This window comes from Cuculus canorus, chromosome 1 (genome assembly GCF_017976375.1).
Source record: "Cuculus canorus isolate bCucCan1 chromosome 1, bCucCan1.pri, whole genome shotgun sequence".
NCBI lineage: Eukaryota > Metazoa > Chordata > Aves > Cuculiformes > Cuculidae > Cuculus > Cuculus canorus.
In genome coordinates, this window is record NC_071401.1 from 21,648,802 (window position 1) to 21,792,980 (window position 144,179).

The following is a 144,179-nucleotide window of genomic DNA, read 5'->3' on the forward strand; positions in this document are numbered from 1 at the left end:
GTCTTTGCTTCTTTGAGCCAACAGAGGTATCAAAAGTAGAGGGTTTAGAGGCTTTCTAGACTATGGTCCACAGCGCCCAGCAGCTTTGCAAAATATTTCTGCCTAATTTAGTTCTCAGGAGCAGCTGAAACACCACAATCCTGTTGCTAATGACAGCTTCGTGGCAGATCACCAGCACAGGAGAACTCAGTTCAAACGGTGCCTACTCGGCACAGTTGTAAAGCCACCAAAATCACAAGGATGGTTAAAGGAAAGCCTAAGCTACAGCTGCCACCATATGGAGCATGCTTTGAAGTGACAACTACAAGTCTGCTACATAAGCTACTGCCATCGTACTACCATTTCATCCTTGACATCCACTAGCAATGAGTCAGTCATGGCAATTAGTTAAATAAAAAAAACAACTAAACAGCCTTTATTAAGTCATCAAGAAAGCACATTTTCCCAAGCTGATTCACGCCAGCATGACTGTCCTTATGACTAACGAAGTTCTCATGCCGCAGTCCCTGCTGCAGCATCCCTGCTCTGCTGATCTTTTTGCTGCCTTGCTCATTGTTGTTTTACCCCTTGCCAGCTTTCACTTGTAATAATAACTGAAGTGAGGCCGAGAGGATGATGCGACTGCATTTAGCACCACACATGATGGGATTTGTGGCACTTCTTATCAGTTGGGTGAGGTGCATTTTCTGAACAGGACTGAGAAGGAAACGATAGAAAGAAAACAAATCTAGTGCAAGCCTATGTCTGTATACTTCCCCAAGATGAAATGCAGCGTATCAAGTAACTTCCCTGAGAAGACAGGGCAAACTGGCATTACTTGATCTGATTAGTGCAGTTCACTTTGTCCTCCTCCGGCTCATTTGAAGAGAGATGCTCTGCAGTTCAGGACTGTCCTTTTAGGTGTGGCTATTGTAGACATACTTCCAGCAATGAAGGTTTTATTTATGTCTAAATTTATGAAATTTAACTCTGTGATGGCTTTTTACAGGTAGGTATTAAATGCAGATGGACTTGAATCAGATGGAGCCAAAGTTGCTCCACTCTATTTTCAAGCATGAAATGAGAAGAATTACCATGATTTTCAGCATTAGTGGCTTCAGAGGAACTGATTTTGGAGAAATCTTTAGAAACCCTGAGGCTGCTGACTGAAGTGACTGGCTCATGCTGCTTTTGACCCCCATGGTGTGTTCAGACCCCTCCTCTGCACATCTTCACTCCCTACATCCGCTCACAGGTCCAGTCTCCATCTCACACGTCTGGGCTTGAGCTCTGAGCCAGCATCTTCTCCCTGGTCACCCATGACCCTCCCAGCTGCTCCTGCACAGGAGTGAATTGTCGCAGCACTAAGTAGGATTTCAAGCAGAGATCAGAGGACCCTGGGGACTGAGCAGGAGGATGGGTGGCACAGCTGTGAGAAGCAGCTAGTGCTGGAGAGGTGAAAGAAGTAGGTCCAATGGGGTGAAATGCACAGAGATTTTAGGTATGGAGGCACATGATAGTTGTGGAACGCAGAGAAGGAATGGGGAGCACTGAAGTGAATGGGGGCTACCAGGACCTGTAGGCATAGACAGCCCTCAGGGTGACGTCTGCTGGCTTCTCAGGAACCCAAATGTCCTTTTACGTAAGTGGTTTTGGTACATGTTGTTTTTGCATAACAAATTTTCCCAACTGATCTCTTAGGGTATTTCCTGTAAGGCCAGAGTGTGGTGAGCTGAGTGCCCCTTAATGGAACTGGCTTTTGAAGAGATAAAATGCACTTTCAACTAATTGCCTGTGTGCTCAGTTTTGTTCCTCGTTTCTCAGCTCCTGGAGCAGCGGCTTATCAGAAGGGCAGAAGTACTTGTTAGAGCGTTCAAGGAAATGGTACAGAGAACAAACTGATATGGTTAACATCCATTGAGAACAATCTATTGAAAATAACATCATTATTGGTAATAATATCACCCTTTATAAGTTGGTGGATATGAGTTTTCTGAAGAAGCTTTGCATGTAGAGCTGTTACTTATACAAAACATACAACATGAAGCGTTACTATGAATATTACATTAGCACATGGAATGTGTGACTGACTGAAGGTTGTTGGCAGCTAGTGAAAATGTGGCCTTATTTTGAAGACTGACAAATCCTTTTGTCCTTTTGCTCCATCATTTCCCCCATGAATACCAGTAGCAATGAAGGATAAAGGCACTGGGGGCTGCCTGAAATAGTGGTAAATCTTGACTGCTGCAGAAGGAATGGCTGGCTACTGACTGTGCTGAGTAAGCCCAACATCTCATAAATAAATCTCTGTCCTTGTCTGAACTTACGGTAATTCCTGTACAACTGAGAAGTGTATGTCTTCCATTAGCCAGCTGTGCCATCCCAGGTACTTCCGCTCGTTTGCTTAGCGTCATAGAGCAACTGGAAGGCCACAACTTGCACCCTTTGCAGGAGCTCTGTCGGTTTGCCCTTGAGAAGGCTCCTGCGTAGCTTGGGGAGGCTGCATTCTCCAACTGCTTGTGCATCCCTTACCTTATGTCTGAGGGCTGACTTGGCAGGGTGACAGAAGGGTGGTTCTGGCTCCTGAGACCTGGGAGAGGCTCATATGGGGTCCCTTCCTCAAGGGAATGAGGGAAGAGGTGATGTGGGGCAAACAGAGATGTGTCCTATCAACAGCCCCAGGAGAGCCCAGCCTCTGGCCACTGAAGGACAATCCTGGCCCTCAAACCCCTCAAATATGTGCCCCACCATCTCCCCCAACACTCCTTCTTCCCTACTGCCTGCCTGCTGCCTGCAACAGAAGTGAACTCGCACAGCTTTGATCCAGCTCTGGCATTTCCAAAACTGCTGAGAAACCATTTCTTACCGAATAGATGTGCTTATGAAAGTAAAATTATTACCTGGATCCCAGAGGCCCAGGAGACACAGATGCAGTTTAAAGTCCACTGGCTTGTGAGTGATGTTCTTCGCCCCTCCAAAGAATTGTGACTCTGGGCTTATTTCTGAACCCAGAAAGCTCAAAGAAATATTTTCTACAGCATCATATTCTTGAAATAGTCACACTACCTCCTGGCCTGGTCTTTGCTAATTCTTTTTCATTCTGCTGGTGAAAATCATTACTTAAAATACAGTTTTAAAAAATTCTAAACAGACCAGTGGGAGAAAAAAACCTACCCCTGACATTAGTGAAATAGATACAAATAGATGGATATCCAAGTGTTGCTGCTTTCAGCTACACACTTGAAATACTGCTGACGTCAATCTGGGGTACATTTTAGCCTATACTTTGCATTTAGGAAGCTGAAGTACATTACACATAATTGGTTCCACCTACATGCAATTTGCTTAGGAGAAAAGCAAGAAGATGCAGGTTCTCACCATTACTGTAGGCACAAGGCATATTCCTGACACCGTAGCAGCTTTCCTGCAGACTGGCCTTGGGTGATGGACCACAGGGGAGCACGGGTAGGAGATGCACAATTCCCAGCCACCACCTAAAGGGAAGCTGGGCTATGTCTGAAGGCAGTAGGCAGAAGAGGGAGGAATGAAGTTGCATTTGTGCTCAACCTGACTTACTAAATCAAACAGCCCAATGGGGGTGTTGCAGTGTAGTACCCTCAACTCTTACAGACTTCAATTTCAAAAACAGTTTTGAAAACCTTCCTGTAAGTCTTGCTGAATCTTTTACTTGTCTGTGCCTTAAAATAAATGTGCTGCTTTAACTAAACCTAGAGCATGGGTCTGGCTGTTACTTTGGCGAGATTCTAGCCGACCCTCTGGAAAGGAACATTATCTCTAACCTGTCTGACAAGGCACATGAACGCCTTTGTCCAGATGAGAGCTTGGTGACCAAGCTGTGGGCCCACGGTGGCAGCTGGGGCTCCGTAGAGCCATAGGGAGATGCCTAATAGATGCCTGCCCATAGCTGGCTCTGGCTGCATGGCATTGAGCTCCTCAGGGTTCCTGCGGCTACAGGCAGCACCTTCTGCTCTCCCCTGCAGGCACTGCACCACCACATCTGTATGCCTCTCATTCTTTAATTACATCTCTCACACAATATACTTGAAATAAGGACATTTCATAGGAATAATTCACAGAAAGGTCTGTTAGACAGAGGCACTTCCAATGCACACTCAGCACCTGCCCCCTCTTATCTCTCTTCCCCAAGTGGAATAAAATACACTCCATAAGGACATAGAGCAGGGAGGAGACGCTCAAACCTAGAGTCCTGCTCTCTGAGCAAGGAGCTGCATCAAGCAAGACAGCAGAAAACATGGCAGAGAGCAAGTGACCTAAACCTGCTACCTCTTTTCAAGGCTCCTGTCTCTAACCTTCAAGGTGATGCCTGAGTCCACGTGTAGCTCGGTGCTTGCACCGAGGCACCGGCCGGGGGAGGTCAGCTGAGCGTATGGCTTGAGCACTCCTGCTGCGCTGGGGCAATGCAGCACACAGGGGGAAAACAAGAAAGGGGAAATCTTCTCATCCCTAGCCGGTGGTGTCCTCTCAGACAGAGGGATGGGGATGCTGTTCCTGGTCTCTTCATACAGTTTACACGTAATAGGCCTGGGTAGAAACATATCTGTGAGGGAGGCAACAGTTGACTTTAACACTGCTCCCGGCAAAAATACTCTGGCAAGGCTCTGAGGATAGGAGGGAGCACTTTGAAGTGAAGGTCCTCTTCACCCCCACCCCCCAGGACTTTTTGTTTCATTCCAGATTTAGTGCATCACCTTTAAAACAGTTTTTAGCATTTTTAGTACAAACCGTTTCTCACAGAGGCTCTAACTACTATGGGAAAACACATCTGGCAGCTGCTCTGTGTACAGTATCACCCATGCTGCCCGTATACACACTGCTTCTGACAGCTATTCACTGCCCATTGCAGCCCAGAGGCATTTTCTTGCTTTCTTTCCTATTTTTCTGCCTTGAATGGTAGAAAGACCATTCTACCAGAATTATCCATCTTGATAGTATGGTAATCTGTAAAATGTCAATTGATAAATAAGAGATGGGTTAACCACATGGACCTGACCCATCGTGATGCTAAATATTGTTGCCTGGAGAATAACTCCTCTCCCTGGTACTTCCCTGCAGTCCTTGACTTTCTAGAAGTATTTGCCAGAAGAATAGATTATATTTTCTAGTGTTAAAGAAGAAGGGGACAGTCCATTTTACTAAGAGCAGCATGCAATCCTCAGCTGTTTGGACAATGATGAAGAGCCTCAGACCTCAGTCTCTGATACACCGGATCTCCCTTCCTCCCTACCGATGGCAGTGAGCTGTCAGACCACTTGTCTTTCCCTTGCCTTAACCAGACATACTTGAGGGGCTGATGCAAGCCCCTCACCAAGCTGGCTGGTGTAAGGCACGCAAAGATGGATTCTCAGACATGGTGAGCAAGGGTTTATGACTGCAAATCCAAGTCACTGCCTCCTCCAGACAAGCAAACTGTGGCAAGTGGGTGAATAATTCATATTAAGTAGAAAGAAATCCAAGGATGCAGTTGCAAAATCCTTTCTATGAGTCTACCATCAGCTCTAAAAATAAATGACTGCCTACTCAGGTCTTTCTGCCTTTGATGACAGCTGTAATATTTGTGGGACTTTAATACATCCATCTAGCCTCAAAGCTGGAACTGCAATTTAAGGAGCTAGAAGAGCACCTTAAAAAAATGCAAATGCTACCTGGACTCCACTGCTTCAGATCACTGCTTAGGTGGGAAGTAGAGCTGTCTCCCCACTTTGTGCAAATCTGCAGCACGGTAGCACAGCCTTGGGGATGCTCTGAAGTAGGAGGGCTGGTCTCAGCCAAGGCAGCGCACTTGGATGCTGACCTTAATTTTAACAACGTTGTCCACAGTGGAGGGCTTGGAAGCCGAGCCAGAAAACTCCTGGGATATTGGAGTTTCTATGCCCTAGTTTATGATGTTTCTAGAGAGCTAAACACCAGCAGGGCAGATTGACCAGAACTAAGGCCCTAGCACTGGTACTAGGGTTAATATTTTCATACCATACCTGGAATCAAAACATCCCGGCATTATTTAACCCTACCTGCCTCTGACCAGTCTCCCTGTACTGAGGTTTACGGGCCCCTAATGGAAGCTTCTCAGAAAGGACCTAGTGTAAACCTAACAAAGGACTATAAACAATCAGTAAAAATGAATGCTGAAGTGTGTTTTGATAGAGCTATTGGAGGAAAAAAAGAATTTTTCATGGAAAATACAAACTAGGATGGAAGTAAATTATATTCAGCCTGGAAAAAAAAGCATAGTCTTTCTGTACAGAGGAATTGCTGTAATAAAAATCTGAACTATTTGAAGAGCTTGGGAGGGCAGTGATGTCAAGGAGAGATCCCTGGGATTTGAGGCTGTCAGTGACATTTGGCAGTGAGTTTATTTTTTTCTATCTTCAGCTCTCAGATACGGTTTTCACTCCGCAATGCCTCATAATAATGAAAATTATGAAAAATTTAAAATAAACAACTTCTAGAAATATTTGTTTGGGTGTCCTCTGTTACCCGTCTGCCAGTGTGGGGAAACTTGATGACCCTTAAGACTCCTGCAGGTTTTGGTTCAAAAGCTGCTGCAGAAACAGCACAGAGGGAAGGCTGCACATGAGGCATAAAATTCAGGGAGACCTTTTCCATGGTTCAGATTCTCAGGTGAGGGAAGCTGCCTGGCAGCAAGAAGACGCTGGGTGCAGAGGGTGAGGAGAGGATTCTGTGGATCCCACTGGTGTGGCAGCCAGCACCCCAGCACGTCACCAGCATCCGAGAGCACATACTCTGCTCCATGCCAAAGCAAAAGCAACCCTTCCACTCAGCCCATCAAACTCCTGAGTTCAGCACTCCCTGCCAATCTATCTGCCATCATTGATCCGGATTTTGTTCTTGTTTCTCCAGTGAGTGTTAGAGGGAGAGGTAGACACCTTCATCTCTAGTTTCTCCAATTTCACAGCTCTGGGAAATGTACTTCTCGCCCAGGACATGGCTAGCAGCAGCAGCAGTGAGGAAAGGGGTTCTTGAGCTCCCAGCAGCACACTGCGGAGCCACAGGCAGGGATGCTGAACAGCCACTGCCCCCTTAGACCTCCCAGTTAGTTCAATCTGTTACCAAGAACAGTAATGCCAACCATCACGGTTTCCACAATTTAGGCATTTTCGGTCCATTGGGGATGAAAATTTTCCCTGTTGTTCATGGTTAGGTCTCCCCCGGCTGGAAGACTCAAATAGCTGGGGCAGGCTGTCACCCCAGGGCTTTGGGGGAGCTGCTGGCTGGTGGGGAGGGTCCAGCACAGCAGCAGCCAAGGACTAGAAGCCTCCCAAACATCCCCAGCATCTCACAGAAAGACCTCATGTGCCAGATGGCTTCAGTGCCACCCAGCATCTCCACACAGCCCAACATCCAGTGGGTGTGCTTTCCCTTTGCAAACACAAAACAGAAGAGTGTGATCTAGAAAAGAGAGGGTTTTCTAAAGAGAAGCAGACGCTTTCCCTTCCTCCAAGATCTCAGCAATAAATACGGACTATCTGCATGTTTTGCATCATGGCTTGCAAAACCACAGGTTTCAGGGTTCGCCCTGATCTGGAAAACAGGGACAGGGAGCAGAATGAAGCCTCCATAATTCAAGGAGGCTTAGGCACACGGAAGTCTGTGGGGCCAGATGGGATCCACCCAAAGGTACTGAGGGATCTGGTGGAAGTGCTCACCCAGCCGCTCTCAGTACTTATCGGCAGTCCTGGCTAACTGGAGAGGTCCCAGTACTAGGTTGAGGGTTAAACTTGATGAACTGAAAGGTCTTTTTCCAACCTAACTGATTCAGTAAAGTATAAACATGAATCCCCAAGTAACATCCATTTCACAGGAAATTTTAAAATCTAAAAATTTGCATGTTGAAGCTTTCTGACTTAGACGACGTTTCCAACATTTTGTGTATTTGTTCTCAGCTGGGATAGAGAGGAAACAAAACTCAAATATGAAAATCTCCAGCAAGGTGGTTACATACATTTTGCCTAGTGCAAGAACCAGGAAAGCAACCAGAAGGCTGTTAAACGTAGGACTAACGTCCATCACCTTCATCCTACCTAGAAATTAGAAAGTGGTGTGCTTGTATTTGCTTGAATTATTACCAGGTAATTAGCGCATCCCTACAGTAATGCTGCACAGGCACCAGCTGGAGGGAGAAATTACAGCTGGGGAGGTGATTTCCCCAACAAGCCATGTCAGGCACAGAGCACAGACTGGGCTGGAACCTGGCCAAGCGAGGAAGCGGTGCTACTGCCATCGGCTGTGGGGAAATAACAAGAGCAATTTTCAGTAACTGTTTATAAAAAAATATAGCAATACTTTTTCATGTTTCAGCGTAATTGGAATGAGTCCTCTTGACTTTTCCAGAAACAGTTCTTAGATATGTAACAGTTTACAGTGAACGAGCTCTGCCATAACTTTAGGTGATTATAACCGAATGTCACTTTATTTATTCATCAAGGAGGATTTGTCAGGGGAGGAATACCACATTTTGAATTATCACTGGAGAGAGAGGTGCTGACAACCATGCTCAGGTTTTTAGTACTTAATTAGCGGCATGCTGGAACCACACATCCTCTCATTACTCCTGATTACAGCCTCGTGCCATTTTGTAAAGAATTAGTGCAATGTTTATAAAATCCTTCCTAGATAGTTTGTTCTTGAGTTTTTTTGCCTTGCTGCCAAGCTGTTCACATCTCCTGGGGAGGGACAAGAGCTGATATTTTGACAAGGAAAAGGGAGGTGGGGGTGCTGGGAAGATGTGCCCCCTGAGGCAGTGGTTAGCTGTCCTGGGGGAGCTGCCGCAGGCTGGGGAGGCAGCTGCCGCATAAGGCAGGAGCACCAAGCAACTGGGAAAACTCCATCTCTGTTCATTGAAAAACAGTGTGTCACACTGGAGCATCGTTTGGATGGATGGTAACAACTGACTGCCCACCACAAGCACAAAGGCACAATTTCCAGGGGGTCATCGTGCATCCGCTCATTACTTGCCAACAGAAAACCAGAAATTCTCAATGCTGGTTACACGCTCTTCATTAAGCAGAAAGAGGTCCTCTAGCAAGCTTGGTTTGTTTTTGCAGGGGAGGTGAGACAGGCCTGCTGTTGAGCCCAGCAGCAGAACAACAGCTGCACACAGAAAAGATGCAACATTTTGTTTCAGCATGGCAAGGTTTCACAGGTGATGCTGAAGCCAGGGATCGCCGCAGGGCAGCCGAAGCCCTGCACCCTGCAGATGCCTCCCTGAGACACCCTCCCTCCAAAGCCCCCAGCTTCCATTGCCACGGATTAATCACAGCACCAGGAAATCTGGATGTGTCTGCTATGCAGGACAAAACATGAAAATGGAAATCACCCCCACCACCAAAGTTTCCATCACCGTGACAGGGAACGCATGTATAAATCTGAGCTTAACAGTAGTGCTCTGCTATTTGAGTGCCTAATATCCTCCACAGATAATGATTGTTATGAATGACCTTCCATAGCATACAGGGCCCCAGACCCACTGGACTTATCCTGTATAAACAGATGGTAATCACCTGGTCCCCTCTACAAATTAAGGATAACACAGTAACTCACTGGAAGATATAAGTGGGTGTGAGCGGGACAGATTTAAAATTAGACAAGGAGAGAATTATATTATTAGCAGCAGACACAGTACATCAGATAATTTTCCAGGTGAGTTTCAAGGATAATTTTGCTTAGGAAGAAGATAATGAAGTCATCCTGCCAGTGCTTTTAGTTTACAGATGACTAGATTTTAAGTAGAGCATTCCTGCTAGGGATAAATGGAGATGAAAGAAAAGGTAATGTGACTTTGTCAGGAAAATTAAGCTGACAGTCCAAGCCACAGCGCAGGTAGAGAAGAGGAGCAGGTCACTGACAGGTAGGAAGTCTTGGAACTAAAGCAAGTAGCTTTTGTATAGTACAACAAAAACACTGCACAGGAGAGGGAGTTTCAGGCTGAAAACAGAGTAAGTGGTGGTGTCCCGTCTGGCAGGCAGCTTTGCTCGGGCTCTGATGAAGGGTAACACCATGTGACACAGACTGCCTTGAGTCTGTGAATCTGCATTTCTCAAAGGTGGGACTCAAAAGTCACCGGTCAAACGCTGGGGTTGAGGCTGGGGGTTAGACTTGAATCTGCAGCAGAAGAATCCTGCTGCCGAGCCCAGACTAGGAGATGCCAAGTACTTCTAGTCTGAATGCAGAGGGAACACGTCTGAGACTGACACCAAAGGAGGAGGGCGGGAGAGCAGGATGGGAGCTGGTGGGATCAGTCAGGACTGGGAATCAAGGCTGAGGAAGGCAGAGAAAGGAACAGAGAGCAGAACTGTGTGGGTGCAGATATCTGCCCTGAGACTCAGGTAGAGTTCGGAGGTGGGGAGAAGGTTGTACAGAAACTGAGACTCACACACACAGATTAAACAGGACCAGAGTCAGGGAGAGTGAGGGGAAAGCAAACATTGGGAAGGAGCAATTAGACTGGAGAGGAGGAAATTGCTGTTTCAGACTGACCATACATGAGGTAATATGAGAAGTGTGAAGGCAGCAATGGAGAAGGGTACAGAGTTCAAATAAGTAACCTGGTTAGAAACACCAGCAAGAGGCACCTTAAATGAAGAGCCATGTACCACTTAGAGGTGTCCCACAGGAGCAGCTGGATACGTAAGAGGTCACATTAAGTAATAATAGTTCTTTGGTTTTAAGACATGGAAAATAGAAGCCAGGCTATTCTCTGTGATACGTGGGCTGAGAGTGAAAGATAATCATTAGAAATTGAAGAGAGAGAAGTTCAGGTTTACAGGGAGAAACTGCCAGAGCAAAGACAGCCAAGCACAGGTTGCCCAAAGAGCCTGCAGCGCCTGTGCCTTGGGCTTTTTCAAGATCCAAATGGAGAAAGCCCTAAGCAACCTGATCTGACCACGGATGCTGTCTGAACACAGGTGTGGGAAGGGAACAGATCCTGATTTTTCACTAACCAATAGTTCAGTTCCTCAGTGTTAAAAGCAAACAAGGCGATGGCATGAGAAAGCAATTAAAAAAACTTGCCATGGGTGGGCATGAGACAATGAAGGGCTAAGCAAGAAACAGTCTTCTCCAGCCTGGGGAGTCAGAAGCTTTCTTCAAGGTCAGTTATTTTCTTCAAACAGTCTCTGTGAAGCCCACTTGCAATCTCATACGATTCATTTCTGTTCATATCAAACAGTTCAGAAGACAGCAATGCCAGGAGTTTTAGACAGATCTGAAACTTCCATTCCTTATCTAAGGACTGATAAATTATCAGCAAAAGAAAACACTTCTGCTTCGCCCTGCTGCCTTTCATTAAAATCCAGAAAGTTACAAACACCAGTGAATATTATCAAGTTTGTGAAGTCACGCATGCAAAAGGTAGGAATGGGAGGAAGGCAATCTTAATCCAGGCTCTTGGTGCACACACAGTAACACCCGAGTGCTTAGACTGCAGCTACTGTAGCATGTGAAGACCTTAAACAATCACAGCAGCCTCTGGTATTTATGTTGTCTTAAACCCTCATGACTACTCAGTAGCCTGGCAGGCTAAGGGTTCCTCTGGTGGGATCTCCTACTGCTGAAGAGTTCACCTACCAAAATTATGCACGAGTCCTAAAATCTAGGTTCCCAATAAGCCTGTCCAATGAGCAGGCAGGCAAGCAAACCCCTTGGTCTCTTTGCTCTGCATCTGTTTCACCACAAATTGGTGAATGACATTCTCACAAAACATTTCACTTTTCACAGCTCATTGATTTCTCACAAAATTATCTTTGCTGGAAAATTCCTACCCAGCTGTATCTCTGAAGACACAACTGCACAAACACAATAGGAGCTGAACCCTCTTCAGAAAGTCCTGTACCACACTAGGGGATTTTACACTGGCCTTTGACAGTTTGGTGGTTTCCATTCTGTTGACTCTAATCAAAGAGAGAAGGATGGCATTTGGGACTGTAGAAGCACATTCCATTGGCACTCTGAAGGCCAGGAGCAACACAATGGATCTGAGCCAGTATCTTTTGGAAGCTAGCACAGGACTGAAGGTGGCCCACTGCATGCTCAACAAGCTGGAACTTCTCCAAAGCTCCCCCTCCCCCCAACATAATTTCATTGTTTGCCCAAGTTGATTGCTGGATTTGGGGTTTGACACCAAAAGAGATACATGTTTCAACAGAAATAGATTACCTTTTCTCACAAAGCTGCTCATGTAGTCCTGCATTTAAAAGCATGCGCCACTGACAGGAATGCAACTACTTTTCCTTACAACAGCACTCTAACAACTGGTCTAACAAGAGTGTTTGAACTCTGCAGCAATGTTCTTTCTCCTACAAGACAGCCAGAGCCATACCCAGAGCCCAGGAAAAAGGGCATCCCAACAGAAATGCTTGCTCTCTCCAATCAGCATTGCTTGGGAGTCACTGAACGTTAGTCCCATAGTGAAACTTCAATTGCCTTTCATGAAACCATGAATTTGGATAAATCTGTTCCATAGAACTCTATGAATTCTATAACTGTGGTGTTTCAGTTTGCTATGTTACGGAGTAATGTAGGGCAACACTTATCGCAGTTGGTATGAAATTGAGTACATTGCGTCACGCACAGTGGCCACCATTCCTCTTGGCTTACCAGTCCTAATATAGCAACAGGAACACCAAATCTAGTTTTTATTCTCAGGGCTCTGCGAGCACAAGACAAGCATTAGAGAAAGGCCAGTATCCAGCAATCAAAGCATGATTTACAAAACAAAACTCCTAAGTTTAACCAGCCATTCTGTGGCTCAGAATTGCTCTTTATTAAACCACGATCATCATAAATGCTTCTTTCAGTATTTTATGTAAGACCTACACACTTTCACAGAATTACAAATATATATTTATATAAATCGGTGGTTTAGTTTGTCACATTTCATAGAAGGAGGCTTTTCTTCTCAAATAGAAAGCATGCTTACCAAAACAAAGAAAAAAACAACCGAAGGTCAACAGTACAAGAAAACAGAATAGGCACAGTTCTTCACGTATTATTAATTCAGTCCTGAAGATTCAAAATCATATAGGTAAAAAGAGAGCTATTAGTGAAATGTGAATGAATTAATCATAATTATGTTTGGCTGGATCCATCAACTCGGCTTCAGTTTGAAACTCATTTGAGTTTATAGAGGAATCCAAATTTATTGTGAATGTTTTCTGCAAGCCCCAAATGGTATCTGAAGGAGTAGACCTAATTCTGTGAAAGATTTGTGCAATTAACTAAGCACAGCAAAGTTATGAGCAAAGACTGTTTTTGAAAGACTATTTAAAGAAAATAGAGATTCTCTCTCACACTTAAAATGTGAAAGTTCTGCTGTTTATACTAGCATTTTTGTATGAGTAGCATTAATCACCCATAAACACAAATCCGTGATCACACAGGCTTAGTTATGCTGTTATGCCATACTTGCAACAGTCTAAAGCCTTGACCACTGCTGTTGCTAGCTCCAGTGATTTTAAGAAAACCAGGATTTAATAATGCAAAAAATTTTTTTCAGTTATATAGAACTGTAGATTTTCACCACCATTCACGAGATAGATTCTTTACCTTATGTGAAGCTACCAAAAACTTCTCTTAATGAATCAGTCCAAAATTGTCAATTTAACTCAAGAAGTTAGGCTTCCAGCTCCGTATTAGGCATCTACATTAGAACAACCTTTCCAAAGACATTGAGATTATGTAGCTTCTTCTTATTTGAGGAGACTTTTATTGGTAAAACTGAAAAAATATCCAAAAGACAAGTAGAACTTTAAATCACATTGAGATTATTAGCTTCAGGCACTCGCATTTCAGAAGTTGGGGTTTTTTTTTTAAATACATACCCTGTTTTGCCAGCATAAAAGTAGCTGTTTGAAAACACCCATATTTAGCTATTGCAGAGTTTAAGCATTTGCATGCCTGTATTCAGCTCACATTTGCATGAGTATGTCAAAACATTTTTCAATCCCTCCTTACACTTTAGGAGAAACACTCAAGAACTGACAGATTGTGGAAAAAAAAAACCCCAAGTTGGCCATTAGCAAGTGTCAGTGTTTTACAAGCAATAATCCAGACATCCACAACAGACCAAGCTGCCAAACAACGGAGTGCCAATGTGACAGCTGACCTCACACCTTCCTTATTATAACTAAAAAAGTAACAGCAGCAATGGGAAACCAGCATTGATATAAGGAGATTTAGAACTTTAATTCACCTAACTTAATCATCTATGAGAAGTATTTCAGTAAATTCTTAATCACAAAACATCAAAATAATTTTCAATTAAAAACACCTCCAGCCTCAAAATTCATGTAGACCTTGCTTACAGAATGGAAAAATCATTCCGTTGCTTTTAATTTGACCAGAAAAAGTAAGCAATTTGCATTGAATCAGCATCTCCATGATGATGCTCAGCGAGAGCTGTTGCTTCTTGAGTGTCCACAGGCTCTTAGGGAGCACCTGGAAGGTTTGTTGTCTCAGATATTCAAGATCACAAAATCTCAGCACTCCTCGCTTTCACAGAAATTACTATGGATTTTGCAGTATACTACCTTCAGTCCTTAATGACAAAGATATTTAAAATACATAACTGCTACTAAATCTAATTATTAGTTGGATTTTTATAATCTCTCTGGATGCTGACCCCTACAATCTTATCCAGCCCGTGAGGGAACTAAACAGAAAACCAGTGTTGTTCTTACTACTTACGTAAACAGCCATGAAACATCAGGAGTGCCTTCTAACAATGCCGTGGCAGCAATGGAAACTGAAGTCAGATCATGGTTTAATGAGATAATCTTCATGAGCAGATGCTAAATGCCCCTCAGTTATAAACCATCAAGCAAAGCAAGTTAGAACTTCAAGGATGACTTCAATAGAAATCCACATCAAGGATACTCGTAAGTCCTAGAAGCTGCTGTACCTGTTGTACACAGCAGGAAGAGCAGGCAACCAGCTAATGTAGCCCTCTACCCAAATTTATATTCAATTTTGCAAGGAATCCTTTATAAGATGGAATTTTTAGAAGCACTTTGTGTAGGGGGCACAGTGCAAAATTCAACAGTGGCTGCAATGCTAGACCATAGCAGAGCAAGTGGCAGGCAGGCAGGGATCCTCTGGGGAAGATTTGTGACAGCTATCTGAGATACACATTTCTTTGAAGGGAAACACCAAAGCAGGATTGGATTATCCAGGACTCTGGAAAATGACTCAGCATCCCCATAAATCCAAGTTTCTTTTTTGGGGACATGACAGCTGTGTTTTCACATTATTTTTGCAATTTCCAAAATTGAAGTTGATATTTGTGCAGTTAAAGACAAATATTCATGTGCTGTAACTATTATCATAGATATGTTCTTTATGCAAGTCTCCTGTTGAATGAACAGCTGTGTCTTCTGATGTATGTAGAAGTATCTGATACACAGCATAAACAGCAGGAGATGCCATTTTTTGGACCTGGAAGCTCATAGTGCAGGTTGACAATCTGTATTGTACACACTGCCCTTATCAGCCTATACAAACAGCTTCTCCCCACTCCAGTTTGGTAGAATGGTCATTGCTTTTAGAGTTCAGCGCTCTGGGGCTTTTTTCATCTCAGTCGAATCCTTATTAATAAGCTGTCTGTATGCTAGTTAATTTTATTTTTAGAAGTTACCAGATTTTGCCAAAAGCAGTGTTCCACTGCTTTATACTCTTTAACAATTACTATTACTCACTGAAGCACAAAACTATCATCCATTGCGTTTGTTTTAAAATGCCCAAGTTAATTTTTAATACAAATTTTGCGGGGAAAGGTTATCTTGCACACAATGCAATAATGAAGACAAAAAACAGTTTAGGAACTATAGTCATAGAATCATAGAATAGTTTGGGTTGGAAGGGACCTTAAAGACCATCCAGTTCCACGCCCCCCTGCCATGGGCAGGGACAACCCACTAGATCCGGCTGCCCAAGGCCCCATCCAACTTGGCCTTGAACACCTCCAGGGATGGGGAAGCCACAGCTTCCCTGGGCAACTTCACCACCCTCATGGAGAAGAAATTCCTCCTTATGTCTAGCCACCTTTTTCTTGTTTCACCTCTGCTGAATTATGATTTTTTTCTGTATGCAATATATAGAAAATAAAGAGGCTTACTGGTGTGGCAGTACATGTATGGAACATCCTTCTTGAAATCAACCTGTAGTCCCTCCCCCCAACACTCTGTAATTCAAAAAAACCTAAAAAAATTGCAAATAAAGTGAGTGAATACCTAACCTATGCCTATCAGGATTGTGTCTTCAACATGGTCTCCCTTTTATCCAAAAAAAGGGAACAAAATGGAGCAGTGACCTGTCTCAGAGCCTTGCATACGCTTAGCAAGTACAGTCCTGCTGAATGCATTTTTCCCTAGAAAAGGTTCTTGGTGGCTGCTTTGCAAAATTCGGGTTCTGCTAATATACGTTTGGCTTAGCAAACAGCAACAGCTCCGTGGTTTCTAGCTCCTAGCAGGTCTTAACATAACCAATCACTCATTCTGATAGATCTGTGTAACTTTGCCAAGCCTCCACACTGAACTCTGCTAAGCAAACTCAAAAATTATCTATAGGATATCTTCCATAAAACACATCTTTCATTTTTCAAATATGTCTCTGGTTTTGTAACAATCTTTTTATGTTGAATGCCTTTCAGTCTCCTTAGAAAGAAGAAGAAATGGATACATCAAGGCTGTATTTGTTCAATCCCATGACTCCAAACTGGTTTTGATATTGAAGAGTATTGTCACCAGAGAGGCATGAAGATTGGAAGACAAAAAGCTACAGATATTTTCAGTAGTACAAAAATCTTAAACATTGATCTCAACTCTGAAATACAGCTCAGTAATTTTGCAAACACTGCCTATAGCTGTGCACCAGCAGTCGTCTTTGACTGGAAAGATGTAGATAGAAGACTGATGTAACATAACATTAGGATAATGAGCTTCCAGAACCACAAATAACTATGCACACATGAAAGTATGTAACTCGAGCTGAATGTTGTTAGCATATCTCTTGAGGCATGATTAAAGCAGCCATTACAATGAAGCGACACTTAGTGAAACAGAGTGGAAATAACTATCACAGCTCAAAGTAGTTGATATATATCAACTTGTGTTATGATGTGATGACATTCAAATTCTGAACAGTCAATACACGGCAGCAGTGAGACTTTCAGGCACCCAGGGATATTGAATCACTTAATATAGCATGCTAATATTTGGACATCCTCCATTTTTTCTAACTTGAAATCAAATCTGAAAATACAGAAATGAATCTTAGTGAATAGCTGAAAAGGCTTTGTAGATCACACCACTAAAGGATTACGTTCCATGTGACTGACATATATACATAAATTGTATTTGGAGGAGCACTCATTAATACAGTCATATCAACCTAACAAATTTGTGTACAGATGGAAATTTCAAATACAGGCTTAAATAGCAAACTAAACACACATACAAAAGCATGACTCCTTATTAAACAACAAAAATCTAGCATGGCAGGATGTTTTGAGCACCCTCTAAATTCCCCAAACACCAGAAATCCACATTAAATGTATTTTGTCTTTTGGGGAAATGCTGCTTTCACTTTTAGCGTGTTCGTAAATAATTGTAAAGCTATTTCCCCATATTCTCTGACAGATCCTACTGTTCGGTTTCTCTCCTGGATTACATAACTTGCAGAATGCAGATCAAGGACACGACTGATGATCCTTCTGTAATTACAAGCTCCCTAATGCTGCCAACACAAGCTTTATACAAAGAGCTACGTAGAAAGCACCTTGCCCTTTTCTGAGCCCTTACAATCTCTTGTGCAGGCAGCTTTCACAAGCCTTTAGGGAAAGAAAGAATGTAATTTATTCATACTTTAGGGAAGAAACTAGAAGATATTAAGTCATTTCAAAACCAGTGATGCCTGTAAACAACACTCCTTATATATCCAACACATTCTTACACAAGTCCCCTCCAAGGGAACAGCAGATTCTTAGGTTTAGCCTAGAAATTAACTCACTTAAAAAAAAATGGTAAGAGGCAAACAATTTTGCAGAAATTTTTGAATACACACCAAAGAAAGTTTATTTCTGCCTCACTACAACTTCATTTCAGTACGTTAATCACCTGTGAGTTGCAGCATTACATTGCAGATAACCTTGTGACTCTTTTTCTAGAAGTTTAAATAATCCAGATACAGGTTGCTTGCTTTCGGAGAGTGGCTTTACAGTGTAAGCTGTCCACTCTTCCCCCTGCATTTGTCTGTGTTGATCTTAAGTTAGTATGTCTAAGAAATTCAGTCTTTGCTTTCCTTCTTGCAATGGTAATGCAAAATGCACATTTATGGTTTCTGTCGTGTAAGGCTTCAACATCCTCTAACCTCTCCCAGCATAATGTAAGATACATTATTCTCTTCATATGCAAGCCTCCAAGTACCCAATTATCATTGAAATTAATATTCTACATAATCTGTATTCAAGGGTTGTTCATTTTGCAGCAGCTCTGCTACTGACTGATTGTTACAAATTAACTATGCAAGTCAGCTACCCAGCAAACAAACACTAAATTCATCTTTTACATACAGAGATCTCTGGAATCTGTTGTTTCCAGTCTTAATGGTAAGTTTTCTTCCTCTTACAGATAAAGGTAACTGAAGAGATAAATGTACTTCTGGTTTAATCTATGAATACATTTAAAGGGATGACATGCTAGTTTCAAATAACTGCTGTCAGGCAACCTAAAAAACCCCTAATAATAATAATCATCATCATCACCACAACAAAAGAAACCCAAACAAACTAATCACCATCCAACCCTTTCTGGCATCCTCAGTTGTTGATGCATTTTCAACACTTCCTAAAAGTTCCCACCCTCAATCTTCCAGCCCAATCTGAATTCTGTCAATGAACAAAGTCAGCAGTTAAACAGAAACAAAGATGTCACCTCTTCATGTGTATAAGTAGACAAAGCTTTGTGTACAAGAGAATTCATCCCTGTTCTTCTACAATCCATGTTGTGGAGGTATACTATACTAAGGGACAACTACTAATTTTTACTAAAGAGTTAAGAGGATCTGTCTAAGACTTTAACTCTACACAGTTAAAATTTTATCTGCTAAGAGCAATTAGAAATTTCTGTAGACAAATATAAGAAACAAAGATAAGTTCTAGTAAGTGAAGACTGAAGATTCCACATAAAATTCCTTTTAGTTACATGGATGAGCTTAGCAGTAAGTCTATACGTGATCATCTTAAACCTTCAGCTGAGAGACTGGACCAAATAGCACATGATAAAGTTCCTTTAATTTTAATAAGGGAATAATGAAAGTAACTAAAGGCATGAGATACTTCAATTTTTAAACTTTACAAATATCACCACAGAAAAAGTAACTAAGCAATACCATTTGTATGTGATCCTAATAGTGCGTATGCAATAGTGCTTTTGGAAACACCGAGATGGACACAGGGAACAAGCCAGTGTGTAGTGTCTGTCTTCAAGCTGCTGCTCCAAAAGGATGCAGATCTTCTGTGTATCTTGTGTCATACCTGCCAGTCCTACACAGATGGCAAAAGGTTATGGCAGAGCAGAAGATCCAAACTGGCATCAAATCCCCCAATGCTAACATCTGAACGTCACCTAAAGATTGCAATCCGATTTATGACAGAATTCTGAAAATTCAATTCCAAGTCACTATTTTCATGCAGTTAAAGGCTATGGATGTGGGCACGTCAACTACAAAAATGGTAGGGAATTAACTGTTCGTAAAATCGTTAAGTACAGATATTCATTACAAACATTAGTATATACTTCAAGTGAAGAAGGACTTGATATCTAATCATACATGGATATTTGTAACCAGCTGCATCTTTTTCTTCTGATGCTGGACTCTCGTCTTTTTGTCAGCCTCTCTTTTCTGTTAGTGCTGTAAACAATCTTATTTTTCTTTCCTTCTGTTTTCCCTCCCATAAGGCAGTGGTCCAAAAAATCCGTTCAGTAACTCAGCTGCATATTTTACAGCAAGGTACAGATTTATTTTTTAGGAAATGGAAGTCAAGAAAGAACAGTATTTCAAAACACTCCCTTCTCCTCAACCTCAGAAACAAACAATTTACTTTAAAACTACTTCTGGAGAAGTATACCACCAGAAAAATGACTGTATTTAAAAAAATGTCATATTTCAACACCCTACTCCCTCTATGGCTCAGGACAGTTAGCTTAATATAGGAAATTCCAGGTACTTTTTAGATTTGAAAACACTGAAAAGCACAAGAGGCAGCTGACTGACCGTTCGGGCTCCACAAAGGATACAGTTCTTACCTTTAGAGAACATACTTTATTTAATAGATGTTTTTTGTTCCATATACAAAATAGGGGACTGCAGTCCCAATTAACATTTAAATAGTTACACAGCAATTAATTTTCACCATTTACAACAACTGATGACTTTTCCATACTCCCCACTGTATTACAGCCAAGAAAAAATCCTGTAACATTTTACATACCAACCAGTTACATTTTCTGATAACTTGCCTCTTTTTTTATTTAACTCGCAGTTTCTGATATCAGTTTAATCAAGAGCTTACAATTATTGCAGTTGCACTAAAAGAAAAATGAAATATATAATTTGGAATACTATCTCAGAAACCCTATACAAAATAAAAGTCAGTATCTTATAAAAATTCATTGCAGGAGTAAAACCAGTGATACAACAAAATGTTTTCAAATTTGTTAGGGTATAAAATATTTAGCAACTAACCTCAGTTTTTAACTACAAACCACTTTCAGACCAAACACTTTCAATTAGCAAAAAGTAATGTGACAGTTCTTTTACAATATTCTACCTTTAGAATGCAAAGAGCTTCATCATTCTAATGTGCACCATTATCCAATTGATTCATCCCCTAACCCTTTTTCCACAGAAGGCTGAAAATGATCTCAAAACTACTTGAATCCTTTAAGACAAATCCAATTATATTTTCTGTATCTCCCACAATAGTTAAGCTTTACTTTACAGTGCTGGCGGTTCAACCATTACACATAATTTTCTATAAAATAATTCTAGCCAAACCAAGGCTCTAGAAACCTTGCATCTTACAAAAGCAATTTGTTACAGCATGACAGTTGCTAAATAGCCCGATTTATTTAGTGACCCTGTTAAAGATTTGTTCAACTGAGTGAATAGGTGAAGTCATTTCCTGAGTGAAAAGATACAGGTAAGTAAATAGTTGTAGCAGCAGACAGGAGACATTCTTTTTAACAGTTGTAACAGTATCAATAAAATAACCTAATACAATTACAAGGATGTAAAAACCTACTAGTTGAAGAGGGAGAAACAAGGCCATCAAAGACCTCATTGCCATAATCTGGCATGCACATCCCATGACTTCCCACAAATTACATTCAGCTATTGTCAAACAATGTACTCATAAGCAGAAGAATGTCAAAACACAATAGTTCACATTTCTGACCAGGTATTTTGTCAAGATTTAATTCTTAATGCTGTTTCATGAACCTAATGTAAGGTAAACTGCTTAGTTTCAGAAATTTTCACCATATAGGACTGAAGAACTACTACTTTTAAAGGACTATGGTTATCTTCATTCTCATGACATTCCAGCCCTATTTCTCTTTATTACTCAGACACAATTTATACTTCAGACCTTGCATGGTATTTAAGGTAGTCACCCATGCCATTCGGAACAGAAGTGAATCAATTTTTAGAAGAGGGAATAATATTCTGTAAATGGTTTACATTGATCCAAGTCATTCTAACTGGTTTAGAGTATGAAACATTAATAAATTATTAAAGAACTATAAAGACCATTTTATCACCATTGCACTTATGATACATGTTCTTAAATTTTTCTAATGTAATAGTTTGATCAGTTTTTTTTCTCTCATTAACAGAAGGATATTATAATTTAATTAAAGTACCCCACTTAGATACCAGTTCCTCCAGAAGGAGATCACTCTTCTGCATTATTCATTTTTTACAGACATTGTAGGCATTGTTTTTAGAGTTTATATTGACTCATCTTTAACATTTAAACATACATTATTTTAATCCAAATGAATATATAAAATTTCCAGTACTTGTTGGAATTAAAGACAACACACAAACCCCTAAGTTACAATAATTTATAAATAAAAATAAACTATTTCAAACCAAATCTTTCCCCATACGGAGATTAAAAGCCATAATCTTGACTGACTGCTCCCGGTCATACATTATAAATAACGTAAGCTCCTTCAGAGAAGCAAAACATACTTGCCCCCCTGACACCAGTCTATTTCTTCAGTTAAACTACTATCATCAAGAAGGCAATTGTATTGGGCCCAGATATATCTTCTTGCTTGCATGTTAACCCTCCCCATTTTATTCTTTTAAACTTAAGCACAGGAAACTAACTTCAGAGTCTTTTACCTTTCAAACACAAAGTCTGTATAAAATACAGATTCCTAATGCTCCTATTGCACCAATCTGGCAGTGCAGTTTGAATCTGCAAATTCCACAGAAGTCCATGAAAGTTTCTCCTTAAGGGGCTTTGAATTAGGACTATCGAGATAGTATCACCTAACAGAAAGCTCCTTCCTATAAGAGTAGCTGGTATCTCTCTTTGCTTATGGGACACAGCGGAGATAGGTGTGTAGTCAGCACGATACCTGAGCAAATAAAATTAAAACGATACAAAAGTTCTAAGAATCTCAAACTCTTTGCTTATTTGTGTGCAAATTGTGCTACTGCCCCCAGAGCTCCCTGCTTTCCTTTTTTTCAGTGCTTGCTCCGTTCCAAGATACAGAAGATCCGAAGCATAAAAATCTTTCTTCACTACAGTTCCCCCTCAATCCCGAGACTGATAGAAGAGGATGTAACCAGACTCAGAGTTCTTTGAGATGTCTGATGTCAGACCATAGAATTCTTCAATAGCTTGTGCATCAATTTTCTGTATGTAAAAACCCGAAAATTCAAAGTAAGAATATCTTGTGCGAAATATAAATGGCATTAAGTTCCACTCTAAACAGTATTGTCAAACAAAATAGCTTTCACATAATTACATAAAGTAATAACTAGTTATGTTTTGATTTCCCCTCCACCATCAACTGTACAGAGGGTAGCATACAGATACATTTTATATAAAAATTTCTGAGTGAACCTACTATGAGTGCAACCTTACATGCAATGCTTGCACAAATTCACACAGAAAAGTTTTAAAGACAACTATATACTATTGAGACTTTGTATTTAGCACAAAGAATATAAATACAGAGTATAAAGCCTAAATCTAAGCAGTGTAAGCCAATCAAGCACAATGGAGAATAAGGAAAAGTCAGAGAATAAAGGGTAACTTTTTCTGGGTTTCACGCAGAAATCTTGCCTATGATCCTGTGAGCTTGGAAAGCCTCCTATAACCAAGTTTTGTGGAAAGATGCAAAATTTCTGCTAAGGTGATGAAAAGCGTATCGTCTGGGTTTCATTGTCATGACTTTCAGCTAAAAAATAAACTGAAAGTACAATTCTCTTGGCACATTTAAAATCAGAGGTAATTAGGATACAACAACAAAAAAAAAAGTGAAAAGACACATTTTCATTCACTATGGCAGATTTTATTTAATCTCATTCCCATTATTTGGAATAAAACCTCTCAGGAAGGTGGGAGCAACTCCAATTTGATGAACCATGGGCCTAAATGTCAATGAGACGTTTTAGATCTAAGAACAAAAAAGTTCTTTCCTTCCCCTTTATATGGGCTAAGTGAAAAAGAATACATTACTGCGAGGTGTTACTGCCTTGGGTCTGGAGAGATTGTCCCTGATGTCTGTGAAACTATATGGCATATACTACAGTGCTTTCTGTTTTCCCTGGAGGAAAGTGAACTTTTGACCCTATTGTGACATTTCTATTTACTGTGTATCTTGATAAGACAGAGGCAATCCTTTTACTTTTCCAATAGCTCTGCCTGTCATTTCCTGTGTGAAAAACCATCCATAATGTGGCTTGGAGAGAAGAACTCTTCAATACCCTTGATGTCCTGCCAATTAACAACTTAAGTCCAATACCAGTCTTGCTCATTTTTCTTCTCAGTTATGCAGTTCTTCTGTATTGTCAGGAAAATGTAAACTATTCATTTGATAGGTTTAATTAATTCAAATAAAATCAGGAAAAGGACTTGGACAGTACAATCATACTCCTATTCATGCATAAGCATAGATAAAGGGGAAAAAAGGAAGATAACAGGACAAGTAAAAAAACCTGAGATTCCATAAAGACATCAGCAGTTTCTGCTTTTTCTCTCAATAAAGAATAAAAGAGAACTGATGAATCAGGAAGAGGATAAAGTCAAAACTGATGAAGGGAATTCTACTGTTTAAAGAAATTAGTTAGAAACTGTTATTTTAATAATAAGAATTGCTGGAAGCATGGCTAATATTGGGTAGAGTACCACCAGAAACGTGTATGTGGTAGTGTGATTCCTTGCGCCCTGCTAGGTCACACAGGCAATTTTAGTCTGCTTAGCACAACTTCTGACTCACTTGGAACACCTTCCCTCCTCAGTCTGGGTTACTTGCTGACCCAGTTGAAACCAGCTGAAACTGTGTTAACACAGGCTTGTTGGGGAGAATTCCTATCACATAGAGGCAGTCACTTAGGACAACGGGGTATCCTCTTGGCATACGTGAAACTGCTATGCTTGGGAAAAAAGATTCCCTCATCACCTGAAGAAGCCTTCGATGAAGCAGACAATTATTAAATTATCAATAAATTCTAAATTGCTGCTAAATCTGAACTGTGTAAAATATTTCCATCCACAACAAGGTAAAAGGCTGCTGCTTCATGGATTAACTTTTAAATTTTAGAGTGAAATCTCAAAAATCTGAAGTTTCTTCCTATTTTAATATTTGTTACACCTTTGTCTGAAACAAATCGGGATACTTGACAGAAGTATCAGACTACAGACTGATTCCATTAAAATATAAGCTCCTAGAAAATATGAACAAACATCTTACTCCAAAAAATTGCCCTTAGAAAAGAACTGCAGTAAAACCAATCTGTATATATCTCCATTTGCCATGACTTCTGGCCACAGAAATAGCTTATTAAACAAAGGTGGTCATAAAGAAAAAAGCTTAATTTCTGAAGTATAAAAACCAAAATGCAATTCAAAGTATTGTACAGTCAAATTGTAAGGTGTAGCTTCGTACTCACAGTTATTGCTCTTTTAGACAGGAGTTGAAGCCTCTTTTTATTAGCATACCAGTCCTTTTACTTTAAGTAATCATATACACAAGGGGAGTGCATGCGCTCTGGTTGGTATGAGAGAAAAGCCCAGGGTTCCACAATGCTCACCTCAACAATATCATCATCAAAAAGCAACCAAAAATCATGACTCTTCACTATTGCAATATAATGTCCTCTGTTAGGGCCACTGTAAAATAAAATTAGAAAAGAACGCAGACAATAACACACATGTACGTACAAACGTATTTCATTAGTTTTTTTTCTTGTAGAAAAGTAATACCTAACAGTAACTAAAATAGCTACCAGTACAATTTCTGTTTGGATGTTTCTTCTCTATTTTCTCATCTGCTTAAATCATCTTCATAATGAAGTCTTACTTATCTCTACATTTATATTGTGCTAAAAAAAGGATTACAATTTTAAATGAGGAATAAGCAGCACAGACATTGAAAATGCAGCTGAAATCTTTTAGTAAGAGAGACAGAGAAGTGAAAATCAAGAAAACATTCTGATGCTTCATAGAGACAGAACAGATCATAAATTATTTTGGATCTTCAGAAAGAAAAAGCTGCAGAGCTGCTATTTATTTACAGTCTCAATCAGGAATCTCTTTATATGGTTCTCTGTAAACAAAAACTTAATGAAATTGACAGTTTACAGGTCTCAAGATTCCTCATAGCAATGAGAAGGGCTTCCAAATAAACTAAAACTGTTATAATGCACAGTCTTCAGTCTACGGCAGATGAGTCATAGAATCATTTAGGTTGGAAAAGACCTTTGATATCGAGTGCAATGTAAACCTAACACTGCCAGCGCCAGGATTAAACCATGTCCCTAGGCACCACATCCACTTGAAGTGTCTTTTAAATGTCTGTAGGGATAATGAATCAACCACTTCCCTGGGTAGCCCGTTCAAATGATTGACAACTCTTTCAATGAAGAAAGCTTTCTTTATATGCAGTCTAAATCTCCCCTGGTACAACTTTAAATTGCTTCACAACTACAACAGAAAAAAGACCCAAATCTTCTAAGCAGATTTCAAGTAAAGAAAAAATACACTTTCTGAAATAGCTGAAGTTTACAATTGAAAGTAGACAACTAGTTAAAGCAGTTCTGGAACTGTCTTAACTGCTAAAAGTACTCATGCAGTTTTTATGTCTAGATCAGAGAAGGAAAGTTGCTACCCGTGAGGAACATGCTTGTGTACCAAATCACATAACCCAGTGAAAAGAGTGTTCATCTCTTTCCATGGCTCTGAGAACACGTAGGTTTCCAAGACTGCAGCTTGAATGAAGGAGAACGAAACGGTCAGAATTTAACAGAATGGTCAGAAATGGGCAGGTTCTGTTTTTCCTAAAATTCAGAACAAGAGTGCCCAAGAAGGCTTATTTTCTAGAATTGTCCTGGTCAACTTGAGGAACAGGAGTGGGAGTGGAAGAAAGGGCAGTAACTGGCAACTAGGTGGCAGGTCTGCCATTTTCAGGGACTTCAAAAAGATGGAAGAATAGGCTGATAAGAACCTCATGAGGTTTAACAAGTATGAATCATAGAATGGTTCGGGTTGGAAAGGACCTTAAAGATATCTAGTTCAAACCCTTTTGCTATGGACAGGGACATCTCCCACTAGACCAGGCTGCTCAAGGCCCCATCCAACCTGGCCTTGAACATCTCCAGGGATGGGGCATCCACAATTTTCCTGGGCGACCTGTGCCAGTGTCTCACCACCCTCATCGTAGGTCTTGTGTCAGACTAACTCCATCCAACAGCACCAGCTGCAAACCAGCTGGCTACGTGGGCCCAGGAGGCCAACAAGCTGAGCTGTTAGCCAGTAGTGCAACATTTTGGTGACAGGGCTAAGCGTATTGTGGAGCTGTACTGTAAAAGCAGAGTCAGCACTGAAGTGATAATCCCTCCCACTCTGCATTCTGGGACCCAGAACTGGACATGGGATTCCAGATGTGACATTATCAGTTTAAGGGACAGACTGATCCAGTGGCAGGCCACTACATGTGTCAGAGGGCTGAAGCACTACATGGATGAAGAGAAGATGAGGGAGCTGACTTTATTCAGCGTGAGGAAGATTAAATAAGGATTCTAACTGCTGTCTTCCACTACTCAAAAAGGAAGAGTTATAAAGAAATCAGAGCCAGGCTCTACTCAAAAAAGTACGTTGAAAGGTCAAGAGGCAGTGGTCGCAAACTGCAGCAAGGGAAATTCTGACCAGATACAGGACAAAAAAAAAAAAAAAGAGAGAAAAATCTCTGTGAGAATATTGGTGGACTGCAACAAATCATGCAAAGCAGTAATGAAATCAGCATTCCTGGTTGTGAAACTGAGCTCAGTGCAATCTAATCTAATGTCAAAGTTAGCTTTACTTTGAACTTCAAGTAGTTGACCTCACAATGTAAATTATACTGTGATTCTAGGTGTCAAATGACCATTTTCCACTTTGGGGCTTTTATCTAGTCAGTCAGCAGTTTGTAGAGCAGCCCAGATTTTAAGACATAAAACCATAAGAGCATCTGTTGAAGACAGCAAAATCAAATAAAAATCTAACAGTCATATTTTGAAAGCAAGGAAACAAAGTAATCAACAAAACTCATGATTTATGGATATAGTTCAGAAAATGTCACTCAAGCCTTAAAAATCCCTACCCCGAAGGAAATGCTTTATAAAGGAACCTGTCCTATACTGCTTTCTTTCCAACTAAACGTTTTTTTTTAAACTATCTTTAAATCCCATCCAGTTACATGACACTGATTGTTTCCTGGTGTTTTAGTTAAGTTCATACAAAGATCCGTCATGTGAAATAACACTGTTATCACTTTCCACCAAGAATTATCATAGCAAGAAAACCATACGTTGTATCACGATTGGTAGCATCTCCCCCTAGTGCATTCTTTCCTAAGAAACTTTTCTTTTAAGAGGTCTTTAAATGCTATTAGAGTTACATGATACTGGCTGTTCTGCTTTTTAAATATAGTTAAACTTACACAAACATTTTTTGCATAAAATAGTTATTACCTTCCACAATGAACTACCACAGCAACAAGGTCATACATTCTGTCAGGATTGGTGGCATCTCCTGAGGTGTTAAATAAACGAAGCTCTAAAGGGAAAACTACTCTATAAGAGAGTTTTGTGTACCGATGCAGCTGATCCATGTATTTAAATCTCTTCAAATAGAGAGCTAGAATCATAGGCAGCTTTTTTATTTTCATCCTGAAAAACAAACAAACCAACGACCTCTATTTCCAACATCCAACCAAAACGTTCAGTTGATATCAATAAACAGGAAGACTTCTTACTGAAGTCCTTAAAAATTTTTGCAAGCGTTAAAAGAAGCACAAATATCAGCCGTTTAACAAATACTGAACATGTCCCATGTTGCTAAACTAAAAGTAGATTTTAACAATTGCAAAATGTATTTAAAATAATAAGGTAAAATATATAATAATAATTACAGCCATGATGAACCCACATAATTTAGACATAATGACGGCATAGCACAGAATTCAATTTTTAAACATACCTTCCCACAGTTTTTTGTGTTCCCTAAAGCAAAACCTAGATCTCACTCCATATACAGTGGAGGTATTGTAACAGAGTTGTTCCAGAGATCCTGTTCCAGTTGGATTTCTCAGTAAACCAGTCAAGTTAAACAAGCTTAAGCTTTGCTACACCACTTTGTTACATACATATTAGTCCAAGTTCTCCTATCAAGCTTCTCACTTGACACTGCCAAGGGATATAACAGTCCACTGTTATTCACCTTACCTCACCCTACCCAAACAAGGTAATGCTGTGCTCTAGCACAATTATTCTGTACAAATATTGCAGCATTATTTTATGGCAGACAAAGCCAGAAAGTGATAACCTAGTTTTACTGAGGGCTCACTGGCCTCTTTCCCTAGTTTGAGGTATTGAGATCTCACATCACTGCCTACAAATCCTCATCAGCCAATTACAGGTGGCCTGGCAGCAAACACAGACTTCCACTCCTGGGCAATAAATTTGCCCATACTAACAGACCAACCAAGCGAGAGTGTTTTGCTTCTTGGCACAGCTAATTGCCTTAGATCAGCACTGTGCCAAATTTTTCAAACTGCCCTCAGGTCCAAAAAGCAGGTCAAAAGCCTGAACAATATAGCCTAGGTTTCAGACACATCTACTAAGACTGTATTTTCAGAATGTCAGGAAATATGTTTGCACAAGGCAACAGTTTTTCAAAAGACAGGAAGCTGGGGACAAAATCCTTTGAATACTCGCCTTTTTTCCCTTTTTCTCACTAAACTTAGACTGAAAGAAAATTGTAGGAGACACTGCTAGACTCAGATTTTCTCCATTGTCAGCAAAGGAGATAGGAAATGAAAAAAGCAGGAGGGGCAGAAAGATGACAGAAGTTACTATTTTTAGTGAGTTACATTTTTATTATATTACTGAGATATAAATATATTTTCTGTTCTATTTCTTTTTTCAAAATGAAGTCCTCTTCTTACAATGCAACTGTATTTTATAACAGGAGCTCCTTCACTGGTGAAGAAATTCAATACACCACCTTGGCTATATGAGTAGCCAGTATCACAGATAAGCTCCGTGTTATAGAGACATAATAAAATTATGACTGTAGTGAAACTGAACTTAAGCCTCACATGAAAAACAAAACAAACAATAAAAACTGTGTTTTGCCAATATGGCAATGCCAGGAATCATATTACCTCCCACACAAAAAAAGAGCTAAGGCAACAGAAAACAACAGGATAGACCTGGCTTCAAAACCCTTTAATACACACCAATTAGTACGCTTAGGCAACACGTGAAGGCAGACTTTGCAGATGAGATATAACCTAAGCCATGTGCTGAATCTATGGTAAACCAAATAACCAGAATGAGTGGTATAACCAGTAGAGTATGTCCCCACGCCTTCAGTCAAATACTTTCTCAGATAATAAATACCACACAGTACACAAATCAGAGGTTTTAAAAAGCACTAAATAAGACTAGAAGAATTACTAGCCAGACCAGCTGTTTTTAAACTTAATTAATTTCAGGCTTCCATGGAGCCTTTGACGCTTTTTCAGGAGTGCTGTCAAGCAGAGGTTCAGCACAACTCACTACATACTTTTAAGAAATGAAAAAATCAGTTTACAAAAAAAAGTTACAAGCTCCATCCTGACTGAGTCAGATAAAAAGTGCTAACAAATTGTGTCTTACAGTAATGGGAAAAATTATTTATTACCAAGACGAAACCAAGCTTAAAAAGGTCACATGAAATCAGTGACTTCATCATTACCCATAATCTTTGATTAGTCACTGGCAGTTCAACTTGAATCTTTAACTCATTTTGGTCTTAAGGCCACTCTTTTTCTCGTTCATAAAATAAATAACGATCAAAGGGTTCCTAGAATACTTTACATGGAGTCTCAATACTCATGGAAGTAGGCTCACTGAATTCAAGCAACAGGAATGCAACCAAGTTAACTGGAAAAAGAGTGAGAAAAATCAAGGGAAAAGGAACATTCTCCTCCTGCCACATACACAAGCAAACACAAGAGTATTTTCATGAAATGCACAGGATATGTTTCCCCTCCCCAAGTCTCATGTACCTTTTATGTGCTTCTTGCTTACTGCGACATTCTTCACAGTAATATTTGTACTCACTGCACAGAGTTTCTGTATTGCTGAAACCCCTGAATAAAAAAAAAAAAGAAATGCTATAGATACTGTTTTATTATATGAAATATACATATAAGCATGTACAGTATAAACATAATTTTATAATCTTAAGCTAAAATTTGCTAAGCTTGTGAGCTTTTAGTTTTACTTCCTGCTTTCTAGGTAACAGATAAAAGAGAATTATGGTAATTATGATAATTTTTCTGTCTACCTTAAACAATGAGTGATTGAAGTATTCTGCTCCACATCAACTGAAAGGTCTAAGAAGTCTTCATCTTTGCTGGTTATCTGCATGAAAAAGAACCAATAAATTGTAGTTAAAACAAGTTATACTAATTTACCTGCTTTTCAGTACCATTTTCTATTGACAGAAGACATCTTTTCCCTTAGAGCAGCCTTTTAAAAATGTTACAAGTGGCCTTGCTATTTCAGAGGCTTGCTAGATCACCATTCTTGTTTTGTTCAGTAAGGGGAAGCATACATGTGGCTGTGGGGGTAGGTAACACCAGTTGTCATTAAGCTGAGATTTCAGCTCAACAATATTAATGCCAATTTCCTGCTACACCTAACTCTTTTCAAAACAGATGCCTGAGACCCTTCTATTTAGTCCTTCCCCCTCTGTTCTATAGTTCCCTCCAGTTGAAAGATATGTATTTGCATATCATACTGTTCCTAATAAAGAGCATAAATATTTTGAAGCCTCTTCCTGACTAGATTCATACTCTTAAATGAGCAGCAGATAGCAAATTTGTTGGTAAATGAGAGCTTGGGAATTGGTCTAATAGAGGCAGAATATTGCATAGACATTTCTTACAGAACTGCAAGAATAACAATTAAAGAAGAAATTCCTAGAAGCAGAGAATAATTTCCACCACAGATCCTGAAAAATGGCGATGACATCCACAACTACCCTGAAAATCAGCAATGTTATTAAAAGGTCTAGGAAATAGCAATCTGCAAGTGCAGACTTTTGTCTGCTAGTGTTTCCTCTCTGTGTCTAGAGATACTTAATGCCACTGACAACGTAATTTGCCTTTTATGATTATCAGGCACAAAAGCAAATGCTTTTAGATAAGATGCTTGGCTGTAGCTTCTTAATTGAAAACAGGGAAAGTTAAATAGCTGCAGTAAAACTAATCAAAGTTCATCTTTAAAACAGTTAAGATTTATGTTCCCTTTTCAACTCAGAATTAAAAAAAATAAATGGAAAGTTGTTCTCTGATTTTAAAGACTTGAAAATCACACAATTCCTAAGGGCAGCACACATGGAAAATTAGAAGAAAAACATTAGTGGTCAAGACAACTATTTTTGATAATTAGTACCATAGGGCAAATTCAAAAGCTTACAAAATTAAGTTAAAAGCTTTTGTTAATATCTGCAAGAGGACTGGGCAAGGATTCCTCCCACTCTTCTCTAACTGATCTTCCCAAGAACAGGTGTACTTGTACAAAAGATGTCACTATGCCAGTATACATCGCATTATCTAGATGCTCAAGTGTAATGTTTATACTTTTTATTAAAGAAATCACAGAACACATATGGAAAACTTCCAATATGCTTTTATGGTGGAAAAAAAAAAAGCCACCTGCATCTTCAGTGTGCTGCACATTTCCTGCCTTCAAGGATGTACTACAGTTTAGTTGTGTGGACAATTCTTCAAAACATCCCATTGCAAACCACTTTTGGAATCACCAAACTTGAGTTTATAATACTAAACTCTTGTGGAAATAATCTTAGCCCACGGATTAAGAATGGCTCAGAAAAAAACCTCAGTTTTAGAAAATACTGTGCTGCAGTCTTCAACTAGGACAGCTGGAATTAAGGAGCCATGTGGTCAGTCTTATTCAAATGTGCAATTAGGTAATTCTTCCTCTCTCGCTCTAATCAAGGAAAGTTCCAAGAAACAATAAATATTTCACAGGCAGTTTTATCCCACACAAAGGCTCCAAAAGCGGGGAGGAGATGAAGAAGCGGAAAAGGGAAGTTTTGTACTTGGTTGAAAAGAGATTGGTACCGAAAGCAGAAGTTCACAAAATGAATTCTTCCTTTCTTAGTGATAATGAGTGTTATTGATAATAAATACCGATAATATTGCCTTAAAGAACCTCTCTCAGGTTAGCCAGTCCATCGTGCACTTAGAATCATGAGGAATTTATTCAAAGAAGAGCCAAGTGGATTTCCTTCCAACTGAGTTGATAATTTAGAAACTGCTATTCTTTATTTTTAAGGGTTTTTTTTAACATTAGTATTTGAACAGTACTTCTCCCCTCAACCCTGCCCCCATCATTAACTCATATAGTTTTAATTAAGGACAAGAAAAATGATAAAAAAAACCCCTTCACTCTAACCAGTCTCCTCCTCTCCCCTTCTGTAGGGGTTCTGTTTCAAATAAACTTCACTAAGTTCCTTCATCTAAAGTCACCAGTGCTATATTTTTCAATCATCTCCAGAATGAAGAAAGATGGACATGGTCAGAAAATCTCACCACTTGCAGAATCAAAGTCTTGATATGCTCAAAAAACATACCTGAGTGCTCCTAACAGGGAGTATCTGAATAACAGTGAAGAATGTGGGTGTTACACCATTCCGGCTAAAGGGGATGGTATTTTTTCGAGGTCATAATCTGCATTCAAAGAGCTCAGTTGTACTATGATGACCAGTGCCACAAAGAACAGAAAACCCAGAAGCCGAACACTCACAGAAACCATATTTTTTCAGTTTGGCTTTTGCAACTGTAGGTTCCCTTGTGCGCTAAGACAGAAACTATTTTTAAATGAAGCTGAGACAAAGAGCATGATTTATCTTGTTTAAATTTTTTTTTTTTTAAAAAAAGAGATAAATAAAGTAGGGCACAGTTAGGGCTTCTAAAAGCCTCCTGTAAGAGAGACGACTAAGATTTTCTTCACTGCTTTCTCTTGGTCCAAAGTAGAATTGAGTTAAACATTTGCCTGCATTGCAGAGTCATTTGAACACTAGAGCAAGAGCATCAGGTGGAGAAAAAACATTATCAGTATGTCTGGTGCTTTTGACCCAAGACAGCTTCCTATTTTACTCTGTAGAAGTACTGACCATATTTGGCAGTTTCAAATTTAATCTTAATTAAGTCAATCACATTATTTTCCGGTTTACTGTTATTCTTTCCTTAAATAGTGAGAGAAATCAGTAAAACCACATGAACTTCTAGATCATTTTTATCAACACAAAACTTTCTAACATTCACTTCATCATACTGTCTCTATCAAGGAAGGAGGAACTATCATAACAAAAAAATCACATTAAAAGCATATAAAGACAACTTACAATTTATTTTGTAGCTTCTTCATTTTATAGGGTGGCTTGACTCACAACATATGTCTTTGTTAAAGTATCATATCAATGTTCCTTATATACCATTGTCCATAGTTAGACTGAGGATAAATCTTCATTGAGTTAATTTTTTAACTTATACATGGGATAATGCACCTGTGTGTCCTGAAAAGAAGTTTTTTTTCTATAATCAGGACAACAGAAATCAGAGTAAAACCCTGCCATGCTGATTTTAGGAACACTGAGTAGGTCTGGCCAGTTAGAAGACAATTGTTCGCACTTAAAGCGAAGTTATATTATGTTTTATATTTAACATTTTATATTAAATATAATTAAATTTAAATATTTTATATTTATGCATTAAATTTTTAACTGAAATTAAAAAAATATACTAAGATTATTGTCTTATGATTTAGAAGCACTAATTCATCCACTATTGCTATGTAATCTTCTATATTAGCTATATCCAAGTACTCCTGACATTTTAAGTTACATTTCTAAACACAGAAAGACTCTAAATGCCAACAGCTTCCAATAAACATTAAAACAACCATATATTTTCACTATATCTGAAAGTAAGACACTAGTCACAGTAATATTACTTATCTAATGTCTAAATGTGTTTCTAATTGTCCATTTTCAGATTACTGTGTTTTAATTAGACACAAGCTGATGAACTGAGTAGAGAGAAGTTCATAAGTTTCCAGATTATTAGGGCTTTGAAAACAACAGCCCTAATATACTGAAAAGCAACGTATATTAGAATATCGAATTTAAAACCCAGCTGTCCAAGGAGTCACAGTACAAACAGACATGGCGTACCCTCTTCTGCAACAGCTATCAGGAAAACAGAACTGAGTAACATGAGGAAAACACTCAAAATTGTGGTAGGCCTGATAACTGATAAAATGTGCTGACAAAGATTGTATCAGCACTTTGAAATGGTTTTAGGGACTGTATCTAGATCCAAATCCTGACAGCAGTAAGTTACTATGCTATAGTGACGAAAGGTAGTGATGCCAGTCATGTTAAGAGACTAAGCTAAACTCATGCTTACAGAAGGAAAAAAAAAACAGTTCAAGAACTGAAGGAGAAGCAATTGACAATTGCCCGAAATAGTTATTAGGGAAGGGAAATCTACCAGGAAAGAAAACACAGTAGCTAGAAATGAGCATCTAAATCACTCAAAATAGCATGATCTACTGAACTCTGCAGTTATATTACATATGACATTAAGAAGCTATTTTCTTCCAAATAAGAGAGAGGTGGGTATTTCTAGATGGAGAAAACGACATGTGAAATACATAGATTTAATCACAGAATCACAGAATCACAGAATCACAAGGTTGGAAAGGACCCATTGGATCATCGAGTCCAACCGTTCCTAACACTCCCTAAACCATGTCCCTAAGTACTTCATCCACCCGTTCCTTAAACACCTCCAGGGAAGGCGACTCGACCACCTCCCTGGGCAGCCTGTTCCAGTAGCCAATGACTCTTACTGTGAAGAATTTTTTTCTGATATCCAACCTGAACCTCCCCTGATGGAGCTTCAGGCCATTCCCTCTAGTCCTGTCCCCTGTCACTTGGGAGAAGAGGCCAGCTCCCTCCTCTCCACAACCTCCTTTCAGGTAGTTGTAGAGAGTAATAAGGTCTCCCCTCAGCCTCCTCTTCTCAAGGCTAAACAACCCCAGCTCTCTCAGCCGCTCCTCATAAGACTTGTTCTCCAGCCCCCTCACCAGCTTTGTTGCTCTTCTCTGGACACGCTCCAGAGCCTCAACATCCTTCTTGTGGTGAGGGGCCCAGAACTGAACACAGTATTCGAGGTGCGGTCTCACCAGTGCCGAGTACAGAGGGAGAATAACCTCCCTGGACCTGCTGGTGACCCCATTTCTGATACAAGCCAAGATGCCGTTGGCCTTCTTGGCCACCTGGGCACACTGCTGGCTCATGTTCAGTCGGCTGTCAACCAGCACCCCCAGGTCCTTCTCTTCCGTGCAGCTCTCCAGCCATTCTTCCCCCAGTCTGTAGCGCTGCATAGGGTTGTTGTGCCCCAAGTGCAGGACCCGGCATTTGGTCTTGTTAAACCTCATCCCATTGGTCTCGGCCCAGCGGTCCAGCCTGTTCAGATCCCTTTGCAGAGCCTCCCTACCCTCCAGCAGGTCGACACTTCCTCCCAGCTTAGTGTCATCTGCAAACTTGCTGAGGGTGCACTCAATGCCTTCATCCAGGTCATTGATAAAGACATTGAACAGAGCTGGACCCAGTACTGAGCCCTGAGGAACTCCACTTGTGACTGGCCTCCAGCTGGAGTTAACTCCATTGACCACCACTCTCTGGGCCCGGCCATCCAACCAGTTTTCAACCCAGGAGAGTGTGCTATTATTAATGCTATTATTTTTTCCTTTCCAATGTCACACTGAAATACGTGCAGTACCTGATTAAGTTAAGGAAAATAGGTATGAAGAGTCATACAAAAAACCAGTCATTTACCTTCCTACAATACCTAATGCATAGAGCATGACAGAACTACTGTAATTTTCAAATTGTGCTGCTTTTTCTCTTTCTCAAGCAGGTAAAATTCAATTACAAGTTTTCCTGAAATACATGCTCTCTCCTATTGTACAACTATTCTCAAAGAAATTTTTAGTATAGCTTACTCAAAGGAGGAGTTAAATAAACTGAGGGTCTTGTATTAGAATTCCTACAGACAGACATTTAGGAAAGTATTACTTTTCTTGCATATTAAGTGGTGTTCTTTGAAAGTCCCAGACTACTATTTCACTGCCAAAAGCCAACCACAGCATCTTGATTTAAATTACTTTAAATTTAAAAACTAGAAATTGGTGGAAACTGATTCAGAATACTTATTTATTGAATATGTCACTAGGTTATTAAGACATGAATTTTGAGAGGAATTCCACATCCCCAAGTAGTAGGCTTCATTGCTCTTAGGAATAAATCAATTTAGAACTTTCTAATCTAAGTTTTGCAGTTGATTATGATCACATTGACAAAAATTCAATGGAGTGATTTCCTAATATTGACCAAAATATTTTTCCTACAATTCATGCATCAGCTGCTGAAATTTTCTCACTAACAAAGAAAAATGCAAATGTTCATACAAATGTACTATTTCTAAAGAAACAAACTAATCTAGTACATTAGACTTAAATAAATTAATCATGAAACATTTAAGTTGGAAACATGAAATTATACAGACTTACAGTTTCACATGTAAGACATCTGGTTTCATTAGTTAACGTTCCCTGAAAGATTTCATGAACCCAGGTCGGGTCTGGCGGGCTGCTATTTTCATTGCCAATGTTGCCATTAGGTAGGCAACCATTTTGTTTCTCTTGTTTTCCTTCCTCTTGCAGGATATCCACAACTGTATTTAATAAATAGTTTAAGAACTCGTGTGCATCCTGCTGCATGTAGTTATCAAAAAGCTCTACAAGACAAAACAATAGAAATTTTCTTTAATTAATCAGTTAGTGCTATATTACAAAAATTTCTCTGAATAAGCTGAATTTCAAAACCAGTCTTTATTTCACATCTTGAATAATTCATGACATTATAACACCAACCTCAAATGCGTACTTCATAAACTAAGCAGAAAATATAAGGGGTGGGAAGAAGGGAGAGCAAATCAGCTTACATTCACAGAAATCTTTTAGCTGATCAGAATTATCAGAAGAGCAAACCATTCTGCAAGAAAACCAGGAGATAATTCAGCTCATAAACATCGGTCTACACATAGTGCTAACTGTGATATTTTAGCTTATCCTGTCTAGTCTCCAGATGCCAGTCCATGGCCATCTGGATCCTCCTATAGTGGCTATGCTATCTCTGTCATCATTGGTCAAGCATCTCAAATGGCACTAGATGGTGATATTTTCCAGAAATTAACCACGAACTTATGACAGAAAATATTGTAACACAAGAAGAACATGAAAAATAAATGCTAAAAAAAATGCTTTATTTAATTCCACTTTTACAGTTTGAAGTCCACTGCTGCTCTGTCATAAGCACAGTGTCATCAATACAAGCAATAAAAATAAGTTTAAGACCAGAAACTTAAAGATACTGATGTTTTTAAACAACTTTCTTCTTTTAAACAACAACCTTTTTTTCTCAAAGCTCTTTAAGGTAGTATTTGTAGAAGCCATGTCAAATTAGCCTAAAGTAATAGCAATAGTAAACATGTTTCAAATTAGGAATTCAAGTAATAAATAGATCTGTCTTTCAAGGTCTGAAACATTACTTCTGGAGATTTGTATATGAGGCACAATATCTTGTTGTATAGATAATAATGGATTCACTACACTTTCTGTTTCACAACCTCATTTTGGCACATCTCTAGGCATCATAGATTTAGGATTCATTCAGTGGAAGGGAAAATGTTTCAATGTACAAGCAATGATACAGATTAAAGCTGCAATCTCTTTCTCTCTTGTTTGTGTTCAAATTGGCACTGCCCTGAAAACATTCTTAAGCGTAGTCCCCTGAGATATCAACCTGAGAAATGCTCCACTGCTACAAATCCTCATATTAAGAATGGGGCTATGAAAACAATGCAGGCATTGAACCACATTTAGTAATAGTTACTTCCTTCTCTGACCAGGAATTGTTACAAGGAAATTTACCTGCCAATTTAAAATGCATTCTATATCACTGGCTAATATCATACAAGTTTTTTAATGTGCAATTACTTCAATTAATTATAAATTGCAATTTGCATTGTAGTACAAGAATATACTAAGAGACTGGCCTTCAGCAAAGGGATAATTCCCAGCACTGGAACGATTAATTAAAAAGATACTCAGTGAAGCTTACACTTTGAAGTGCATAAAGGGACTACACGGAAGCTTTACTATCATTCACGTGATGGCATCCAGGAGTAAATAATTCAATATTCAAATTGAATTTAAAAAAAAAAATCCTGAGTTATTAGCAAAGTAGGGAGAATTTGATGCTAATCTAGATCACTTGCAGAGTTCAAGTATTGCAACAGGTCAGCCAAGAATTCATTTAATGAACAACTACACTATATATAAGAAATAAGTTCAGCTGTTCAGCTCTGAATCCAGCCAACTGTCAGGTCTTGACTTAATCAAGTAAGTCAACGTAGAACAAGAACTACAAGAATCTTGAGGTAAAACACTTCAGAGATTCCTCAGTGTAACATCATGGACCTCTCAGGGTTACGTGCCCAGGCAGTAAATCAGCATTAAGTACAGAAGAATGAAAGTACAACAAAACAAAGGTAAAGAGAATGAAAGCTACACATTGTTCATTTTATAATTAGAGGAAATCTAAGTAAATGTATTGGTACACCTACAGCTGACTTCAATCCAGCAGATGCTTCCCAGCCAGTTATGCTTTAAGGTCATTAATATATGTATGCTGTATTCAAACTTGGAAAATAAAGGTGGAATAGCATCATTGTGGTCTGGAATACATTAAGATCATGTTCCCAGTCATCACCCGGGTATAGTTGGATACTGACTGAATAGAATCTAGATTGGTATTGCATACCTACCTGATTCTTCAACTAACTTTTCTTTAAAGCTCAAAATTATACACCTTTACAATAAGCACTTCATAGTATATATGATATCCACGTAATCACTGCCTGACAATTTAGTCATTTATTTGTAGAAAAGGTGAGACCACCATCACTTAGAAATACCAGAAGCTAGCAAAAGCTGAACTTCCACATCTAATTTCTCTAACCAGGACTTTCCAATTGCCTTCTCCTGCTCAGAATTTTAGTGACATGACATAATCAAGCATTAAAAAAAATTCTAAATAGAACTTAGTGGCTCCCGTAGTCTATTTTCTGCTTTCGATTTGAAACATTCTCCACATTTATCATAGTTAGTCAACATTAATTGACATAATGAACTATTCTGTAAATGCATCAGCATACAGCATAGTTATTCAATACACTTACTGAAAAACTGAATTACAGTTTTCCATTCCGCATAGGTAAGAAATTTTGTATTACTTAAGAGTTTTTTTTTTTAAACAATACTATTACAATTCAAGGTGTGCATTTGCTGGAGGGGTCACTTCAAATTAGGAATGTCATTGTAATATTTTATTTCTTGTTTTTACTACAGAGATGGTCAATCATAACATTTAAACACTTTTTTAGTCTGCATATACAGTCTTCAAGAGATTAAACAGTATGAACATTTTTAATACGGCAGTATTAAATATGGTATCTCATACAGTTTATTTAATAGTAGTAGTTATATTTTTAGGAAAAAAAATGCTGTATATACTGTATTTTAATAGAATTTTATCCAAATTGAGTAGTAGATTACAAGGTTTCAATTACATTTTATTGTCAAATCATTTTCTAAAACATGTTGACCAATTAGCCCTGCAGATAAGAAACAAGAAATATTAAAAATTTGTAAATATCTTGAAATTTAGTATATCAATTAAAACAAACAAGCCAGAACTACTTAATGATTTCAAAATTAATTAATCCTTTACAAAATAGGTTAAGCTAAGAACTGCATAAATTCTAAATTAGTTTTAAAAATTTGTGGGTTTTTAAGCTAGATTCTTGCAGGGAAGTCTTAATGTCCTTTCCACGCTCTTTGGGAGACTGGTTCCTGCATTCAGAAAGCAATATATTTTTAAAGACAGAACAAAAGCTTTACAGCATATTTTCATTATAAAAGTACAATTCATAAAGGCAAAATTAGCAAGGAATTTGCTAAGCAGCCACTGACAATACAGTCAGTTCTACAGGAAGAGAGAAACAATGATTCTCTCCCAAAACATCTCCAGGGTTACACCCTTATTCTAGGGTCACCTCTTATTTTTACTGTAGGACCAAGAACACTTTTCATGCGTAACAAATATGTATGTATTCCACTATGTCAACTTCAGAATCAAGCCATAATTACTATGATTATGACATAATGAAAAAAGTTACCATTTTCTTTCCGTAACCTTGTTATGAATTTCTTGGGAGGTATTACTCCAACTTTTTTCTTCTGTGTGGCAATACTGTGGAAGAGATCAGCTAAGCACGTAAGGAGATTCTCTTTTTTTCTTGGTTGACTCCTGTATGCTAGGACTTTGTCTCGAAATGGTCGACAAAAATAAAGTGCCTGAAGAACTGAATTGCAGTAGCATGTATTCCCAAACTATAAAATAGGAGAGAGAGATATATTAGCTTGCTTTGTATTACCATAGGGAGGTAAAATTAAATCCAAAGTATAGGACAATGCATAACAAGGGGCAACTTTTCTGCAAATTATTTCTTCTTGACTTTAAATAGTAAAGCATATTTCTGTTTCGCAAAGGAGTATCAAGTATACTGTATGTAAATGCAAGAAAAAACTAGGTAAATTTGAACAATACTATATCAATTTTTTCTCACTTGAATACTTAATTTATTAGTAACATTTTGCAATTACTTGGGTCAAAATGTTCAACAAATACCATCAATTTCATAGCTCCCAAATAAGCCCAGGTAAAAATATCTATCTACCACAAGTCCGCCACAATAGTAGAGAACCGGCACAGCATGACCTTATACTGTGAAGAAATTCAGCTGCAAATTGAGAGCTTCTCAGACACTTCAGGAATTGGATTCTCCAGATGTTATTAGTTGTGATCAAAGTCAGAAATAACCACTTTAACCTGTTCCTACGTTTTCAGTTCTCATTTTAGAGCTACAGGATCGGCATTCAGTTTTCTTAAAACACTGCAACATGGCTTGTTTAGCTGCGAAACACACCTTGTGTCAAAGGTATGGTACAGGTGGTAGTTTCAAATGGAGACTGAAAGGAAAAGAATGCACAACTTGGACATGAGTGTTTTGAAGAAGGCAAGCCACTGAATTGAAGGGGGCAAGCAGAGTCAGCTAGAAAAGCATTCATAATCCCCTTCGTACCAAGACACTCTAGATCTTCCTCTTTCTCATACTCCTTCCAGCTCTTAGGCACTCGAGTGTTGTGATTACAGACTGTCTCCAGCTCACTCCAACACTGCAAGCCTCCCCATCACCTCTGTGAAGGCATCATGAGCAGTCGTTGGATAGAGCCGCTCTCATTTTACACAGCGCTCCTACAGTGAAACCTACTACCTAACATTGAAAGCATGAGAAAAACCTTTAAGGCACGCAGCAAGCAATCCAACCTTTCAGCTGCAGTCACTCAAACTGCAAATTGAAGCCTATACCTGTTACACACATGCTGTAAAAGACGAGAATAAAGTTCATATGTATGTTTTATAGAAAGGTAGTAGCATATATGGGTAGAAAATTCTAAGACTATGTAGTCATAGCAAGACATATAGCAAACGGAGCATTTAGACATATTTTAAGTGCAGGTTCTTTCAACAGAGAAAAAGAACTAAAAGCCTTTACATCTTAGGAACAACAGAGAAACAACTGTTTTTTCCTGTCTCCCAACTGAGTCAATGACAAATAAGAGCACCATGCAATTTAATCAGACAACTGGAAAGTAAATTGTTTTCCTTTACTCCAAATTAATGAAATACAGATATCTACTTTCTAAATACCCAAGAAAAGTAAAAACCCAAATTTTCTCTTCTTTTCACTCCATATTTCTAAATTGTGAGAAATCAGATTATTTCCTTTCACAAAAATACTACACTCTGTATGTTTCACATAAAGCTGGGTTCCTCCCAGCTTTGATGCACTGGCAGCTCTGACAATTGGCCACTCCAGTACCTATCTCCAAACTTATCAAATCCATTGCAAGAGCCTGAATAACCAGACTTCCTGCTCTAGAAGTCTGGTAAACTGCTGATGAGTTACCAGAGTAGCTCTTACGATATTTTAAATGTCTATTATTTCATACTCATTGGATAAAATCATTGATAGAGTTTGTGAAGTGCATAGATTTGAAGTTTGCATTACAGCACTGTAGAGGTAAAGAGAATGATAGGCAGACTGGATGTTCTTGGCAGTCCATATGCATGGGACATCATTCTAATAGCATTTTCATCTCATTACACATCTTAAGTATTTCCCACTGATTTAGTGAATGGTATTGTCCTTTCAGACGTAAGCTGAATTTTCCATTTAGAGCTTTCATTGACAGAATCAAACATCCCATCAACCATCTGGTCTTCCATCTGCTTCCCATAATTGACCTTTCTTAATTCTTTTACCTTTCAGATTGTTCTTCCAGCACATCCTCTGAATAACCCCTAGATTCCACCACAAAGCTGGAGAGGAGATCAGATAGCCCTTCTGCTTTCTTTTCTTTTACACTAGCTCTCTACATTTACAATTTGCAGATCTCTTCTCCAGAATTTTCACCTTTATCTAAAATTCTCTCCTGAATTCCAGACTTCTCTAATGGCAAGCTACTACACAGCTAGAATACAGCTATTCATTTCCATCTTATCTCTATTTTTTCCATTACTCCAGACAAAGTCAGGACAAACAAAATGAATAAAGAAATTTGAAAAATTTATTAGTTAATGAACCTCTCAGAGCTTCACTTGTAATTGCTACAAAACAATTACAGACATCAATGATGGCAAAAATTGTGATTTCTATCACTTCTCAATCTAATAGCACTCTTAATTTATTATCTAATTATCTAGTGTTTATTTTAATTACCATTAGCTCTGTCATTCTTTCTGAATGTTCACTGGCCATGATTTGCTAAAGAAGAGGTCACTACCTTTCCTTTTCCCAGCAGATTTAAATTCTGCAAGCTTATTACATATTTATGGCATATACATAGCGTGTCAGTAAACGCAATCTGTGTAACAGATCTGAAAACCATCCAAGCAATAAAATGACTGAAATTCCTTAGCCAGCCACTGTATCTGAAAACCACACCACTAGTGTGCTATATATGTTATGGAATCCCATTTTACTATTTGTTACAATTCAAACAATTTTGCTCCATAAAAATTTATCGTTTAAACTTAATATAAGTAATGTTCCTGTACTATACAGCAAGTTAAGAGCACTCTGATATTTGAGCTGCCTGCCTCTTATGCCTATAGTTTAGGGCAATGAATTAAAGACAGATCTCTCCTCAAATTTCCTACTCTTTCTGGACTACAGAAAGTCAGAATTTGTTGATATTCATTATATATTAGGAATATGGTCCTCTACTGAAACTTTTCTTAAGGATAGAAAATACGTAAAATTTCAAGATGAGGCATTCAATACGATTTTACTGTTAAGTCTTAAATCCTTTCTGGACTTGGACAATTAGAAGACAGGTCATCTGTCAACAGAATAACAAATTTGAGGAAAAAAAAAAGGAACAGCTCTGATGGAAAGCCTACACTTTGCTGCAGAACTAACAAGTATTAACATGTTATTTTGAAGGTATTTCAAATTTTATGAGCAAGGAAAAAATTACTAATTTAAGTCACAGCATTTGAGATGCATGTAAGTCAGTTTAGCAGCAGACGTGTTTTACTGACTGCACAGTGTATACTCGGATTGCAGACTCTTGGACAACGTCACTGCTGAGAATCTAGATGTAGAGATATATGTTATAGCAGCAGGACAGCATTAAAAGTAATTAGCTTCATTAAGATAAGTAAGACGATAGCTTTTGTTGTATCAGCTTGGTTTAAATATGTACTTTCTGAAACCCCAATAAAGAAAATAACTTAATATTTCATTTCAGAATACAATTTCTAACAAGATATACCTTTCATGGATAATACCAGAAATTTTTCCACTATTGTCTTCCCCTTCAAGCTTCGTGGTTTTTTAAAATCTTAATACAAATAGCAAATGTGAACACTTTATATCATCAAGAGCCTTTCAAAGATTTTTTCTTTTCCTGTATTTATTCACTGAAATTGGCATATTATGAACTAGAAGCTACATATTTTAAACAGCTTTTTTATTAAGACTTATACATTTTAATAGCAAGAAAGTGATTCTAAAAATACCCTACTATTAGTAAAAGGAAATAAAATATTAAATACGTAGTGTAATTACACCAATTAGTTCAGTAGTGTATTCCAACAAATACACTGAATATTGAAACACATTTCAATAAGTACATATACTGAATGACTATATCTTTCAGTGTTTTAATTATTCACTCAATTGCAGCCTTGTATTTAACAAATCCATTGGTGGCATTTCAAAGCAATGAAGTAACGGACTTAAACTTACATTAACCAAACCAAAATAGTGCTCATCCACTGGGAATTGTTCAGGACCAATCTCTTTCTCCAAAGCTGAGGCATTGGCGCCCTAGAAAAATCAAAACAAATAAAACATTAGTGTTGCAACTACATACATAGTGAATTTATCTGGCTGAGAAAAAAAAGGTCAATTTTTTTGGCAAGGACAAAAGACCAAAACCAGCCAACTGAAAAAAAAAAAGAAAAAATATAACCAAAATCCAACAAAACAAAAAACCTCTGATCACAACTATAGACCTTGCTAACACCAAAACATCAACTTCAGATCTCAGACATTAAGACTTCAGGTTTACTAAACTCATTTACACTGAAGCTCTCTCTAGTCTGGAGGGAGGAAAACAAAAATAAATCAGAAACTAAATATTGCAAACAGATGAAACACCTTTCTGCCTTTACTCTGGAGATGGCGGGGGAAGCTGAAGAATCATACATGGCAAATTAACCAAACTTGTTTAGTTAGTCTGTTGCTTAATGAAAAGACAAGCTCATAGGTAGCTACTCACATTTGTCACAAATGCAGAAAAATCAGTCCTTTGATTTCTCTATTGCTTTGCGCTCTCAGGTCATTTAGATGGTCTACAAAATCATATATAGATCAGATATAGATATATTTATGTCTCTTACACCAAACTAATATATGAGCATGACTATTCCAGTCCAAAGTCAGGCCTAAGTGAACCTAAAATAGCACACAGTATAAAGCAAAGAATCTTAAAACAGATCTGACTCCTTCCCACCAAGTTCTTTCTTTACACCAAAGAAGCAGCAAATAGCCCTGGGTATTACAACAATAAAATTAAATCAAAATCACAAACGGCATTAAAAGCAGCACATAGACCTTCACAGATAAATTACAGATAGGGGGATAGGGGACAGAAATAAAATTATGACCGTGTCAAAATGCAGAAAATGAAAATTAAATTATATTATTTGGTATCTGCCATGACACGACTGTGGTACTGCAGAACTTAAGAGTGGTTATACAATCTAGCTCAGTAGTTCTGAACCTGGAAATACATGGTCAAAGGCCCATTAGGAGGTAACAACTAACTTGAATTGAGCAAAAAGCATAACTCCACACTTGAGACAGTACAGCTCTGCTTCATTCACACCATGGCCCAAGCTGCTTTTTCAACAGTCATATCCCCTGCAATTAATTAGATGATAAAGCCCCTCCTTTACAAGGGGGATTTGGCTGCAGGACTTACTACTTTAGAAGCTGTTCTCAAATGGTGCTGTTGGTGATAAGGAAAATGGGTATAAACCCTCATTTAAGATTAAAGCATTTCACAACTTCTGAATATCTAGTTTTGCAGCCTTACACACCCACGAGCTCTAGCAAGGTGGATATTATTTAAAAATAAACTAGGGGGGAAAAAAAGGACCTGTGGAGGCCTTTTTATCCTATTATTAAATTTTCTACTTCTTTAAAAATAAATAAATTCAAGGGAAGGCTTTTAGGAAATTCTCTTTTCAAAGCTAGGGTGGAGCAGCTGCTTTACTCCATCATTGGAAGGAAGAATATTATGGTATAAACTTTGATGTTTCTGTTTTGTATAGAACTAAACACTGTACTTAGTTTTCTAGCACAATAAAGATCTCAACTTGGCAATAAGAAGGACATGTAAAGATACTCCAGTATTGTTATGGTTTCCCTGTTCCATTCAAGGCTTAGACTTCCACACATTTCAAAGCCTGGTATTACTTATGTTTGAATGCAACTGTTTATGAATGTTTTCTTACTACAAACCAGCATGGATGTTTTACAGCAATATAAAAACCCTCAAGCTACTTAAGACTTCCCTCTACAGCTCTCTTTTTATCTGTCATAAAGGATGTTATTCCTCCCTGCAAAGTAATCATTTATACTGTGCACAGTGTGTTGGTTGCAGAGAGCAAAAAAACAGTATGCAGCAGGGGCTTGAAAGAGTATGCTAAATCGCATGTTCACATCTGACCCATAAAAGCTATTTTAAAACCTAACTATCCCTCAAGACAAAATGTTTCCCATTCAGCACTACAATAAATATTACTAGTCCCAGCTGACTCTTCCATTATGCAAATACAGATGCATTAGGACACCACCAACTATGATCAGACTTTGGTCTCTTTCAGACAAGAGGTCAGCAGAGCTTTAAGATAGCAGTAGAGCCTACTACTAGGAATTTCATCAGCCAAGATGGACCTAGTGGGCTTGTGATCTAGACGTAGGAGATTTCAGTCTGTGATGTATGCTGCAGAGTACAGAAGTATATATTTAATATATATATAATAATTAATAATTTTTTACTAAATAATTTTATTTCCAGTTTTATTATTGCCTCTTCTCACTGTCTCAAAGGTCACACTTTTGTGGTGCTACATGTCAAAGTAGTACTCCTAAGACACACAAACAGCTAACATATGGGTAAGTTAATTAGAGCCAATTCATAAAGCAAACCCATTGGTCCTCATGATCTGACATAAGAGACTTTGGGTTTCAGAGGGTTTTGCCAAATTAGTTCTAGGGCTGCCTCTGTGACTGAATACCCAGCAGCTACTGAACTATGTTACTTGATTTTGTTTCCTCTAAAAGGAAACTAATTTGTGCACTCTAAGACTACCCCAAGGTGCAAACCAAAATACCCTATATTGTAATGCTTGAAAGGATTTCTTCAGAATTGCACATGCCTTACCTGAACCAAAGCACTAACAAAAATGCACCCAGTGCTTGTCTAGAGAGAGGAAAAAAAAAACAAGGTAAACAATTGCAGTTTTAAAGCACCCCTACATCATCCAACCGAGTAGGCAGCATTTCTCTTAGAAAGACTTAATTCATAACCAGTGTAATGTGCTTTGAAGATTATACTGGTGTTAGTTTTACTGGGGTGGGATAAGGCACTTTTAATCTACCCCTTTATAGAATAAATATCAGTTGACAATTTGGTGGGTCACCTTTTCAGTAGTCTGCTGTTACAGCCTACTACTGAGTGTAAATCTCCTGACTAAAACTAAAAATTTCACCTTTAAAAGAAATTTCTTACCTCAAAACTTGTATGTGTTGTCAAAATTCTTAAGATCCATTTCACCCTTCACACACGCACTATGCTAGACCCCCCCTAAATGCTCTTCACCTCTCTCAAGAAGCAAGGAATAATAAAGATAAAAGGTGACTCACATAGCTAAATCATGTTGCATATGTATGTGTAAGCCAAGTATTTCAAATGTGACCCTAGCTATAAGTAAATGAACATCAACAACAAACAGGAAACACTTCTATTCCTCCTAGTGACAAAAAGGCATTATGAGTAAAAGGGAGACTCAGAAACCAGGCATAGCAGTGTTTTCCTGAACAGGAATAATATATTACAAGTGTAAAATCAAGTTATTCATTTATAATTCACAAAAATAAATCACAGTATTTAAGCTCTCACTGACTAGTGCTTTCCCTTTTTTTTGGCCATGTATTCAAAGACTCTTCGTTGCCTGTGCCGCTAGTGAAGGTATACAGAATTTTGTAGCCTACACTGATTACTGCACTGTGACTGATGGAATCTTTTGTTAAAGAAGAAATTACCTAAAAAACACTTCTTCAAAATTTAATGTGCTTGCAGCAGAATCACAACAGAACACGTGCCTGAACACTCCAGTCCACCGATAAGGCAGATTCAGGTCATGATGCCAGAGTGAAATGCAGTGGCTGAGACACAGCACATGTTCCTTCTTGCCAACTCTGCTACATTAGCAAGTCAGACAATTGGATAAAGGAATACCAGAACACTGCTGTTTTCTATGTGTTATTTTAGTCCACTCCTCCTCTGCCTTTTCTACCACCTACTCACTTTGAAGCTATGTTTTTCCACAACTTTTCTTGCCATGCTGTAATTCTCAGTTCTCACTTTTTCCAGCACCAGTCTTCTGTACACTTTCCTGTGGAATCTGTTAACCTGATCATCAATTAACATTTAATAATTTGTGCTTTAGAGGAGACAGTGCAACTAGAAGGAGCTGAAGTGAGTACATCATGGCCATTCCTGGCTGACTGCAAACTGGAAAACATCAGTTTATGTTAAGTGAAAATTTCACAATCGGCTTTGAAAGCCCTATTGCAAACAAGTAGTTCCTTAAGCAGTAATAAAGTCCATACATGTTTACCTATCCCACAGTTAGTTACAAAATCTTACTGTCGTTAAGTGTTTTTAAGCCTTTCTGATAACAACATCTGAAGCAGATGCACTGCAACCTTCCCTTAGCAGGGCACTTAGAGGATCCGTTTCTTGTAAGTCACTTTTTCTTCCCCCTCACATGCATGTTTGAACTTAAGTACCTCTAAGACCCTTTCAGCCTTCTCAAATGTGACCGAAATGTGCAAGAGAGCACTGGTGACAGTATCCTTGGACAGGAAATGGGCAGGAAAAGGACAATAGCCAGCCACTCAGCACAATTCCACAAGTCTTACTCCTTCCCAAAACAAAACAAAAATTTGTGTAGTAAGATACATGCAGACTCCTCATGCAGAACACGCTGTTACCTCATACAACCCACATCTAGGTACAAACTACAGATTTGATGTCAGTGTCGAGGGGCTGCATTTATCACTGAAAACATTCAGTGACACTGAGTCTGTATACAGGATATTAAACTGGTAGATAGAGAAGGGAACATGTAGACAAATATCTGAAACATGAAGAATAGATTTTCATGTCTAATGCTATAGCTTCTATATTAGCATTGTGTTTAACTTTTTCAGGTTGTACTAACTTAATCAACCAGTTTCTAGAAGAAACGCTGAAAAACAAGTACTACTACCATTACAAATTCCTTCTGTATGTCTGAGACTGGTGTCTGTATCGTTTTGCAGCTTTTAAGCTACAAAGACAATATCTATCTTCTCTTTTCTTCAGCTACTATGAGACTTGATACCTTTCAACTGCTGGCAAGCAGTTGCTGAATTCTAGACAACAGAAGCAGAAGTAGTAGATTCAATTTCTATCTTATGGTGAACAGCTCAGGGCACATCTTTGTTGAAGTTGGCATGGGCTACCTTACTAGTTCCCAGTCATGCATAAAACCCCCATATAACCCAGCAAGGTAAGGCTGACTGCAGTTTAATGCATGGATGAGGGTAAAAAAACGAGTTCTACTTTTACTGCAAAGACACTAAAAAACCCACAAAAAACCAACAAAACTTACACACTTAAACTCACTTATTTTGTAACAATCTCCTGCCACATAATTAAGACACTGCAGAACAAGGAACCGCAAGAGCAGTGCTGTAGAACAAAGAAGTCCAGGGAAGCTGAAAAGGGATAGAACACTAGGAGATACTGCTGTAAGAAGAGCTCTGCCATCACAGGTACGAACACTAGATCAATGAACTGATGAAGCATACAAAAGAACTAACCCTTTGTAGAGAGAATGTGCTCTTGAAAGATCATCTCAGAAGGCACTGTGGCTAACCAATCACTCTTCACTGTACCCACACAACCTGCCACTACTGTACAATGTAGTATATAGCTTTCTAATAATCAGTCTGAACAACAAGGATAAAATGCATAATATATAAGCAAATAAGCTGATGTAAAAGTTTGATAGAAAAAAAGGAAGTCATGAAACACAGCACTGTGGTGAAAGAGTATCTTCAACATAGTTCCAGACTGCTCTATAGCAGATTATAAGTGTACATGCAATTTAGGTTTGTGAAGGATAAAAATATCTCTTGACAAAAATTACCTGTTATTTGTTTTGTAGTAATCAAATAGAAGAAGAGAAGCAACAGCCTTAGAGTTCTTCTAAGAGGCATGGGGAAACGCAAGAAAAACTTGTAAGGAAGGAAGTTGTCATTTATCAGACAAAGAGTTGACACAAAGAAGAATTGCCAGAAAAAAATAGTATTACTCAGCAATCATATTCCTTTTTGGTTTTTCAAAACATATGTTTAAATGTGGCTATATGACTCTTGTTAGAATTAAAAAGATCTGTCTGACCACGACCACATTGTTCTAAACAACTCCACAGTAAATGCCAAGTTTGTCCTCACACAATCTTCACCAAAATATTTTTTAAGGACAATGTTATATTAAGTGTTGAAAAAAACTTTTACAGCAGGTATCCTGTCCTGTGCTAGCTGTCCCATCTCACTAAAGCTTATGCATCCGAAAGGCACAGGAAAAATCTTATACCTGGAGTTTATCCACCTCGGTGCACATGATTATGGTTGGATAGATTATACCTAACTACCAAGAGAATTTCAGACGCATGCATAAAGACACTTCAGTTAATCATAATAAGAACTTTAGTTGAAAAAAATTGTTTCAGGATTGACTTAAATGTCAATGACATGATGTCATTTCTAATAACTGTAAATAAAGAAAAATCTTAAAACTAGCTGCTTGGCCAGTTCCGACGACAGTCCATTTCTCCCCTTAACCATCTCTTCCCTTCCCCTGTGGAGACAGATTTTGGAACAAAGTTCCATTTGACCATGGAATAGGTAGTAAAAAAAGCACAACCTTTTCAGTGAGACTTTCAGCTATGAGCCATCAACGCATCTCTCCCACAAGAAGCAGTGACTTCTACTGACAAAGGGATAGTTCTTCCCTTAAATTCAGCATTCCTCTACCTGCGAACCCACTGAGCTCCCCATTCCTCTGTTGGTGGATCTACTGAGCTCCTGTTCCTCTGTTGGTGGATCTACCGAGCTCCCCGCTCCTGTCAGTGGATCTACTGAGCTCCCTGTTTCTCTGTCGGTGGATCTACTGAGCTCCTCATTCCTCTACCTGTGAGCCTACTGAGCTCTCCTTTTCTCTGTCAGTGGACCTACTCAGCTTCCCATTCCTCTACCTTAGAGCCTACTGAGCTCCCCGTTCCTCTGTCAGTGGACCTACTCAACTCCCCACTCCTCTACCTGAGAACCTACTGAGCTCCTCTTTTCTCTGTCGGTGGACCTACTCAGCTCCCCATTCTTCTACCTGAGAACCTACTGAGCTCCCTGTTCCTCTGTCGGCAGATCTACTGAGCTCCCATTCCTCTTTTAAAAAAAAAACAACCAAAACAACCTTTTTCAGATCTATGTATCTGCTCATAGCTGTAATTTATCAAGAGAGAGAGTAATGAGAAAGCGATCACTGGAAGAAGCCTTCCGGGCCCCGGATCGATGCGAACAAGCTGAATTACACGCCAACACGTGGAGCGTGCCTGGCTGAACAGATCCCGTGGGATGCCAATGCTTGGAGCAACCGGAGGCGCTGCAGCCCGCCAGCAGGCAGTGTAGCCACAGCCCCTGAGCTGGCGACAAGCGTCAAGTGGATCAGGGCGCTCCTGGAAGCCCTGCCCCAAGCCATGCCCGCAGCCAGACAGGTCTTGAAGATTCTCTCTCCCAGCTTTCGGCGCGCTTCGGGGAAAAGCTGTGCTGGGTGACCGCGTTCGCAGGCGGGATTCCCTCCGAGCCCCTGGCCCAGACTGGTGCTCACGGCCAGATTGAGGCTCCCAAAGCCGATTAACCCCGCTCCGCTTCCGATCTCCACCCACGACAGCGCTCATGCTTACTCCCCGCCCCCCCCTCACACGGGTGTGTGAGCCCCCCCCACCCCGCCTCCATCCCCGGGCGGGAGCGGGAGCTCCTTTCGCACTCCCCTCGCCGCGTGGGTGCGCGAGCCCGGCCCCGCCGCGAGCCCCCCGCAGCCCCCGCCACCGCCCCGCGTCCCGGCCCGCCCCCAGGGGAACCGGCAACGCAGGAGGGTCCGCCCCGGCCCCTCACTCACCATGGTACAGATGGAAGCGATTTTGGAGACCGTCATTAGGATTTCCATCCGCCCAGCGCCATCTTCCGCCCAATCACAAGCACCGGGGAAGAGAAGGGCGGCCGACAGGGGCCGCCCCCACCGCCCAGCTCCCACCCGGCGCCTCAGACCCCGCGCCCCGCGCGCGCCCGCCACGCCCCGCCGCGCTCGGTCACGCCCACTCGTGCTCAGCCACGCCCACTCGCTGAGCGGAGCCGGGGGCGGGGCCTCGCGGGCCTCGCGGTCCAACATGGCGGGCGAGGTGGGGGGTGGGATATTTAGAATCATAGAGTCAATAGGTTGGAAAAGACCTCTTGGATCATCGAGTCCAACCATTCCTGTCTGCCACCAAACCATGTCCCTGAGCACCTCGTCTACTCGTCTTTTAAATACCTCCATGGATGGTGACTCAACGCCCTCCCTGGGCAGCCTCTGCCAGTGCCTGATCACCCTTTCTGTGAAAAATTATTCTGTGCTATCCAGTCTGAACCTCCCCTGGTGCAGCTTGAGGCCATTCCCCCTTGTCCTGTCCCCTGTCACTTGGGAGAAGAGGCCAGCACCCTCCTCTCTGCAACCTCCTTTCAGGTAGTTGTAGAGAGCAGTGAGGTCTCCCTTCAGCCTCCTCTTCTCCAGGCTAAACAACCCCAGCTCTCCCAGATACTCCTTATAAGATTTGTTCTTCAGCCCCTTCACCAGCTTCGTTGCTCTTCTCTGGACACACTCCAGAGTCTCAACATCCTTCTTGTAGCGAGGGGCCCAGAACTGAACACAGCATTTGAGGTGTGGCCTCACCAGTGCCAAGTACAGGGGCAGAATAACCTCCCTGGACCTGCTGATCACACCTTTCTGATACAAGCCAAGATGCCATTGGCCTCCATGGCCACCTGGGCACATTGCTGGCTCATGTTCAGTTGGCTGTCAGTCAACGCCCCCAGGTCTTTCTCCTCCGTGCAGCTCTCCAGCCACTCTTCCCCCAGTCTGTAGCACTGCACAGGGATGTTGTGCTCCAAGTGCCGGACCCAGCATTTGACCTTGTTAAACCTCATACCATTTGTCTCAGCCCATCAGTCCAGCCTGTTCAGATCCCTGTGGAGAGCCTCCCTACCCTCCAGCAGATCCACACTTCCTCCCAGCTTAGTGTTGTCTGCAAACTTTCCAAGGTACATTCAATGTCTTCATCCAGATCACTGATAAAGATATTGATTCAGCTTCTGGCTGTACTCAGGCTTTGCTCTTGTTTTTCTTCCTCATGTGGCCCTGGAGTTGAAATATAAGCAGCAGTCACTAGGCGAGCGCTGGCGGTGGAAGGTTGGGGCAGGTGGTGAGCTGGTCAATGTTTCCGTAACACAAGTGTGGAGCTTCTGGCTGTGGAAGGTTGGGGCATATGGGGAGCTGGTGGATGTTTCCACAACACTAGTGCTGAGCTTCCAAGGAAAGAGTTCCTTTGTGGTCTGTAGAGGTGAGGAGAGTGAATAGGCATAACTCATAGGCTCACAGAACTCAAAAATAGAACTATGACTTCAAGCTGTGCCACGGGAGGCTCAGATTAGACATTAGGGAAAATTTATTCACTGGAAAGGGTTCTCAGGCACTGGACCAGGCTGCCCAGGCAGGTGGTTGGGTCACCATCCCTGGAGGTGTTTAACAGACAGGTAGATGAAGTGCTTAGGGATATGATTAGTGGACAGGTACGATTGGGCCTGATGATCTCAAAGGTCTTTTCCAATTTATGATTCTGTCAACTTGATTACTCTTAATGCCAGACTAACTTAAGAGTGACTCCTGACATCTAAGCAGCAGTTGTCTTGTCCAAGCTGTTCCTCTAGAGTGCCTCCCTGAAAGGGGGGAATATGGAGAGGCAGGCACCTATGAATTTCTCCTTTCTGACCTTATTTTTCGTTTCTCTGAGTGAGATTTCCGTGCTCCAGCCTCAGACATCTTAGAGAAAAAAAAAAGCTGGCCTATACAGTAGTCATTTATATCAACAACTTGAAGTGTCTACCTAGGAATAAAACAAATCATCTAGATGTCCCTGTTCATCTGCAGACTATAGGGAAAATATGGATTACTTGTTCGTGATGTTGATGTCTGTGTTAAAGAAGCTTAAAGATAGCTAAGCTATAGAATCACAGAATCATTTAGGTTGGGAAAGACCTGGGAGTCCTGGTGGACAAGTAGTGAACCATGAGCAGCAATGTGCCTTTGAGGCCAAGAAGGCCGATGGTATCCTGGGGTGCATGGAGAAGACTGTGGCCAGCAGCTCAAAGGAGGTTATCCTCCCTGTCTATCTACTCTGCTGGGTATCAAAAGGATGGGGACAGACTCTTTTCAGTGTTGCCCAGCAACATGACAAGAAGCAATGGGCACAAACTGGAGCACAAGAAATTCCACCTGAACAGGAGGAAAAACTTCTTTACCATGAGAATGATGGAACACTGGAACCAGGTGCCCACCTGGACATGTTACTGTGCAAGCTGATCTAAGTGATCCTGCTTTAGCAGTGGGTTGGACTACATGATCTCCAGTGGTCTCTTCCAACCCCAACCATTTTGTGATTCTTTAGCTTTTTTATATCTGTGATCTAGAAGTGTAAATTTCAAAAGTATAGAATTTGAGAAAATTAATGCCTCTTGGATGACTCCATTAAAATACTGTTGCCACAGAAACCATGAGGGAAAGACAGCATAGAAATGAGAAAGAATAGAAACAATAGCAGTGGATTGGCCGTTTATATGCAAAAAAGCAAGAACAAGTATCTGGCCAGATAGAAGTGTCAAACCTTTAGATGTCCAGCAGTTCATCTACTGAAATACAATGCTGCAAGATACATCTGTAATATGATTACTTATAGTATTAATCAGACATTCCACTAGAGATGCTCCTGTGTAATCCAGAGTGGACAAAGTCTTCAAACAATGACATGAAGAAAATATGACAGCATGCTGTCTCTCCAAAGCAAAAATACAAGAAGAAATTGCACTATTGCAGAAGCTTGTACAATTATCTGTGAGATAATTCAGTTTGGAACCAGTATGGCGCCAAATGGATCTGTACAGGTCATGGGAACTGTAGGAATCTTGAAAGACACTCAAATGGAGAGTGCTCTGAAGTTCCTTCCTACCCATAAATTAGAGAAAGAAGGCAAAATATACTTAGTGAAGTGCTCTTTCTGTGTAGTTCCCAGGGAAAATATAGATATTCTCGAGTATTCGACCACATTTCAGAAAGAGTCAGGGATGTATGGTTGTGCTGGCCTGCATCTGACAGGTGTGGGCTAATCGTGGCTGGAGGCTAATGTCCTGATTTCTGCTGGTAACATTTTTTTTTTCCCAGTAGTTGCTATGTTTAATATTTAGTATGAGAATGATGTTGATAATACATACTGGTTTAGTTGTTACCAGGCAATGTTTATGCTTAGATGGGACAGAGTGAATTTTCTTCCCAGCAGCTGCTCTTTTTTAGATTAAGTATGGGAAAACTGTTGATAGCGCACTGATGGTTTTAGTTGTTGCTAAGAAATCAAGTACTTCTTTCATTTTCCCATGTTTTGCAAGTGTACAGGTGCACAAGAAGCTGGGAGGAGCATAGCCAGGCAGCTGACCCAAGCTGGCCAAAAAAGATATTCTATACCATATCACATCATGTTCAGTATATAAACAGGAAGTTGGCTGGAAGCCAAATCTCACCAATCCATAGTCACTGCTTGGGACAGGCTGCACAAATAAGCAGCGGAGCTGGGAAAATGATGAATTAGTAACATACAGAGAGACTTTTTTTTTTTTTTTTAAATGCTGTGTAAACTGAGGTAATTTTTTTATGCGCAAACCGAACTCATGATGCATAGAATGAGGGGAAATACATAAACACTTTATATACCATCTTCCATTAAAATGAGGTAAAATGTGAGGAAACAACTTAGAGAATTGGAAATTATCACTTACTGGTCATCATTAAGCCCCTTGGAGTGACTGGAATTGTTTGTAAATTAAGTATTCCAGGTATTTGACCAGCTAAGGAAAAACAGGGTGGGTAGACCAGGATTGTGCATGTGCTTGTGTGTGCTTGAGGGGACAGAGCTTTGAAAACAGTTACAGAGTTATAGAATGATAGAATTATTTGGGTTGGAAGGGACCTTAAAGATAATCTAGTTCCAACCCTACTGCCATGGGCAGGGACTTATTTCATTAGACCAGGTTACCAAAGCTCCATCCAGCCTGGCCTTGAACAGTTCCAGGGATGGGGTATCCACAACTTCCGTGGGCAACCTGTTCCAATGCCTCATCACCCTCTTAGTGAAGAATTTCTAATCTCAATCTACCACAGTGAGTGATTGTAATGCAGTAACTTACCCTGTTTGAGAAAAGACACCAATCATATGTTGTATCACTGGGGAGAGACAAGATCCACTTGACAATATGTGACAAGAGTATCTCTGCCAACTGGGCAGCCAACCCGCTGAGAAGAACTTTAACTAGGAACAAGGAAGTCTCTTGATCACAGACCCTGGATTTTGGGAGAATTTCAGTCTGCCTGGCATCTGCTACAAGCACTGCACATCAGAATGCAAGCAGTCAAAGAGATTTCTGAAATGAGCATCAAGGATAACTTCTTGATACTGGCTGCACCAACCAAGGATTATTCACAACTGGATCTGCTATTAATTTATAAGAAAGAACTTCTTCTGGAATCCTCAACATAAGAAGGATATGGAGCTGCTGGAATGGGTCCAGAGGAGGGCTACAAGGATGATCAGAGGGCTGGAGCACCTCCCACACAAGGACAGGCTGAGAGAGTTGGGATCGTTCAGCCTGGAGAAGAGAAGGCTCCGAGGAGAACTTATAGTGACCTTCCAGTACCTGAAAGGGCTACAGGAAAGCTGGGGAGGGACTCTTTATCAGGGAGTGCAGGGATAGGACAAGGGGTAATGAGTATAAACTGGAGAGGGACAGATTTCGACTAGACATAAGGAAGAATTTCTTCACTAGGAGGGTGGTGAGGCACTGGCACAGGTTGCCCAGGGAAGCTGTGGCTGCCCCATCCCTGGAGGTCTTCAGGGCTGGATTGGATGGGGCCTTGGGCAGCCTGATCTAGTGGGAGGTGTCCCTGCCCATGGCAGGGGGATTGGAACTGGGTGATCTTTAAGGTCCCTTCCAACCCAAACTGTTCTATGATTCTATGAATCTAACTGGGGGATGTGGTAATCAATGGCTTAGTTATCAATGCCTGAGCTGTTGTGACTGAGAAGTGGAGTTCATGATCTTGTGGGGCTAAGGAAGCAGAGCAGTAGACTACAGACCCTGGCTTAGTGGAACTGATGAGTTTATTCAGGAAACTGGTAGGTGGGATCCACTGAACAGCAGCTCTGAACAGTAAAGTTGCTCAGGACACGTGGCAGGAGAGCGCGAGGATCCTAATACTGAGAAAAAAACCCAAATAAATGTATTAGTATTTTCAGCAATGAGGAAGTAAAACCAATATGCTGTGAAGAGAAAACAAGTGGCTAAATAGGAAATTAAGTTAGGTCTGGGGTATATTATCTCTCTTGTTTGGTAAATTCATCCCATCCATATAGTGTTTTAATATAGGCACAAGCAGAATTCCTTAAAAATACAGTGAGTAGGCCATGTCTGCAGAGTTGTGGAAAGCAGTGACGGAAAAGAAATTGAGAGTTGATGGTGGCCAAGCCAGCTAAAATTAGCTGCCAGTCTAATGCTATGGTATAAGCAAATAATGGAATCCTTGTCTATGTAACCAGAGATCTGGCAGGTAGGAAGAGATGTTATTTGCCTTCTACATATGGCATTGGGGGGATATTTGTAGTGATACTGCACTAGCCTCTGGTGTCCTTGTTGTCAATGCTGAGAAATTGTTAGAGGCTGGAGAATTTTTTTTGCATAAAGTGACTTAAAAAGGACAATCTGTTTCGCTTATCAAAATGAGGACTGGAAGGTGGCTACAGTGAGAAGTGTAGCAAGAAATAATACCTATCAACTGAAATTAAACAAAATTTAATTAGAATTATGCACATTTTTTAACAGCAGAAGACATTAGTGGTTGGAATATGCTGCCAAGAGAAATGGCACATCCAGTATCTCCTAAGGGCTTCAGTCAAAAGAACAGATGCTTTTCTCACAGAACTACATTAGTTAAACAGATAGAATTAATTCACTACCATGACAGTCTCTCAGAACATGTAGTTATTGCTCTCAAGTGACAGCTGAATTATCAGTACCTAGAAACATAGGTCAGAGGCCAAAGCCCTTCACTTCCTTAATCACTATGTGAGACATTAAGAGAAAACCCCATTCTGTCTTCTGAAGAACTTAAACTCCAAATGTGCAGAGGCACTGTTAGGCACAGGGGAGCAAAGACAAAATGTAACACGAGTAAACTGCTCCTGCTTGTCCTGTGCTTCTCCTTGTTTCATAATCTTGTGGTTTGGCAGGAGATCAGCTTACTCTAGGGTGTGTGTAGGTTGGCTTTAGAAACTGAAGAGTAGGCATGGGGCAGGTATGTTTGTACCTGTATCATCTCTCAGTGACTACAGATGGTTTTGCTGACACTAGGGCATGTCAGGCTTTTATTAGTCTTGCTTGACAAAGGAATAGTTCCCATGAATCTATTTACCCTTTCTGCTAACCAGTCAAACCACCAACTGGTCAGACTGTGGCTGCAGTATCTGAATGCAGTCATATGGCGTCTATTGTTGGACTAGTATACAGTAGGATTGCAAGATCATAGCATATAGGGCAATAGGATAACAGATTGCACAGGACCTCTGGAGATCTCTAGTCCAACCTTCTGCTCATAGATCTGAGGTCAGAACAGGTTGCTTTGTGTGTTTATACCTCTTACTTGTTCTTGAAACTGTTAAATTTGGATCCAGACGTAAGAGCACGAGGGTTGGTCCTTGGAAGAAAACCATTTCAATTCACCATCTGTATTTTTATTGACACATAGTGCAATGAAGGTCATCCACCATTCTCACAATGGGTTAATCATTATGTGAGTGAATTTGGATCCTTCTGGGGAACAGAAGAGACAAACTGGAGATACATTTGGCAAATCATGGTATATCAAACCATCTTGTACTGACTGAAAGCTAGTTAAACATCTATGTTAGCAGATTAATCTTTATAAATTATGTTGATGGTACATTTTCTGAAACTATTTTCAAAGCAGTTGTACATGTTCTCTGGGAGCGTGACAGGGGGTGATGGTACAGTAACTAGATAGCAGAGGATCTAAGCAAGTAATGTATTTTATTCGTAGTTTCAGAATGATAAATTCAGTCCTGGTTATTATCATAAACGACATTAACAAATAATGATCACAGAAAATTATAAAAACTATAAAAATTATGATACTATACCGTGTACAACAGAAAAGTATTCTTTTATTTCTTAGCACTTTTCATCAGTAGATCTCAGAACATTTTATGAAGAGGTATGAGAAACAATCATTATTAGACCAAATCTGTAAACAGAATAAATTAGGTGAGATTTCTTTGACAGAGTAAAATTTGCTCCTGATGATTTTTCCCTTACACTCATTTTGGAAGACCAAAGCTCTCCTCAGTAAGGGTGTTGGGTTTGGTTGTTAGCTTTGGGTTTTTTTTAAGTAGAGGGTAATATTTATTTCTTGCAGAGTTCACATATGGGGATATTTTGATACTTTCACGTTCACAGTTCAGCTGATACTGAGTGTCTTGCCGTATGTATGTAGCTGGCAAACAATTAACCTGTTATTACACAAAGGACTACCCTGAAAATTTAAAAGAGAAAATAAAAAAAAAAAAAGTGACACTACCCAACACTACAAATTTCCACCAACAGCACCTAAAATATCTATCAGTTAAGAGAGATGTCCACTAAGACATAAAATGTAAAAATTTAATTATGTTTAAAGTATCAGTAGATTTCTGAACAGTTATCACTGTCTGAATCTTTAGACTCCTAAAAGCAGGTGGAATTCTAACTGAAAATAGAATTATAATTCTTAGAAAAAGTCCATTTATAAAATGGTAACTATTTTGAAAGACAACATTTTATTCTGCAAGATGAATATGTATAGTTTGGGTCTCAGTGATCTAGATATGAAAGGACATCGGTTAGGCATAAAAACAATAACTGTGTGCTTTCTGACATTGTTCTGAACAGAATCTTTTTGAGAAATAGGACCATAGTTATATTTAGAAATAAGGTTGTTTAATATTGAAATGAAATACTTTCAATAACAGTATTTTTAAAAGAATAATAATGGATTTGATCCTTGACATGGGCACTACAGAATACATTGCCTCAGTAACTGCAGTTTCTCCTTAGTATCAAAGCCTTAGAAGTTGGTGACAGTGCTCTAACACTAACTTGGACAATCCATTACTTAAGGTGAGAAGTGCAAGATGCTTCCTCAATCACTGTGTTCTCTACCAGAATACAAAGCAAAGCTTCCTCCTGCAGTCAGCAAGATAGTATTTTTGTGATCTTTGGTGCAGTTCTCCAAAAGCAAGATTGGCTGTCATGTAATAACAGTAGTAATGCTCAATATGACAATGGGCAGCTTCCAGGTCTTTGTATCTTTAGAGCATCTCCCACTAATCAGTCCTCTGCAGTACCAAAATATAAAGGAAGCTGAGAAGGAATATGTAAAACAGCATGAGGATAGCTATGAAGTGGAAAAATGATCAATAAGAGGTAGAAAAAATACTGGGAACAGCTTTGTGGAAATATTAAAATTGCTAAAGAGCATTTACTGTTACTAGCCTACGGTTTTCATTACATTAATGTGTGGTCAATTATTTTTGTTTTAATTGAAACATATGTCATTGGTAGCAGTATTTTGTGCTTCTGCTGACCTACAGCTATTGTTGAAGTGCATGTTGTAATCAGTTCTCAAACAATACTCTCTTTGTCTGCAATGCCAGAGTAGAATGATTTTGATTTCTTCTCTTGGAAGATTTATACCCTGGAAAACCCACATTTCCCCTCTGTACTTGCAGATGGCCAGTTAAATACTCCCACCTGCTTAATGCTTGTTTTTCTCTGGTTAGACTTAGGTTTTTTTCTAAAAAAAACCCCAACCAAAACAAAAAAAAAGCTTATATTCAAATTTATTTAAAGCTAAATGCCAATGCTAAAGCCCTCCAAAATTAAGCCTGTCTTGAAAAAACAATTAGCATAAGTTGAGTGTCTGTTAAAGTTATACTTTATAGTGAATAAAATAGTCACATGCTAGAAATCAGATATGGAAAAGGTCAACTAAGTCTGGCCCTGCATTTTTTTGCCTTGAGTGCATTTGTTTTGTTTTGGCATATTTTAAAGCGAATAAAGGCCAATTCTGTCCCATTTATTACTTATAGACAAAAATTCTTTGAAAATATTGAAAGTTTTGCCTAAGCAAGATCATCCATGTACAAGCACTGACTTTGTGATGCTGAAATCATTGCCATTGCACAAGTGTGAGATGAAAAAAAAAATGTCACCTAGTTCCCAACTATCAGGTAAATGACAGGCACCGAAACATCTAGAGACAGAAAAAAATTCAGCCCCAGGAGCTTCACATTTCATGGAATGTGATCATCTTCAGTAAGAACAGGAAGCATCTCAGAAATAATCAGTGCGCAGTAAGCAAGCTAACTGGGACCATTATGTACAAATCTGATCACTGATTCTCAAGGAATAGAAGCAAATGCACAGAGCCTGCTATGTATCTGTAGGCTTCGAAAACTTAGTAAACTGAAGGGTAAAAGAGATATCATTCTTCTGTGTAAATAATTATGGAAAAAGGAAAAGGTTCAGCATTGTTGTTCTTTCAGCTAGAAGCACACATTAGATCAGACATAATCAAATGAACAGAAAATAACAGTATGTTCCTAATCATTACCCAGTTATTTCTCAAATTGTAGCTAATAGTTCCCAAGAGGGCTCGTAAAAGGCTTAAGTGGGACTGTGAAGGATCAGATTTCTTAAAATATATTTTATTATTAATTCTATACACATATTCAATACATTATCAAAAGAAAATCACCCCAAAATCTCCACATTATGGAGATTTACTGCTGGCAGCAGTTCAGTTCCTCCATGACAGTAGTGCAAAAAGTATCTGTAATTTTGTAAAAAAAAAGTATCTGACAGCTGTGTCAGCTAACAAGTGGCTAATCACCTTTAGTAAAAACAACTAAATGTACAGCAAAGTCAATACTGACAGTATGAGGAGTTGCTTGTTCCTGGCTAGATGGCTTGGACTCTAGGGACGTTACACAGAGACAGGTGACCTCAAAAAAGTAGTGAACACATACAAGAAGTTTGAGAAAACACTGCATTAATGAAAACAGTTTGCTGAGAAGCCTCTCTACTAGTAATGGAGGAAAGGGACATTGCTTGCTTTTGAAATCAAGTTGGATAAATCTGAAGCTTTATAAACAGATTATACTATTTGGTACCTGTGAGAACCTGGTCACAGTTATACAACAGCTTCCTTGCGAGTTCCTGATGATTAGTGTGGTCAGTTACGCAGTATTCACTGGTGTACATATACAGAAGTTGTCTGTATTTCAGAATTTATGTGGCAGTTGCGATAATGATGGGAAAAAAGCCATTTGTTTGGCTTCAGTATCAATTTACCTGTGTCTAGTAACATTTTAAATTAGCAATTAATGTATAATTAACATTAGTGTAACAAACACCTTCACCCATGTGTGACGTGCTGGGCCCCATCGCAACTCTTGATCCATACAGTTTTTGCATTTTCATTTCTCTCTAAGGCATGCTGTGATTATTTTCCATTCCTTTCTCCATGGCAATGCAGCTCAGTACAGCCACCTGTACTGGTACTTATGCCATTCCACAGTGTGACCATTCCAGAAGTTTGTCTATACAGTCATTTTCTGGGAGGTGATTGGTTGCTTAGACACAAATTGTATTGATTGCATCTCCCATTAAACTAGGTTCAGGCTTATATTTTAGATATTTTAGAATGGGGTTTGTGAATGTGGGGTTGGACTGACTAGCAGAAATTTTAAAAGGTTGTTAGAGCTAGAATCACTGGGAAGCTGAAGAGACCATGAAAGGAGAAAGAAACAGGATTCTCAGATGCCCCCATAACATGATGCTTTCGAGTGAACAATGGAACAACAGGGTCAACTTGACAGGTGACACAGATGACTTCAGTCATGAACTTTTTTATCAAAAGTGCAGGGTGAATGCTGCACTTCTACGGGTGGCAGCCTGCTATGGGGTAACTAATTAACTTCACAATCTTGATTGTCAATTTTGACTCTTGCTTTTGCAGCATTATCACAAGAGAAACTGCAGGTCTCAATCCTCCTTATTTAACACCTATTCTCAGTTTTCTGTTAAAATTCTGCTCCAGTCATAATCAGCTATCCTTTTTTTCTCGTGCTTAGCGCATTATGTGAGACACAGGAGACCTACATCCTACAGAAGGGGAATATTTTTCATTTTTCACCTCAAAGCTCTTTTCAAACTCTTTAATTCAAATTCCCTCCACACTCCTGCTGAATAACGTAACAAATGTAATGTCATACTTGAGACCTCTGTGTGTATCACTTGGTCCTCTGAGCTTAGGAGCAAGCCAGGTCCCACTATGTATTAAAATTTCAGTGAAGGATTCCTGACAGCCGCCATCTGCAGAATCATCACAGTGCTTTTATTCTTTAGAGAGAGCTGTCATCCAGAAAGATGCGGCAGAGAAGCGTCTGAAACAAAATGGGGCATTCCCCAGGAAGACAACAGAACTGTGACTATGGGAGCTTGGGGACTGGAAATGATTTTTTTTCCACTCCGAAAAACAAAATAACATTTTCTATTGCCCAGTCTTCAGACTTCTAATGAGCCCTCTAATTCAAGCTCCTTTTCCCAGCAGTATTTTAATAGGTGTCTTTCCTGTCTCGCTCTGCCTCTAAGCCAGGGAGAGTAGAAGAGAAACTCGGTCTACCACATAGCTACAGTGTAGCAAGATTTCCAGAATGCATTAATGGGTGAAGCACCAGCCTCAGACCTTCATGGCATTCTAGATCTTCACATTAAGCTGGATGCTGCCACTCACTTTCACCCCAGTCCTGAGTATGTGGTGTTTCTGAAGCAGAACCAAAAGTGGTGATTGCTGTACAGCCTAGGAGAAACTGGAATCTGGAAACTACAAGTGCAATTTGATCAAAGAAGAGCAGTTTACGCTGCATTTCTGAGGGAATGAGGCAGGGCAGTAAGGGAAGCACCTGCAGTCTGGAACGTAGAGCTGCAGGTCTCCCTGACATCTACTTGGCTGCTAGCTCTGGTTCCCAGACCAGAACTCATCCCGCAACTTCTGCACCTTTATCTGCTGGAGACAGCCATTATTAGGAAATTCTTTTATGAGCAACATACAAAGGCTCTTCAGTCTTAAGTGCTCAGTAGGCCACGTATTTGGGAAACTATGTACACAATATTGGCAGATAGGGTGGACTTCTGGATCAGACCCAGACAGCATGCCCTCTGAATGATTCAGTGGAGATAAACTGTGAAAATACGAACATTTCTTTGAAATGTTGAGATAAGGAAGGATCCTGCAAATGTGCTAATTTTATGAATCAAAACATTATTGAAGTTTTGAATAAAGCTGTCATGCAATTTATTCAGGAAAAAAATGTAAGAAATTCTGAATTTTTACTGAAATTCTGAAATTACTTGGCCTCAAATAAAGCAGAGTTCAACTAAGTTCACAGATACTACTCCCTTATGAATTACACTTACATGCTGTATACGTGGACATGACTTTCAACATGTGGAGTTTCTTCCCCATTCCTTCCTGCTTGACGTGGAGAAAATTTGGCCTCTATGTAAATCACTGGCAAAAGTAAGGAGTTCAGCCCACTGAAAATACTCATCTTTCTTTATTCAGTAATGCCTTTTAGGATTTGGCTTCCTGTATTTTATCTTCCTTGATGTCCTCCTTGAAATCTCTGTATCTGTTGTGAATAAGTTTCTTCTCCTAAGAGCGTAACAATCTTCGTGCTTGGAAACTTAGGCTAAATGCATATTAAAGGAAGCAGATTTTCTCTGCACAGATATTGAGTGCTATAAACTAGATTTCTCACAGCTGGAATACAGACACTTTTTCTAAATATAACACTATACTCCGTGAGATTTTGTGTAGACAAAGCCTCTGTCATAACATGCCCTGACAGATAGCTTTGCAGTCAGAACCTGATAGTGTATTTAACCCTCCATTCTTGAGATCCATAATTAAACTAGCTTTAAAATTATGACAGGAAGGGCTTAAGCTTGAGTTTTACAAGAAGACATTTAGAATAACTGCAAAGTTAGTCAGAGGATCAAATATATTGTTATGTGCCACTTTAAGTAATCTCTCTCTTAAATTAAATGCTCCTTCCATTCAAACCAAAAACCCCTGCAGTAGGGCACTTTCTTGCCAAGAAAAGTTTTGAACTGTTCCTGCACATTCAGCTCACAGGAAGGCGGCCACCTTTTGACTCACTCCTGCCTGCAATCAGCATCCCATGACGATTCCTGTCTGTTCCAATATTGGCGACACACAAACACAATGAGTCACACGGACAGCTTGGGACGCTGCTCGCCACTCACTTCATTTTCAGGCACAACACAGCTGAGGCTACCGGTGGCCACAGAAAGGCTCCTTGTTGAGTATTTGTACTTTATTTATCTTTGTGGAAACATCTGCCACACAAATGGGAGATTATATGGCATTATAAGAAAGCTCATTACAATAAAAAGAAATTCCAAATCTGAGCAGCTTCTTTGCTTCTGCTGTTGGATCTCCAGTTCCTGCCTGGATCTCCAGTCAGGCAGCTGTGACTGACCCATGGCTGCTGAAGGCAAATTTACTGCAAATTTAAATGTCTGCAAATTTAAATGTCGGAGCATTTCTTTAACAACATAAACAACCTCACAGAATCGTTCAGGTTGGACAAGATCCTTAAGATCAACATAGCGTTCAAAAAACATGTAGACATGGCACTTTGGGATATATTTAGACATAGCGGTGTTGGGTTGACCGTTGGACTGTATGATCCCAAGAGGTCCAACCTTAATGATTCTGAGTCCAACTGTAAACCTAACACTGCCAAGTCCACCACTAAACCATGTCCCTAAGTGCCACATCTACGCAACTTCTAACTACTTCCAGGGATGGTGACTCAACCACTTCCCTGGGCAGCCTGGTCCAATGCTTGACAACCATTTCAGAGAAAAAAAATGCAGATTTAGGCTAGACATAAGGATGAATTTCTTCACCATGAGAGTGGTGACACACTGGCACAGGTTGCCCAGGGAAGCTGTGGCTGCCCCATCCCTGGAGGTAAGGCCAGGTTGGATGGGGCCTTGGGCAGCCTGTTCTAGTGGAAGTGTCTCTGCCTATGGCAGAGGGGTTGAAACTAGATGATCTTTAAGGTCCCTTGAACTGTTAACGATTCTATGATGATGATTCCATGAAGAAATTTTTCCTAATATACAATCAGAACCTCCCTTAGTGCAACATTTCCTCTCATCCCATCACTTTTTACTTGGGAGAAGAGACCAACACCTTCCTCGTTACAATCTCCTTTCAAGGAGCTGTAGAGAGCAATGAGGCCTCCCCTCAGGCTCCTCTTCTCCAGGCTAAATCAACCTCAGCTCCTTCAGCTGCTCCCCGTAACACTCGTGCTCCAGCCCCTTACCCAGCTCTGTTCCCCTCCTCTGGACGCACTCCAGAGTCTCAATTCAATCTGCTTCTTGTATTTCACACGAGCAAACGCAATTCCTGGCGGGGCTGCTCCCCCAGGATCCCCGTCAGGCTCCTGCTGCCATTCCCGCTTCCAAACCTCTCCCACCCCTACACAGCAAAGACGGAAGAAGGGAGGAAAGGGGAGATACAGAGACACCTCCCAACTTTCTGTCAGGCGCAGCGCGGGCAGCCCCGCCAGGCCCCGCCGTTAAGGGCGGCCGCGGGCGGTCCTTGCTAAGCCCCTCCTTTAAGGGATTTTTGTCAGGCTTGGCGTGGGCAGTCCTAAGAGTTCCGGCTGCCAAAGGATTTCTGTCGAGGGTGGCGCGGCCCCACGAAGTCCCCCTGTAAGGGATCTCTGTCAGGCACGGCGCGGACAGCCCCGCTATTAAGGGCGGCCGCGGGCGGTCCTTGCGAGTCCCCTCCTTTAAGGGATCTCTGTCAGGCACGGCGCAGACAGCCCAGAGAGCTCCCGCGGTTAAGGGATTTCTGTCAGGCGTGGCGCGGGCAGCTCTGTGAGGCCCCTCTGTTAAGGACAGCCGCGGCACCGCCTCTTTCTTTTCGGTGCCGGCCGCCATTTTGCAACACGCTCTGGGAGGCGCGCCGAGCTCCGCTCGCCGGGATCAGGTGCCTCCGCGGTTCCGGGACCGGCTCGGGATGGGGATGGGGATGGGGCGGGGGCGGCCGCGAGGGAGCGGGGAGGCCGCGGCCTGCAGGGGCCGGGCTCGGCTGAGGGGCGATGGATGGGACAGCGGCCTGTGTCGGGTGGAACGGCGGCCGATGGCAGCGGAGATGGTGCCGCTCGGCTGCCATGTGAGGAGAGGCTGAGGGAGTGGGGTGTAGTTACCGAAAGGGCCTTGGAACCTGGTAGTGCCGTGAGCAACAAGAGGACTCGTAGGATAACAATGGTTTGGGTTGAAAGGAACCTTAAAGCCCGTCCAATTCCACCCCCCTCGCCATGGGCAGGGACACCTCTCACTAGATCAGGCTGCCCAAGGCCCCATCCAACCTGGCCTTGAACATCTCGAGGGGTGGGGCATCCACAATTTCCCTGGGCAACCTGTGCCAGTGCCTCACCGCTCATTGTGAAGAAATTCTTCTTTATGTCAAATCTAACTCTTCCCCACTCTAATTTTAAGCAGTTCTCTCTCGTCGTATCACACCATGCCTTCGTAAAATTCTCCCCCTAGCTTTCTCTTGGCTCCCTTCAGATACTGGATAGCCACTATAAGGTCTCCTCGGAGCCTTCTCTTCTTCAAGCTGAACAACCCCAGCACTCAGCTTGTCTTCATATGGGAGGTGCTCTAGCCCTCTGATCATCTTTGTAGCCCTCCTTTGGACCCATTCCAATAATTCTATATCCTTTTCTTGTTGAGGATTCCAGAACTGGACACAGTATTCCAGATGGGGTTTCACAGGAGCAGAGTAGAAGGGCAGAATCACTTACTTCAACCTGCTGGCCACGCTGCCCTCGATGCAGCCCAAAGTAGTTGGGCCTTCTGGGCTGTGGGGGTGCACATTGCTGGCTCACATCGAGTACATGTCAGTATTCCCAAGTCCTTCTCCACAGAGCCACACACAGTCATGTTGTCCCCCATCCTGTATTGAAACAGCAGATTGCCCCGACCCAGGTGGAGCACTTTGCTCGTGGCCTTGTTGAATCTCATGAGGGTCGTGCAGGCCCACTTCTACAGCCTGTCCAGGTCCCTCTGGATGACATCCCATCCTTCCAGTGTGGCGACTGCACCGCTCAGCTGGGTGTCATTTGCAGACTTGCTCAGGGTGCTGAGTCTTGGTCCTTGACAGGGGTGTTTCGGGATGTGAGGCAACTGGTTTGAGTCAAAATAAGAAACTCAGGCTGGGTATAAGGAAAAAGTATTTCATCATGAGAACAGTGTGGCCTCAAAGCAGGCTGCCCAGGGAGGCTGTGCAGTGATCTCTCCATCCTTGAAGGGTTCCAAGGCCTTACTGGACAAACCCCTGAGCAATCTGGTTTGATCTCAGAGTAGACCTGGGGTTTAAGCAGGATTTTGAGCTAGGGGGCTTGCTGGTATCTGTTCTAACCCGAGTTACTGTGTGGTCCTATACAGTTTTCTGTGAATATCTATGCTAATAACTGTGGTTGAATTGACCCAGCAGCTGTTGAAGTGGTGGTGTTCTTATTACACTTGAAGACTCGATTTTTCTTAAAAATCTGAAAATGACATCAGTCATATTTTTAATGACTGAACAAGTCTTTCTGAATGGTTTGCATTCATTTATACAGTAAACAGCCAAAATGACGAACACAAAAGGAAAGAGGAGGGGAACGCGTTATATGTTCTCAAGGCCGTTTCGCAAGCATGGTGAGTATACCTTGTAGTAAGAATGTTACATTAAGCTACTGACCTGATGAATGTCAACAGTCCCTGAGTAGCATTTATAAAACAGTGGCTTTTGTCAAAGGCTATCTGACAGCTTGGGCTGAAGAATGATATGCAGGTAAGCTCTGAGCTCTAAGAACTTAGGCATTGGTGTTCTTATTGCTTCACAGTAGTAGTACCAATGCTAATTCTGTCAGTGCTTAAAAATTCATTTGAAGGTGAAGTAAAGAAAATATTTCAATTATTACTCTTAAAATATACTGTTTGCCTCTTAGCCATGAGCAGGGATAACAGCTGTGTTCAGAATGAAGTAGTAAATAGCTGTAATGCCTTTTCAACTTCTGCATTAGGAACATGATTAAAGCTGTAATGTTTTGTGAGTTAGGACTTTATGATTGGGAGCATCTGAAGATGTAATTATTGCTTAAAAAAAAAAGGTGGTTTCTTAGTTTTATATTTTAAAAGTAAGATATTTTTAAGAAAACTTTTATGAAATGCATTATTTGTGTCCCTCATCCCATTTTGTGTATGTCTGTGCAAAATTGTCGGCTTCATAAGTATCTAAATTTGTATCTCTTAACAGGAGTTGTCCCGCTGGCTACCTATATGCGCATCTACAAGAAGGGTGATATAGTTGATATCAAGGTACTTTCTACAGTTCTACATAATTAAAAGCTAAAGGAGTCTAATCCTTTTCAGTCTCCAGTTTCTTGAGGTAGTCTCTTATGTTACTTGGGTCCTGTGTGTCAACACAAGTACCCAATGCTCACTTTTGAAGCAGTACTGGAATGGCAGTGCTACTGAAGCGTTTGTGGTGCTTCAGTGTCACATGCTGGTTTATCTATTTTTTTAAATAGATATATAGATACATAGTTATAAAAATATATTAAGCTGTGCTCTTGCTGTGTGTTCAGCTGAAAAAAGCAAGTGAAAGATGCCATATCTATACTGGTGTTGCTGTATGGTGCCTGCTAGTGCTACTGTCATAGAAAGTAGAAAAAACAAAGCTGTCGTTTTGTTGTTCTGTTTTACATGATTGGCCTCTGCTACTCAGAAGAGCTGTAGTTTATGTTGATATAGCTGGTAGTTATGTATGTTTCCCTGTATCATTGTAGGACTATACTTAAAATAAGTACGTACAGAAATGGTGATTGCAAAGCCATATTAAAGCTAGAAATCAATAAATAAATTTGAAGACATATCATATATGTTAATGTAGGGAAAAAAGTGCAGCATCATTTCCTGTCACGTTGTATTTTTTAGAACTTGCCCTTTAAAATCAACTGTACTTTAAAAATTTAGGTGTAGTGAAATCTGAAAGCCTTTCACCTAGAATTCTTACTGAATCCTTTTGTTTCATTTGAAGTGCAGAGTTTTTGTAACAATCAAAAATTGGTGCGTAATTTGCTTGCTATTGACTCTTGGACAACTGCGCTGTTCAGAATTAGCAGTTTCTGACACACTGGAGCTTGATTATTGTCTCCTGTTGGTTGCTTGCTCAAAGCAAAGTGGTCAGTCATTTTGCCAAGACTGAATGCAAACAGAATTGTCACAGCAGAATGTTGTAGTCTTCAGATATAAAATGTTCAGTTATAAATTCTGATGTATGAATAGGAGTATTTGTAAATCATTCTGAAGTAATTTGAATTGTGAACTTGAAATAACTTCTGAAAGAGCATCCTTTGATGTTGCTTTTTTTTTTTTTTTTAAGTATCACTTTGTTTTTGTTTTTACCTCTTAACAGGGTATGGGTACTGTTCAAAAAGGTATGCCCCACAAGTGTTACCATGGCAAGACTGGAAGAGTATATAATGTTACTCAGCACGCTGTGGGCATTATTGTTAACAAGCAGGTTAAGTAAGTAATGAAATTCTGTTTATTGAAACTTTGTATTTGGTAAAGTTGATCTGTAATTACACCCTCCTTTCACTTTACCAGTTAGACAGTTATTGTCTTGATTGGTCATTCAAGGTGGGTAAAGTATATCTCCTTTTTATAACCCAAGCAAATGACACTCATTTGTCTTGGATCCTGTCAGAGGAAACAGTTTGTATTTTTCTGAGCAGCACTCAAAGTGACATTACATAGTGGAGAGTTTCAGCTGACTTTCACATTGGTACTGAAACTCTTTTTAAATATTAATTTTTAGTGGTGTTCAGCTGGATTTTCTATGGTTTAGTCTGAAAAGGACAAGTTGAGGTTGTTTTTTTTCAGGAAATGACTGGAGTACAGTGGTAATACAATTCTTTCTTTGTGTGCCATGAGATTAAAATTATGCGTACTCTACAATCTTAACCCTAAAATGTCAGCAAACTGTTATTAATAAGTTTTCAGTTATAGAAGTTGTATCTGATTTGCTTCTGCAGTGTTGTATTTTGAGTGATTGGCCTTTAAAGAAAAATCTTTGATTGAGGTTACGGAGTTAGTCATGTAAAGACTATAAAGCTAGCTTTGAAGTAGCCTTTTTTTCAAGTGTACTAGATTAAAAACTGGTTTCCTTTTGTAGGGGCAAGATTCTTGCCAAGAGAATTAATGTGCGTATTGAGCACATTAAGCATTCCAAGAGCAGAGACAGCTTTCTGCAGCGTGTGAAGGAGAATGAAAAGAAGAAAAAGGAAGCAAAAGAAAAAGGCATTTGGGTTCAACTGAAACGCCAGGTAATATTTTTATTGTAGTTGACACGTTGTTGATTCATTTCATTGAACAAAACCAGGTAGAACCAAATGAGTTGAATAAAATGTTTTTGTCCAGAACAACAGTGTAGTGATGATAAACTGAACTTTTGGTCTCTGACTTTGAAAAATCCCATTCCACTTAAATGAAGCTGCTTATAGCATTCTGAAAAATCCTGGTGTATGTCAGATAGTGTGGGAGGTGTCTGATGCCACCACCCTCACTCATGTTTAAAATCTTTATTTTTATTTTTTTTTTAAGAGTAGAGTGGCAGCATCGGTGTATCTGCACCTGAGCTGCCTGATAAGTTTGTTTGCCTGAACAGAACTGCACTGTTCCTGGATGGAAATTGTATCCTTGGCTGTGAACAAGGGGTCGGATGCTTCCTGTTGTGTTGCTGATCAGCAGAAGCTCTGGCTGATTTCTAGGATCAGTGTTGTCTTTGGTTTAGTTTAGCTGCAACCATTTCTGTTGGAACCCTTTAAGAAAAAATTAGTAACTAGCTTTAGGGAGGACATAGTGGTTGTTGCTTCTGGAACTGCAGGGTACATCACTTCGTGTTAATTTAGATTAGTGAGTTGCAGAGGGTGAATTATAGGTTTTTCATTCATCGATGAAAGCACGCTTCCTAGCAGATAATTTCTTAGTGCCATTCTTTCAATAAAATTTTAGAGAGACTAGGATTGGTAAAATTGCTGTAATGTTAGTGTTAAGTCATTGCCAAAATTAATTTTCTGTAAGGCTGCTTTTTGAGTTCTAGTGCCATGAGTTTTCTTTTTTTTGACCCTGTTCACAGCCTGCTCCACCAAGAGAAGCACACTTTGTGAGAACCAACGGCAAGGATCCAGAGCTGCTGGAGCCAATTCCCTATGAATTTATGGCATAATGCACATTTAAAAAAAATAAATTAAAGATCTGGTTTTGGACAAGTGTATGTGTTTGTGGCTGATTCCTTCAGTTTTTTGGAACATGCTTTGGAAAACTTTTATTGAAGTTTGTTTGTTTAACTTGCCTTACGTGGTGTTTGGTAGTTTAAATCATCTGCAACTTCTGCTGATCATTTTAGTTGTTTATATAGGACATAAATCCTGGAAACACCTGATGTTTGCTCATGCTTGGTGATGATTGTGAGGTTATGTGAGAGGACATGGAATATATCACCAGCCAACTAAGAGCATATACCAAGAATTGTACAGTATTGCTTGGAGGTTTAAATTTTGTGGGAAAAGATATAACGGGCTTCAGATTTCATTGATACAAGCTTTTGGCCAAGAAGTCTTGTATTAATACCAAAGAATTGTGGAAATTTTTTGAAAGCAACCTCTTGAGAGATGACTGTGGGTGGACTTTAGTATTTCACTGTTGTAACCTGGAAAGGAAGGATTTTTAGAGCATCTTCAGGGGCGAGTAAGTGTTCCTGTGAAAGCTGTTTAGAAACAAGGCTTTAATTCCAAAGCTGTCAGCTGTTGTAATTTGATTTTTATCATTTGAGTTGACTGGCATACCTTAACACTTGCATTTTTGTCTGTTGAATCTAAACATCTGCCTGGGTGTTGTAATGCATTTCTGTCATCCCTTGGACTTTATTGATAACCCATAAGAAAAACAGTGCTACCTCCCCAGTGCGTCTTGAATGGAAGAACATGTTCAGGTGACTGTTTACCAGCCAATGCTGTTTCTCTGAGCTTTCTTTGAAGCAAACAGTGTGAAGCTTGCTAAAGAAACTGCTGAAGGGAACCTGCTTAGTTAGTTTCGAATATGCATAAACTCGAGCTTAACTCTGCTACATGGATAAATAATTTACCTTTCTGAGTGTGACAATAAGGCATTGCCTAGCTATGTTGAGTAAGTGATGCAAAGCTAACATTTACATGTAGAAGGAGTAAAATAGAAAAGGTAGTGACCTCAAGCAATTTGTAGGTATTTGCTATTGGAAATTGTCAAATAGTGAGTTGCAGGACAGCTAGCAAGTTTGGGAATAAGAAATGAAGAGGTATTGAGGTTCGCTTTTTCCTTTAACTAAGCAAAGATGTCACATTGTCCAGATGGCTTATAAATTAAGGGATTAATGCCTGTTTGCATTTGTCGAACATTCAATTGTGTTTCTATTGTCAAGGGCTGTAGTTTTTGAGCGTAGAGGTCATTGTCTAGTTTGGGCTGGTATTTGAGGGTGACAGGCTTTAGACACTGCAGGTGTGAAGTCACAGTGAGCAGGTGCTGTCTTTGAAGTTTCTCTAAACTCCCATAGCGGAAGATGGAGTGAACTACATAGTTGAAAGAGCTTTGGAAATGCCTTGAAAGTGAAAAAATGCTTCCTCATCAAAAGACTGACATGTGACGCTAGTACTGTGTTTTGACACCATATATATTGGGCAGACAGCACATCACCATCTCCTGATGCTTCTCCTGAAGCAAGGTTGACGAATGCGTTTTTAGCTTTCTCTGTTGCAGCTTATGCATTTAGCTTTTATGATCAAGTGAGGATCTCTTGGAGCAGCGAGATCTGTATACTAAGCCTTAGACTTTTATTAGCTCCTTTGGCTTGTGGATTTCCACAGCAGTTTAAAATCGGTGTTTGCCTCACAAGGTAAGCAGTTTTCTGTTAGGCTTCATGTCTGAAGGAGTTCATTGGGAGGTTTTACTGGATATGGTCTGCAGCAGTTTAAATTTCTTCTCGTACATGCTCATGTAAGTTATTTTGTTTCCGTGTTTTATACTTCTCTGTGAAGATTCAAGTGGATTAGCTGATGAAATGGTTTTAACTAACTGTAGGTGGTGAGTAATTCCGAACTTTTGAATTTATCCATTTGTAATACTGAGATGAGACAGTACATTGTTGCGGTCTCTTAAGAGCTTTGCTTCCAGAGGCTCTGTGCATTGCAACAGTTTGCAATTTATTTGGTCTGTGTTTTTAAGGTCACTATGCCAACAGTAGATGCTCTTAAATGCATATTTGGAAGCTGCGTGTGGGTTGCGAGGAGGAGGGAATGCTTTCCTTGGTCAGGATTCCCAGAAATGACAAAATGAAACAATTTGTGTAGCAAGAGAATAGCCTTTGGTTTGTTGTTTGTGGTTTTTTTTTAATGTCTGAAAACAGGACAAATTAACTAAGATTTAACCTGTCTTGGGTTTATTGACACTACCTATTGCTCTTAGTGCAGTGCCGATTTTCCTAGTAATTTCACATTTGCAGAAGCACAGCTCAGATATTCTCAGATCTTGGTACCTGCTGTTGAAGTTTGCTTCCCATGTGTTCCGCTTGCCCTGTTGTTGCATAGTCCTGATCTCAGCAGTTCAGCCTCTCTGCCCTTCTGGGTGGAGGAAGCATGTTTCCCTATGGCGTTTGGAATTGCTGGTTCCTCTCCCCTTCAATTTGCTCTAGAAGGGTTTTCACAGACCAGACCTATAAGCTGTAACCAGTTCTCTGTGGTCCTGTTCTGAGGCTGTGCCTGATGAGCAAAACCTTGCAGCAGGCACGCCAGCTACAGGCTACATGTTTCTTCTCTCTCCCCATACCATGACAGAGCTGAATTTTTTTCACTCCACAACGCTTTGAATTGTGAAGAACTGTTGTGAAATATGCAGAGCTGTAGGTTTCCCATATAATTGGACACCTTGAGCTAGGAGAATTCAGGAATCCCTACTTTAGAAGCTAGTTTTGCAGAAGTTCAGTACTGTTACCTGTCTTCCAGTTCTCTTCAAGCACAGAGGCTTCATTATCCCAGAGCTGTTGGACAGGCTGTCCCTATGCGACACGCAGAGAGTGCTTATGGATCAGCACAAGCCGCTACACTTCAGTGTAGTACTTTGTGTCCGTCCCATGGAGCCTGACTGGGAGGTGGTGGGGGCTGAGCTATCTCCTCTTTCCCAGGTTTCACTGTCTCAAACTATTGCAGCTGGTTCCCTGCCAAAGGCACTACAAAAAAAATCTCTTGTCATCTCTTTAGAAAAGAAGCAAGGAAGCCTTCTCCTGAGGTGACAGGTTTGTCTTTTTGTACCATATCAGTGATACCAAGATCTAAGGTTTCCTGAGGGCTGTGCAGGCAGTGTTAGCATGATGAGCACTGCGTGTGGCTGGGAAGGGTCTGTGAAAAGGCAGAAAGGACTGGGGAGGAGGAATGTGCCCATGCAAAGTGGCTGCAGGCTGAGGACCTGGGGATGGAGCAAGTGAAGCATGAGAGGGGCAAAGCATGTGCAGGTACCTCCAGCCCCATTCCTGGGAGAGAAGCAGGTAAGCAGCTGCCATGAGGATGTACAAACAATACATGCTTTTGTAATCTTCTTGTTGCACTTATCAAATGGGGGAAATAGTCTTGATATTCACTCTCTTGTCCTTCTCAGTGCAATCCTGGACTCAGCATGTTGATGTCCCTCACGATCAGAAGGATGGCTGGCACCCTAGACGGGTGGTGGCCTGGGGTGCCCTGCCTGGTCCAGATGCTGAGAGTTGTTCACAGACCTACTAGAGCATGTGATCCTCCCTATCCTGGTACAGGCAGATAGGCTCCCTCTGTCCTTCAAGGTGCAGTGGGTTCTGTAATTCAGAGAGTGTGGTGAAAAGATGTGGTTGAACTGGGCTCATGGTTGTCTGGGTACTACCTCATGACTTGGGGGTGTGGGTAGCATCTCCCACAGTGCAGGGGTCACCCTGCTGCTGCAGGCAGACTCCTTGCATAGGAAGAAGGTACCAGCAGGCCCTGTGATTCTGAGGGTGGTGATATGAAAGATGCAGATTGTGAGCATCTCACATCCACGCAATACCAAGGTCTAGATAGGAAGTCTGTAGCTGCTGGGATTTACATAGTCACAACCATCCCAGCTAAAGCGTTCGGCAGGGATGTGACTGACATCAGCAGCACCCATACAGCTCAAGAACCCAGAAAATACAAAGATCTCAGTAACCTTTTTGTCCATGCCCACTCCAAACTGTCTAGCCATTGACCAGCAGGAAGTGGGGACTGTAAGGAATGGTTGCAGTCTTGAACATAGGCTTGTGATTCTGAAAGTTTATAGGCGAGTGGTGAAGCCATGCCAGCTCACAGTAAAAGTTCTCAGCCAGTGCTCCTCCACATAGAAAAGCTTTGTGCTTGCTGCTCTTTATCTCGCATGGTCCTGCCCAGAACTTCTAGCTGACTCTGTGTCAGCAAAGACTCCTAGGAAAACACTCTGTATTTTCTTCCTTAGAGAAGGGAGCTCCAGAGGCTCTTGGGTTGTCCTCCCTCCTACAGCCACATGAATAAGTCACCTACTCCCTCCTGCAAAAGTACCTGCTGTTGAATGTTGTCAGAGCTTGGAATAGGCAGGGACCATGTGAAAGGCCATAGAGATGGTGGCATTGGCCATCTGCATGGAATGGGTGAAAGTACAACCTTCTGCTTCCAAGTAGGACCTCCACTCGAGAAAGGAAACGCTCTTTGGAACAGCTTTGAGACCCATACATCCCAAGGATAAATTGGCGCACAGAACAGGGACAGCTAATCTGAGTCCCCGCATGTGAGGAACCTGAGCCTCAACTGCTTCTACCTACCGAACTGCTCTTGTTGCACCAGAATCAGTGTTGATGGAGGGACAGCTCATTGCTTCCTGGAAATGAGATCCTCCACAGCATTCCCTACCTGGGTTTACGCACAGTCATCTCTACTCATGACCATTACCGTTTGACCTTTAGGGATGCTCTCAGCAGCAGGTAAGGGTGTGTAACCTCTACAGCTGCCAGAAAAGAGGGGGAGCCCCTCAGGTTTTGGTGACAGTGGTGGTTTAATACAACTGCTTTCACAGCTTAGCACCTAGTAATCATCTGCCTGGAATGTACTCATTTCAAGAGCATGCTGAATGTACTCTGATATCTCTTTTGTAAAGAGATGCACAAAAAGAGCCTGCATTGGCACTCCATGCAAGGCCAAAGACAAGCGGTGGTGCATAACAATGGGAGCAGATGACAATAGCATGAACCTCTGGAAACTTAAAAGCTTTTGCTGATGTGAGAGAAATCTTGTTTAGAAAAAGAAGATGGCTCACTGGCATCACGGAAAGTGAAGGAGAAATTTTAGAGGCAATCAGTTTTTGAGGTTGAAAGTGGCCCTGATGTTGCCCTAAGTATTCTTAGGCACTAGAGTAACACAAATAATGAACAGCTCTTCTTCCACCATGCTTTTCTGCAGGCACTACTTTAGCTGATGTTAATTAGCATGGTCTCGAATGCTGTGAAGCCTGTGTAACACTTCAAAGAGCACTGTCGAATTGTGATCGGGTAGTATATTTCTGAGGCACCAGGGGAGAATCTTTAAACAGGGCAGAACAGTGCTCTGGGAGGATGACTGGTCCTGTCTGCTAATGGGGGTCAGAACCTGAGCTGTGCCTCTGCTCCCTGCATGAACTCTGCACCTGCAGGAAGTGAGGAGAATTTCTTCCCCATCCTTGTTCCCATGGCGCTGAGGGCTGACTTCCTTCAGGAACACCTTAGCTGTGGTAGAGCAGAGCAGGCAGCCTTACTCTGGTGCCCTTGTTCCGAGTTTTCTTGTCACTGGAGGGACTGGGGCTGAGGGTGTACAAAGAAGTTTGTATCAGACGCAGTACTTGGACTCTTGCATGGGTGTAGGGAGAAAGTGAGAGGAAGGACAAGAATGAAGTGAGGAAAAACATGACCTGCTGTCATTGTGTGCATCTTCTGAAAGATGTATTGAAGGGCAGGGGCAGGGTGACTGAGAGCAGCACCAGTGCACAGCCCCACCAGTGCCAACGATCAGCTCAGCTGCCTCTGCAGGTGTCCAGGATTTCCTGGGCTGTCCGTGGGCATCAGCCCCGCAGTTGGGTCCCAGCAGCTCCCACAGTGGCTCTGTCGCGCTGTGGTGCCAGGCTGTGAGACCAAAAATCCATTCCACTCCTTTTGAGTATTGACCTGCTGGCCTCCGCCACGTCGTTTCCTGCTGGCTTGTGTTATCTCCTTGATAAAAATAAAGTAGCCCCTGAAAGGATTATTTATCTTGCGGACGCTTACATGCTGACAAAGCAGTGTGGTTCTGCAGGAGCCAGGGTGAGGGTTTCCAGAGGCTCTTAGAACAGCAGCCCGTGGTGCAGTGACCATCTTCTCTGAAACTTTCTTCCACTTAAAAGCCGCAAAGGGCTTGATCTACGTCTCAAGACCCCGCGGACCACTTGGCTGTTACTTGATCTGCAAGGTGAGGTTTCAGTCCTGACTTTAGAGGGACGGGTCCAGGTGTAGAAAGCAAAACAATCGGAGGTGAAAGAGTGGTGGATAACGGATGGTGCGGGCGACGACAGGCAGTGGCGGGTGGGACAGACGGTGTGGGTGGGACAACTGAGGAGGGGGGGGGCACTTAGTAGGGGGCGGGGACAGCCACTGGAGGGGGAGACAGCGCGGGTGGGGTCGGGGACGGAGGGCAGCCAGCGGGGAGGGGGCCGGCTAGGGGGGCGGGGGTAGTCGGGGCGGTCAGCCCGTGGGGAAGGGGACGGACAGTTTGGGGGACACAACTGGGGATGGAGGACAGACAGTGGGGGTGGGACAACTGGGAGGGGGCAGCCGGGAAGGCGGGGCAGCCAGTGTGGTAGGGGCCATCCCGGGGGGAGGGGCCAGGCGGGGGGCGGTGCCGCGCACGGCGCTGCCGGCGGAGCCTTTAAAAGCCCCGGACGGGCGCCCGCACTGGGCGCTGCGGGACGAGCCGGGACGAGCGGAGCTTCGCGGAGCCTCGCTGCCCCCCATGCGCCCGCCAGGGATGTCCCAGCCCTTCCTGCTGGCGCCCATCGCCGAGTTCGCCCCGGAGCCGCCCGGCGCCCGGCTCCGCCTGGCCGTGCTGGGCGCCCGCGGCGTGGGCAAGAGCGGTGGGTGCTGCCCGTCCCCTCTTGCCCTGTCCGTCTGCCCATCCTCTGTCTGACCCCTCTTCCCCTTTCCGTCCATCTGTCCATCCGCCCATCCCCTATCCAACCCCTCTTCCCTTGTATGTCTGTCCATCCACCCGTCCATCCCTTGTCTGCCCACGCCTACCCATCCTCTCTTCCGCCGTCCGTCCGCCCATCCCCCCTTTCCTTGTCCATCCATCCCCCCTTCCCCTGTCCATTCATCTGCCTGTCTGTCCCCTGTCCACCCATCCCTTATCCATCCCCTCTTCACTTGTCTGTCTGTCCATGCACCTGTCCATCCCTTGTCTGCCCATCCCTTACCTGTCCCCTCTTCCCCCTCTGTTTGCCCATCTCCTGTCTGCTCCCTCTTCACCTATCCATCCACCTATCCCCTGTCTGTCCCCTCTTCCCTTGTCTGTCTGTCCATACATCCCCTATCCGCCTATCCCCTATCTGTCCCCTCTTCCCCATCTATCTGTCCACCCATCCCCTGTCCACCCATCCCCTATCAATCCCCTCTTCCGCTGTCCATCCGTCCATCCATTCCCTGTCTGCCTATCCCCATACGTTTCTTCTTCCCCTGTCTGTCTGTCCATCCATCCTCTGTCCACCCATCTCCGATTGATCCCCTCTTCCCCTGTCCATCCGTTTATCCATCCATCCATCCATCCATCCATCCATCCATCCATCCATCCCTCCATCCCCTGTCTGCCTATCCCCTGTCTGTCTATCCCCTGTCCATTCCTTCTTCCCCTGTCCATCTGTCCATCCCACCTAAAGTGGCCACTCTGTGTTTCAGCAATGATCGTGCGGTTCCTGACGAAGCGGTTCATCGGGGACTATGAGCCGAATACAGGTGAGGGAGGCGGCAGGGACCTCTGCAGTGGGGACCCCCGGCTGCGGATTGTGCCTGACGGTTTTCTGCTCCCCAGGCAACCTCTACTCCAGGCTGGTGCATCTGGAGGGGGACCACATTGCTGTGCAGATCCAAGACACACCGGGGTGCATCCAGGTATGGAGATGCTTTGGGTCAATCTGTTCTTCTGTGCCACCTGAAGGCTCAGCTTTTGAGCCTCAGCTTCCCACAAGGCTCGACTTAGTCTCCTAAAACAGCTCAGGGTTCCTTTTGGGCCTGTTCAACAGTGCTGTCTATGATACAGGCTTCATACTTTGATGACCCGATGCAGAATTTGTGCTCTCTGTCATACCATAGGTGCAGGAAAACTGTGTGCAGGTGCTGGACTCCCTCTCCAGGTGTGTGAAGTGGGCAGAAGGCTTCCTCCTCGTCTACTCCATCACAGATTACAGCAGCTACCAGTCAGTCCAACCTCTCTACCAGCACATACGCAAGGTTCACCCAGATGCCAGGACTCCCATCATTATCGTGGGGAACAAAGCAGACCTCCTCCATGCCAGGCAAGTACAGGCAAAAGAGGGGCTACAGCTGGCAAATGAACTGGGCAGCCTGTTCTTGGAAATATCCACGAGTGATGACTTCCAAGGCGTCTCTGATGTTTTCCAGTATCTTTGCAAGGAAGTCAGCAAACTACAGCGTGCTGGTGCCATGGACAGGAGGCGGTCGTCCATCATCCCTCGGCCCAAATCTCCCAACATGCAAGATCTAAAGAGACGTTTCAAACAGGCTTTATCCTCCAAAGTCAAATAGCTCCCCCTGACCCCGATGAGATCCTGTGTGACTCAATAGACTTTATTTTTGTAAACTAGTTAATAAAAACCTTTATTTTTGTACTAATGCCAACAGTATGGGAGTTAGTATGTTGAAGCTTGTAATTGCATTGCTATTCCCTAGTTTGACTGGTTGGGTTATTTTTACACACACACACAAAACTGCTGCATAGCAACTAAATAGAGGTAGTTGGAGAAGGATTTTTTTTTGCCAGGAGGTTTTGATTTCATTTCTTTTTTGGGCTAGGATTTCCTATTTTACTCTGCTCAAACCAGAGCAGAGTTTCTTGGACCTCAGTTTCCTGTTTGTAAAATAGGAATGATGATAATGTAACAATCACTTGCCTTTATAGAATGTTTGGAAAGCTTTATATTGAGAGAAAAAAAAAAAAGCTTTATTAAACATGAAAATACAAACCTGTCTGTAAGCATTCTGATTACATTAGGATCTCTGACTGCTGTTTCGCTTGCACCTAAAGTCATCTGGATGATGATAAACTGTTAGGAATGAGTTCCAGTTTCTGAGGTACTTTAGAGATCTGTCCCTCAGGGTTAATCTATTGAGCCCAAAGCTTTTAATGGAAGGGTTAAGTTTCTCCTACAGATTAATATGGGACAAAGCACTGAGCAATCCAGAGCAGAGGAGTGTGTGGGATGGCTGTTGCTTTCTCTGGAGATGTGTGATAGGAAGGATTGATGCGTAGGTTCCCCTAACGTAAAATAGCTACATTTTAAAGAAATCATATTTTATCTTCCCCCGGGCAATTTTGTAGCCATTGGAAACAGCTCAGACTTTTTATGCTTAATTCACATAAGCTCTACACCATACTAGAAGCTTTTTATTAACTATTTGCTGGACTTCTGTGTGGAACATAGGGGTTGTACTTCACATATACCTCTGAAGTATGTGCATGGTATTGGCAAAAAATAAAGCTCTGCTTCATGTAGGAAGTGTAGAAGCAGAGTAATCTCTACAAGGTGAAACTTGCTGTCCCCACTCACGCACAATTCCAGTAAGATTTTTTTAAAAACTTACTGTATTTTCATAGGTTAAGACCAAAGACCCTTTTCTTCTTGCCTTGGTTTGGAAGGGAAGGTAACTGCTGCCTAAGTCCCTAGCAGTTAGTGGGCGGTTTCTCTTGTTGTTGACCACTGGGACTGGAAGATTTTTAGGGCACTTCCACTCAATCCACAGATGAAAGTCTTCATAATAGTGGCAATCAAGAGAAGGGTGACTGAGGAAGTTAAAGATGATGCTCTGCAAGGAAGCATCAGAGGCCGTGTTAGTACTGGGTGGGGGGTGTTAGCAGGACTATTCTCCATCCAGAAGCACGTGCACAGCCTAAGCCCGGGCACGTTACCTGTAACTCTCCTTCTGAAAGGCCCTGTGCTGCCCTACCAAAGTGAGTGGGAGAGCTAAAGAGAGGCAGCTCCAGACCAGACAGATACTGGACCTCCAAATCTGGTCCAAAACTCTGGAGTTAATTAATGGAAATGCAAAAGCATGGTGGCAACCTGGACAAACCAAAGTACTGACTAAAACATATTTGAAATATTTCTTCATGATGAGAATTGCTCTGCCAGGCCCAGAACTCTGGGCTGGGAACTTGAGGGGAGCAGGCGGGTAGGATTACTGAGAAGTAGCACATCCCTGGCAGACTCAAACTCACAGCAAGGTTCATGCATTCATAGGGAAAATTGAAGAGGAGTTTGAAAAATCACAAATTCTGATTACAGGAGGTTATCTGACTGCTGTTTTCTTGCACCTGAAATCATCTGAATTATGATAAACTGTTAGGAATGAGTTCCAATATCTGAGGTACTTTAGAGATCTGTCCCCCAGGATTAATCTATTGAGCCCAAAGCATTTAATGGGAGGGTTAAGTTTCTCCTACAGATTAATATGGGACAAAGCACTGAGCAATCCAGAGCAGAGGATTGTGTGGGATGGCTGTTGCTTTCTCTGGAAAGAGACTTCTTATGCCGCATTTCATCATCCTGAAATCAGAGACAGCAAATGGTTTCCAAGAGAAACCACTACGGTGGCACAGTTTTGGTTGTTTTTTGAACTGTAGCTTTTGTCTTTGGAAATGAAAAAGCTTTATTTTTTGCTCCCACATCCTGCAGAGTTTTCAATGAGTGAGCTGCTAAAGCGATCCAGCTCATACATGGACTTAAAATATACCAAAAGGGCAACTAACATGTATCGGACCTATCTGCATCTCCCTCAAAGGCCAAGCTAAAAAAGAGCATTAGGGATCGACTTTGGGTGTCTCCTATGGCCCCTGGCAAAGCCAGAGCTCAGGAAAGTTTGGGCAGGAACTGGTGGGCATACAAGGGGAGGGATGGGTGGGAGGGTAAATACAGTCATTTGCACCGTATCTCTCCTATGGGAAGAACTTAAAGAGTGCCTTGTTACGTAGGCACCTACATTAAAATGAAGGCACAACCCGCCTCCTTGTGATGCTTCCCACACTGTCCAACTGGCTCAGCTGCATGTCAGAGCAAGACGAGGTCTCCTATGGGTCTAATGGGGAATCTCACTGGTTAAAGCACACCTATGGTGCGAGAGGAAGCTCTGACCTGCCTCCAATGTAAGGCAGCAGCTGAGCTGGGACATTTTGGATAACAATTTTGGGTACAGGTACATAAATTCGGCATTTAAGCCATTTGTCAGTTTGCTCCAGCTGTCACAGATCTGGCTTGACCCAAGAGTTTTCAGCCTGTGCAACCCTCAGCAAACAGGCAAAGAGCAGGAGGAACCTGCTGGCTCCCAGTTCGTTTTGCCCTGGCATTTTCTTCAGCCCTGGCTGAGAGGATAAAGAGGGGCACACTGAGGTAGGAAGGAAAAAGCATCTCTCAAGCGTTAGCAGAGGAGTTCCAAAGCTTTGTTTCTCCTGAGCCATGGCCACTGTCACCCTTCCTGCCAAATACTTGCCTTCACCAGTCTCTAAGTCCTTCACCCAGAGGCCAGGGTGGCTTCAGGAGGAAAGAGGAAAATATATATCTGCCTTCTTCCTCCCACCACCTCTGCTGAAATAAAACCACAGCGATTTCCCCTGACAAGAGGGATGAGTGGGTTTTCTTAAGCAGGGAATATGCAGCGTCACACACTGTTAAGGCTGCTACTACATCAGCACCTCCCTTCCATTAGACTGTTTCTTCTAGTTGTCTCCCAGCACCAAAATCATCTAATAATGCCTTACCTCGTGAATTTTAAAATAACTTCTGCCATCAACCTATTCTGTGTCCTTCAGATCCGGACCTGCAGGTCCCTAGACAGAGATGTTTTCTCCAAAAGGCTTTACAGATGTCTCCTTACTTTCTGCCCTACTTGCATAGCCTGGACTCAGGCTGCTTCCTAGCTGCCTCTTGGCAGAGATCTGGCTATCAGCACATGCGATGGCCAGTGCTGCAGGTCCATGCTGCATTTCTGTGGCTTGTTCATATGAAGGACTGTGGACAAGACAGACCATGGGCAAGAAGGACAGTACTCACACTGTGTGCAAGAGCTGGGTTCCAGCTTCAGACAGAGAGCAAAAGTGGTCAAGGCTTGGATGGATGGACGAGAAACACATCTGCATCCTGTGCTCGGACATCCTATGAAACAATGTTAGTCTCGAGGGATTTCAATATCTTTTGGTGGGGTTGCTGTTTATTTAGGAAGTCCTGAACAGGTTCAGAATAAAGTCCTTTAGGGAGAGTGGACCTTTTGCAGAGTTGTTGCACTTGGCATATAACCACTGGTGATGCAAACCAGTAAGACAAACTATCTCTTCAGTTGCTCCTAAAGCCAGCATCTGAACCCAATTGTCCTTCTAGGAGCAATGTCTCTGGGAGTGATGCTTTTGCAAGGTACATGCAATCCTCCAAAGACCTTCCAAAGTACCTTCAGAGTGACATCCTTCAAAAGCTTATTTCCAGTTAGAGCACAGCTCACAAAACAGCAGCTCAGCTTGGGGTTTGGGTAATTAGTGCCAATTCAGACTTCCACAAAACCGCACTGATTCTCAGACTTGTTCTTCCACCACTCTCCTCTTTCCACATATCTAAAAAGAAGGAGAATGCAATGCCTTTTTATTGAAAATTGCTTCGAGATAACTGGTTTATGACATTTTCTTACCTTTGCTTCATGCTCTTGACTGAAAGAAGTATGAATACGTATTGCAAATTGTTATGCCAGTGTGTATGGTGCAGCATAACCAGTTACATACTCCCTTCCCACACTAACAAAAGAAAAATTAGGATATAGAAATTGAGCATCCATTTCACTGGCCTGTGCTACTTGATTTACAACTGAAAAGCTATGTAGTGGAGTTTGCATAACGGCTATAGGAATCCATAGATGTTGAAGCTACCATTTAAAAAAATGCACTTGGTTGTTTGCTATCCATGTTTTCCTTTCTAGACTGAAAAATAACCATCCATATGAGAAATCCCCTCTCGGAGCCTCCCATGGTGTGACCTGCTATGTATAGGTGGCTCCTTTAGCCCCATGGCCCATCCTCTGGGCTTTGCTGGATGAGTGCTTGGGCAAACACATCTGCCCATGTTCTCCGGGCTTGCAGGGACACAGTTCAGGGAACTGTAATTTGCTCTTGACGTGCATGCAATATTGCGGTTAAAATGTGTCTGTCCAGGAAATTGCGCAAGTTTATTTAATAGTCAACCTGCATTACTGGGAAGCAGTAATTAATTCTTAAAGCTGGAATGTTTCTCTTCTAAGGTATCTGGCTCTTTCCTCATTACTAAAAACATCCTCTTCTCATGTTTCAAATGGTCCCTGTAAACATTTCATAGTAATTTGCCCCTTCTGCTTTGGGATGGTAAGCCAATATCAGCACATATTTTTTTTAGGTGCAGGTCTGAGAAGAGGGAACTGAACTCCCCCATCTGAAACAGCAAGGTGAATTACAACACCAGTCAGTCCTGCAGCTGATATTTCCTTTCCCTCCTGCAAACAAATCCCAGTGAGGGCAAAATGATGCTCCTTCTCTCTGGGACTCACTGCCCTGAACCCTTCCAAAAGCCTTCAAGAACACGGTTTGATCTGAACTACGCTCAGCAAGCAGATTTCCCACTGAAACTGTTTCTTTTGATATTAAGAAGAGTGAAGGTCTCATTAACCCTAACAGGTAGCACTGGGAGAAGCCTGAGGAGTGCAGAGATCACAGAGAAACCACAGCAACAGCAGCGTGGTATTGGCAGCCACTAGGATCTGATGCAGCTAAGGAGGCTTTGCCTATCTGTAGCAAAACAGCAGGCAATAAATATGGATGCAATTAGGCTGATTTGGGTGAAAACAGATGGGTTGCACTCAGCTGCTGGGAAGGGAAAGGCTTGGCTGCCACTCTGTGATGCCCAGTGCCAGTGACGGAGGCAACCGGCCTTCAGCCCCCAGGAGTTAGCCCTGGGTCCTGCCCAGTAGCTGGGGAGACTCCCCATACCTGAACAGAGCTAAGCATCCTCTACAGCCCATGAAGAAAAGGAGGCACATATGACCATTGTGCTTCTCCACATGAAGGAACAACCCTGGGTGAAACTTCCATCTCAAGCAGAACCCTTTTCCAGTCTGTGCCTCCCAGCAATGAGAAGACAAGTCCATGGTCCAGATTTACAGTACTTTGTCATTCTTTTCCATCTTTAAATAAGTCATATTTCCTCTACCTGCCTCTGAATTAAGTTGGGGGAATGCTGGCCCAGGCTTTACACATGAAGTAACTATTCCATCAGTACAGGCAGGAGGGAAATTTGAGGATTTTATATTAGAACTATAATTTTTTACTGTTTCTCTCACTCTTTCACATCTCAGACAGTATTTAGAGGCTAACAGAGGGCTTTGTTTGGGTTTATTGCATTCTTCAAGGTGCCCAGTGTTCCATTCAAGTGGCAATGTCCCTGCAGATTAAGGGTGCTTAAAATACAGCATTGGTCAAAAGGGAATTTTTCCATCTGTCCAAGCGCTGTTCACGTATGGCCTATTAAAAAGACCTCCTAATGGACCACTTTCTGGCTGTTGCACAAGGCTGTTGCTGTTATTTAGAATGTGTGGATAAGCTACAGCACCCGCTCTGTGCCAGGGGCTCCCCAACCCTTGGTCACCCCAAGGGGGGAAAGATGCCATATGATTTTAAGGAGGACCTCAAGAAAACACTGGTGCTTCTCGAGTGAGCACAAGCAAGTGCAGTTCTGTGGGTGGGTTTGACTCCATCTCCCCTTAAACATGTATCAGCAAGTGCAGAAGTGATTCATTGCTAAAAAGGTATATCAAAGGTCAGATCTGGAGGTTTATGTAGTTTTCTGGCACATGGCAAATGGATACAGATGGAGTGTGACTTTTGGAGTCCTTTTAGTATTTAAATAGGAAGGTGCAAACGTAAGAGTTAGTCCGAGTCTTGTATCCCTATCTCATGGCAGTTGCAGAAGAGCTTATCAAGAATTACAGGCTATTGATAGGAGGCAGTCTGTGCAAATTCAAGTTCGTATCTTGAAGATAAAATATGCATCTGATTATTGAGGTGTCTGCTAATTTTAGCTCTGGTTTTGAATAATGAAATAACGTTATTAGTCTGATGTAAAGCTGTCCGTATTTCTTATGCAAAATTGCCACCTCAGTAGTGAAACAGCTGTTTGATTTCGCCTAGATACTAAAGAACATCGGACAATAAATATGCATCCAATTAGGCTAATTTGAGTGAACAAAAAGGTATTGCCTAATATAGCTAAAATTCCAAGAACTAGCACATCAGATGCGATGAGTTGTTTTCCCCAGCTTTTGATTGATTCAGTGATTTCTGAGCAGGCTCACTTAGAAGACACTACAGTCTATTTGCCCATGTTAATGAAGTGCTCAGATATGGAGCTGACAAAACATAAGCAAGATGTGCTTCAGATCCGCGTTATTTTAATCTGGACAATGAGCTGTTTTGCCACTTGCATTATCCTCTTGCACAGTAAAGGGAAAACATGGCATGAAACTGGCACTTTCATGGGTCCACCTCCACGTGGACACAGCAGAGAAGCAGAGGTTACTTCTGCTCCCACCATGCTGCACAGACACACGACTTTGAGCTGTACAAAAGAAAGGGGCAATTATAAAAACTTCTTTCTTACAGGGAGGTAACGCAGTGATCTCTACTGTTCACTGCTTGTGCTCTCTCTGGTGTTCAACATCCTGCTTGTAGGGAGCTGAGCTGGGGGGAACATGACTTACAGCCAAGAGGGAGGCTTGCCCTGGCAATTGACCTTGAGTCTCTGCAGCTGTGCTTATGCTGCCGACTAAAAGAAGACCAGTGGCTCAATCCCAGTGCTCTGTGGACTGGTTTGTACTCACTTCTAGATTGTCCACTTCTAGTCCTGGGTCTCTTCTGGGCCCTCTGGGATACTTAGGTCTGTAAAGACAATTCTCCTTCCCATCCCCTTTTTTTTTCTTCTGCAGTTCAAGATATCCAAAATGATACTAGAGCTGTGTTTAAGCCCACGAGAGAGACATTTTTATAATGTAAACCAGGCTTTGCATTGCAAATCACAAGGTATGGTATAAGGCTTGTGGAGGTATTTTAGAATGTCATGCCCAGTGGGGTCCAGTTAAAGGTTGTGTGGGAGGAGCTTAGCAGTGCCTTAGCCATACTGTCTTTTGCAGACAGCTTTTGGGAATGAGCTGTTCCCAGAGTACTCTCTGGTCACTGGCTTGGAGGGAGCTGGCTGGGACCACCCAAGGCAGAGCTAGGCAGAGAGCTGACCACCCACATTCTGGAGTGGGTGGTCAGAGGTCCACTCCACGACCCTCTTTCAGGTCTCTGAAGAGACAAACTTGTTCACTCCAGTGAAGACCAGGGTTTTTCTGTATAGCTCACCACTAATGTGGAGAGTTTCCTTCCATTTTTTTTTTGTCATTCCCCTTCATGTAGGTGCAGGTTGGTTTTAGTCCTATCCTAATCCACCTCATTGCCAGACTACTCAAACCCATGTCCCTCAGTATCTCCTTGCAGATTGTGCGCTCTAGGCCACTGACCATTTTGGCAGCACTCCAGTGGACCTTCTCAGCCTCTCAATGACCTCCTGAACCAGGGGTTCCAATATGGGACAACATTCCTGGGCTAGCCTTGCAAACACTGGGTAGAAAGGAAATACTTAACTACCCTTTGATTGCCAGTCGCATTGCTCATATCACATCTCCAGATCACAGTTTGTTTGTTTTGCATAATTTCTCACTGAGGTCTCATAGTAAAGATCAGGTCCTCTCCTGCCTGGCTGCTACGTAGATGATAGGATGCCATCCTATACCAAAGCATAGGACTTGCACTGCTCCTGTTGACCTCTGAGGGGTTTCTATTGACCCGGGTTCCAAGTTTTTCAAAGATCCCTCTGGACTGAAGCTCTACTAGCTCTGCCAAATAAAGATGGGTGTCATTGTTTCTAATCTATTACCAACTGTGAATGCTTTGAAAGTGCCGTTTGTGTCATCAGCCTTGTGACTGATGAAAACCTTGAACAATATCAGCTCCCATGTCATTCCCTGGAGTCCTCTGTTCATTACTGGGTGCCAGATGGCCCTTTGCAACATTGATTACTATTCTTTGACCTAATGGTCCAGCTAATTTTCAGTCCATCTAACAAGTTGTTCATCCAACTCGTATTTCCTCAAGTTTTGCATGAAAATGCTGCAGGAGACTTTCCAGTTGTCAGAGCTGTCCCAGATCACTCTGAGTTTCTGATGATGAACAGCAGTCATGAAGTCACATCAGCACCCTCAGGTGAATTCCATCTGCTCACATGGATCAATACTTGCAGCTTCTCTCAGTAGCCCCTCAATTATTTCTCCTGCCACTGGTCCTTCTTCTTGCAAATCGTGCTAGACATGTGAGGTGTGGGAATAGCATTTTCCAATGAAAACCTACACAAAAAAAAGCCATTGAATACTTTTGCATTTTGCTTATCAACATCAGTGGGTTGTTTCCCCCATTCATTAGTGGACCCCCAATTTCTCCAAATTTCCTTTTGCTGCTGACATAGATGTAACATCCTTGAACGTTTGTCTTTGTCCCTAGCTGATCTAAGCTTCAGATGATCTTTCTCCTTCCTGATATCACCCCAGAGTAAATGAACAACGCTTGCATGCTCCTTTTGGTTGCTCACCCATATTTCCAATTGTTGTTATCTTTTATTTTGCATGTCAATTGATAAGACACTTGCTTAGACAAGCTCCTGGTCTTTCTGCACAAGGGGATGGTTTGCTCCTGAGCTGTCATTTTCATCCTTCCTGGGCCGTGGTTACTATTCTCCCATACCTTTGGCTTGTCTTAGGGTAGCAGGTCACAATCATTCCTCCTTGGGATCTCACGTTCTGTCTGCAATACTTCACACATTTGCATTTTGGGCCCATGGCAACCGGCTCAGATCTTACCTCAATTCTGAGAACCATAGATGCGGAGCTGAGGATCCCTCCTACAGCCCTCCTCCACAACTCGACTCCTTCCCAGCCAGGCTGGTCTTCTTTCCTCCATGTCAGCCTGTGGAGGAAAGTAATGGATCTAAGCTGCAGCACGGGGATTTAGGTTAGAAATTTGGAAGTAATTTCTAAGGGTCTGGACAGTTAGCTCTGGAAAACGAGTGCAGCAATCCCATAAAATCTCACTGTTCAGAACTTTTAAGAACAGTTTAGAGATATATATGAAAAAAAAAAAGAAGAAAGAAGAGAGCAGTAGGGTTAGGTTAGTATGCATCACCCTCCTCATTTTCCTGTTGCTCTTTTCTTCCTCCAGGATTGTTGAGGCCCTTGATTCATTCTTTATGCTCAGAGAAAATGTTGCTCACTGGGAACTCGGGCAGCTTTGTTTAATCTTCCCGTGGCTGAGCTCTGAGCAAGTTGTTACTAGCAACTGCTCTAATTTGAACCAGACCCTTGTTACTATCAATCAACACTGGGCAGAGCGTCACATGTAGCTTGGGAGAGCCAAAGCAGATGGCTGAGGAAAGAAATCTGCAGGAAGCAGAAACTTTGTGGGTATGAGTCTCAGCTGTCTGTCACTGTCTGTGTGAGGTTGCACGGAGAAGACAAGAACTATTAGCATTGGCTTAGCACTGATTCAGAGAAATAAACCCCTAAAAAGGGTGGGATGTGGGTGTCAGTTCTGTCTCTTCAGGCAAGGTAAATAAGCATCATGGGATCAATGACATATGAACAACCATGGGAGGTTCTTACACCAGGGACAGCTATGTCCTTCTCCAGCAGAAATGAATAACACTCTGAAAAGCCTGTCTGATTCTTATTTGCCTTTGTGCACAGGCTAGCACTGAGCCCAGGAAACACAAGGCACCTGAGCAAAGGGTATTGCTACAGCAGGGAGTATCTCCTGGCTCCATGGCAGCCCAGCAGGGGGAATTTGCTGGCTGTCCCCACCACCAAAAAGATCAGCATGTGGCTGCTCAGGCTGAACACAAAAGAGGGAGAAAGTTATAGGGTCTTTTGCAAAGTATTTTTTTTCCTGCTTTTCACTATATTATAAATAAATAGTCTTGTTTTGTTAGCACTATTTTATTAATGCCTAGCTATACTGGTTTTAATAGGATCATCACAGAACTGTAGAATGGTTTGAGTTGGAACAGACCTTAAAGATCATCCAGTTCCAGCTCCCCTGCTATTGGCAGGGACACCCCACACTAGATCAGGTTGCTCAAAGCCCCATCCATCCTGTCTTTGAACACCTCCAGGGATGGGGCATCCATGACTTCTCTGGGCAACCTGTTCCGGTGCCTCACCATTCTCACAGTAAAAAAATTCTTCCTTATGTCTAATCTGAATCTCCCCTCTTCCAGCTGAAAATTGTTACTCCTGGTCCTATTACTGCACTCCCCCAAAAAGAGCCCCCTTTCCAGCTTTCCTGTAGGTGCCATTTGAGTAATGAATGGCTGCTATAAGGTCTCCTCGGAGCCTTCTCTTCCACAGGCTAAACAAACACAGCTCTCTCAGCCTGTCCTTGTACGTATGTGATACCATTGTGTTAAATGGTTGTTGAATTCTATATGTGCACATCTTCTGCTGAGTTCCTCACCAAGCAGATGTGCTTGCTCCAGGCCTGTTGAGGACTAACTCTTAGTTTTCCGTGGTGGGGTGCAGAACACTGCAGCTCAGCTGCATTCACTGCCTGCCTCTGTTCTCATCCCTGTCTCAGTTCGCCTTACTGGAATGCTGGTTGTTTTTCCTGTCACCTTTTTGTGCTGGGAGGACATGCAGTGCCCCTCCAGCATGGGAAGGGATGGACACTCTGTCCTCCTGTCGTTCCTTGGATGAGATATTGGAGTGGTGTCTTTTGCTTAGGCTGGAGGTTTGCTTTTTTCCCTAGATCAGGAGAGGAACAGAGAAGCTGGTGGGTCAGCAGGTAATCGGGTTTCTCTCTGCTGCAATGGCCTAAATGGGTGATGGATGATCCAGGCAGGAAGAAGTTGCTGTCACGACTCTCTCCCTCTTTCTGAGAGTCTTGAGAGGGCAGCCTCCGAGAGCCTTCTGGAAGGGAGAAGCATTTGCGCACATGTACGGGGATATCCTCCACACCTGCTCAGTCAGGACACCAAGGTCTGGAAAGTGCCAGGTTTACATGGACCTTCTTGCTCTGGCCCTGCACACCTCCCAGTATAGTTGGCTGACATTTATTTTTACTTCAGAAGCCTCCCAGAACAGTTTCAAACACTACATTTTCAATTCCTGTATGCTTGACCCCTCCTCCAGGGCCACCTCTGATATGTAGCTACTGCCTGGTTTTGGCAGGGCTGGGATTAATTCTTGCGGAGCCCTGGCTTGCCTCTTTCTGTCAGTAGGGGACAGTGGCCCACACATCTGAGCTGCTTCAGTTTGCCCTCCAGAAACCTCTGCTAGTCAGATGAGGAGACAGTGTGAGTGATTTGCTGGTTTAACTTCCCACAGGTTACTTTGAAGACACCAGTCGAATTGCAGCTGGCTTACGGTTTTTAAGAAAAATGCCAGGAGATTTTTGCAACACGGCTGCTGATGCTCAGCTGAGCCAGAGAAGCTGGGAGGTAAATTGAGGTAAACGAAGAGCCACAGACTATTGCTTCTCTGCAGAGGCATACCCTCCGACCTCATTTCCCAGCTCATCTGCCCACTGAAAATGTTGTGCTGGGACATCATGTTTGACAAGTGGCATTTGTAGAAACTTTTTCAGTCGCTGATCTCCCCTCTGCCATCCTCTGCTGACTAAGCTGCTGCCAAGATCAAGCGTTGATCATGGCACTGGTGACCACAGTCAGAGGCGGAGGTGGGTGTGTTGGTTCCCCACACTATGTCCTTACACGGGCATTGGGGAAGATGCTTAGCACAAGCATTTTCCACTTAAAGCAATGAAACAGAATCTTGATGACATCATTTGCCAAGCAGCTGCAGATAAGCAGAGGTTGTTGTTGGATTTTTGCAAAAACTGGGCTACACATAGTTTTCCTCTTACCAGACCTACGCGTAGTCCGTGCCACACTACGCTCAGTGCTGGGGGAGTGGAGAATGCTTGGGGCACCGGGGTGCTATCAGCAACGCAATAGCTACACTGTGCATCTTGACTGGTTGATAATGTCAGTAATAACATAGCTGGTACGCTGATACACCCACACTCTGCAGGAAGACTTGGCTTCTTATCCTTCCTCCTCATAAGAAATGCAAGCAACTGGATAAATTTGACTGACAAACCTGCTTCACTCTGCTTTTGTTTGCAAAGCAAAACCCTCCAAACCTCTGCACAAGCCATAGGAAGGATAATTGAGAGGAATGGGTCAAGGGGCCCCAGGAAGTTACTTTTCACAACTTTTACCTTCTACTTGCTGAAACTCTGATGCTCATAAGTGGATGTTTTGCCTTTCCAATATCTAGACAACTTTGCTATTTGAGCTGCTAAAATCAGAGCTGAATACTTTCCAAAATGGTAGTGAATTGCCTCAGTCACGCCAGACTGCTCAGCTTTCCTGCTTGCTTTGCTGAGCAGCCGATCCATGAGCTGTGATGCCAAGCCTTTCTGGGGGCAATGCTTTTAATCCTCAAATCCCCTGCTATTCTTTAAGATGTTCTGATGGTGTTGCATCATTCCTGAAATTTTTTCTGTCTAATGAAGAGCAGAATTATATCTTAGAACATGAAATCTTCCTACTTCACAAGGTTACTTGAGAAGTAAGGCATTATTTTACTGAGCTGTTGTATCTGACCTTTAGAAAAGCACAGAAGGTTGTAGCGGAGTCAAAATTCGTGTTGAAGACCTTAGTGCCAAAATGAAGGTTTTATTAAAAATCTATTCCTAAATCTTCTGTAAAGTCTTAGATTTGTATAGATACAGATAAATTTTGGGTTGCACTTAAAGTGCTTTCTCATTTTTTATTATTTTCAGATTACTCCCACATACAGTCTGACAACTGTCGTGTCTTCTTGCAGTCACTGGCTGACAGCATCATGACCATCTCTGCTGTGTTCACAGCGATGTGCAGAAGTGAACTGAAAAGTCAGTTTGACACAAAGAAATGTCAGAGAACGGATACATAGATCAGCTCTTTTTCTTGTGTATGTGAAAACTGTGTTAATTTTTCAGGAACAGTGAAGTGGTAGTGGGCCATTTATGAGAATACAAGTAAAACTAATTTCACCTATTATGGTTAAGAATGAGACCCAAGAAAAACAACCTTTAAGTATAAACCTGTTTTCATGCTACTGCTCATTTCACAAAAGCTTGCTGAGCAGAGCGTTCTTTTCTGGCAACCTGAGGTGAAGAAGGATTACATATTCCACACTATGATAACATAAAAAGCTTTAAATGTTTAGCTTGTTGGGTTTTTTTTCAAGAACAACTAAATCTTCATTGATTTTTTCTGAAGATCAAAGCTGAACATACATAACTGGACACAATAGCTCCAGGGACAGCAGAAAAAATGCATGACACTTTACTTTGATTGAGCCATTATATTCTACTGGACGAATGGAATATAACAAGAAAAAACATTACACATAGCTGTTCCCAAAGGTGGCCTTGATATTTACAAGTACTTACACACAATTACAGCTTTAAGTACAGTAGCAAATGGTAGAGCTTTGTCCTTCCCTCTTTAAATCATGAAATTACACACGGTGCTACTTAGTCATCTGCATGGTGCCACAGAGGTGGGCAAAAAGTATCACTATGTTCCTTTTTATAGGAGAGGTACTAAAAGGATGGAGAGAAAAAAACCTAATCAGATACAAAGAAGGAGGAAGGAATTTCATGCAGAAGAGATGCTGTTCTGGGTCTTAGTGGCTGTTGGCAGATGAGCTTTCCAAAATCCTGCAACTTCCGGTTCCTGGGGAACACGCTCAAGGTACTGCCTGAGGCATCAAATAAGAAGTCGGGGTTTGCATTGGGTTTTGCCCATTCCAGGCTTCCCACTTGGTGCAATGAAGCATGAATGGGAGGAAATGCTATATGACGATTATTTAACATCCACTCAGTGATTTTAGGGAAAGAGCTGCCATCAACAGATTCTTGTCTTACTTTCTTCCCAATGGAGAAAGGATAAAACTCAAGTCGCCTTTAACTTGATAAAAATATATTTAGGGGTCAGGGATGGGAAACACTGCACACATCTCCCTAAAGAGCAATACATTTTCTTTCAGCCCAGAAAACTTGCTAAGTCCTTGTTAGGACTGAATCACTACTTCTCAAACATTTATGCTCAAAACCTCACCTCTATTTGTACTTCTTGATTTATTTGCAGGCTTTCAACTGCATCCTTTCAACTGCATTAAGAAGGCCAATGGCATCTTGGCTTGTATCAGAAACGGTGTGACCAGCAGGTCCAGGGAAGTTAATCTCCCTCTGTACTCAGCACTGGTGAGACCACACCTTGAGTACTCTGTTCAGTCCTGGGCCCCTCACCACAAGAAGGATGTTGAGGCTCTGGGGAATGTCCAGAGAAGAGCGACGAAGCTGGTGAAGGGGCTGGAGAACAAGTCTTATGAGGAGTGGTTGAGAGAGCTGGGGTTGTTTAGCCTGGAGAAGAGGAGGCTGAGGGGTGACCTTATTACTCTCTACAACTACCTGAGAGGAGGTTGTGGAGAGGAGGGAGCTGGCCTCTTCTCCCAAGTGACAGGGGACAGGACAAGAGGGAATGGCCTGAAGCTCTGCCAGGGGAGGTACAGGCTGGATATCAGAAAAAAATTCTTCACGGAAAGAGTCATTGGACACTGGAACAGGCTGCCCAGGGAGATGGTCGAGTCACCTTCCCTGGAGGTGTTTAAGGAACGGGTGGGTGAAGTATTTAGGGACATGGTTTAAGGAAGTGTTAGGAATGGTTGGACTCGATGATCTGGTGGGTCCTTTCCGATCTGGTGGGTCCTTTCCGACCTGGTGATTCTATGATTCTGTGATCTTATGACCTGGATCATAACCAAACTTCATATCCTACTTCATATGATCACGGACCCCTTTGTGGATCTGGAAGTCTAAGGATATGCTAATGGCCTGAGGACAGACCAGCTATCCATGTACTAAATACCCAGAGTCTGTGTGGCTTTGTCTGTACTGCTAAATACAGTGGAAACTAGGCTAGTATTTCTGGAGACCAAATACTGCTGGAGATGGACCCCCAGCCTCACTGCCATCCTGCTCCGGGTGTTCACACTGCTCAGTGCTAGTCCTTCCGTAGGAGATTTCTCTTGGAAAGAGCTAGTTGGAGAAATTTGTACTGGAACCAGGGAGTGAGCTCAGAGTATGGACAGCCATATGGGTGATTTAGTGCTTGGGCTCCCTCCCCGGCTCTGTTTTACTCAGTGTAGGTGCAGCCTTTAAGACTGCTTATTCTTACACTTCTAGTCCGCTTATTTGTTTGTCACAGAAACAACTGTGTTTGCCTTGGCCTCGAAGACTTCGACAAAGGCAGCAAGTTCTTACTCTAACTCACTTGTGTTTGTCATGCACATAGCCTGGGTTAAGCGAAGCCTTGTGAGAGTTGCTTGCACTTGAGTGAAAGTGCCACTGGGGTTCAACTTCTGCCTGGCATGCAAAAGAAAGAGGTGGAAGTCAGAAGACAATGGAGATCCCAGGTGGCCACCTGCCCCTTCAGATGGCCGATCATGTTCAACCATGCTCCTCTCTGTAGACTGTACCAGAGAAGGAAGGGATAGATGGATGGATAGATAGACAGAAAGACAGACAGACAATCTGTTTGCTGTGTTAAATGCTTGAACTGCTCTGTTCCCTGCATTGCTTTCTGTCCTTCCCAGCAAATTGTTAGAGCAAGAAGAGAAAAACTGAACTAGAGCTGTTAGAAACATGGTGGAAAGTGATGTCATAAATGTGTTGATCACCACTGCCTTTGAAGTTGAAAAGGGTACCACCAAATGCATGGTATGACTACAGTAATGCCTGGATCCAGTCTCCAGGACAATCTGTCCTGTGGGCAAGTCCCATCAGATTCCATTTAACCCAATAAAAAAATAATTGCTGTCCATGGCAGCATCTTGTGCATCCACTGCATTTACCTGTAACACACTTGCTTTGCATTCTTGTTCCTCTCTCTTTTCCAGATACTCTCTCTCCATAAGCAAGGCATGAGGACTGTACCTTTGCTAAAACACTATCTGTTTCTTTCTGGAGACATTTGCAGGGTGAGTGACAGGACCCTGAGTATCACCTCATCTTTGCTCAAGGACTGTACTTAAGTTCAGGACCTTGCCTGTGATCCCTGTTTGAGCTCCATTGCACGCCTGTGCCTGACCACGTCCCTGGCTGAGCTCTTACTCCTCCCTGACAGTGAACGGACACACTCAGGACGTGAAAACAAGAAAAGGCCAGGATCTTTCAACCTATTTGCTGATGTGAAGTATTTGCAGATCTGTGGAACAAAGAGTCATCCTACGCTTTGTCTCCATAGTGGTTCCCTTCGATTAAACACATTGGATCCTGTGACACCTTAGCTTATGTGACTGCCTGAAAGTATAGCTGTAGGGCTGCACTACAGAGCTGCTGTTCCTCTGCCACCATCATGGAATCCTCTTGTTGATAGACCACTATGCAATAAAGGCTTCATTCACTCTGTAGTGCTGTTGTTGCCTTCAAAGTGGCTCTTATGTTTCCCCTCTCTAATTGCACCACTGCAGGATCTTTATTGTGGGAAGATAAAATAGAGCTAATACATTGTTTGCTAACAACTCCAGCAACAGCAAGGCAGCTGCACACTTACTCTTCATAAAATAAAGAATTCCCATCATTGTGAGCCTGGCTTTGATATGAATTAAGCCTCAGATGCTGAGGTTGATATCAGTAAATACAAAAAGAACACATCTAACTTTCAGAAGTATTGCATAGGAGAGACAGAAGCACAGTTGCTTCAGAGCTGAGCATGGGGACTCTGGTCAGTGGGGCTGATCTTGATGCTCACAGCCATGGGCTGGCTTCCCAGAAGTGATGCTGTTAATCAGCATAGGTTTTGCCTGCTGGAAACGTCTCTACTGCAGAATAGCCATAATGCTGTTCATGAGTGTCACGGTTTAGCCCCACCCAGCCAAATTTCAGCAGCTAAAACCGTGCAGCTGAGCCTCCAAAATCCCTTCCCCCTCCTACCCTGCAGGGAAAGGTGAGAGGGATGCAAGAGGAAAGACTTACAGGTTTGAAACTAAAACTACAGCTTTAATGAAATGATAACAATAATAATAATAATGGAAATAAATAGAAAGTAATAAAATATATACAAACATATGAGATCACGCCCCCACCCCACTCCTTGATAACTGTACATCACCACAAATGCTGCAGAGCATACATGAAGGAATGGATCTATGGTCAGGAGAGAGCTGGGCTCAGGAACTGTTTCAGGCACACATGGATTTGGGATCAGGAGCAACCAGACAGACAAGGTCCCCACTGGACATCGGCCATCACAGACGAGAGCAAGACCCTAGTGATCTCTCAGTTTTATACTGAGTATGACGTATATGGGATGGAATACTCTGTTGGTAAGTTTAGGGTCACCCATCCTATTTGCCCCTCCTCACAGGTGTGGCTCCCTTTCTGCCAGCTTGACGATGGCCTTGGTTAAGTATATGCACTGGCCTTTTTACTTCCCACTGCCCTGTATTATCACTTTTAGAGAAGAACACTGTCTCAAAAGCACGCAGTTAGCTTTCATAATCATGAAGTTACATTCAGCAGCTGAGTTAGTCACAAAATGGACTCTAATTTACCTTAAACTACAATGATGAGCAAGCAATTGCGCTTAGTGTTTTATGAAACTGTAGTAGATTCAGTGTCACCACTCTGCTGAAAGGAGTATTGAGCAGACCAAAGGCCAAAGCCAGAGGAGTTGCTTGGTCTGATTCTGCAATTCAAAGTGCATGGCGTAGCTTCACCTGCAACTGGCGGTTTTGGGGTTGGTTCCTTCTCCTGACAGTGTCACCAGCTGTAATGTTCCTATCCCAAGCTATCAATCCCTGTTAGTCCAGGTGGATGGCCACTATTTTGGGCAGCAATGGCCTGAATTTCCACTCTGTCTTTCCAGGCTCCTGGATGTCCAGAAATTGCAGATGAATGGCCTTCATGGATACATAGGGATCTGCTGCTTCCCTCCCATTGGTGAGCAGTTTTGCCAGTGTTAGTGTATCAAACAATCTGAGAGGAGACCATGGCAGTCTTGTCTGCAATTTTTTTTAATAATCTGTCAAAGTTGACCAATTTTGGGGACTGCCACCTAGATTTTCATGAAGTTTTTGATTATTTCATCAGACTTAAGTCGATTTTACTAATTTCAAAGCAAGCTTGTTCATTGTTTTGTCCGATTTGGTCTGGCTCACGAACAACATGTGGTTTTGCACATTGTTAAGGAATGCTGTGCTTGGTAGCTTCTCCTTCTGGGCTGCATCCTCGGGGTGCTATTACTGGAGCTGCAGCAATTCACACACAACACCTAAGGAAGTGATCCAGTGACTCTTGGACAAGGAACATGGTGAGGTTTTGCTTTCAGCTTCCTTAGTGCATCACTGCCGACGCGACCTTTTTGCTGTAACTAAGTATAATTGACAACAAATTTCTGCTCGGGTATAAAACAATCACTTACTTCATAAAAGGTCTCCAGTTAAATTGCGTGTGTTTGTGTGGGAGTGTTTTCTTTTCCACTGGCAAATAGTCCTTATAAGGAGTAATAACACTGAAGAATCTATTAAAGAAACATGTTTATCACAGGTTTACTATTGCACAGGTTTTACTGTAGAATCATTTACGTAAAGCTGTGAGTCACAAGCTGAATTTCAGTGTCTGAAATTGATGGCAGAATGAATGAATTTTGTGCATGACAAAGAGATCAGTAATCTGCATGCATTACAGTCAATTCATAATTGCTTTAAAATCAGATGGCAAATGATTATAATTAAGACAGGAGCTGTTAAAATCAAGCACAGAAGAAGGCCAGAACCTGAAGCTATTTACTGCTATGTTTCTCCTCCTTGAAGGTTTATGGAAGACATCCTAACTCCTAAATGGAAAGCACAATAAGAACTCTCAGTGCCCCTTCCAAGTGCTGCGATGTCAGTAAGTTTGGCAGAAATGTCTGTGAAGTGCATCACCAATTTGTGCTACATGTCACAGGGACCTAGGCAGAAAGAACCAAAAGAGACAGATCTTGACAACAATAAATTCATTGTCCTGCCTGGATGGTTGAGCCTACTGAGAAAATTGAAATGACCTCTATCTGTGTCTGGAGTAGGCGATAACTATCAATCAATACAGAGCTTCCTCTAAAGGCTTTTCTCTCTAGTAGCAGGGAGGAGAGTTGTCTGAGCGTAAAGGGAATATTTCCAAAGGTGAAAGGTGCCCTGTGAAATTAAATATCCATCTTTGAATATGTGACTATCTGTCAGCCCCACAGACCAGAGAAGGACCGAGACCACTGCTAAGTGATTAGAAAAAAAAACAGAACAGGATGAAATCTTGAAAAGATATTTTGATGACAGAGGCTGAACCAAACTAACCCCATCTGTCCCCCCCCCCGTTCTCCCCCCTGCCTGACAGTGTAGGTAGTAATCAATCACCAGTCAGTGCTTTACTGCATTGGTCACATAAGAATGAACTCAGCCTACACAAGCTTCACAGATCACAGAATCACAAGGTTGGAAAGGACCCATTGGATCATAGAGTCCAACCATTCCTAACACTCCCTAAACCATGTCCCTCAGCACTTCATCCACCCATTCCTTAAACACCTCCAGGGAAGGCGACTCGACCACCTCCCTGGGCAGCCTGTTCCAGTACCCAATGACTCTTACTGTGAAGAATTTTTTTCTGATATCCAACCTGAACCTCCCCTGACGGAGCTTCAGGCCATTCCCTCTTGTCCTGTCCCCTGTCACTTGGGAGAAGAGGCCAGCTCCCTCCTCTCCACAACCTCCTTTCAGGTAGTTGTAGAGAGTAATAAGGTCTCCCCTCAGCTTCCTCTTCTCCAGGCTAAACAACCCCAGCTCTCTCAGCCGCTCCTCGTAAGACTTGTTCTCCAGCCCCCTCACCAACTTTGTTGCTCTTCTCTGGACACGCTCCAGAGCCTCAACATCCTTCTTGTGGTGAGGGGTCCAGAACTGAACACAGTATTCAAGGTGCAGTCTCACCAGTGCTGAGTACAGAGGGAGAATAACCTCCCTTCAACCGCCCAACTGTGATATCTCACCACAACCCCTGTCTTGCTGATGGTGCAGAGACACATTCCCTTCCTGCAAGGACCTCAGTGCCCCAGGACATGGTGGGAGATGGCAGATCTCTTGGCAAGGTGAGGAGCTGAGGAAGACTCTGGGACAACCTCAAATACATGCCAGATAGTGATGCAGCATGTCAGCAGCTGAAATATTGCCCAGTGCTTTGAAGCCATCAGAGCAAAGACAAATTTTTTAGCGGGACTTTATTGCAAGCTGTGGTTGTTGTCTCTGGGTATTTGTGTTTTATTCATGCATGATGGGCAGGGTGACAGGGAGTGCCCAGGCAAACAGTGGGCTGTGGGGTAGTGTGGCACCATCGCTTCCAACTGGCAAACTCCCCCTGCTCCATGGGAGTGAGAAATTTTCTGAAGATAGGTCTGTGCAGCAGAAGGATGCTGACTCCAAAGGCATAGGCATAACTGAATCAAAGAAGTGAACTCACACAGTTTACGGTAGCTTCTAAGAGATCTTTATTTAACTGAAACAGAGTAGAGCAAATGCTTCCTATCCCCATAAATCCAGATGAACCTGATTATCTCTTGGGATATTTTATTAGCAGGAGATTATATTTACTCTTCATTTGAGGATTTGTTTGAGGGACTTTTTTTGTCAGCTGTTTTGTTTTGTCAACTGTTGTGTTGAGCCTGCTTTCTCGCTTGTCTAGCTAGCCCAAACACTATGTACACTTTCTTGTGGACACATGGCACAGAGGTGCTGTTTTGGCAATGTCAGTCCAGGTACTGGGGCCAAAGGCTATACCCACCCCATGGCTGGTCCCTGCAGCAACAGAAAACTCATTGTTCTAGTCCAAGAGATGTCAAGACTCTGGCATCCCAGCCTTTTCTTAACAACAACCTCCATCACAAATACACGCACAAGACAGGGCTAATATTTTCTCTTCACAGATGAGACAGAAGTTGATCAAGCAGGCAGCTGCTGCTGCCAGGAAAACACAAGTGTCCTAGTGGGTAGGGTGCTGAAGTCCCTCAAACAAGGAAGTTTTCTTTCTTCTAACAACTCCTGGATGACACAGCAGCCCCTCTTACCTGCTAGCCTGCTGTACACATGAGAATTGCCCCTCCAATGTATACTAAGAAAAGATTAATCTGAGGAAGGACTCTCATCTCTTGTAGCTGAGCCTCTGACTCAGAACACTTTCTCCAGGTGGCATATTCTGTATGACACTGACTTTTTGCTCTCAGCAAGCCAAGGAAGGCAATGCTTCTGTGCTTATGCTATGCCCTCTGTCGTGAAGGAGCAGGAATGGCTAATTTGTGCCTGATGAGGCTGATCCCCTTCATTTCCCAGAATTAGGAATACTCTTCAGATGTTGTGGTAGAGAATTTAATAGCCTTCCTGAACAGCACAAGGACCTCCAGGGCCTAGGGGCATCGTATTGAATACCAGCAATCAAGCATGCTGTCATGCCCAGGTTTAGTGTGTCAGCCACACAAGAACTAGAGAAAAGAAACTTCAGTAGTCTCAGTGCATTTTCACTGATAACAAATCCAGACAGTACAGAATCCAGACTGATGCTCCTTCAAGAGCCATGTGCAAGTCACTGCAGCTGTTACGAGGATATGAAGTGCTGTAATGATGCCCAGAGGTCAAGGTGTCTATGCTCTGGCACAACTCAGCAGCAGTGAAGCTGTGTCATGTGCCCATCTTTGTGGATACAACTCATTTGATGACTACAGAGACAATGCTAGTTAGGAACAAATGTACGTGCTGTCAATAACCAGTGTAAAACCAGATGTTGCAAGCTTATATGTGCAGCTAGTTGGCACACTCAGTGATAAATATTTAATCTGCAGGAATAAGAGAATTTGGCATGCAACATTTTCTTTTGACGTGGCAAGGAAGAAGGCTGATGTGTCTCAATTAATTGGTTAAGTGTAGGATAAGTCCAAGGGAACAATGGACCTAAGATCAAAACTACCAAGTACAAAGAGGCAGTTTAGATTCCAGGTGCTTTGAAGCTGTGCATTTGTAATTAATTAAGATGATTCTTAAGGGGTTGTGATAGTGGTTTTTAGCTTTTTTCCCCAGTCTTTAGCTGGGGAAATAAAAAACCTTCAAGTACAATGCTGGAAGACTCCTGTGCAAACTCTCCAGAAAGTAAGTCCCCTGGGACAACTCACAAGTCCAGTGGTGGGCACAGCTGTGAGCAGCTAGGAACCAGCTCACCTTTCTGCTAGGAAGCTGATCTGTGGGCTCTGAAGGTCGTTTAAAGCTGTAGGTACTAAAGAATCCTTGTCTGGGTGGTTGTTCATTGCTGGGATCACAGGGTTATCATTTAAGACCAGAAAGACTTTTTCCATTGTGGTCTTACCAAAGTCCTTAGGTGTGTTTCTCAAGCCTCTCTTGCAAGCCAGACTTAACACATCACATTAGAGCTCTTGTGCTTATTTTCTTCTTTTTCCCAATTTAGTTTCCAATGAGGTGTGGTAGTTTTGTAAGAGGGAAATAGCTGTCTAGGGCAGCTTTAATCCAAAACTTGCAAGCTTGTATAGGCTCTGCTTGTCTATTGGAGAGACTAATAATTAGCAAACCAGACACAGGCAATGAGTTTTATCCCACGATCTGTAGCAAGCAGGTACTCGTGAACTCTGGCCATGTTTCCAGCATGCACTTGCAGCCACTAGACTTTTCTTTCCTTCTAGAAAAGAACAGTAGTAACCACTAAAAATTAATGGGATGGAATACCTACACCCCACACAACAGTAGCTTAGCTTAGCAAAGGTTCAAAAGGGGTTCTTACAATCTCAGCTGCATCTTTCAAGTGAGTTCAGTGTGGCTCAAAGCAAAGTTGGGTAGAATATATTGTTATGCAGAGACATTTTAAGGCTGTGATGGTCTGAGGAACGGGGAAGTAAGGAAGTGGCAATAAGTGCTATGGGACATTCTTCATAAGCACTCTTCAGCACCTGAACCTCGAAGACTGAATCTGACTTTATCCCATCTTCCTTTCAAGTGTGAAGATGGCTACAAAAACAAAAGCCAAAAGAAGCCAGACTGGAAAAGGCCTAACACTGTCCATAGGAATGCTGGATGTCAGAGTGCAGTTGGACTCTTATGGCCAGAGATGGCATGAGACATCAAACCTCATGGAGATATTTGACAATGATCACATCTCATGGAAAAGTGCCTCTTCATACTTGGCATGTAAAAGATTCCACAAGGATATCACTTGTTAGCCATCTAATGGGACAAACACTCAGATTCCTGTCCAGAGCATCCTCATTTGCTGAGGAAGATGCAGATCCTCCTATTATTCAACACGTATGTCATTAGGAAAAACTGAAATAGCTGGGTTGCTTTATGCGACATCAGGCATTATTAGTCTGAGTTATACAGGCTTACAGTCTACTTCTCTGTCTCCTGACAGCAAGCTTTCCAGTCTCACATACTGATAAAATTCATGTGCAGGTAGATTTATTGAATTTCTGTCAGCTAGTGGCTACCCAGTCTCATTTGTTTTATTCTTAGGTTTTCTTTGGGTGGTAAAGGAGCAGATCTCTACATTTTTTAAGAATGTTTAAGTGATTTCCAGGAAAGAGATGCATATTTGCATGTGCTCTAGAGTTATCTAAATGGTCGTTAAGAAATAGGGAGCAGATGTTTTAAGACATAAAATCCCAGCATTTCACAAACAGTCTCATGTTCTGTTTATATAAAAAATGTGCTTAATAAGTCCACTGTAAGCATAATCATAAATAAAGTAAACTGGATGCATGTTCTATGACACTTTTTATCTGGAACTCTTCCGGATTTTGTTTTCTTTGGATTTCAGCAAGAGCTGAAGACCCAAAAGGTGACCTTCATAAGTCATTAATCATCACAAAACACTTCCTTGAGGGAAAGAAATATGAAAGGCATGTGCAGTGCTGAAGAAAGGATAGCTTGATTCACAGCAGATTTGAGAGTCTGGGCTCCAAGCCAGAGGATGATTTTCCTTAAATAAATGGTCCATCCCCCGTGGTATTCATGGTCGTTGTCCCTCTGCTCTGCCTGCTCCTTCCACCCTGGCACCTCCTGCTTGCTCTGCAAGGGTCAGGACTCACCTCCCTCAGCAGCTCAGCTGAAATGGACAGGACAGTGAGTGCCTTGACTTGTTACTCCAGTTATGTCTTAGCTCTAATGCTGTCACCTCTGCCATCATCTGCCAGTTTACAGCACAGCCTGTTTTCTCCTGGGCCTCCTTTTAGTTTCTGGCTACACCTATGCAAGTAAACTAGAAAGAGAGAGGATATGGGCTTTGACCACTGGCCTGCAGCTGTCCTGGTGGGATAAACTCCCTGGCATGGCTTTGGGCCCTGGCAGCTACCTGTCTATGCAGCAAATGCCTGGGCACAGTTCAGCTCCCAATAGACTCAGTGTACATACAGACCCAAGGGACTGTGTGGGTGTACACCTTAGCTGAGGGTGAAGGCAGAATAGCAGAGCAAATGTAAGCTCTGCTCTGCCACTTGCCCTCCAAGGCTGGAGAAAAGACCATGGACATGTTCACTTCACACATAGAGTTGCAGTCAATGGAGTCCATCCTACTGCACTCCCCTTACCCTTGGTTGCTCTTAAGACAAGCAATGACAATCTGTTCTGGTGCAGAAGAATCAAAAGGAGAAATTGGGCATCCCGGAAGAAAACCACTTTGGCTTCTTGGGCTCAATAACACAGGATTTGTGAGATCTCTACTCATTTTAAAATAAGCCTGACACACAGAAGAACCGAGATCTACTGTTGCCTTGGAGGTGAGGCTGCTCTTGTGCTGTGTATGGGTGTTTCAAGGATCCCAGCAAATTCCTCCACCAGTGCTGCCTGTGGCAAACCTTGGCCTCCACATCATGGGTAGAATTATGGCTGCTCTAGTTCGGTGAGTCATAGAATCATAGAATGGTTTGGGTTGGAAGGAACCTTAAAGATCATCTAGTTTCAACCCCCCTGCCATGGGCAGGGACACATCCCACCAGACCAGGCTGCTCATGGCCCCATCCAACCCGGCCTTGAACACTTCCAGGGATAGGGCATCCACAGCCTCTCTGGGCAACCTGTGCCAGTCCCTCACCAACCTCATCGCGAAGAATTTCTTCCTAATATCTAATTTAAGTCTTTCCCCATTCAAGTGCAGCTACAGGAGGATGACAGCTCCATCACACACACCATTTTTCACCATAGGATTGCTGTGTGTCCTTCACTCTGCCCTCATGCATCTTCCTGCCCTCTGAGCTGTGCTTGTGGACACTTCACTATCTGACTAGTGCAGATAGTGTTGCAGCTGCTCGTGTGGTCTCCTGGAGTTCAAACATACTAATTTGTATCCCTCACACCACTGATGTCACATCTTTAAGCCTGTGCTATTTGAAACAGTCACCAACATCTGCCTTCCTTACCAGTGCTGCACAAGCAGATGTGAAGAGCTTCAGCTCTTTGTTGGTAGGCCACATTTCATCAGAAAACATGCCCCAAGCTACAGATCTGTAGAACTAGCATTACAATTTTCAGTTCACACGTGGATATCTAAACAAATTAGATCAGTCTTTAAAGGCACTCAGCATTGCAAGTACCCCTGCTTTTGTCAGTTGAGAATGTGATTAGCACAGTACTTTGTAACTCATTTGGGATAACTCCTTGCTTCCTCAAAGAAGTCTCCTTTTAGCCTACTTTGCTACAGAAGGGGAGCTCTTGTGATACCATGGTTAAGGTAGAGCATGTGTGCAGGTGTTCCTTCTCATTACAGCACTATCAGACTGTGACTGATATGAGCCAGTGTGTCCCAGAGATCAGGTTTTACAAGTTTCACAAGATTAAACGGCAAGTACAGGAGAAAAAGAGGCCCTGTGAATGTCTCTGTGGGGAAGCAGGAGAGAAGGACCAATGCCTTCACAGATACCAGGGAAGCTCTGTGGGAGAGGTACATTAGGGCTACCTCAGCCACTGGAAAAAGTCTTGGACCTGGCAAAGAATAATTGAGCAATCCAGCAGAAACCCCTGAGAAACCAGTCTTACACTGCCTGCTAACCACTTCACCTATGTTCCCTGTCTCAGAGTAAACCCATCACCAAAGCTACCTTCATCCCTTCGTTTGTTCAAGTGCTCTTTTTAAGCTGTACAGAAGATAACAAGAATTTGACTTGGCTTGGAGGAATGTTCTGTGAAGTTACATAAACCCATAACAGTTGTAGGGAGGAGAAGGGCAGACACAAGAGCACGTCTGGAGACACTTAGTTGATAGTGGGCAGCAAATCAGACAAATATTTGCAAGAAAACACACCCTGCATTTTATTCACACATGCATTTTGTCATGGAAAATGGGTGAAAAGTCCTTTCTTCGATATGCTTGATGCAGAATAAACAAAGCCTTCTGGTCCCACACCAGCATAGCAGCTGAGCAGGGTTTTGTTTAAAGTACTTGTGTTATCTCAATAAAGCAAGTAGGATTACTTGTGTGCTTAAATTTAAGCATAGGTTGAAAATTACTTCTCTGGCTATGGGCCAAGGTGCTTACCACGCCAGTCAATCTTGCAGCCTTCACAGCTTCTGTGAGTGTACGTTTGGCCCCAAGATGACCATCTTGGAGGAATGACAGAGTCTAGAGTAAAGCCACAATGTCAGGAGAAGACCAGAGAGATCAACTTATAAAGAAAAAATCATAAAGCTACACAGGGTTTGTCTAAAATATAACACAGTGTGTGAGCAGATGTGACAATAGTCTGTAGATATCTGAGGAGAGTAAACACTGTTGATAGAGAAAAATTGCTTAGGCAAACACACTGGCAGCATAATTAGAGTAAATGAGAGAAAATTAAGAAAAGGAAAATTAAAATTAAACACTACGAACATATTATTGATGGGAGAGTTTATACTGTGGAAACTGCTGCCTAGAGTTTTGATAACATCTGCAGTTCTGCTTCTCGTAAAGCCATCATGCTAGAATTGAACAAATTAACATTAATAGGGCGAATTTTTCATGTGTTTGAGTTTTAATTGAAACGTCCTTGCATGGTTCAATGTATTTCTGTTATACATGAGACCATTCAATGCCACCTCTACAAGAAGGAAGATAATGAGCCAAATTATGCTCTGAATGATACCAGTATCATTCTTCACCTTCACTGAATTTGGGCAAGTAACGTTAGAGCAATGGAGATCAGATGCTGTTCACATTCAGGTGATGTAACACATTTGAGATGTTTACATTCTTTTTTCAATCTTTCAGTGTCAGAAAGCCCATTGTAACTTCATATAATTACTTCTATTATCTAAAAATAGTTGACATTTTACAAAATTATTCACAAAGCTCTTTCAAGTGGTGAAGCAAACTGTATGCTGGGATTTTAATATAAGCAGTCTGCCTAAACTTTATGAGTCATCAAAGGAGAACCAAGGGGTGGTCACAATGCCGAAGCCTTCAGTGAAGGCAGGTCTGCCGTTACCAGTGGCTTTGCGTTTCAGAGTGCGGATGGCTTTGCTTTCACAGAGAACGTGTTGCTGGTTGGCAGGCCCCTGGATCCAGGCCCACAGGACAGCTTGCTTCTGGTAAGAGGAATCCAAATGCCTGTGTTGAGCTATACATTGGTGTCTGAAAGAATTTGTGAAGCCATCACCCCTTATCGATGTTGCATCTTGGCTTTAGGCAGGGCATATCCTGCTTCTGCTCTTGTCCTCGTCTTTTAATTCTGCTTTTGTTTCTGCACAGTAGTAGCCTGTGCTGTAGGACTAGGGGAAGCCCAAATAAACATCATCCACACCCATGTGGCCAGCAGAGCAAGATCCTTCAGTGGCTTCAGAGGAATTCTTCCCACTGGCACCATCAGTACTCATTTGCCTACAATCCCCCCTATGGATCTCCTGGGGATGTTGCACCAGAGTTGGGTGACAGGGACTGCTGCAGGGACACTATGGGGTCTGGACTGGTCACAGATCACGCTGTTCCTACCAGGGAGCAGGTGTGCAAGTGCGAGGAGAAAGCCGTGTGCACAGTCCCGCAGCATCCCCAGCCTGGGACAGAGGGTCCCTGCTCTGCCAGTGAGAGCGTAGAGCAGCAGGGTTACCCTAGAGCTCTGCAGATGCTCCTTTCCCGATGGGAGCTAAAACATTAAAAGTACAAAGTGTGTTTTACAGCTTGATTCATTGCTGCAAGCAGCTTTCTCTGCTATTTGCCTGCTTGGGGCTGCTAGAAGAATCTGCCATGAGAGCGAGGTTTGAAGCTTTGTTTTTCTTCCATGACAATCCTATCCTTGGCAAAAGTGCCTCTTGTCTACATAAGCAGCTGGTGGCTGAACAAATAATTTCAGGGAAGCTCAGTTTCCGAGGAGGCATTGCATGTGCCCCTTACTGTAACACTCCATAAACAGTGGTGTCACTGTGAGATCGGACAGCAGTTATCGCTGTGTTTCATGATAAACACAGATGGTGTTTATGTTTAAATATGCCAAATGTGGTAATGAGAGCAAACTTTGAAAGGATTTATTTTTATGTTGTTTCTGGCCTCTGATAATTAAGGCTGCTGTGACCTGCCTTTTGGAGAAGGAAAAAGTATTTATGCAATGCTATTCAGGTTTCTAAAATAACTGCAAGGTTTTGTTTGGATTTTGCTGAAGGACACCGAGCCTCTGTTTCCCAGGAGTTTTTATGACCTTGTATTGAAAACTGTAGACCGAGGTTTATGGGGACTGTCTGGCTGTTGGTTTATGCACTTCTTAACTCCTTTTTAAATTTATTTTTTTCTCCAGAAAAACAAGGCTAATGTAAAAGTTGGAAGTTTTACTCTGTTGTATGTCCTTTCTTACTCCAAAACTCTTGTAATGGTGTTGACCATCTGTGAGGATTGTGTTCAGCTGTGTATCTATCTTCTGAGGCAAGTCTCTTCTCTTGTCTTCTCTTGAGGTGAGCGTGTTGGGAAGCCCAGTTTCACATAAACACTGACACGTGCAACACACAGGTGGTCATGCTAGGGGCAAGATCTAAGAAATGAATCCTACACTTTGAATGTGAAGGTACTTCCCAGAGAGTTCCCTCCACAGCTACAAGCATTCCCACTCTCCTTGCCGCTAAGGAAAGCAGCTCCTTCTCCTGCAGGGTCAAGCCTGGGTTGCTTCACACCCACGTTGCTGCCAGCCCTCTCAGATCAGACCCTGCTTCTCTGCAACACAAGCACAAAACTTCCCCCAAATTACTATGTTGAAAACCTGGAACAAATCCCTATGAGTCCGCTCTGAAAGGGCAATCTGACTGCCTGAGTGAGGGGGAGAGAGCACCCCTATTTGTCTTCTGCCTTCAAGGACAGTGCACGGGAAATATTTCAGAGCTAATGCAACCTTTTGCCACTAGCATTGACCCTGGATGCTTAGACTGAAAGAAATGAGCTGTGACATTTCAGTGAGGTCAGTGTGGAAAAGATGCTAATGTGGCATATCAAGCAAGCTATGACAGACAGCTCCAGAAATGCCTTTCCTCCCAGAGTCCAGCACCAGCCCTGATGGTTGTGGGTCATCAGGGTTTAAAATTTGATCCTTGTTATCCCACTGGTTTATTGCATTAAATTTCACAGACTCCTAGGCAGGTACCTCTTCTGTTGTTAAATATAAACTGCACCAGAACCTCTAACAATGAGTTCTTAAATAGCTGTGCCCAAATGTCACTGTTGTGGGAGAAGCCTGCATGCTCCGAGGCTCCATGCTTTGTTGGTACAAATCCACTGCAGGGACAGCAAACTAAGCAGAATAAAAGAAAAAGGTATGATTTCTTTATATTATTTTTAATATTTGAAATAATCTTGAGGTGACTACCTGAGGCAAACAGCTTTCTAACCACTTAAACTTCCAAAAATACTGACTTCTTCAAGGATAGCTAATATTTCATGGCATATTTTGTGTCTTAGAGATAAAATAATATTTAAAATCTTTATTCCCCCATACTATGGATTACAGATACAGTAAGGAAGATGTTAGGATGTTTTTTACTTCTACTACTGTTACCATTTAAATCATGGCCAAAAAGGGCTATGTAATGACACTTTAAGGACTCTATAAGACAGCAACTATGTTAGAGACAGCTGTATCTGTTTTCTTCTCTCCTTCGGCTTTCCATCTATAGCTGTATTTATATACTTGCACAAGAGGCATTATTTCCTGCATTGCCAAGAATCTTCAGCTTCCACCTTCAAAAACAAGTGTGGATTAGGAGACTGAACTCTGAAAACAGGAAATATTGACTTCCATGGCTGCCTCAGCATCACATCACCAATCAACAAGACACCCCGCTGCAAATTACAGAGTAGAAACTGCTGGTGCAGCTGTTTCTTTTTCAATGCTGCATATAAATCTATAGGATGCTACTTGTCTATGGAGGCTATTTCATGGAAAAGCTGACCCAAGCGAGGACATTATCTGACTTATTCTTCTAGGGTCAATGCAAAAGTTACTGTTGAAATGATGACCTGAAATAAGGTGGTAGGTATGGAGGTGCTGCATGTGTTGGGTGAGTAATCTATAATGAAATCCTCAATATAGATTAACTTTTGTATGTGTGGAAACCAATCAAATAGCCCTGACAAACTGGTCGCTTGCAGGGACAAACTTAAAACCACGACAAAGGTAGTTTTTAGAATAGTAGCTAAACACTCAAGAAACTTAAGACTTTCAGTTCTGGTTGTCCAGATCCCTCTGTGACCATCAGTGATTCACTTCATTCTGGATTTGTATCACCTAACTTTAGATATTTAGGCTCCTTCTGAAATCAGTAGAGAGAGAAAGGCCCTTCAGAGATAATTCATTCTACTCACCTCCATGAATATGTGTGGGCGACCCTTGCTGAACTTACTCTGGCTGGTTGATACCTCTTCCATGCTGTGGCAGCCAAATCTGGATGCAGTACGTAGATGTGGTCTAGTGAGTGCTGATTAGAGGACATAATGCCTTTCCTCTATTCCCTGCAATGCTCCTGTTATTTCAGCCTGTATGAGCAAAGATTGAGGAATAGCCCATATGCCGCATCCTTTTGCCCATTTTTGTACAAACCTGGTCCCACTGTCACCCCATGGCAAGTGCAATGCTACAGCTTCTGCCTATATGGACCTCCAGGCTTCCCACAATAATGCAGATGAGTCTTAATGTTTAAGTTCAAGCAGGACTTAGTTTTACATCTAGTCTCAAAGACGGGATCTGTATCGCAGTTTACTAGTACGTGAGCAATACCGGCTCAGCAGAAAGACTCTGGTCTAGCTTTTCAGGAGGGTCCCAACATTTTCCCTCCAGAAGCCCATCATGATAACGCAGGTCTGATTTCTTAAAAGAGACGCTGGAATTTGGTTTGATTTTGTAATGACTAAAAACCAAAAGCAGTCACAGCCAAACAGTAATCCAAAAGAAATAAGACATGAAGGATTAAGGCATAAGAGATCACTACACTTTCCACGTCTCTTGAATTTAAACAGTTGTAGGGAACTAGGGAAAACAACAGAAATGCTTGTCTTTTTATAAAAATGAAATTTTTGATGGAATGCCAACTGCCCTACAGCATCCAGCATCCAGAGCTAAATCCTAAAATAGGTCGTTGAATTGCAGTGGGGAACACGAAAAATATTTTAAGAGCAGTTGAAAGAGATTGGGACTGAAGTCCCTACCAGAAACAGAGAGAAGAGGTCCCTGGAGCTGTGCTTAGGTAACCCTGACAACCTCAAAACAGGCTTATTTCGCTGTGTCCGCCCTGCCCTTATTTCCCCCGACTGCTGGCACCATCTTGCGGCATCCGAAATAACACAATTTATGGAGCTGGGCGAGCCTGGCCGAGCAGCCGGCAGCCAGAGCCCAGTTCATTCCTTCCTCTGCAGGCATGGAAAATGCTCCAGAGGAAAGGATAAATCAAAACCAGAATGTACTTTATCCAGGCGCTCAGGGGATGATTATTAGTAACTATCAATCAAAGCAACTCGCCTTGATGTCTTACTTATCCGAAACTGTCACGTTCCACTTACAGCCAAATTCCTGAGCAGATTTCCAAGATTTTCACATAACGGGCATTTTACAGATCACCACTGACACTTACACAGCTGTAAATTCCAAAGGATTTTAAAAGCAATAATTGAAAGGCACCATTAAATTGTCTCTAGGCTGGAAGATATCAGCTGGTGTTAGGTGAGCAGAACATCTAATAGGAAAAGTGAGAATTTTGGCAAAGGACCTATGAGTTATATCATGTTGTTAAAAGAAAAGAAAAGCAAACCATACAGGATTTCAAGGAGCAGCACCTTCCCTTATAGGACCTTTCCTTGTAGGATCTTATTAAAAAGAGTATCAAAAAATAAAATCAAATTTCATTACATTTCAGCCAGTTTAGCATTTGAGATCAGACTTTAGAGCCACTAAACACTCATCTTCCACATGGTTGAAAATCTGAACAGATAACTTTCTGCATGATTTCCATTATTCTATTTCCAGAAGGACTTGATTTTAGGATTCACAAGAAGCAGCATTACTCATTTTTATCATATGTAAAATACGCTGTGCTTGCTCATAGTGTTCCAGTTTTAGCCCCAACTGTTAACTATGGCAGAGCACTGATTAATGGATGAACTAAGACTTTGCTTTGGAACATAGGGAAGCTTTCTTGGAGATCAGATGAGAGTAATCTGGACAGAATTAGATTAGAAAAAATAATAAAACCAATTTTATTTAGCTTAGTAAGACCATTTCAGGCCCATAAATCTCTAGAAGATATATAATCAAGGAGGACTGAGATGAGGTTGATCAGAAAGAGTATGGTATACAGGAGAAGCTATGAGCCCATTGGATTGCATGTCCATGAAGAGCTGAATAATGAAAGCTGAGGAAGTGAACATAAAAGAGGAACAGAAAAGAACATGGGACAGGTCAATTTGCTATCAATTTGCCATCTTTTTTCATAGGAGAAAAGCAGTATTTAATCTCTGTGGGTGTCTGAAAACTGGCTTGTTGGATGCTCTAGGAGAAATTATCAGGCATCTTACAGAAAATGGTATACAGCATGGCACACAGGTAAAACCAGGCTTTCGTGCGGCAGCAGATAACTTGGAGCATTCTTGAGGGACTTGGCTAGGACAGAATTGCCTCAGTGGCCAAGGCAGATAGCAGGATCCTGGGACAACACCTGGAGATGCTTGGTCAGTACAGGAGGACTGGGACATTGCAGGGGAGGAACTAGTGCCCTTAGAATGGACCAGCAGCAGAGAGGTAGAGCTTGACTGTATTGAATGGAAAGTCACGGTCTTGTGAAGAGACACTAGGAAATTTGCAGTAATTGAGCACTTGTCGTTTTGGAAGGGGTAACAGTGAAACATAAATGTCCAAATTTAGGGCTGATCTTGAAGATGCCTTCTCCCAGCCTGAAGCAGCTCTTCCATTTCCAGCTCATTTATTAGCCCGTGTCACGGCTGGGCACATTACTCTTGCTGGCCCTCCTGTCTGTCCTGGACTCCTCCTGTCCCAGTCTTGTGCTTTAGGTGCTGACTACAGGTATGAAGAGATAACATAGGAAAGGAGGATGAGCTGGATTAACATTCATGGCACTGTAGATATTGCAGTGGCTTTGAGTGCTATTGTAGTGCGTGAATGCCAAAGTATGGCTCATACAGTCTCTACAGCAGCATCACCTTGCCTAAACACTCACAATTTTTATGCCAGGTGGCAAAATAATAAAAGGCTTATAAACAATGATATTTGAAAGAACAAGTGTGGTTTACTTTCTATTTAACTTCATATTTGATTTTTTCAGTACTGTATTTACAGTTTTTTTCTTTGTGGCTGCATGGGTAAGAATTTGGAAGTAAGCCAAGCAGCTTAGGTCTCATGCAAGAACCAAGACACATAACAATACCTCTCCAGTTACAGCCTTCTAGCCAGTCTATGCCTATGGCCAGGCCCTTGGCAAGTAGTAACCAGCCAGGAAAATTGTTGAGGATGGCTCCAAGTGTTACTACCTATAATATTACATAACACCAGAAGCCCTCAGCTTAGAACTACCTTCTTAAAAAGGACCCACGTATTTCATTTTTGCAAATATTTGTTGGTTTAATAATTATTACTAATTAATTAATAATTTTTAATTTTTAGGAGGCATTTGCTTTTTTGTTAATACTATCTTCTACTCTTCAAAAACTGAAAAAAAAATAGAGAAATGACCATTAGTTTGCCATTTTTTAACATACCCTAGGACCAGTGGCAGCAATTTTCTGTAAAGAAAACTCTACTTGTTTTACTTCACATGTTTAGTTTTGCTCTGGAGCAGTTGTGAATTTTTCAATTAAAGACACAGATCTGAAATCTAATCTTAACTACAGGGGCATAAGTCACAGGAGAATAAATTACAGGGGAATAACCTCCACTCATGTTTAAAGATTTCCCAGCTTTACGCTGCTCCACTAGAAAACCAAGGCTTGGCCTTTTGTCAAAAGAGAAGGACCCTGACAGGGAGCATGCAGACTTTATGCAGTTATTAAAATAATTTATTGGCTTTTAACCTGGGACAGGTAAACAAGCAGTTATAACAGCACATAAGTATTAAGTATTGCTTTCTTGGCATTGTTTTATTTAGTCATAAAAGCATAAAGTGAAATTGAAGACACAGTCGATAGATGTCACCCGTGCACCAGGCACCAAGCAAGGAAAACCTTAGTAGCCACACAAAAATCCACCCTTCCACTGCAGGCAGGAGCCAAGGCCAGGCAGGGAGGCTTGAGAGCAAGTTGTACTTGGAAAGCAGCCCATGGACAGCGCAGGGATGTTCACATGCTGGTGAGCCATGGTGGACTTTTTACAAAGGTTTGTAGTGATAGGACTAGGGGCAATGGGTATAAACTGGAAAGAAGCAGATTTAGACTAGGCGTAAGGAGGGATTTCTTCAAATGAGAGTGGTGAAGTACTAGCACAGGTTGCCCAAGGAGGTTGTGGATGCCCCATCCCTGAAGGTGTTCAAGGCCAGGTTGGATGGGGCCTTGGGCAGCCTGATCTAGTGGGAGGTGGAACTTAGATGATCTTTAAGGTCCCTTCCAACCCAAACTATTCTATGATTCTATGATTCTATGATTCTATGATTCTATGATTCTATGACCTGGCAGACCCTGTGCATCCTCTGAACTTAGGCACAGATGAACTGTGGACAGCCTGAGTGGGGAAAACTCCTGTGACTCCTGTTGGACATGGAGTGAGCAGCTAAACTTCTGCCTTCACTGATGGCACCTCTGCAAGGGGTGAGCCGAAGAGGAAGGAAATGTTGCTGTCACTCCTCTTCCCACATGTGTGTCATGGAAATGAACCTTCCAAACTGTTTTTCCTCTCTCTAAAAAAAAATCAATTGAAAACAGCTTGGTGCTATCCAGATTAATTATTAATAAGTGTTGAGCTGGCTAATGGTGTTTGTTCAGGCTTTCCATAAAACCCCACAATATCCCCTCAAATCCCATTCTCAAGAGTCTTATTAACTCCAGACATAAACATGTTGCTCAGCCTCTGTGTTTTTATTGCAAGAGGTTTAGAAATAGTCAGGCTTATAGACTGCTCCATTTATTACAAGGTCATTTGGGCTTGGCCCAGGGTTTTGCTGATGCTCTGATCTGGCAGAAGGTGACTGCTTTGGCTGAGTACCTCCTGCATTGAGCCAGTGTCTGGTGCTGGTGGGGAACTTTGCTGTCTAATCAACCCTCACGTTTTACCAACTAATAGTGATTCCTGAGCAAAGCATTGGGAACTTCCAGCCTAAAGAAACAGAAAAAACATCAATTGGATTAACCAGTGACTTTGGCTGTTGCTTTGGGTTTTGCGTGCTGAGCAGGACCCTGGGGAGCAGGAGGTCCTCACAGCCTCTCCGGAGCTCTGTGCTCTGGTGTGCAAAATCACACGATTTCTTGTGGTTTACAGGAATTTAGACATTGAAATATGGGATGGAAAAAATATCAATATAAGAAGGTAAATCAGCCAAGGAGTGTGAGACTTGATCATCCCTGATCACATCAAATGGATCAAGGAACATCACTGATGCTTCTAGGGTTTTTTGCATGTCAAACAAATGGAAAGGAGATTTTCTGCCACTCTGACTCTAGCTAAATAATCCCTCCAGGATCTCATGTCGAAAGTAGCAGGCACAGTTACGTTTTGGCTACAAGAGGTTGTAAAATATAATCTATTTTTACATGGAACAGCAGGGTTTGGAAAAAATGAAGTGTTGTTTTTCTGACTGGCATGGCAGACCTAGACTTCATTTGGAAGAGAATGAGTTCAATTTGTTTTCCTGACATGAACAAGAAACTGTCAACAGAAATCAAATTAATCTGATGGAGCAAATTCAGTCCTGAGTTTCAAGAACTCTGAGAAACTTCATACGTTCTACATATGAAATGCTTTTGTTACTTCTCACTTGTGTCTTGCTGTTACATATTCAGAACCACACATCAGCTGACAGTCCTGAATTCGCAAAGGCACAGGATCTCCTGACTGCTGGTGCTTTCTGTGGGAGCCACTGGATAATGATTTCAAAGTAGCTTCCCCTGCTGCTCTGGCATTGCCCAGCTCAGTTTGCTGCTACAGGACCTTCCCAGAGGGTTTCCAGGAGGAGCAGGAGAATGATCTGCTGTTACTGTCCTGCTTTGTGTATGAACAAAGTGGGTAGAAACCATCTTCCCCGAGTACAGATCGGAGAAAGAAGCAAAGGCCACTTCTGTATAAAGAGACTCAGCAAATACCTAGGTTCAGAGAGCTGCTGACTTGCAGCTTCTCCTGGGCCATATCCTTCTTGCTCACGGAGCAGCTCTCCCCAGCCAGTGCTCCCATGACGGCTGGCCAAGCCGTGGGTAATCCCTCTGTCCTCAGGTCCGCTCTGCTTGAAGCCTTCCTATGGCAGCCTGGTCTGAGCACATAAGAGGTGGTTTAATTGCTCTTTGCTTCAATGGAAGATGCTTGGCCTGGCCTTGCATCAGCTCTCTGTCTGCCTGTAAATTGGAAACCTGCTGTAATGAATAAAACCTTTTCTGTTTTCAATAGTAAAACAAATATTGCTGCCTTTGACATGTACTGCATGGATTATCTGGAGCTGTGGGAGAGGAAGACCGTGTGTCTGCAGGGACGTGGTTCTGTGACTGACACTGAGATAGAACATCTTATTAGAGCTGTTAATGTGGCAGTGGGTATGAAACGCAGCACGAGGTGGTGCTGGGGTTGAGCTTGCTACCACGAGGTGGGGCTCTGTCCTCAAACTTCGCAGCTCTTCCCGCTCTCCTTGAAGGCATCTCCAAATTCCCTCTGGGGCTCTGGTGTGGCAGTGGTCCCGAAGGTGGGAAAGGAGAGACATCATAGCATGAAATTTGGACCGGCCAGTGATCCGGGATGCTCAGTGTGGGGATGTTCGGCGTCACCCTCCTGAAGAGGAGGCTGAGGGGAGACCTCACTGCTCTCTACAACTACCTGAAAGGAGGTTGTAGAGAGGAGGGCTCTGGCCTCTTCTCCCAAGTGACAGGGGACAGGACAAGGGGGAATGGCCTCAAGCTGCACCAGGGGAGGTTCAGACTGGATATCAGAAAAAAAAATTCACAGAAAGGGTCATTGGGCACTGGCAGAGGCTGCCCAGGGAGGGGATTGAGTCACTATCCCTGGAGGTATTTAAAAGATGGGTAGATGAAGTGCTCAAGGACGTGTTTTAGTGGCAGATAGAATGGCTGGACTCAATGATCTAAGAGGTCTTTTCCAACCTGGTGATTCTATGATTCTATGAAAGGTTGATTCACTGCAAGCTCTCACAACCCCTTGGCTCTGCAGCACAGCCCTGGGGGGCAGCTCGAATCAGCACCCAAAGACAAAAACACTTCTTGCAAATAAAAGCGCTGAGCTGCTGCTTGGTGTGAGCTTGTGGAGGCCATATCCTGCCACGTACTAAACACTTTTCCACCCCAGGTAATGAGGATGTTTGCTGATGGCAAGATGCATCCCACAGAACGGTTTTCTTAGCAGGAATGCTTCAGGCAGCAGTCTCACAGAAACAGGCATTATCCCTATTTCTCTGCACTTGATACAAGTCATGTTAACATCCCAGTAAACATGTTTTCTTTTCAGCTACACTGCTTGTAACACTATTTGCTTGAATTAGAGTGAGTTTGCTCTGCAAACTGCATTTACCTTTCCCAGATACAGAGCAGCTGTTCCCCGTACATTTTCACAAGGTCCTTGTTTGCACAGACTTTTGTTAGCAAATACACCCCCCTCAACAAGCCACTCACTTCGACTTCGCAGCGCTGATAGGAGAGCTGTAAGCCCTGCAAGACACCTTCATCCTTCGTTTCATTAATAGGCACCTGCCTTTGAGATGGCGCCAATAAGGCTTTGCTTATGCCATCAATCATGACACTAAGGTTGACTGAGTCTTTCATAAGTGTGAAAGAAAGAGGCAGACATTATTAATTCTTCCTTCAGTGAAAGCTCTTCGATCACAGTGCTCACACTTCCTATGTATCCCCACCAGTACAAACACAAAGGTTGCCAGCTCCCAAGAAACTCAACAGAAAATATCTCCTCCACATCTTCTGTCATGGATGACAGCATTTACTGTGAATCTGGTGGAATCATGGTCTGTGGAAAATGCCAAAGCAGCGATGCCCGGTGCAGCAGTGGAGGCAGAGGGAGCTGTGCAGAGGGTTGCCCTCATCCCCTGCAAGCAGGGCTGAGGGTGGAGTGAGGGCCAGCTGAGAGCCCTGCAACAACAGAGGTTTCTAGGCTTGAACATCAATCTGCAGAAGTCAGAACATTCCTCGAAATACACTCATTTCAGTGATGTCTGGGCCCGAGTCCATCAGATGTGACTGTAAGATGCTGCCAGCTGGTCTTGCAGGCGGTGAGGCTGAACCCTTGGGCTCTGCTGATCCAGGGCTGTCTGTGACACACTGGGGATTTGGTGGCTTCCAGGGACTGTGGATGTCTTTTGCAGAGCTGTAAGACAGACCCCAGACTCAGAGGAGTTAGTTAGAGCTCTGGTGTCCAGAAGAAGGCATCTTGAGCATGGATCCTTCATATGGAGGTGTCAGTGTCACCATAAGAGGTATGGGAATGCTGACATAGGTATGTCCTGAGGTCCTCATTGCTCTCACATGTCTTGCTTTGCACACAGGATTTTGCCTGATTCCAAAATTGACTTTCCAGTCTTATTTGTGTCTGCCAGGATTTCAGCCTGAGATTCAAATTTTGACTAATATATTGATCACTTTGATCCAATGGCAAGAGAAGGGATGAGTCACCAAAGAGTGTCACTGGCTCCACACAAGCATCGTCTACTTCATATAGCTCCTGAAGAGAAAAGAATTTCATGGATGTATGTGTTTGGAAATATAGGGAAAAGTGTAGAGGTCAAAGACAACCACCAGGGGCTTTTCACCTCTGTCTTTCACCATCTGATATACATTCCTGAGATACTTCCTGGGGCCCCTAGAGAATCAGAGCATTGATCACCATCCATGGCAAGAAATTAAGACTTCTTCAGCCTGGTTACTAAAGGTGCCATTACATCTTTGTCCCTACACTGGCGAACGAGTTTTGCAGGTGTGTGTACTGGGAGTGACCACTTGAGCAGCACAATACATGGTTTAACTGAAGGCCTCATCAGAGTGCTGCTTTTGAAGGACCCTTGTTTGACAGTACTGAGGGGAGACACTTTCCCTATGCAGTGAGATCAAGTGAAGTGACTGACTGTGGCCAGACTACTCCAGTTGGGGACCTGGCTCTCATCTTCCTAGTCCTGAAGAGGTCCACACTTACTGCTTTTTCTGTTCTCAGGGGCAGGTACACCTACAAATACATGCAGCTACGATCGTCTGACCCCAACCATAGCTGCTAGATGCTCAGACCAGCTCAGAAAGTTTCTTTGAAATGTATTTAAAAACTTAGTCTTCATTAAGGTTGAGTTGCTCCCTAAAATAAGAAAGAAGTTTATTACAGCGTCCATGGTTTCATGCTTGTTGCAACTAATCCAGCTGGCCCCAGGTTCCTCAGAAAGCAAAAGCAGATGCCCTTGTAGATGAGTGCTTGGAGGAGGTCTTCAAGGGCAGGTCTGGCTTTCAGGCCATCCCATACAGTCAATACCCAATGAATCTTACCAGAACATGTTATCCTCCTTGCTCTGAGTCTCCTGTCACAGGAGATGTCCACTGCCTTTTAACTGGAGAGAGCTGCTAATAGTTGCCTTTAAACTTCAGAGGGAATGAAGGCAAGACATGATTCTCTTCACAAAAAGTGCCTGCAGCAACCCCACCCTGTGAGCAGGCTTGATACAATCTGCAGTCATTTAAGCAGGCATTGCACGAGTAAAGAATGTTAGACATCAATCACACACTAAAAGTGGGCACAGTAATGGTATTTTACTTCATTTGCAACAGCTTGAACATTTTTCTTGGCTTATCCTTGTCCAGGGACACATCCCCATTTCCTTGATAGCAGTCAGCTGCAAAGCTGTTACACTTGTGATTCATGCCCCCAGTTAACTCCATGGTCACGCCCAGGGTCAAGACTATTCATCTGGGCTGTTTTTAAATGGACAAGGCTATCTCAGAGGCCTCCTCTGACTGTGATCCATTGAGAGGTGAGGATATGGTGTTTAGCACAAACCCAGATGCAGGTACTTCTCTGGTAAGGGCTGCAGTCTGCGGTGCTGTGTTAAGAGTCTGGCTGAGCTCAAGAGCACAAGTGCCAAGAGCAGAATGAAAAATGCTTTTTTTCTGCACTGATCATGCAATGCCAGGAAGAAACCATGGCAACTTTGCCCTTATTGAATGAGAATGGCTGAGCTAGATAGGTCAGATTAAACTGAAGCTGGAATCTAGAGCCATTTCTTTCTGGATACTCATGACTCAAAGCAGCTGAGTTTGACAAAGAGGGGTATTTTTTGCTATCTGATGACAGCTAAGTAACTTTAATCCAGTTCCCTTTGGGCAAGCATCTACCACCACAGCTAACATCTGCAGGTCATCCAGCTGGCTCTCAACACAGGTCAATTACTTGTAGAGGCTTGCAGCTTGTAGCTCAAGCTTACCTGAGACCCCCCTCAGGGCAGAAGAATTTTAGTAAGGACTGACTCTGGTTCACATACCTAAATCTATCAACAAAGGATGTTTTAGAAGCAGCACAGTGAGATTACATAAAAGGTCATGTGGCATCTCTTGCTCTACTGAAAGGTTATCTCCTCTGGAAAGTTCTGAGTTGATGCATTTCCAATTAATATATTTCTGTGCAACAGATAGTACATTCCACTGGCTATGGTCTTATTTTCAATACATGTTGATGCCTTTTTAAAGAAGTTTGAATTTGATGGCAAGAGCAATCACTGTCTCTCTTTATTATCCTTGTCTTCTGACTGTGCTGGTCTGTGAAGTTGATAGAGCACCATAGGGACTTTATAACCAAGTAACCATGCCAGGGAAGCAGAGCCAATCATAATTCAAGGCTATATCAGTTGGATCAAGCAATTTATGAAGGAGGCACAAGACCTGTTTATCGTGTTATTGCTTCTTATCAGACTGGGATTTTCTTTGATGCAACAACTCAGTTCATCACGATAGCCAACAGTGAAGAAAGCTGGGGAACGTGGGGACTGTCACATTAGCCTAGAAAAGTGTTAAGATGAGCCAATGAATCCAGAAAAGGAGGGTGAAGAACTAGGGACATACAATGTGGAACATGAGCTGTTTGCATAATCATTAGAAGAACTATATTTACTGAGCAATCTTGGTGATCTAATCCACATAGGCAAGGCACATCTCTTATTTATGTGTCTGAACAGCTAAATGACATAAAAATATCATTGATAATAATTTTATATTAATAAATGGAAGGTGAGATATTCATTCAAGAAATCCTTCACAACAGCAACTGGCAAAGTTTTAAGCTTGTTGTCCTCAAGGATGTATCATAGAATCATAGAATCACCAGGTTGGAAAGGACCCACTGGATCATCAAGTCCAACCATTCCTAACACTCCCTTAAACCATGTCCCTAAGCACTTCACCCATCTGCTCCTTAAACACCTCCAGGGAAGGCGACTCGACCACCTCCCTGGGCAGCCTGTTCCAGCGAAAGACACTGTTCAAAAGAATACATGGAAACGGTACACATTGTTGTTAACTTACAGCATAACTGCAAAGAACTTAAAATGTGTACCACAAGCTTCCAACTTGAAAAAGAACAGGACCCACCTCTGTAATGGAAGGGAAAGAAATATTTTTCACTCATTTTTGGAAAATAAAGATGTATTCTTTTCTAATAAAGGAAAGTTTGGAAGTTCTGGATTGTGGATGTTAATGACAGAATAATTTAAGCCCAGTAAATCACTTTGATGACCACAAAAATGCCAGCTAATTTTTATCACCTAAGTGTGAAGACAGAAAGTATCAGAAATAGTAATATTTCTAATTATTGTCTTGGTTTTGTATGAGTGATGTCTTTAAAAGACAATGGCTATCAAAGGTTGTTTCAGAAACACCACAAGGGTGACACATATGCTCATCTGTCAATCTGCAGCAGTGAACAACTGTGGTTGCATTATTTTTATGCAGTTTGCTGAAGGTGGGAAAAGCTTTCTTTGGTTTTCAGTTGGTGAAGAACTGTAGTTGCTATGCATAGATTTGTGCAATCTTATTTGACAGTTTTCAAGCTTCCAGTCATCCTCGCTTAAAAACTTATGATTGGTACCAAAATGAGGCAAAGACAGAACAGAGGAGTTTGAGTCTTTAGGGAGTTACTAAGGTTTAAAATCAAGAAACTCAACATTTATCACCTCCCTCCTTCCAAAATCTGACGTATCCACTTAACTGCATCATCCTCAGATCTGCTGCTTTAAAGAGAAAAACACCAATTTGAATGCAAGAAGGGGTACAAAAGCACTTATAAATAAGGACAGTGTCTATTTGATTTTACTGTGTAACAGAGTAAATAAACTAGTGCTTGGGTCATCCTCTGAGGACATTATAGGAAGATAGATGGTGGGACACTAAGCTATTTGTATATGGTTGCTACGAAGCAAGATATAGACAAACTGTTTAGGGCTGGAAAGAGCTTGCTTCTTCTCTTTTATACAAGAATTTTAAAAATGTAGGAGCTGGATATTGTCAACTGGACAGTGAATGAGATGGTGGTAGCCTGCTGTGATTGACTGGTGCTGAGAATTGGTGAAAAAAACTGACCAGTACTCTTGTATTAATAACATTGATTTTCCTCCAGGGATATCGATTAGACACACTGGAATCAAACACGGCACCTTCCCATATAATTTAAAAATACAGCTCAGATGACACACTAGGCACTGTGTAGTGTCTGTGTACCTTTTCCCAGGCATCTCTCCATCCATGGGAGCTGTAGGGAAAGACCTCTTTCCAGCCCCATGTCCTCAAAAGAGCAGAGACATGTTCAGCTGGTGACACAAGCAGAGCTGCTTCACCCAGGCCATGAGCTGCAAGCAGTACTGAGCAGGTCACATTGCAGTGCTCAGCCACAACACGCAGCATGACTTCCCTCCCTGCATGTCTGAGTTTCTTCTGAGAGCAAGTTGGAGCATGCTAGAAAGCCACCTTTGGTCCTGACATTTGGGACATCCTCCATGGAAAACCAACCACGTCACTTCCCAAGGCATGTTAGGGTCTGAAACATAATATGTCTTTCATGCAATTAATTTGCTTTCAGATAACTAGTAAACATTGTTACATATTGGCTAAAAGAGAGCAATAAATTAAACAAAAATAATTAAACTTTAAAATTTTGACTACTATAAGATGGAAGCAAAATCACAGTGTACACCATTCCCCAGCTAACGTGCGCTCCCCATGCACAAGTTGGGAAGCATCACGATTCAGTATTGAACAGTCTCTTGAAATGTATTGATCCTTCCTTTTTATTCTTCTCAAATGCATTTTTGTAGCAACTCCAAAAGTGGCTCATCATGTATCATGTAAAGAAGAGCATAAGGACAACCTGCTGGATTCACTGCTTCTTTTCTCTGCAGTATTGCTTTTGCTGAGTAACACCTGCATCGCTTCGGGGTAATCATAGAATCATAGAATAGTTAGGGTTGGAAAGAACCTTAAAGACCATCCAGTTCCAACCCCCCTGCATTGGGCCGGGACACCTCCCACTAAATCAGGGTGCCCAGGGCCCCATCCAACCTGGCCTTGAACACCTCCAGGGATGGGGCAGCCACAACCTCCCTGGCAACCTGTTCCAGTGTCTCACCATTCTCCTGGTGAAGAAATTCTTCCTTATGTCTAGTATAAATCTGCCCCTCACCAGTTTACACCCATTCCCCCTTGGTCCTATCCCCACAAGCCTTTATGAATAGCTCCTCTCCAGCTTTCCTGTAGGCCCTCTTCAGGTACTGGAAGATATAGATCTCCTCTGAGCCTTCTCTTCTCCAGGCTGAACAACACCAACTCTCTCAGCCTGTCCTCGCAGGGAAGGTGCTCCAGCCCTCCAATCATCTTTGTAGCCCTCCTCTGGACCAGTTCCAACAGTTCTGTATCCTTACGTTGAGGATTCCAGAACTGGACACAGTATTCCAGAGGAGGTCTCACAAGAGAGGAATAGAGGGGCAGAATCACTTCCCTCGACCTGCTGGCCATGTTTCTTTTGATGCAGCCCAGGATAAGGTTGGCCTTCTGGGCTGCGAGCGCACATTGCCAGCTCAATGCAGTAATGCAGTGAGTGAACGAAACCCACTGTGATAAATTATGCTAGCGCTACTCTTGTGTGCATGCTGAACCTCCCACATGAACAGAATACAGCCAACAACTTTGCGGTTTACTCCATCCCTCCTGTGCACCTGCTGCAAGCAGAGGCTCTGCCACTGCAGTAGTTTGGGTCCAATCCCACAGCCCTGGAATTTAGTTCCCAAAAGTTTCCTGGGTTACAGCAATACAGGGTGAAGCCTTTATATTGCAAGGCAATTGTGCTGATGGGCCTGGAGGTTAAAGGTCTTTACTGAAGCCCGTCCTCTCCCACTGACTTCAGCAGATGCAGAATCAACCTGTTTAGTTACCTGCGCTGTGACACAGCACAGCATCTCCGATGTCTCATGGTGTCCTGCCCACCAGCACCTTTGTCGCAGCCAATCTGCCCAGTCTTGGCTAGAAGAATACAGTAACTGAAACAATTTAGCAGTAAATTCAGTAAATATCTGCAATGTCAGACTGCTGGAGACCTGAGTAGAACTTAGAAGAACTCTTAGTGGATCCAGCATACTGCAGGCCAATGCCACCATACATGGAGCAGACTGTGCAGACATGCGTTGTTGTCCTAGAACAGGTTACAGCAGCACAAGGGGAAATACAATTTCCTTGAAGAAGCACCCAGCCCTTCTCAATTTGTTTTTGTATTAGCCCCAGCCCTTGCAGAGCCATCCAAGCCAAAATGCCAACAGTATTTCAGACCAGAATGGGACACTTGCAGTATATTGATCTGCATAGCAAGGTAGGATGAAATAGAGACTTGTTGAAGCTGGCCAGTGTGGCAGCAGACGCCTTCTCATAATATGTGGTAGATGCTGTTAAGCTTCTGTTCAAGAGTAAGACTTGGCCCCTGAAAAACAGGAAAAAGACGTCTAGTGAGAAGCTGCTCTGGAACCAAGCTATGTAAACAGGATTTTTATTTGCTCCAATTGCAAAGACAAGGAAAAAATTGTTATTTTGATTAAGATGTATGTACAGCTGCAAACAAAAACACCAAATAAGCAGCGAGAAGTCCCAGAAATGCTAGAAAATCATGAACTGGTGAGAAAAGTAGGGACTGGAGGAAAGAAATGGAATAAGGAACACAAACACAGGTCTTGTTTCCTCAGGCACCCCAGTGCCTGTGTTTATGATTGGATTTCTTTTAATTTTTTTCCCTCTTCTTTTTTTTTAATTAGTCAAGAGAATTGTATTGCAGAATAGCCTGACTGTTCCTAGTCCTGATTACTGCATTGAGCATCATCTGCTTGGGCCACAAGTGGCAGCCTGTTTCAGGCTGCGTTTGACGTGCTCATGGACAAGCAAAATTCTCTAAGTGGAGTACACTCAGGGACATCACTTTATTAGGGACCAAGAAGTTTTTGAGCTGGTATATTTTAGTTTGGTAGGTTGTTCAGATAATACCCAATCACTTATATCCCCATTCATACTGATCTGGATGAGTCCCTGTATCAGCTAGAGCATCACCCTTACTGCTCCCCAGTCCCCTCAGTAGTGGTGCTCCTGCACTGTTCAGTGACAGGGCTCCAAAGACACTCAAAGCTGGAGGCTGCTGTAGGGTGCAGACGGTCGACTTGGCCGCACCAAGCCACTTTTTAAGTTGCTCTGGTCTTTCCTTAGGAGAAGTCACAACCATCATTCCCAGACTTTCCTACCCAGGGCATCACCTTAGAAAACGATTTACTCTTACTCAGGCTGCTACAGAAAACAGAGTCAACACTGTACATAGAAAGAGACACATAAACCACATAGAAGTAGCGTGAAGGAAAGACTCCTATACATCAACTTCTTTAAATGAATTTTGTTCTTTTCAGAAGAGAAGGTTAGTTAGATGAGCTTGACCAGACCAACTAGCAAGTAACCAACCTCTGAGTTGCTCCGGCAAACCTCACGCTGGTCAGCAGCTTTGCCGCCAGCCCTGCCAGCTGTGTCCACTTGAGTGCCTGTGCTGATTCAGACTTGGAGAGTAAATAGTTATCCACAAGTGCTGGGAATGGAGCCCTCACTTAATGCCTGAAGCTATGGTCACCCTGAGTGGTCAAAACATGGGTTTGAGGGTGTGGTTTTTTTATTTAGTGTTTGCCAATTTATAGGTTTATGCTGTTCTGGCAGGTTCAGCTATTTGTAAGGGGATCAAGGCCATTGCCTGTGATCTGTGGGTGCACTGTGGGTTTTCCTCCTTCCACGCTCCCCACTATCTGTTCTGAGTGCAGCATAGTCCGACTCAAAGTACCATACATCTTAGGAAAGGGCAGGCAAAGGAGCCATGCCAAGAACAGGGCACCACCACGCTGAACACAGCGATTCCTGGAGGTTAAACATCCTTCTTCCTTTGCAGAGGGAAGTCATACACCATGATCTCACTCCTCTGGTTGAAGTTAGGCCACTCCGCTGAAAATAAAGGTGACATTTTAGGAAGCCAAGCGGGGCGCCTGGGTAGGAACCTGTCATGGTAGCCCTGGGGTGAAGTCAGTTCCCTGAGAGAAGTGGAGGGTTTCTTGTTTGGATTCATAATCCTCTGAATATGGTCTGCTGGTCTAGGGAACAAAGAGCAAGGATTGGGCTTTCAAGCAGTTATTTTAATATAACTTTGGGGTACTTGGCTCTATCTATGGTTAAAAAAGGGGGAGGATACAGCATTCCCCTGCATAGAGAGACCTTGTTCTGAGTAGCCCTTGCGGAGTGGGTGGCAGTCCTGATGGAGGTCTTGATGAACACTGAGAAGACTCTTGTTCCAGTTTCAGACACTTCTGCACTTGTACAAAACCAGGGATCTAAAGCTGAAACTAAAGCAAAGAGGCTTTGGGCTGTGTCGTGCATGTCAGGCTGGATGGTCTGCACAATTTGCCTGGCCTTCAGATCCTGTGAGTGTGTCTAAGAAGGATGGTGGATTTGGGGTTTGTCCAATTCATTGCACAAAAGCAATGATGACAATAACTGTAATAACACCTCAGTTTGCACATAGTGACTGATGCTCAGAACCACTCATCATTGCTCATCATAAGAACTCACCTCAGGAGCCAGTTAATGCCGAACCAACGCTCAGCCAACTTACGTGATGGCAGAGAGACTGTGAATGGCCTTGTGCCCTGGGTTTCTTCATGACGTCTTTCCTTGCATCCGCTGGATCAATTTTATCTGAACTGTTTGCTACTCCTGAGCAGTGGTGAGAAGGCAGGAATGCTAAAGATAACTCTGTAAACAGAGAAAGCATGGAGGGGTCAGAGCTCAGGAGAAGGATCAATATGTTGGCTCAGCAAAGGAGATGAACGAATTGTATCTGAGGGCCACACAGATATCCTGAAGAGAAAAAAACAAGGTGTTTTCTGTGTTTAAGGAAATCCACAGATGATTTTTTTTCCCGTAAGAGACAAAAGTCCAGATTCTTGAGAAAATCAGGAGTTAACAATAACAGTAATATTAATAGTAGTACTACCACTACAAATAGTAGCAATGGTAATAATAATAACAATGATAATAACAGTAATCCAGGGTGTGCACCTACAGAAGAGGAGAGCAAGGTGAGGACTTGGGTTGCCTGTTGCCTTTGGAGTAGAGATGCAGCATGTATACAGGGATCCATGCACTGGGGATGTTGCCTACAGCCTGCAAAAGTCTTGCACGGACTTAAATACTGACTTTCTGCAGTAACCAATTTCTCATTCCTTCATCCTTTTCCTTCTCATCAGAGGTATCAATGGTGAGAAAACAGGCTTCCCCTTCAGGTGTTTCTGGTTTTTCTTTCTCCCCCTTCCAGGTCCCACTCTGCCCTATCGCCCAGCATCTGTAGCCCCTTCACAGCTTGCAATTCCCTGCCCTGGGTGGGCCCCAAGCTCTCCCCCAGCAGCCACTAAAACCATCCATGGTTAAATGGTCAATGCCAGCATTATTTGATGTGGGAGAGAGACAGAGGCCAGGGAAGGAACCCCAGATGTCACTCAGTTTGGGGTGCAGGGTTGTCCCTGCAAGGAGAGAAGGGGGTAGAAAGGAGAGAACAGCAGAGTTGGAAGGTGTTGGTCTCACAGATCAGCTCCCGGGACTGGCAAACAAAATATCCATTGCTTGGGAGAGCAAGACATGAATTTCGGGTTCCCCTCTTGGTTATCCAGCCACCAAGTAGCTCTGCTCTCCAGTGCTCAGACATGTTGGGTCTCTGCCTCGCACAGGGTCTGCTCTCTAGGGTGATACCCTCAGCTCAGCAGCCTTTCCCAAGTGCTGTTGCAAGCTTCCCTAGAGCTTTTCCTTCACAGCCCCTCTGCTTCCTGCAGCCAGTTCCTCCCTCCCCATGGGCTCCCCTCCTGCCTGGCACTGCTGCCCCTCGTGGAACACTCCAGCCCTGACGGCAAGGAGAGCATGAGTGCCCCTGGACACTGACAACAGCCACCTCCCAGACCATTTAGCCACAACCAATCCACACTGAAATCATAATTTTAATGTCAAGAGGCTCTGTTTTTTTGCATTCTGTATTTAAAAACTTGATGAAATATGAAGGCAAGGAGTGGCTAATCTCCTTCCTTTCTGGCCGGGCTCACTCTCAGTTATGAAGCCATCGCTACTGTCCATGATGCCAGATTTCCATCTGCTTCTTCATTTTCTCCCCCACCCCACCACTCAGTGCAACAAGAAATGAGATTTTCCGTCAGGGATTTCTCGTGACCGTCTGCTGAGTGTCCCTCCCCTGCTCCATTTGATTAATTGGCAAGGCACCAGCGCACACAGCAGCAGACACCCCATCTACTGACGCAAGTTCTTTGTTTTTCCATCCTCAGCACTGTAGTATGATACTGATTAAATAGTCGTGTGTATAAAACTGGGTTAAGGCTCCTTTCAGGTAACAAATGCTGTTTTCTCTTCCAGCATTAAACCCTGTGAAAATGGAGCCACTGAAACAGCTCTGGGAAGTTCACAGTGAGGGGTGGTGGGAGGTGGGACAATCTTGCTCTCAAGTTGCGGGAGAAGTACTCAGGAAGCTCCCCAGTGCTGGCTTGGAGGGTAACCCTGGGCACATAATACTGCCTTTCCAGCCGCCAGTTCTCCAAAAGGGGGAGGTTTTTCCCCAAACACGTCTTGCCTGGCTGAGCTGGAAGCTCACTGGTTTGGAGAGCCTCAGCACTGTGCAGCAGCACTCTGCATGTAGGACAGTGGATGTGGGCTGGTGCACGCACTGGTGCCTACACTGCCGTCAGCTTCTGATCAAGAGTACTTCTCCTCCTGTATCCCTTGCCTTGCTCCATCTCTACCAAATGTGGGAGTGGGGAGACCGAAAAGGGGACTTCAGCCCTGGGCCAATGCCTCTGCATCATAGCTCAGAGCATGGCAAGGCTGAGCGCTCTGACTAGAGAATAAGATCCTACCATGGAGACCTTCAGAGGCCATGTAGCAACTGCTTGGCTAATCCTTAGCTCCCATCTTGGTTGGGGGGCATGTTTTGAGACTCCCTGGGTAAGAAAATCATGCCATAGCCACACAGCTGGGATCCGCATGTCGTCCTTGTGCAGTCGGACAGCAAAAGACTTCATTCAGGGAGGAGGGTGCATTCAAACATCTGACATTGTCCCCCCAGTGGAGAATGAGGAAACACAGGGATTTTTTAGATTAGACGCTTGTTTAATCTGTCAAAATTGTGAGTCTTCCTCTGTTGGAAAAGGAACATACACAGGGGGTTAAAAATATTCCTATTGCTTTTAAAGTCATCTGGAGGCAAGTAAATCTCTACTTCAGGACAGATTCAAGATTGCCTGTGCAGAAAACAAGGGAACGTGGCAGGCAAAGAGCCGTAAGGAAAATCAGCCCTCACTAAACACAAGTGAGATGCAGGGCTGTTTGCTTACATGATGGTAGCGGGCACACTGCTGGGAAAGCATCCAGGTGATTTCAGCCCTGGGAAAATGGGGACGTTATAAGCTTCTGTGTAAAAGTAGCGTCTATCTTTGCTTCCCTTTTAACAAGATTAGTCTTGCTTTTCTCTCCCTCTTTCTTGTGCTGTCCGCTGGCCACCTCCGTGCTCTCCCACTAATGTGATTAGCGGTGCATGGGGACCATACTGGCAGCAACTGTCACAAAGATCTCTGCTTACTTCAGTGCACCTCTTTCCTCAATGAAACATCTTGTGTTTATGGTCACAGGGGGTATTGTTAACTCCTGGATTCGAACAGAAAGGGATATTTACGACCCTCCCATAAAAGTTCATTCAGGGAGACATTTAGGAAAGAAAGGGACAGAAGACAGATGTGTTTCCTACCACAGATGCTGAGGAGGTTCAATTGTTCTGCATATGTAATGACTTTTTATGGTTCCTTACAAACACTTTCCACACTGCTAGAAAGGTGCCAAAGTCAAATACGCATAGTTGCTTACAGAAGACCATTTAGTGACCGTACAGGACACTACAACTTTATATCTTGTTAAATATGTCAGAGATGGACAACGCTACACGCACAACACGAAGGGGAATCTCTGCCTGCACTGAGTCACAGCTGCCTTGCTGCCTTTCCCCCTCTGCAGCTCCGCTTTCATTTATTTCCCGAGGCTTTTAGAGCAAGTTTACTGTCATGCACATACAGTCAACACTTAAAGCACCCATGGATTTTCTTCCAAGCAAGGCACATTATCAGCGTTACATCACCAGCTAAATTGCCTGCAGTTTGTGTCTTCCCAAAAGAGCAGCAAAAGAAATTTAAGTCTCCTAACTGTGCAAACAAATAAGTACTTGTAGGTGACAGGACCAGAAAAGTTGCTGGATTATAGGTCTGAAGAGAACAGATGACCAGTGACTAATGCATAATTACAGGTGAGAGAAGAGAAGGAATATGGCAAATTGCTATGTTATCCCAACAGCAGCCAGAGGATGCTTGGCTGTTTCTGCCTGGGGCTGGCTGGCTTTACTCTCTGATGTGAGCTCTCATAGTGTGACGAGGTAGAAGGTGAGTGTAAAGGAAGAAATATGTATCTCAGGTGGTGAAATGAGCCCGCAACTATTTACAGCAGTGGAAGATCTAACTGAAGCCACTGACTGTTTTCCCTCCATGCTTCTGTTACAGAAGCAAAGCCATTTCCCAAGAGTTCTTATGCAAAAATGTTGTGCAAAAAGTGGCTGTGCATTGAGACGCCTGCAGAGAAATTTAGCTTGTCCCAGCTGAACCCACCATTCTCCAACTATCATCTAAGGGATCAAAACTAACATTGAACAAGGACAAAGTCCTCCTGTCTTGACACACACAGAAGAAATGGGAAAGATGGGCAGCATAAGATCATCAAGGAGCTTGTGCACCTCCATTTATGCCTAAATGCAAATATTCTCAGCTGGCTTGGGGTTGTGCAGTGTAACAGAGCCAAGGAGGGTTTCATTTGGACTGGCTTGTGCTCTTACTAAGTTATCTATGAACTTAAAATGCAGGGAGGGCAGGCTCAAGTTGAGAGTGGATGGATAATTTTCAACTGTCCAGACTGAGTCAGGTTTGCTATGATAAAGAGATGAACTGCCCTTACTTGGGCAGTGCCATCAAGGTGACTGCAGCTACCAGGCTGTCTTCCTGCAGCATGTGATTCAGCGTGGGAACATCACAAAGAGGGTTGTGACCAGGTTCCCTGCATGGATAAGTGTTTTTTAATGATTTTGTATTAATGGATGCATCTTTGTCTAATCATTTGGGATATCACTATCACTCCTGCATTCTCACGTAATGAATGGCCATTCACTATCCTATCATCTCCTGTCCACAAATGAAATAAAATGTCCTCAGATGAGGAAGTTTTCTTTCCTTCTTTGGTAAATAATTAATAATGAATCTACAAGCTGCTTCTTTCCTCATACAACAAACGTACTGCTTGTGAATGAGCAAGGGAAAAACCTGACGTGGTTTTGCATGCCTCCAAAAGCCAAACCTCACTTCCTAGGAAAAACTGGGATAAAATATCTGGGGAACAGCCAAGTTTAGTAAAGGCTGGTGTTGAAAAAAAAGTGTGGTGACTTGTAGAAATCCCTGCTCAGGGGAAGCCAAGCTCAGCCACAGCAATCTCTTCTGTCAGGAGAGCACATGTACTCCACCCAGATTTCTTCTGACATGGATAGTGGGCATCCATGCTGGCCTGAGATTTACCTTATCATACTAAGTAGCGAGGGCAAAAAACAGACCTTTGCAGCCCACTTGCCATGTGAAGCTGAAACAAGAGGCAAGTGAAGCCTGGAAGAAGGGGAAGGCCCATAGCAGCGAACGTCAGACTCCCTCCTACCAGTGCTGCCACTAATGTAGGCTTTGTTAATGTTCAACCACCTTGAGAGAGGCGTTTCTGTTTTCTGAGGTTCTTGCACTATTTCCAGAACAGCAGGGTCTTGCTTCATCCTTCAAAATGCTGTGTTTTCATTACCAGTCACTCTCACTGCCATAGCCTGCCCTTAGGTCCTGCACTAATCTCACTGACTTTGCAGGAACAAATCCATTTCTTTGAGAATATTTCCTTCCTTTTGATGTGAGCAGGAATGTTACATTATAAAGTATCCCTGGCTACCAGCCCAGGAAACCTGGTGTAAGTGACATCGGTGAGAGCAACTTCTCGTGCATCTGCAGATCATGACTTTTGCAATCGCCCCAAGGAAAGGATCACACAGGGCAGTGCTGGGCAGAGATAATCAAGCTGGTCAAGAGCGTGTTAGCTCAAGCACCATAAGCCTTGAGACCACAGTGTTTCTCTGTGTTTGTCTGTGGTCCCAGTCCCACACTGATGGAGCCCTTCTGACTACCCACTCAAAGTCATTGGTGCCCTGCCCAGACAACGGAGATGTGCCTCCATGATGCTGTCTGTAAGACCAAGATAGCAGTTGTTACCCAGCCCAGCTGATCCTTGTTTTAATTCATGTAGGTTTTCAAATTTCATCTCTCTGCTGCCAAAGTCATTTGCTTCACCGTGTCTAAGTTCACGATTCTTCCCTGTCTGTCGGGGTGCACAGCCCTGCTATAATGGGGACTCCTGCAAGCAGTGAGGAAATGAAGCCAGGAACGCTGTGAGTTCTTGGCCATAAAAAACATGCTGCAGGCTGTGTCTTGCTGGGCAATGTTAGTTCCCAAAGTTGTTCTCCCTAGCTGTTGTCATAAAACTTCAGTGAAACCACCTACCAGCTTCAGAAGTTGGGTGGGGGAGGGGGTATGCGTTGAAAGTCCATTGTTAGAGCCTGTAGAGCCTCTTCTGCTTAAACTGGCTTGTACTGGTATGGCTTTACTGGGCTCAGTGGGACGGTCAGTGGGTGAGATCCTAGGAATCAATTCCTGATTTATTTTTTTCCTTGAAAACAGACGACAATGCTAAGAGAATTTTTGAATAAAGGAGTTTGTGCTGGGTGTCCATTTAGCCGGGCTGTTTCAGGTGTGAGGTAGAGCTGCAAGCTGCTGGTCAGCCAGTGTACCGAAATGCAGGAAAAGAAAAAAGAAACTCAACTGACGGGCAGTTTTACAAAGGTGATTGCAAACAGTCACAACACATCTCCGCGCACACGTACAGTAGCATGGCATTTTCAAGAGTATGGCAAACATGTAAATATGCCTCTAAATGAACGCCTAATGTCGCGATTGCCTCCCCATGCATACCATTAGCTAATTGATGCAATCTCTCCTTCTGTGTGCAAACCATCCCCAAGCAGATCCCAGCTCCCTACACTCATGTTCCTGTCTGGATGCCATCCTTCCCTGCCAGTCCTGAGTAGCACGTGGCACGGTGGGTGTTTGACACTTTAAACTGCAGCTGCAGAGAGTGTTGGTCTTGAGTGTTTAGCCTTGAAAAAAGAAGGCTGAGGGGAGACCTTATTGCTCTCTACAACTACCTGAAAGGAGGTTGTGGAGAGGAGGGTGCTGGCCTCTTCTCCCAAATGACAGGGGACAGGACAAGGGGGAATGGCCTCAAGCTGCACCAGGGGAGGTTCAGACTGGGTATCAGGAAAAAAAATTTCACAGAAGGGGTCATTTGGCACTGGCAGAGGCTGCCCAGGGAGGGGGTTGAGTCACCATCCCTGGACGAATACACCAGGTGCTCAGGGACATGGTTTAGTGGCAGATAGGAATGGTTGGACCCAATGATCTAAGAAGTCTTTTCCAACTTGGTGATTCTATGGTTCTACAAAAATGAATAAAGCTATGTCTGATAGAAATCGGCCGCAATCAGGTAATAATTGCAGGGAATTCTTGTTTTAAATTATAAGCCTACACAAGAGCATTTTTGTTCCTTTGATGACTGTGTTGTCCTTGTTCTCCTTCCACACCCTTCACACTGGTACCTCATTACATCCACTCATTTCACCTTGTCTTAGTCAGGGATGTAAGGAACAACAAGGATGGTAGTGCCGAGTTTCTGGGTGAAAGTATAGGTATGAAAAAAATCATTAAGCAGAAAATGACTAAAGAATTATGTCCTTTGGCAGAAAGAAAACCTTCCCGTGGGAACAACGAAAGGAAAATTTTGGCCTTTTATTTTCAAAAGAAAAGCAGAAGTCAGAGGCTAATGCAAACACGTAGGTTAACCCCAAACAGATTGTTGGGCTTTGGGGTGTTTTGCAGTGCAGACAATGTTGGGTTTGTTTCCGTTCTGAGTCAAACCAAATTTCGCAGCTGGAACTTCTCCACGGACTTAGAGTTCAAGTCCTCCCCCCTCCCAGTACATCTTGGTACAGTTTAGTCTGTTTCTGCACGCCTGAGCTAGGGTGATCCTGGCAGCAATCAGCCTGCTTGCTGCAGACCAGAGGTGGTGGGCCTAGCCCTGCATCTTCAGATAGCCACACTCCTGCAGCTATCTTCACCCTCATGCTATGAAAGTACTATTCCACTGGGCTATCAAGCAGCCTGCGCCCATTTCAGATACTTTGAAGTGGTTTCTGTTCCTGGTACAAGGTGACAATCCTGTCTTTTAGCCATGGGAAAGCCTCATGGGGTAAGGAGAAGACCTAGGCTTGAGGGCTCTGTGTTTGGGACATAACCACTTTGCCCTGGGGGTCTGTCCCTGAGTAGTGTGGATACAGCCTCCATCCCTGAACAATGTGGATAACAACCTCAGGCACCCAAATGATCTGTGTCTTAGCTTTGCTTGCAGCACAGATAGGGCCAGAGCTGGCTTTGGTCTCTTTCTACCCTGGGGCAAATGGTCTCACCTCTGAGCCTCCAGCAGGAGAACCCCTTCTTTCCCAGAAATGCTAGGAGACCTGGACAATGCTAGGGAAAGCTAACATGAAATCTATGGGCTGCCTTATCTCCGGCTTTATAAACCAGGAAGTATATGGAAATTACCCCAGGAACAAAACACACTAAGTGACCTCATTATCCCTTTCTTCGGGGAATTTACTGTAAAGTGACAGGCTTTGGATCTTAATTTGCTGGGAAGTACAGTAATGTAATTAGCTAGACTGATAATGAGCTGAGTGTGTGACTCCTGCAGAGGAGAGGAAGAATGTGCTAGACAAAGAGAAGGAAAAGGAAGAAGAAAAAAACACTTTGCCTTGCCAAGAAATATATTTTTTTAATATGTTAGTGATTTAAAATTATTGAAGAGTTTTGTTTGGTCAGAGGGAATGCCATGCTCAAATAGTGTCTTATTTTAAAGGACACAATTTCCAGAGTCCTTTAATTTTTTTCTTTTTAAATAAAATTCATGCATATTTTGAAATAAAACATTTTAATTTTTTTTCCTTATTAAAGAGCATCTCCACTGTCCTGAATTTTAACTTGTTTGGCTAAAGCAGCTTGGGGAGGTTCCTTTTCCCAACAAATACGGGCGCACCATCTGCCCGCTGTGCAGCTGGAGCCAAGCTCTGACTGTGCCTGGCTGCTCATGCTCCCTGCAAGGCATGGTGGGCTCTTGCCACACCTTGTCGACAACCCAAGCAGCCTGTTTGCTTCGCACTGCCGTCTCTGCTCCCAAAAGCTTTTCTGAGAACTATGTGAAGCTCCTGCAGTGTGAATCTCACGCACACCCTTGGGAGAGCGGCTGCCTATGCCTTGTGGGCCAACGGGTCCTGGTGGCCAACACAGACTTTTGGGGGCTCATGAAGGTCTTTCACAGAATGGAATGAAGAATGTATTTCTCTCGTCACTAGATGGCTCTGTCTGCTTTCACAAAACGCACACTGTTCTCTTTTTATGGCCCCAAATGAGCAGCAGCCCTACAGCTGTGTGCTTGTAGGGCCACCAGCCACAGCCAGAAAGGTAAATCTCTGGGAGGAGGTAACATTCAAAGGAGTTTTGATGATGGTTTTCATTATGCTCTTGCTAACCCTGAATAAAATGAACACTGTGGTGATAGACCTTATGATTTGTATGAAACAGCACCCTTGGGGCAAGTTCTAGGTAAAAATTTCCTCATCTCGGACTTCTTCAACTACAGCCTCTCTGCAGATTTCAATCAAAAAAGGGAGGCATTTAGGTGGCTGCTGGGGTTTGGCTCAGGTGCAGGCTGATAGACTGTGAGAAGCTTCCTTTATTTCATCCTTTGTTAGGTAGGAGGCTAAGAGGAGTTGGCTCCCAGCACACTCCTGAGAGTCGTTGTGATGATGCCTTCCAGGCTCCTCGTATGCTGCCCCTGGTGCCATCCAGCCCCCCCCCCAAAGGATGCTATGCCCACACAGCAGCTGTCACCTCACCCTATGGCCATCCCATGGGACCTGCATCTGTGCTGCATCTTCCTGGGGACCTGGGGACTGCAGCTTTGAGGGACTAATTTACCTTCTAAAGATCTCTTCTTCAGGAATGAGGAGCTCACTGGTGAAGACCTGCAGAAGGTCTGGGCTGTACTGGGGCAGTGGGGGCAGTGGGAGGCAGCGGTGTTTCAGGGAAGCCATCCATCCCATTGCTTGCCCCATGATGGCAGGGGGGTGCTCTCCCAGGACTTCAGTTTGCACAAGGTGGGGCAGGCAGGCATCCCTGCCCACTGGAGCAGAATCCACAACTCTGTGAGCATTGGAGAGAATGCTGGTACATGAACAGGCACAGGGGGAGCACAAAGCAGGGTGAGTGGGAGGGCAAACCCTGGCTGTGCAATGGACAGAGGGCATGGAGTGAATCCCTGTGGATGCCTGCAGACTCAAATCCTTATACTGAAAGCCAAATTTTCAGGTTTTGTATGACTCTGGGCAACTAAAAAGCAACTGCAGGTACTGGACAAGAAAGCATATCAGATGGTTGCTTTCCCCAGGAGAAAACTGTATGTTGAAAAAAAAAAAAAAAAAAGCAATATATTCAGGGGCTCCAATAGCTGTGTTGATTTAAGACTGAGTATTTTATCAGTTGGCAGATCTCTCAAGTGTATTCAAGAGATGTTTAAAGCAAAATTCCTGCCTGGAAACAGTTACTATCTGAGGATATAATCCAAAGCCATGAAAGACTGGGAGTAGCTCTCTACTGATTTCAAAAGGATTTGAATCAGGCTCTGGGGAAATAGTTAAGCATCTCTTCCTCACATCAGCAGCCTCTGTGCTTCAAGGACAGAACCCTTGTCATACCTACACGTAGGGGTATTTGCAAGATCACAGTTTTGGCTGCACAAATGATACAAGAGACTAGTGACCACAGTGGGAAAGGAAGCAAATTTGCTTGTTTAGCTAATTAACAGGCATTTGAGACAAGCATTGCTGTCTAATGCATTCCTGACCGTCGAAGAGCAGCAATTATTACAATAATGTTAATGTCTGCTACAATAACCATCCCTCGTAGCCACTGCTGCCAGGATAGGATGGGCGAAATTGCATTTCTCCTTCTTCCAGGTGAACAGACTACGTGATGGAGAAGTGCCCTGTGGGGCTTAGGCAGGAGAGGAAGGACTCACACAGCTACTATATGGCAGCTTCTGTCGCAACTTGCCTTTGGAGGATGCCTTGTTTTTATGGCTGCGGATAGCTGTAGGCATACTTTTGCACCTGCAGTTTTGCTCAGTTAGATAACTGCCTTCCTTATTGACCCATGTAATGTGATGCCTTGAAAGGCCAGTGCTGCGAGCACAAATAGTTGTGATAGATCAGGAAAGACACCATTTGCAGGGTAGAAACAATGCTGGGTGTCATGTCCCTTTTGAAAATTGGGTGTGCTGTGACCCAGGAAGGATTGATAACCCCACCAACATCCTTTGGGCAGGCAGCTTGTTCCGGCTGTTGTGCCAGGGACTGAGGAGTAACTTTGCTCACTTTAGTGGACTACAATGGTGAAACAGAGAATCAGGGCCGTTTTAGTTTAGCCTGGTCTTGGCTTTTGCTGGGTGAGCTGAATGCTCGAGTAGGTAAATCCTTCAGGATGAACGCAGTGAAGCAGAAGCAGGAATGGGGGGGATGCACAGGGACTGTGCCCAAGTCCTCCTTTCCCCCATCCCATCCAGAGAGAGCTCATAAGGAGCCAGCTCACGTGGGTGCTCACACAATCGAGTTTGTCACACCAGCCACGGGAGATAGGTAGATTCAGGCAGAGATATTAACTGACTGGCCTCAATCCCTGTAAGGAACACCTGGGACCTGGCTCTAATTTGTTTTGTACGACATGCAGAAAATTTTATTAAAAACTGACAGGTCAGGATAGCTGATGGGAGGGTTGATGGGGGGCAGAGGGCTCTGGGCACTGCTCCACACAGCTCTGCTGTGCGATTTTGCTGTCACTTACAGCCCATACCTCCTGCAGGCAGGAAAGAAAGTCAGGTAACTCAGATTCCTCTATTTTTTCTCTTGGGGGATCAGTTTGTTGAGAGATTAAAATAGAAAAACATCATCTGACAAGAAAATGCTCTTATGGAAAACAAGTTTTTGATAGCTTTACATGCTTCTTGAACACAGGGAAAGCCAGTCAATAAAGTTCCTTGTGACCTAAAAGCAGAAACATCTGTTAGAGACGGCTTGCTAGGCTGAATATAGCAGCAGGAAAGCCCAACTGATTAACTCCATCCTCTTCCTAACATGTTTTCGTGGTCCCCAGAAATCCCTAGAAAGGGCTCCTGAGGACACTGGCACCATTACAAGCCAGCTGTAATTCTGTAAACAGAGAGATCAAGTAAATATTATCCTAACTGCAGTTTACCTCTGGCAACCAGTTTGCATAATTCACACATGGCTCATCTGCTCCTGCTTTGACATGGGATAAGCTTGTCATTTAGGAAAAGAGAAAAAGCCCATGCACTGACAAAGGAGAGAATAAAGCCATTGGCGTTGTAAGGAGGAAAAGAAGGCAAAGGACTGGAGATCATATAACCCTGCAAGTATGTTAAATTTGAGGAAAATGGCAGGGAAGAAGAAAGCAATGCAGTAGATGCAGGAGGCACTTTCAGTGTGGCTGGGCTGATCCTCCTCAATGTGAACAACCACCATGGGCCTTCTCCCAACTCCCACTCTTCTTATCCACATTCATCCTAACACAGGAGGCAGCCAGCTTTTTGGGGCTTTCTCTTGATTGCTTTTCACATTTTAGTCTTATTTCATTTCTGTTCATAGTAATCTCATGGGATGAAAACGCTTAAGAAGAACTTTCTACCCTCTCCTCTGCATTAACTTTTGTCAAGGCATGACTGGACAAGTAGCAGATGAACTCATCTAGGCTCCCTTTTCCACAAAAGGCTGGACCAGATGATCTTTTGAGGTTCCTTCCAGCATGGGCTGTTCCATGCTCTATGTCTCAATTCTGAAATCAAGTGACAGCTTTGTCTCCGTAATGCAGAACACTGTGAGGGAGACTGCCTTTCTGATGGACTAAGGGATAACGGCAAACAAATGCAACATGCCATTTTAAGGATTGTACTAGGGAAACATGTATTTCGCATCAAGTAGCATGCCTTTCCCCCTCCCCTGTGGTACATTTCTGGGGTAAACAAAAGAATAATTCAGTTAGGACAATTTAAAATGTGGTATTTAAAAAGATACTAAGCAACTTGAGTGTCTTGATAGAATCATAGAATTATAGAATGACTGGGGTTGGAAAGGACCTTAAAAATCATCCAGTTCCAAACCCCCTGCCATGGGCAGGGCCACCTCCCACTAGATCAGGCTGCTCAAAGCCCCATCCAACATGGCCTTGAAAACCTCCAGGGATGGGGCATCCACAACTTCCCTGGGCAACCTGTGCCAGTGCCTCACCACCCTCATCGTGAAGAATTTCATCCTAATGTCTAGTCTAAATCTTCCCCCCTCCAATTTATAGCTGTTCCCCCTCATCCTATCACTACATGCCTTCGTAAAAAGTCCCTCTCTAGTTTTCTTGTAGGCGCCCTTCAAGTACTGGAATTTTTATTCGTAAAATTGAAAATAACTTCAGTTTAG

The 144,179-nt window shown here is 42.6% G+C and overlaps 3 protein-coding genes and 1 non-coding gene across 5 annotated transcripts; 3 read left to right on the forward strand and 1 right to left on the reverse strand.

Annotated features, from left to right (window-relative positions):
• Positions 1-19,033: 19,033 nt before the first annotated feature.
• On the reverse strand, positions 19,034-53,355 carry USP12 (ubiquitin specific peptidase 12). 2 transcript variants are annotated; one of them, XR_008447483.1, is made up of 9 exons: positions 53,173-53,355; positions 45,399-45,479; positions 41,199-41,412; positions 37,468-37,694; positions 31,145-31,221; positions 30,864-30,947; positions 28,282-28,479; positions 25,225-25,444; positions 19,034-22,963 (listed from the first exon to the last, which is right to left on the reverse strand). XR_008447483.1 is itself a non-coding variant. In XM_054052434.1 (9 exons), exons 1-9 carry the CDS (start codon positions 53,218-53,220, stop codon positions 22,862-22,864), a joined length of 1,110 nt encoding a protein of 369 aa, XP_053908409.1. In that variant the 5' UTR covers positions 53,221-53,355; the 3' UTR covers positions 19,040-22,861. The 2 variants fall into 2 exon arrangements, 1 of the variants encoding a protein (XP_053908409.1); XM_054052434.1 differs by having other exon boundaries at positions 19,040-22,963; positions 25,366-25,444.
• Positions 53,356-68,420: 15,065 nt separating this feature from the next.
• Positions 68,421-73,891, forward strand: RPL21 (ribosomal protein L21). Its single transcript, XM_054056466.1, has 6 exons — positions 68,421-68,553; positions 70,193-70,271; positions 70,873-70,934; positions 72,034-72,146; positions 72,796-72,946; positions 73,759-73,891. The coding sequence occupies exons 2-6, from the start codon at positions 70,205-70,207 to the stop codon at positions 73,846-73,848; spliced, it is 483 nt and encodes a 160-aa protein (XP_053912441.1). The 5' UTR covers positions 68,421-68,553; positions 70,193-70,204; the 3' UTR covers positions 73,849-73,891.
• LOC128851046 (small nucleolar RNA SNORA27) lies at positions 72,206-72,338 on the forward strand. The gene has a single exon (XR_008448335.1). It is a non-coding gene; the product is annotated as a small nucleolar RNA SNORA27 (small nucleolar RNA).
• Positions 73,892-80,612: 6,721 nt separating the features above from the next.
• RASL11A (RAS like family 11 member A) lies at positions 80,613-82,899 on the forward strand. The gene is made up of 4 exons (XM_054082214.1): positions 80,613-80,801; positions 81,619-81,675; positions 81,752-81,831; positions 82,033-82,899. The coding sequence occupies exons 1-4, from the start codon at positions 80,681-80,683 to the stop codon at positions 82,483-82,485; spliced, it is 711 nt and encodes a 236-aa protein (XP_053938189.1). The 5' UTR covers positions 80,613-80,680; the 3' UTR covers positions 82,486-82,899.
• The last annotated feature ends 61,280 nt before the right edge of the window (positions 82,900-144,179 follow it).

Coding starts and splice junctions, on each gene's coding strand:
- USP12 (XM_054052434.1), bottom strand. CDS start 53,220: ATGGAAATCCTAATGACGGTCTCCAAAATCGCTTCCATCTGTACCATG. Junction 41,413..45,398: donor ACTATTTTGGTTTGGTTAAT/GTAAGTTTAAGT, acceptor CCTATTTTATAG/TTTGGGAATACATGCTACTG. Junction 22,964..25,365: donor TTGATGATGATATTGTTGAG/GTGAGCATTGTG, acceptor TTTTACATACAG/AAAATTGATGCACAAGCTAT.
- RPL21 (XM_054056466.1), top strand. CDS start 70,205: ATGACGAACACAAAAGGAAAGAGGAGGGGAACGCGTTATATGTTCTCA. Junction 70,935..72,033: donor GTGATATAGTTGATATCAAG/GTACTTTCTACA, acceptor ACCTCTTAACAG/GGTATGGGTACTGTTCAAAA. Junction 72,147..72,795: donor ATTGTTAACAAGCAGGTTAA/GTAAGTAATGAA, acceptor TTCCTTTTGTAG/GGGCAAGATTCTTGCCAAGA.
- RASL11A (XM_054082214.1), top strand. CDS start 80,681: ATGCGCCCGCCAGGGATGTCCCAGCCCTTCCTGCTGGCGCCCATCGCC. Junction 80,802..81,618: donor CCGCGGCGTGGGCAAGAGCG/GTGGGTGCTGCC, acceptor TCTGTGTTTCAG/CAATGATCGTGCGGTTCCTG. Junction 81,832..82,032: donor ACACACCGGGGTGCATCCAG/GTATGGAGATGC, acceptor GTCATACCATAG/GTGCAGGAAAACTGTGTGCA.